Here is a 144,179-nt window from a genome sequence, read left to right as displayed (position 1 = left end):
TATTCTCATAACAGAGTAAAACATAAATGCCCAAGGAAATTGAGTTTTTTTAAAAGATTTTATTTGTTTATTCACGAGAGACACACAGAGAGAGGCAGAGACACAAGCAGAGGGAGAAGCAGGGTCCCTGTGGGGAGCCCGGTGTGGGACTCGACCCCAGGACCCCCGGATTATGACCTGAGCCAAAGGCAGACGCCCAGCCTGAGCCACTCAGGTGTCCCTGAATTTATTTTAAAAAGGAAGACTATTTGTTAAAACAAAGTGGACTGTCTTTACCATTGTCAATTGTCTAAAGTCTATAAGGCAGGGGAAGTTATATAGATAGGTCAATAGAAGATGGAATATCTGAAGACTGGCTGCTATTATGTGGCTCACGGGAAATAATGAAACATGATAAAAATAATTAAAATTAAAAGAAAAATTACAGTTATTAGAGTTAGGTGGCTTTGCCACGCATGAGGGAAATAGCCACTTTAATATAAATACAATGTTTACAATATTAACTGCCATTTATTGAGAATCAAATATATGATAGGCACTTTTCTGTCTTCCATATATTTTATCAGTTAATCCTTGCAATCTCATATAGCAGAGACTTACAATTTTTATACATATGGAAACTTAGGTATGGAGATATTAAGTGACTTGCCCAAGTTCATAGAGGAAAAATTAATCAGGACATGAATTCAGACTCTCTTCTCTAGGACTCCTCTACCATTGCAGCAAAGCTCAAAGGTACATGTGAGTGATCCATCCATTCTTCACATGAGCTCAGGTTTAATATTACTTTAAAATCTCTGACCCAAAATTCCTGACTCTATATCCCCGGGTAAGAAAAAGCAGTATTTAATACAAGTTAAAAGGTAATAAGAGTGAACTTATAGAATACAGAAAAATCCCAGTGCTTTATTTATTTATTTATTTTTTACTTTTTACGCTTTACTGGGATATTGAATATTAAAGGTACAAATAAAGTAGTATGCAAAAAGGCCTATACCTAGATCTGCCCAAGTTCTGAGCCTGTGCTTTTGTTGACTCTACTACATGCATACAATTTAATAGGAAAGATACAGTCTGGAAGTTCATAGAGTTGGCTTTTAATTCCAGTATAGCTATCAATACGTGAAACAAATCACTGAGACTTCTGTGCTTTAGTTTTGTCCGGTTGTCATATGGTTACTTGCTCTCCATTTAGCCAGTGTTCTTATAAAGTTAAAAAGAAATATGGTTTGAGGAAGCTGAAAGTCTTATTTAAGTGTTTAACACTATCAATCATTACTTTCCATCATTTTATTATGCATCTGCTATATTACCCCACACTGATCACTGTATAAGATCATTTTTCCTATAGTCAAATTAGTCTTTGAACCAAAAAATGTTACTATGATCCTTGGGGTTCACATGCAAGTTTTTCAGAGATGACACAGGGAAAAAATGCTTAAATTTATGAGAATGCATAACTGTTTTCTTTTCCTCTCTTTAATATTAAAGAAGCCATTTAGTATTCCAGATGAATGCTCCTTTTGGGTGAGTTTCATAGCCTCATTGGTTCGGTTTCTCTTCTCTTGGAAACTGTGATGGTCTGTGTAACTAGAATCCTTAGAACACTTATACATGATGTAGGAACAACATCAAGTGTAGCTGCTGGTCAAATTTTTAATTTGTCTTCCAACCCAATTTATCTGCCACAAGAATGGTCAGGCTTCTCTCAAATGGAAACATAGAAAATTTCCATACACATGCAATGGAAGGACACTGTGCCTCTATGTTCTGTCCACACCAGGGAAGAATGGGGAAAGGAAGAAATCACCCCAGTGGGGAGAGAAACAGAGGCTTATTAGAAATCAAATTAAAGCTAAAACATAAAAGGACTGTAAACTCTGAAGGGCAGAGATTGGATCTTCTTTATTTCTTTATTCCCAGGATATATAGAAAAGCATATTGTAAGCATTTTAACAAATGTCTTTAAAGGAAAGAATAAACAGACATTTAAGACATTTAACCCGAGAAACTCTATTCCTTTCACTTATTAAAGGGAGTAATTGTGAGGTTGAAGCTAGAATATTGGAATTCAAGTCTGGCTTCTTCCCCTTGTAATCTGCATATTTATTGAACTCTTTAAGCAAAAAACTTTGAATTTAACTAGCTTCCATATGAATGACAAAGAAATCTATCTAAAATGCAAATATAACCAAGTTACTCTCATTTTAACCTGATAGTCTCCAGGATCAAGTCCAGGTTCTTTAGTGAATCACAAAACCTCTCCATGACCTGGCCTTTCCTTTCTCTTGGACAAACAAATTCTTAGAGCTGCAAAATGAGGTGGCTGCAGAATCTATAAGCCCTAAGAGCCAGTAGAAAGAACAGTCATGACTATGTAAGAAACTTACATAGTAAGTTTATTACAGTAAGAAACTATAATAGTTCTTATAGTATCAGGTTAGTGATGGGGCTCCAGGCATCCAGATATTATTTGCAACATTACAAATCATAGAAAACCCTACTGAAATTGATGGGAAGGGATATCAGGTATAAAAGCCCCACGCAGGGATGCAGGTTGACATGTTCCAGGAAGGAAAAGCAACCAGTGAGGGATAGAAAACAATGCTAGAAAAAAAGACAAAGGTCAGACTAAATCACATACAGCTCTGAATGCTCATGTTAATCAGTTTGAATTTTGTGATATATGGCATAAGATTGAAAGGTTTTTAAGCAGGTCAGAATAAATATGAGGTGAGAGAAGGAAGGAATCAAAGTTTTTGGCTTCACAACCATTTGAAAAGTGGGGATATTTACAACGTGGAGAAGGTGGAGCAATGAGCACTGGATGTTACACTATACATTGGCAAATTAAATTTAAATAAAATATTTACATAATAATTAATAATAATAATAATAATAATAATAATAAAGAAAGTAGAGAGAAATGGATTTTGCCGGTTGTGGGGGCAAAGGGGAGGAAATCAGGAGTTTAATTCAGATCTGTTAGAGATGGCTATTAGGCACCACTGTTGATAACATTAGTTAATACTAAATCTTGGAGTCTCAATTTCAAGAGTGACTTGTAGGCTGGAGAAAGCTTTCCTTTCCCTGTGAGTTAGGGTGTCTTTCCAATGCTTACCATGGAAGATTTCAAACCTTTCTGCTGGAGTCCTAGGACTCCCAGGAAACACCACAGGGACAACTCAATAAAGTGACAGAAAATGCAAGGGGGTGGAACTCCTTTAACAGAGCAGCTTTTGTTTTTTTCTTATTCTTTAAATTTATTCTTTACATGTGGATTCCATGTAAGATTTCATTTTAAAAAATGTCTGAAAGTTACATCATAATTATAGCTAGCAGGTACACAGTGCTTACTATGTGTCAGGTACTGTTCTAGTATATATATATATATATATACACACACACACATACACACACAAATTATGTATATATGCACATATTAGATATATGCACTATTTAAATATCATAGCAACCTTGTACATTAGACACTATCATTAACCCTATTTTATGATGAAGAACCTGAGGCAGAGAGCTTAAGTGAATTACCTAAAGTCTCAAAGCCAGGAAGTGGTGAAGTTGGGTTTTGGTCAAACTCCTCACCACTATCACCACAAAATAATATGGGAACTTTCTAACAGGCAGGGAGCATAAAACTTTAACCTACTTTGCTGCCCCATGGCTTATAGAAATATCCCAAGCAACCCATGCTCCAGCTAGCCTGTATTGTGACCATTTCTCCAAGTCATTCATACTCTTGTGTCTAAGCCTTTGTTTATCCATCCTTCAAAACCCAGCCAAATAGCCATGTTTTCATAAAGGCTTGCTTGGCTCTTTATCTCCTAAGGGCTGAGAGAATCACCAGCTCCTTTGAACTTTTAGAATGCTCTGTTCCAATTACATCAATTGAGATTTTTTTGTGTGCCAGTCTGCCCTCTACCTTTCCCACACAGCGAATTTCTCACCCACACAGAGATTGTGAAAGCCCTAAGGACAACTTCTCTTGTTTAACTGAGCTTTGTAAGGTTTCCTCATTTCTGAAACTAATGGTCTAGAAAGAAATATAGACACGGAAGCAACTCTAACCCAATAAGAAACTGGAATTTCACAGATTCATAAATCAGGCTACTCAGGTTCAAATCCTGGCACTGCCACTTGTTTCCCAAATGTAGAGAAATTATTTAGCCTCCATTTGTCTCAGTTCGTGTATTGGCAATATGCAGGTAGTATTACCTATTTCATAATGCTGTTTTAAGGATTAAACAAGACATATTACTCACTTGGAACAATAATTGGCACATATTATATATTTGATAAAGGTTTGTTATTATTACCTTTATTATAAAAATATGTTCCAATGTGTCCCAAATGATTTTGTTTTGTATTTCTAGCACTTGTAACTATGAATGGCACTTACATATTTTTTGAATGAATGACTCCATTAATGGTTAGACCATATCTATTGAATTAGTTATTAATGTAACAAATAGTAATTGTATATCTACAATTTTCTATTGCTATGCTAGTTTCTGAGGTTGGACCTATCTAAGGTTTCTGTGCTCTCAGGGATTCTAGTCTCACTAGATGGGGCATGGGTGGCACAAACAAATAAAGATATAATTATATGATAATGATAAAGAGAATGATAAGGGAAGTAAAGAGTGCTATAGGAAGAGAGGAAACATCCCTTCTCATATTTGGGAGGTCTAAATGTTACCTAAGTTAATATTGGCAGCTAGCCCAGTCAGTGAATGGGGGAAAAGATACTATACTGCTGGATGTTTAAGTAGAGAACATACAAAAATCTTGGAAGCTAGAGAGAACAAGGACTATAGGAGGATCTTCAGAGAAATTAGATACAGAGCAGCAGAAGGAGACAGGCTGAGATGTTGAAAGGCCTTGTGGCCATTTTAGTTAGTTTGGACTTTATTCTTGGAGCAATGGTTAGTTACTGAAGGTCATAATTAGAATAGTAATTTGATCAGAATTGTATTTTAACAATATCATTTTGGTTTCAGTGTACAGAATAAGTTGGACAAGGCCACGACTGAATGCAGGGAGACCATTTGGAGGCTGATGTCAAAGTCGAGGAAACTATTGAGGGAATAGACTAAGTGAGTGGAAGTAAGAATGAAGAAATAAGAACTGGAGCACAATCACTAAGGCCTGCTGAGAGAGTGGAAATTGGGTTGGTTAAGAGATGGATAAATTTAGTGTGATGTCTTCCTTCCTGAGAGATAACTCAACAGGTGGTGGTCCTGGGCATGAGGGTACCATGATGGTACCACATGGCAACTAGAGCTGGTGAGAGGATGATGAGCTCGATGTGGATATATTCAGCCTCAGTGGCTTAGAACATTGAAAAGAAAGTAGCTAGCTGTATTAACCCAGGGTTTGGCTTTTTCCAGGCAGTGATTCAATGAATAAGCAGCAAGACGACTGAGGATGTTGCCAAGATTTAATAGAAGTAACAGAATCTAACTAGATACAGAAAAAAAAAGAAAAGAGAAAATCTGGACAGACAGAAATAAAGTAGATGAAAAACAGAGGTACTGTCAAAGTGTAGGCACAATGATAATAAGTAGGTAGGAAAAATGGAAGAACAGAAGTCATGGTTAAATTTTTTGAATTGATGACTTCAAGGGTGATTCCTCCAAAGTGATGACATCATTCAAGATGACGGCAAAGCTTAAGATGGAGAGAAAGATTTTAAAATGGGAACAAAAGTCTTTGGTCAACCTGATAATGCACATGGAATGTTAGCAGATGACACCAAGGAAGGAGTATTGAAAGCAGGTATAATAGACAACTCTGGGTTTTAGACTTTCAGAGAGTCTATGCAGGATCCCAGACACATCTGAAATTTTAAATATCCTTTTGGAAGGAAAATGAGCAGGCTAGATAATGAAGTTGCACAATTCAGTTCACCAGTGGGCTATATTCTCAGAAATGGAGTCAAAGTAGACTCTTTATTATCAGCACCAGCATGTTGGGTCCACCAGGGAGCCTCAGACATCTCATGCAGTTCATTTCTTCCCTGGCTTTGAAAAATTGTCACCTAAGGTAGAGAACATTGAATGTAAGAAAACAAGAAACTCCTCATAAGAATTTATTCTTTCTGAAAAGCATTTATAGATGAGGGTTTTTTGTTTTTTTAGGTAAAAAAAAAATGGCTCAAACTAACTTGCCTGCTCCCTTACCCCTTGTCAGAATCCAGGTGGAAGGAAATGCAAAACAATCAGCAAAAGATCTAGCAGTCTTCCACTCTCTTGATGTGTTCCAGCACAAACATCATGGAAGATGTGGAAAACTCCACAAGGAAACATTTCATAGGACCATAGCATTTTTTTTAAAGATTTTATCCATTTATTCATGGGAGAGACACAGAGAGAGGCAGAGGGAGAAGCAGGCTCCACGCAGGGAGCCCGATGGGGGACTCAATCCCGGGACTCCAGGACCACACCCTGGGCCGAAGGCAGATGCTAAACCGCTGAGCCACCCAGGGATCCCCCAGGACCATAGCATTTTTGAGCTGGAAAAGATCCAGATCAAATGGACCAGTTCTTCATTTTAAATAAGGATGCTCTGAAGCAGCCAACAGAATGGAAGGTAGTCAGGTTGGAATGTTGCAGATTAGGAAAGTAAATGCATATTTCTCACCAAATGATTTTTTCCAATTTAATTTTTAAAAAGTGATAATTCTAATAATTTTAAAAAGAAAAACATGGTTAAATTTCATTATGGATATGTAACCCTAATCAGAATTTTAACAAAATTTAACAGAATTTAACAAAAATTCTATTGCTAATAAGGTCTTGTTCACCTAGTTCCTAGACATTTGTTACATAATCTTGACTCTGAAACTTTGAAATAGCATTATAACTTTATGGGAAGATGGAAACTCTTTGTTTGTTTTTTAAAGATTTTGTTTATTTATTCATGAGACACACAGAGAAAGAGAGGCAAAGACATAGGCAGGGGGAGAAGCAGGCTCCCTCTGGAGAGCTCAATGTGGGCCTTTATCCCAGGACCCGGGGATCACGTCCTGAGCTAAAGGCAGATGCTCAACCACTGAGCCACCCAGGGGCCCCGGAAGATGGATACTCTTAAATGCAAAGCCATTTCCCTGTTAATACAACTGGCAAATCAGAAAAAAGGCTAATTGGGAAGTACAAAATGATTTATTCTATTCATGTTATAACTTAACTATTTTTCTCACAATAATTACACAGTAGCCCAGATGTTCCTTCTTTCACTTAAATACTTCATCCATATGCACCTAAAGTGTATCTAATACTAGAACTTAGAAAAAAGAGGACACTCCCTTGTCAGTGACACAGAAGTCAGGGAAGTTTAATATCCTCTTTTCCTCACCATCTGATACAAGAACATAATTTGGTTAATTATGTCTCCAATCATATCTCACTTTGGCTTTGTTCCGGTATCCTAAGACATTTTCACTTTTTTTTAAATTAGCAGGACTGTTCATTCAAATGAAATCTTACTAACTATGTAAATAGATAAGAGCTGAAGTTCCAGTTGAAACCGTGGTGGCACATAGCCCACATCTCTGTCCACACATGTTTTCACTCCCTACATCCTTCTCCATATAGCTCTAAAGGAATTTGTGGAGCTGAGGTTGAAAACCAGTGCAAATCTATAAAAAGCCTAGGCAAATAAATATTCATAGACTAACTGGATTATTTATTCACACACACACGCACATGCACACAAACACATCCCACATGTATTCACACACATACGCATATACGCTATATATATGTATGTAAAACTTTATGCATAAAGTGAGACCTGACTATTTAGAAAAAGTTAGCAACTTAGAAACCAAACAGAAAATATTATCCTAATACATTTGGAAACATCAATGGAGAACGGATTTCAATAGTTTACAAGGGTTTATGGTACATCGTATGGTCTGGTTACACCAATTGACACTGGCTTCTTTTGACCAAAGGCTGGATTTTATTTATATTCTGGTTGGAACCTTTGACTCATATGATCAGACACCCACACAACCCACTTAGCTTAAAAAAAAAAAAAAAAAAACCACCAGAGTGAAGAAGGTAGCTTGTTGCAGTCCCCTTTGTGGATTGTGGTTAATGTAACAGGATCATGAACAAAAGGGTCACAAAACCACATGGTTTGGACAGAGAACTCTTCAAAGCAGCAGCTGCCTTCAAACCAAAAGGGTTTATAAAGGCAAATTGAGCATATGGTTAGTTAGTGTCCTAAGATGACTTGAGTGAAGACTGGACCCATGGAGAAGAGCATTAAAAGAAAGGCATCATCTCTGGCCAAACATGTATGGTGTGTCAGAGGCTTTATATGGATAGTCACCTTTATCTGTAGGGCAAAGTAGGGTATATCCTGTTTACAAAAGAGGACAGTAAGATCAGGAGAGGTTGATTAATCTGTCCAAGAGTATACAAGCTGTGTTTATCATATCATGCTATCTCCTTCCTCTTCCACAAACTAGCTGAGCATGCCTCCACTTCAGGCCTTAGTTATTTCCTGCTCTTTCTACCCACAGTTCCCTTGTCATATCTCATATCTCATATGAGATATCCTCATATCTCACTCTCTTATTTCATACAGGTTGCAGCTCAACTACACCTTCGTGGTGGGGACTTCTCTGACCACCTTTCATAAGATATCATTCCTTGTCATTCTCTATCCACTTCCTCTTCCTTATTTTTTTCACAGCATTTATTGCTACCTGACATTATATTAGATATGCACGTACTCATTGGTTTGTCATTTGTCTTTCACAGTAGAGTATAAATTCCCTTAGGATAAGGGCTTTGTTTGTATAGTTTACTACCCTAGTCTTCAATATCTCAAATAGCATGTGTTTGTTGGGTATATAGTGAATGATCAAAACATATTTCTGGTGAATGAATGAATGGTGTACCAAGAAATTAAATTAAATAATTAAATTAAATAATAATTAATAGGGAGAAGTATTAGGGATTTTGTTCCAATTTTAGCCCTTTGGGAATTCAATGTTAATTCTTTCCTATGTTAAATCTTTGCTAATATTCCTTGAGTCACTTGACCTTCCTGGACTACAACTATCATGTGTAAGATCCTTTCTTACAGATTGACGGGAAAGTTGTTGGAGATACTAATGTGTATCTTTTTTTTTTTTTCCATGGTAATTCCATTAGAATATTCTTCAAGGAACTGCCTCTTTCACATTCTTAGTAAATTGATTTGAGTGGATTCTTTCTGCCCTCAGCAATGTGGATGGCTCTTGGTTGGTTTAAGTTAATCAGTGAAGACCATGATTCTGGCTGATGTAATCAGTTCAGAGATGATCACACATTCTGATACAGGCCAGTGAGATCAAGGAGACATTTTAAAAATGATTTCTCGGAAGAGAGCAACCTTATACTTCTGAGAGAATTATTAACAGAGATGATCTTTTCTTCTTTTGGAGCCTGAACAAGTGAATGGGAAAAGGGTAAACAGGAAAATCCTGAACTGTGGCTAGGGTTTATTCAACTGAGTCTCCAACATGTTCATATACCATTGCAAATGCTGAGAATATAGTGGTTAACGAGAAAGACAAGGTCTTTGTTCCATTGAGATTAATTTTATGGAGGAGATGAAATAAGTAATCAAATAAACATAACTTGAGTTAGTGATACATTGTATTAAGAAAATTAAAAAAGTATTATATAATGGAGAATATATTTTATCTTGAGACTACAGGTAAATCCACTTGGGAGAGGGTTTTCAGTTGTCTACATAAATGCCCCATTTGTCTAAAGTAAGTAAATATGACATTTTTTATAATAAATTAATTACATTACTTTGAGTGAGTTTTAGACATAAGCAAGAAAAATTTAACGTAAAATCATAAAATAAAAACTGTAATATATATTGTAGTCAATAACATGGTCATACTACTATCTTATATCTTTCAAAATTTGGCAACTTTTATCAAGTATGTCAGAAAATGTCTTCTTGCATCTCATTGGCTCTACTGAGTGAATGTTACCAACTCTAAACCAATCACCTTGTTCAGGGTTATGGGCTTCATTAATTGCTTTAAGCCTACCCATGAACTTGAGGGTAGAGTAAATCCTACCAAAGTGTCTATCCAATTGACTACAGTCAGGGAGGTTAAATGGTGTTACAGAGAAGTATCATGAGAACAGTCAGGAAAATGGAGGATTGAAATAAAATAGACCATGGAAGCTGCATTCTCTTCTCCCCATCCCATGCTATTAATACATCAATAAGCATAGCTCTCAGAAAAAATGAGATATTCTCAGGTGTTGGAACTCAGAGGCAATTCTAGGCAGAGGCACAATTAGAAGCTGATAATACAGCATTATAAAAGAATACAAGTCCCAGACGTGAGATATGGAAGAGAAGATATGGTCTTCAGTCCATGCAAGAAGGAATCTGAAGCTAAGCTTCTGCATAGGCTGGAAGCTTTTTGGTCTCACATATTTATGGGAAAAAGGACTGGAACAACTCCATCTACAGACCCAGGAAAAGGAAACAACAAAATGCTTGTTATCCACTTGGAAATGTGCATAGGAAAAAAAGTTGCCTCTAGTCATCAGCACTCCAGCTTGGAAAATTATTCAGAAGAAGTTAGAATATTGAGGGTCTTTTGAATAATAAAACTCAAAACCACACTGAAGGGAATATTTTCACAACCTAAAGCATATAGGACCTTCATAGGAGAAAAAACAGTGATGATGAGTTAACAATCAAGTTTAAATAATACACAAGGAAATATATCACTTTGAAGGAGCATCACTAAAATCAGTCATCATTAAAAAAAAAAAATAACAACCCAGTAACAAAAACAAACCTGAATTTTCTAGGAAGCAGGGGCTGGATATTCATGGGCAGGAGCTGAGGTGGGAATGCTTGGAAGCCGGACCAGCATGGAATAAAGTCAAAGTTCCAGAGACGGAGCAATGGCTGGAGCGACTGAATGAAAGCTACCAAAGTAGAGTGGCAGAGACTATCCGGGCCAGCACGCAGTAAGAATTTCCCTAAAGCTGGCCAGAGTCTTACAGCATCAGAATAAAGAGGTTATCAATTTTCTTTATTTTTACTTTTTTAAAAAAGATTTTATTTGTTCATTCATTAGAGACCCACAGAGAGAGGCAGAGACAGCCAGAGGGAGCATCAGGATTCAGGATTCTAGGACCCTGGATCACAATCTGAGCCAAAGGCAGACACTCAACCACTGAGCCACCAAGGTGTCTTGAGAGGTTATCAATTCTCAGAAAAGCAAAGAGAGGGGAGGGAAGTTGAGTCTGGGACACCTACTGTTAGCCAAAATAATTGAAAAGTGTGAGATTGTCCCTGTACAGGGGATCATATGGCTGACAATAATTTGGAGAGTTTTCAGAATTGGCTCAGAATAGAACTTTCACAGATGGAAATAAGTGTAGCTCGGAAACAAGATTGCCAAAAAAAAGAGAAGTCCAGGAATCATAACGAATGCTTGTCAACAAAAACAGGATACAAAATACGTAAATACTAAAAGATTGACATGTTAGAGTTGGCAGATACAGGATGCACTAAAACAATGTAAGAAAATATTTTACATACTAAATAAAGTATGTACTTACAATGATAAGTATACCAAAAACCAAGCATGAACAGAGAGGCTTTTCAAAACCAACTAAGAACTCTAGGAGTAAAATCTATTGTATATATGTTTCAAGTGATAGTATAAGAAGTTAAGACAACAAACAAACACACACACACACACACACACACACACCCACACCCAATATACAGAATATACTTTGTAGGTTAAACCCAGTTTTCTCAGGGGAGGAGAAGGCAAGGAGAGATCTTGCGGAAAGACTAGGTTCTCTATCTAGTAAAGCACTTCAGAAAAGAGTTAGGATGCATATTTTTGTCCCTTACTCTTCATGTTCTCTAATCCATTTTTACCAGTAATAAGGCTGATACTTTTAATCTGACTCTTGGACCTGTTTCTTAGATTTACTTTTTTGATATATTTTGAATAGATTTTTTAGGGTTTTATTTTGAAAATTTTTGACCTACAAAAAGTGGCAAGAGTAAGGCAATAAATACTCACAATACTTTTCATCTAGATTCAGCAATCGTTAATGTTTTTTTCAGGTATACTTTATCTCTTTGAATAAAAATGTCAATATTAATATAATTACTACTTCTCAGAACCATTTGAGTATTGATGATATCACGAATCATCATTCTTAAATACTTCAGCATATATATTCAGAAAATGAAGACACTGTCCTTCATAATTGCAATACTATTATTGAATTCAATTATTAACACAATACTGTTACCTAATAAATACACAGTCCATATTTAAATTTTACCAATTGCTCCAGAAATGTCTTTTACAACAATTGTTTTTTCCTGATCTGTGTTCCAATCCAGGATTGACATTGCATTTGTGTCTTTACTATACTTTAATCTGGAAGAGTTCCTCAGCCTTTATTTGGCTTTCATGATGATGGTATTGTTGAAGAATACAATTCAATTTTTTAATGAATGCCCTTTTAATATGTTCTCTGACTGTGTTCTCATGATTAGATTTAGATTTTTTTTTTTTCAAAAATACTATAAAGGTGATCAGTCTTTCTCAGTTGACCAGATTTGTCTCATTCAACATGCTGACTTTGATCATTTGGTTAAGAGATTTTGCCACAATAAAGGAACAATTTTTCTTTTGTAATTAATATGCAATCTTTATCTTGCTAGTTTGATCCCATTCAACAACAAACTGTGACGTATTGGAGTAGCTTCTATTGATGATTCCTGACTAAATCAATTATTGCCATATTGGTGGCTAAATGTTTTGTGTCCTTTCATCTTAACTGGATCAGAATCTGGAAGCACAGACATCTAATTTTCTGAAACCAGGTACATGGTACATTAGTCTGGAAACCTTGAGAAATCAACATAACGTGTGAAAGAGCAAGAAAATGAGTCTTGGGGTGGCTTGGGAGGATGGTTTTAAACATAGGCCTTGGCAGTCTTTGAATTTGTGGGCTGTAGCAGTTTATGGCTGGTGTTTGTAGGCCTGTGATTGGTTTTTAAAAGCACTGCCAGATTTGGAGGATTAAGCCAATTTTTTTGTCTGGTATCTTCAAGGGTGGATCCCTGTCTGGTTTTAGCAAATAAAAGGGATTCAGTTTAGGGATTAAGGTAATTAGGACCTTCAACTGAGAGAGTAGATTCTGCGCTCAGGAACAGATGGCAATTTCTTTTCATGGGTCAAAAAAGATTCTTTGATTCTAGAGAACAACCTTATTTTTTAATGATTTCAAAATCTTTTGGGGAGCTAGAACCTGCTCACCTCAAAAGAAGTAGTGGTTTCTTTACAGCATCTCTTCCAGGACTATAAGGGCACAGAGTTACAGCAGGCACTCTCTGACTTCCACTCTTCAGTACTTTTGGAGTACTGAGCCTGAAGAGGTGAAAATGGAATTGATTTTTTTCTTTTAATTTCCCACTCTATCTTGTTTCTCAACTTGTGCTAAAAAACAGATCATAAATTTGGTTCTGCTGCAAAGGGTCATAGGTGGTAGAAGAGGAGTTTCAGACAGCCACAGGGAAGGTTTATTCAATGTCTAAGGATTAAATGCTGAAAAAGCAAGATTTGGGATAAGTCTATGGCCTGGGTTTCTGCTTCTCCCTGGAATTCTTAGGGAGACTCCAGGAGCAGCACTCGGTGGGGAGTATACATGAGCTCTACAGAACTGGTCCAGGTTGACTGCCATGGCTGAAAACAATGATGTTATTTCCACTGTCCTATTGTTTGTCTACCTTTCTTCTCCAATGTTTTATAAAATTATGAATTACTTCTCACAATTCTCCTGTTCTTCTAGAGTTACTGACAGTGGTTATCACAGTGAAAATAGTCCAAAGCGGAATTCTAGAAGAATCAACATAGCAAGCTCTGTTCCCTTTAGTTTACACACACACACTGCTGGAGACAATGGAGGTGATATCACCTTCTTAAGAAGAGCTGAGTTCAGGAAATAATTACTATCCTATGGAGTAGAGTGCCAGAGAGCCCCCAAGAACTTTCCTTGTGAAGTTTGCAGGTGTCTGTAGGAAACAAAGACTGTCCTTACTTTTCCTAGCAGGATGACTGCTGAACAGAAGGACGTGGGGACCCATGCAAGTGCCACAGCAAAAGAGAGAGGTTGGAAGCCCTCTTTATCTTTACCAAACCTCCACAGTAAGGTATCCATAAACCCAATTTAGGAATACAGAGGATGGGGATTAACACTCTGTAGGCTTGCCAGGAATTGCCACAGTGTAGGGGAAAAGTACACAAAACAGAGGAATATAAACATGATGCTTCCATCTGGTGGCCAGATAGAACTTCTAACTACATCTTTCAAAAGGAATATTCATGACAAGAAACCTTTGAGGGACAAGATCCCTGAACCACCTGTACCTATAGAATCCACAGGCTGAACTAGATGAGCAGGGATCCACTCACTCAACAAAATATTTACTGAGTGCCCACTATTTGTCAAGAACTATAATTGCTAAGGGGATAGAGTAGCAAACCAGACAAAGACTGCTTTTCACTCATTGAGAGAAATGGATAATAGATAAATCTACAAATAAGTGTGTAACATGAGACAAAAAGTAATGTTTAAAAAATCAGAGGAGAGTAAACTTAACTCAACGGGCAATTATACACAAAAATGGCTATCCCTAGATGACAAGAGTAAGAAAAGAGGAGAAGAAAGACAAAGATGATGGAAGAGAAAATTATACTCCAAAAGTTCTGTGCCTCAAGATAGCCTGGAATGAAAGGGGAGGGAAAGCTTTATAGGCATAGAAGAAGGAGATTTTGAACCAAAAGAGACTAAAATCTTCATAATGAGATTTTTCAAAAAGTCATCAGATTACAATTTTATTTGCCAATTGTATCTCCATAAAGCTGGGAAAAAAAAGGTTATTAGAGTGGATTGATGTGAAACATAAGAAATGATTGTAAAGTTTAAGCAGCCTCATTACCCATTGGGGTAAGATCTGGACAAAGAAAAGATGGTAATGATTATTGAAAATATGCAGAACCACTCCATGCTGATAGACTGATGAATTGAGATGGGTTGAGATGGCCTATACCCTCAAGAGTCCAACAAGTGTCTGCTCCAGTGTCTGACTGGCATCCCTCATGTGGTTAAAGGCTGTACTCTGTGTGGTATGGAAAATGCTGTTTTGCTATAATAAGCATGTATTAAGATTTTCAGATTTTCTTAGCATGGGACTGGTCCTCTGATACTCTCATCTCTCTGATTTATTCTTTTGAATTCTTAAAAAGGATTGAGGATTTGATTACCTTAATTTTAAGATTTTTATTTATCTATTTATTTGGGAGAGAGAATGTGCACAAGAAAGGGAAGGGGCAGAGGGAGAGGGAGAAGCAGGCTCCTTGCGAAGTAGGGAACCCTGGCACAATCCCAGGACCCCGGGTTCATGTCCTGAGCCAGAGGCAGGCACTTAACTGACTGAGCCACCCAGGGCCCCGAGGTTAATTCAACTTTCAAAATGCTGAACAAATCACCCCCTCTGATGAAATGCCCCAGTTGGCAGCTATGTGAAGAAGCCCAATTCTACCCAGATGTTTAAATGAAATCATTCTGGCTGGAATTGAATAGAGTAAGAAATGGGGAAATGAAGAAACAAAGTGTTTTTTTTTTTTTTTTTTAAGTTTTTGTGCTTTAACATAAAGGAGGAGGAAGGAGATTTAATGTTTGGTTTTCATTTCTTTTGATGAATTTATTATGAGAAGGATGCTTATATTCAAATTTGAGAACATTGTGATTTATAATAGTAAATAGAGCAATTTATGTAGTCATTTGGGCTCATGACATAACTTCTACTGAGGTACAATGGAGTATGTCTCTGGGTATTATTTGCAACAGGAGAAAGATCAGGGATTTTTGACCTCTGGTGCCGAGTGGCTTTGTGAATACCCTAGTGTATGCCCCGGTCTGACTCTTTTCGGGGCAAAGTCGATACTTGGTATGTCTCAGGTCTTGGGACAGTCCACAGAGGGGCAGTCTTTGGAACTGGAGGAAAGCCACATTAGAAGAATGGAAGCAGTCCTGCCCCACAGACTGTAGGACTTCTCTCCTAGAGGACCAGCCATGAATAGCAGACTTGAATGCTTCAGCGTATTAGCTTACAGAACAAAAATGATAGGAGCTCTGGGAGAAACAGAGGAATTATAATAAGAATTTCTGCCCTCATGGAAACTGTGGGAGGGAAGCTATCATGTTCTCTGTCACATTCTGCCCAGTGACTCTTCCCAAGGGTTTCCCTAGCTGCCTCTTTAGACCCACAGGCAGGCTGCATCCTGCTTTCTTCCACATGGGAAGCCCTCTGGGGCAAGCTTGGTGAGCAGACACTGATATTGGCATTGGCTCTGGATGGGAAGGGGTAAGTCAATCCAATTCAGGCCAGAGGAGTGAGAATCCCATTGCAATCTTGGGTGCAAGCTTTGGCCTGCAATTCATCTGACACCATACTTTGATTTCTCTTGGATTCAGAATCCAGAGGGGAGAGGGACTAAGGATCCTTTGCAAACTGCATCAATGGCCTCTCAGAGAGAGAGTGAGAGAACACACAGGATGGAGGCACAGGGCGCAGGGGCTGGAGCACTGAGCGGGCATTCCAAGAATACCCAGATTACAGATATCAGGCACTGTGTTGTGGTTTGACACGTACTGTCATATTTAACCCTCTCAGAAATTCAGTACTATGGGTATTACTATCCCCACATAGAGTAGGGTGCAAGGGTGAGTTGTGTGGAAGAAACCCTTCGAAGCTAGTGGCTTCAAAATGTTTAGCTCTCACCCAGAGTAAGAAATATATTGGAAACAAAAATGTCCAAAAAACAGTAGTTACCATTACTATCTGCAGTGAAATCTAATCTTTTCATTTTTTGTTTTATTTTAAAACATCAGGTTGAAACAATTAAAATATTTTTAAATGCCACTAATTATTCACGACACATAATTTGAAAACAAACAAAAAACTGTTCTAAGTAAAGGCATGGCACATAGATCTGGGCTCAAATCCTGATTTGATCACTATTAGCTGAAGGATCTTGAGCAAGTCACCCATCAGAGCCTCCAATTCTCATCTGTAAAATGGGATCCATCTCTCTGAGTTTGGCCAGTTAAAAAGTAATGTGCCAGGAGGTCAGCTGAGCTGTTGGAAGCTGAGGGAGCCACCAGCTGTCAGAGTAGCTGAATAAAAACAAACCAAAAAGAAAGTCATGCTCAAGCCTTTAATCACTTAGTGCAATGGTGTAAGCAAGGGTCTAAAACTGGAAAAAGGGTCTACTGCTCCCTATTGCATTTTCCTCCATGGAACGGTGCCCCAGTCCAAGCACAGCGTGGGGGGTGCAGAGGTGTGTGTCATTGAGGAGGGACCCTGAACAAGAAAGTTCCTGGAGTTTTGTGGACTCAAGGCCTAGGGTTGGGGAGGATGATAAGGGGGAAGGCAGAGAGAGGAAAAGTTATCTTTGTGGTGACAGCCATTTTCCCAGGTATGAGGTAATATTTTATTGTGATTTTGACTTACATTTCCCTGATGATTAGTGATGCTGGATCCTTTTTTAACATCAGATTTTCTTTTTTTTTTAATTGAATTGTATGAATTCTTTATGTATTTTGGATATTAACCCCTTATTGGATATTTGCTTGGCAAATCTTTTCTCCCATTCCCCAAATTACCTTTTCATTTTTTTCGCTATGTAGTAGCTTTTTGGTTCGATGGAGATGCATTTGTTGATTTTTGTTCCTTGTGTTTTTGATGTCTAACATAAAAAATGATTGCCAGGACAAGTGTCAAGCAATTCCTTTCCTATGTTTTCTTTTAGGGGTTTTATGGTATCAGGTCTTATGTTTAAGGCTTCAACCTGTTTTCAGTTAACTTTTATGAGTGGTGTAAGATAAGGATTCAATTTCATTTTTCTGCATGTGGTTATCTAGTTTTCCCGACACCATTGGTGAAGAGATTATCCTTTCCCCATTGAGTATTCTTGGCTCCTTTATCAAATACTAATTGACCATAAATGCAGGGGTCTCCTTTTAGGCTCTCTATTCTGTTGCATTGGTCTATTTTTATGACAATAACATACTGCTTTGATTACTATACTTCATAGGATAGTTTGAGATCAGGAAGTCTGTTTGTGGCTTTGCTCTTTCTCACAAATGCTTTGGCTATTTGAAGTCTTCTGTGGTTCTATACAAATTTGAAGATTTAAAAAAAATTTCTGTGATAAATGTCATTAAAATTTTAATAGCAATTGCATTAAATCTGTAGATGATTTTGGTAGTACGGACATTTTAACAGTATTAATTCTTTCAATCCATGAACATGAGATATATCTCCATTTGCTTATGTCTTCTTCATATCTTTCATCAAGGTTTAATTTTTTTTCTTTTTTTTTTCATCAAGGTTTTATAGTTTTTAGTATACAGATATTTCATTTCTTTGGTTAAATTTATTCTAATTTAATTAGTTATTTAAAATTTATTCTAATTTAATTCTAAATTTTATTGCCTTTGACACCATTGTGAATTAGATAATTCTCTTTATTTTTTCAAATGTTTCATTGTTAGTATACAGAAATGGAAATGATTTCTGTATGTTGATTATATTTTCTCCAACTTTTCTGATTTTTTTACAGTTCCAACAATTTATTGGTTGAGTCTTCAGGATTTTTATATATAAGATCATGTCATTTGCAAATAATGACAATGTTACTTCTTTTTCCAGTTTGGATGATTTTTATTTCTTTGTCTTATCTAATTACTATAGCTAGGACTTCCAATTGTTAGAAGCTGGAATGTTGAATGAAAGTGGTGGGAGTAAAGAAGACATACAAATGGCCAACAGACACATGAAAAATTGCTCAACATCACTCCACATCAGTGAAATACAAATCAAAACCACAATGAAGATCACCTCACACCAGTCAGAATGGCTAAAATTAACAAGTCAGGAAACAACAGATGTTGGTGAGGATGCAGAGAAAGGGGAACCCCTCTTACACCATTGGTGGGAATGCAAGCTGGTGCAGCCACTCTGGAAAACAGTCCAGAGGTTCCTCAAAAAATTGAAAAGAGGGGATCCCTGGGCGGCGCAGCGGTTTGGCGCCTGCCTTTGGCCCAGGGCGCGATCCTGGAGACCCGGGATTGAGTCCCACGTCGGGCTCCCGGTGCATGGAACCTGCTTCTCCCTCTGCCTGTGTCTCTGCCTCTCTCTCTCTCTCTCTGTGTGACTATCATAAATAAATAAAAATGTTTAAAAAAAAAATTGAAAAGAGAGCTACCCTATGATCCAGCAATTGTACTACTAGGGATTTAACCCAAAGATACAAAGGTAGCTATCCGAAGGGACACTTGCACCCCAGTGTTTGTTTGTTTGTTTATTTATTTATTTATTTATTTAAATTTTTATTTATTTATGATAGTCACACACACAAAGACATATATAATATATATATATTTATATTGGAATACTATATATATAATATATATATATATATATATATATAATGGAATACTATTCAACCATCAAAAGAAAAGAAATCTTGCTGTTTGCAATGATGTGGATGGAACTTGAGGGTATTATGCTAAGTGAAATAAGTCAATCAGAGAAAGACAATTACCATATGCTCTCACTCATATGTGGAATTTAAGAAACAAAACAGAGGATCATAGGGGAATAGAAGAAAAAATAAAACAACATGAAATCAGAGAGGGGGACAAATCATAAGACCTTTTTAATCATGGGAAACAAATTGGATCGCTGGATGGGAGGAGGGTAACTGGGTGATGAACATTAAGGAGGGCATTGATGTAATGAGCACTAAGTGTTATGTAAGATCTCTGACCTCTACCTCTGAAACTAATAATACATTATAAGTTAGTTAATTGAATTTAAATAAAAATTTTAAAAAGTGGGAGTAGGCACTCTTGTCTTGTTCCTGATCTTAGAGGAAAAGCTTTCAATTTTTCACCATTGAGTATATGGTTAGCTATAGGTTTATTGCATATGGTCTTTATTAGGTTGAGGTATGCTCTTTCTGTACCAAATTTGTTGAGGGTTTTTGTAATGAAAGGATGTTGTATTTTGTTAAATGCTTTCTCTGCATCTATCAAGATGATCATATAACCTTTATCTTTTATTCTATTAATGTGATACCTCACATTGATTGATTTTCATGTGTTGAACCATTCTTGCAAAGCAGGGATAAATCCCACTTGACTATAGTGAATAATCCTTTTAGTGTGTTAATTGAATTTGGTTTGCTAACATTTTGTTGAGAATTTTTGCATCAGAAGTGATTAGAAATAGTATTCTACACTTTTCTTTTCCTGCAATGTCTTTATCTGGCTTTTGTATCAAGGTGAAAAAGGCCTGATAAAGTGAATTTGAAAGTATTCCCCGTGCCTCAGTTTTTTGGAGTTTGGGAAGGATTGGCTTTTGTTCTTCCTTAAATGTTTGGTAGAATTTGCTAGTGGAGATATCTGGTCTTAGACTTTTGTTCATTGGGAAGTGTTTCTTTTTTCTTTTTTTTTTTTTTTAAGATTTTACTTATTTATTCATGAGAGACACAGAGAGAGAGAGAGAGAAAGGCAGAGACACAGGCAGAGGGGGAGGCAGGCTCCATGGAGGGAGCCCGATGTGGGACTCGATCCCGGAACCCCAGGATCATGCCCTGGGCAGAAGGCAGGCGCTCAACTGCTGAGCCACCCAGGGATCCATTGGGAAGTTTTTGAAGTTGATTGGATGTCCTTCTTTGTATTTGATATGTTTAGATTTTCTATTTCTTCCTCATTCAGTCTTAGGTATAAAGTTAGGTTGTTTATTTGAGATCTTTTTACATCCTTAAGGTATGCATTTATCACTATAAACTTCCCTCTCAGAACTGCTTTTGCAGCATCCCATAGGTATTGTATGTTGTGTTTCCATTTTCATTTGTTTCAAGATATTTTTTAAAAGATTTATTTAATTGTTTTAGAGAGAGAGAAAGAGTATGAGAGTGGGGAAGGACAGAGGGAGAGGGAGAGAGAATCTTAAGCTGATTCTGCACTGAGTGCCGAGCCCAATGAGGGGCTCTATCTCATGACCCTGGGATCATGACCTGAGCTGAAAACAAGAATCACACCCTTAAGCAACTGCACCACCCAGGTGCCTCATTGTTTTGAGATATTTTTTGAACACCCTTTTGCTTTCTTCTATAACCCCATTGGTTGTTCAGAAGTGTGTTGTTTAATTTCCACATATGTATAGATTTTTCTAGATTTTTTAAAATTGATTTTTAGTTTCAAACCTCTGTGAAAAGATACTTGGTATGATTTCAGTCTTCTTACATTTGCTAGGACTTGTTTTGTGTCCCATCACATGGTCTATGCTGAAGAATATTTTGTGTGCACTTGCAAAGAATGTGTGTATTCCTGTTGGATGGAATGTTCCATATATGTCTGTTAGGTCCATCTGGTCTAATGCATGGTTCAAGTCCAAAATTTCCTTATTGATTTTCTGTCTAGATGATCAATTCATTGCTGAAAGTGGGGTACTGATATCTCTTACTATTATTGTATATTGTCTGTTTCTCCCATTAGATCTGTATTTGTTTAATATATTTAGAAGCTCCAATATTGAGTGCCTTATATATTTATGACTCATATATTCTTGATGAAATGAACACCTTTATCATCATATAATGGTTTTCTTTGTCCCTTGTTATCATTTTTGGCTTATAGTCTATTTTACCTGGTATATAAATATAGCTACCCCTGCTTTTGTTGATTTCCACTTGCATGAATATCTTTTTCCATCCCTTCATTTTGAGTCTATATATGTCCTTAAAGCTGTAGTGAGTCTCTTGTAGGCAATATATACCTGAGCTTATTTTTTTTATCCATCCAATCACTCTATGCCTTTTTTTTTTTTAAATAGGCTTCATGCCCAGCATGAAGCTCAATGTGGGGCCTGAACTCATGACTCTGAGATCAAGACCTGAGCTGAGATCAAGAAGCAGATACTTAACTGACTGAGCCATGCAGGTACCTCCACTCTATGCCTTTTGATTGGTGAACTCAACCTATTTAAATTTAGAATTATTATTATTATTAAAGATTCTATTTATTTATTCATGAGAGACACAGAGAAAGAGGCAGAGAAATAGGCAGAGGGAGAAGCAGACTCCATGCAAGGAGCCTGATGTGGGACTCGATCCCAGGACTCCGGGATCATGCCCTGAGCCAGAGGCAGATGCTCAACCACTGAGTCACCCAGGCATCCCTTAATAATTATTTTTTAGCACTCCTTTCCTATGACCTTTGAACTATAGGTAAGTGCTTAATATACCATCTTACTACAAATCAGAACTTTGTAAGTCTAACCATATATCTCCTTTTACCAATGTGTTGTATACTTTCATATATTTTCATGGCATTGACTAGTATCTTTTTATTTCAGCCTAAAAAAGCCCTTTCAGTATTTTTTGAAAGGTGTAGGGGTGAAACTCTAAGTTTCTGTTTGTCTGGGAAATTCTTTATTTCTCCTCAACATCTGAAGGATAACTTTCCTGAGTTAAGTATTCTTGGTTGACATTTTTTTTCTTTCAAAACTTTGACTACATAATTCCACTCCCTCTTGGCCCAGAGTTTCTGCTAAGAAATCTGCTATTAGCCTAATGGGGGTTCTTTTCTAAGTTATAACCTTTTTACACCTGGCTTCTTTTAGAATTCTCTCATTATCTTTGATCACTGACATTTTAATTATAATATATCTTTGAGAAGGTCCTTTTGCATTGAGAGGATAGGCTTATCTATTAAGTCATAAAATGGGGGTATTTAATTCTCTCCCCAGGTTGGGGATGTTCTCAGGTATTCTTTCTTAGAATAAACTTTTTGTCCCTTCTTCCTCTCTTCTGGAATCCTCTTTATTCTAACATTTATACTTTGATGGTATCTAATGATCATGTAGGCTCTTTCTTCTCTTTTTCTTTCTTTTTTTCTTTTTTTTTTCTTTTTCTTTTTCTTTTCTCCTCCTCCTCCTCCTCCTCCTCCTCCTCCTTCTTCTTCTTCTTCTTCTTCCTCCTCCTCCTCCTCCTCCTCCTCCTCCTCCTCCTCCAATTCATTATTTTAAAATATCTATCTTCTAGGGATCCCTGGGTGGCGCAGCGGTTTAGCACCTGCCTTTGGCCCAGGGCGCCTTCCTGCAGACCCGGGATCGAGTCCCACGTCGGGCTCCCGGTGCATGGAGCCTGCTTCTCCCTCTGCCTGTGTCTCTGCCTTTCTCTCTCTCACTGTGTGCCTATCATAAATTAAAAAAAAAAAAAAAAAAAGACCGAGATTATCCATCTGGATTAAAAAAAAGAGAAGATATGAATATTTAAAAAAAATAAATTAAATAAAATATCTATCTTCTAACTCTCTTATCCTAGCTTCCATTTGTTCTGCTTTACTGAAAATGCTCTCTATTGTATATTTCGTTTCACCCACTGATTTCTTCAGTTCCAGAGTTTCTGCTTGGTTGCTGTTGTTGTTGTTGTTGTTCTTCTTCTTCTTCTTTTTCTGCTTCTTTCTTTTTAATGATTTTTATCTCTTCGCTAAATATCTCATTTTGAACCATTTTTGGGGCTTTTTTTAATTGAATTGTCTTTCTGAGTTTTCTTCCAGCTTAAGTTTCTTCATGTAGTAGGAAATTTATAGTATTAATGGTTTATATTAGAAAATAGGAAAAACTTTAACTCAGTAATAGTACCCCTACATTTAGAACCTTGAGGATGCTGGCTAGTACTTAGTTAAAGAAAAGAGGTGGAGCCTCTTCTGGTTTCCAGAGAGTCTTATCAGTCAGCCTTCTCGTCTCTGGCATCTACCTTACAAACTTTAGCCCCTATAGCCTTCCTGGACTCCCAGCTCTAATTCTTCTACTTGGGAAGACTACTAGGTTCTTCTTACCTTCTCTTTTCCTTGTGCAGTAGCCTGGAAACTCTTGCTAGGCAATCTTAGAGATCACCTAATTTGTTTCCCCTCTCTCAGTGATCACTGACCTGCTGGATATCCAGTATCTGAAAATTCCTCTTTGTTATAGTTATCTGTTTTTCAAAAGGAATTTTAAGTTAGAGGGTTGATATGGCCCTGTTTTTTCCATCTTTGCACAAGTGAAAATCCTGTTAAGATTTAATAAGAAAATGTTCTTCAACTTTGTTAAAGATTATTTGGGGGGGCTTTAAAAATGCTGATTTCTGGTCTCTACCCTATAGAGATCTCCTTAACCTGACTCTGGCAAAATTTGAGTATTTGCATTTTTATATACTTTCTTGAAGATTCTTCTGAAGATTGTCAGAGGATTAAAATTTAAGAAGCACCTGGATAAGAAATTTGAAAGGATATTGGACAGAAAAGTCAGAATCCTTTTGAAAAAAAGGATTTTTGAAAAGTGGAAGATTTTATATAAATAATGAAGAGTGATTCTAAACTCTTGTAATATCCAAGAGAAGTTTCATAAGGCTATTCTGATAGCTTTCCAAATTAAGGCCAATATTACCCAAATGCATAATCTTTAACAATGGATGACAAGAAATCCATACACAAATAAAGTTCAGATGACCCACTTATTAAATTAAGAAGTGACTTTTTAAAATTACATGTGTTATTCAATTAAGATAGGATACCATTTTTCTGAGGCTTCATTTTTAAAAATGCCAGGACAACATAGATGCCTTTAAGTAAACTCTACTTTTGATGCATTTTTATGTATTTAATTTTACTTCTCTATCACCGGTACTTAAAGAAGAAGAAAAAAACTTTCTTTATGATAAATACATCAAAGACCAAATATTTCCAGGATGAATTTGTAGTTATTTATAAGAATTTTTAACATGAGCCTAAATAGTTATAAACTAATTAGAATGCAAGATTGCACTTTTTTTTTTTCTTCTATGGTTCATGCCATTGAATGGAACTCACTCCAGGTAAATACACTGCACAGACAGGAATATTAAGAAACTCTGACAGAGGCTTTCATGATACTCATTAGACAAATGGAAAGTCTCTGCTTCAATTTGACTGCTTAACATTTTCCTCTCCTCTGTCAGTATGTTTGCTTCAAAATAATTTTTAAAAGGTTTCATAGATTCTGACAAAGCTTGGAACATTCCAAAATTTACACATAGTTTTAAGTTTGATTTCTGGTTCTATCTGCCACCTTGAAAGAGAAATGGTTTTGGATTTCGTTTTTTTCAAATGGAGATAACCATTACTATTTTGAAAGAGATTCTTCCTTTTTTTGTTGTTTTTAAAGATTTTATATATTGATTGATGAGACACACAGAGAGAGAGAGAGAGGGGCAGACACACAGACAGAGAGAGAAGCAGGCTCCATGCAGGGAGCCCGACGTGGGACTCGATCCTAGGCCTCCAGGATCACACCCTGAGCTGAAGGCAGCGCTAAACCCCTGAGCCACCCAGGCTGCCCTGAAAGAGATTTCAGTAAAGTTCAGTAGTTATGTAGAAGACAGAGAGGTAGGCATACTATGCAATATCAGTTCAATAATTTGTGACATCGTCAGCATTTTAGGTAACACTGCAATGATTCTTCTGCCCAAATTGGACATGGTCTTTCATCTTGCTTACCAATTTTTATCTACCATTAGCTAATCACTTTGTTAATCACTTGACAACTTTAACAAAATTGACCAAATGTGGTAAACTTCCCAGAATTATCCAAGTTTTATGTGAGTTGAATCATTTTCTTGATTTAAAATCACAATCAATATTTGTTAAATTCTTATCATTTGTATTTTTGAAGATATTCTTATTGAATTTGATATATAAAACAGTGAGTAGGTTATAAAATTGAATGTCATCAATAAAATAGCTCATTCTACAAATATTACTTATTATATACATTAGCCCTAGGCAAAAACCATTAGGAATAACATCATTATCATAGGAAACAACTGAGGGTGGCTAGAGAAGAGGGAAGTGGGAGGTGGGGTAACTGGGTGATGAACATCAATGAGGGTGCATGATATAATGAGCACTGGGTATTATATAAGATTGATGAATCACTGACCTTGGAAACCAATAATACATTATATGTTAATTAATTGTATTCAAATAAAGTTTTTTACAAAAGGAATGAACATCATAAAACAACTTGTTATTATTCAAAAGGCTTCTGTGATGCAGATTAGTCTTGGCATTACAGAAGTTCAGAATTCAAGAAGATCCCAAAGAAGACCTTATAAAATCACACATGTGATCTTTGGATTCCTTGCACTACATCCCTTGACAAACCCGGCTTGACTTTGAATGTCATCAGTGACTTTTAACTCAATTCTTTTAAAGCAGTCTATTTTATCTTTAGCTAGTTTTGAACTAACATTGATTCCAAATCAATTTCTTTGTAGCTTTCTGACACTGATGTCACTTCTCCATTGGGATTACAAAGAACTAGTCTCAAGCCTTTTCCATGTGAAAGTCCTCATTTTTTATTTATTTATTTATTTATTTATTTATTTATTTATTATTTATTTACTTATTATTTTTTTAATAAATTTATTTTTTATTGGTGTTCAATTTACCAACATACAGAGTAACACCCAGTACTCATCCCGTTTTAAGCAAGCAGTATGCCCTTTGAGAATTGTCTTCACAAGAGAAAACATTCCTAGTTCTTTCAACTGTTCCCACTTACCATGGTTTCCCCATTCTGGTTACTGTCTTTTGACTAAGCTGAAATCTTTTGAGAAAAGAAAATTTATTCTATAAGTTTTATAGATAATGGTCAAACATTTGTTGATGAATAAATTTGTAAAGGAATAAATGAAATGTATTGCTGAGGAAAGCTGAAATATAAAATAAAGCATATAACTTGATTTATATATTGAATGTTATTGTTAATTTCAGCAAAAAACAATGACACTCTTTCAATTTTTTTACTTGATGTTTGGGGCCGATTTATGGAAAGCTGAACAAATATTCATCTTACTTATCATATATGTTATAAAGTTATCGTTTCTAAATGCCCTTGAAATTCAAAGTGGCTTCTTGACTTAGCACCTATTGGATATTTACAAGCCAAAATTGATGAAAATTTCTTGAATGAATGAATGTTTATAGCTGTATTTCAAAATTATCAACCCCTCTTCAAAAGTTAATATACAAGTAAGGCTTTTTGTTATGGCATTAAGGTGTCCCTCCAACAGAAGCGTAATGCTTTGCATTTCAAGAATTATTAGATCCTTTCCATTTCAAGTAATTTCCACACTGCTGACTGAATATTGATGAAAGGACCAGCTAGCTAGCTCTCTAGAGCAGTGCTGTTTAATAGAACTTTCCACGATGATGAAATGTTTGGTATCTGCCCATTTTCACACAGTTGCCCCTAGGCGCATGTGACTATTGACCACTTGAAGTCAGGCTAGTGTAACAGAGGAATTGAATTTAATCTTTCATTAATTGAAATTTAAGTAACTATATGTGGCTGGTGGCTATCACACTGGAACAGCTCTAGTTGATACCTCTTAGGTAACGTGCTCTGAAACATATTAACTGTGTTTAGATTTTTTTCCTTCCCAGTTAAATGTGTTTTTTTCCAAATTGCTGTCATTGTGTAAAAGAACAATTTTAGTTACAATATAGGTATTAAAAGACATGGTATTTAAAGTCCTCTTTTAAACTAATGGCCTTTGATTATTTCTCATGCATTGTCCAATTTTATTTTATAATGTTTCTTTCCATACTTTAAAAATAAAACCCTTGTTAAGTATCTTAGATCCAGAATATGACTATAAGTTCATACGTAGTAAAATGGGTATTTTCAAGGGGGAGGAGAAAAAAGGAGAGATAAGAAATCACTTATTTTTCAAAGTTAAAAGGTCACATAAGTGATAAAGATTGCCTTGAATTTTAAAACCATTGTCTTAAAACAACAACAAACAGTTGGAATAGATCAAATATCAAGTCTTGGGAGGTAAGGAATGTTTGCCATTGATTGACTTCTGCCACTTTGTAAATAAATGTTTAGCATATAAAATACTGAGCAGAATAGAAGATCCCGGAACTCTTTTGCTCCCTTTTGAGTGTTCCAAGGACTCCTGCAAAGACTTTTTCAAAGATTTCACATTACACATTTTTTAAAAAAAGCCTCTGAAATATCAGCCTTAAAGATGTTGTAAAGAGTGTCTCTTGGTAGTTCTGGGCATTTTCAAAGGCTTGTTGCTTTTCTTGGTGGAATTGGTCAGATGGTTTCCTGTTAGGTAGCTTAACTTAGATGCCAAGAAGCCATAATCAGAAATGGAGTGGGAAGGCAAAGGGCTAATAATGTTCAGTTCCTTGAGACCTCACTATTACAAAACATTTCCCACTCCTGTCTCTGGATCTTTATTTCTGCTTCAAAAAAGATCTATCTCTATTGTTCAAAGTCAAGCTCAAATGTCACCATCTTTAAGAAGCTTTCTCTGATCATGTGAATTAAAGGCATCTCATTCCCCTCATTTCTATAGTGCTTTGATGATATTATTCATGACTCTTATCTACATATCATCTTCATCACAAGTCATCTTCTTTAGTAGTGTGAGAGGTCATTTAGACAAAGCTTACATCTTAAGTACTAATTCCCACACTTAGGACATGTTAATGATCTGAAACCATCTTTATCTTTAAAATGGGAATAAGTCACCAACTTTACATATTGTTCTCAATACAGTTGCTGCATAACAAATTACCTTGATTAGCAGTTTAAAACAATGATTTTATTGTACTCATGACTTCTGGGTTAGGACCTTCTTTCTTTCAAGATTTTATTTATTTATTCATGAGAGATACACAGAGAGTGGCAGAGACACAAGCAGAGGGAGAAGCAGGATTCCCACAGGGAGCCTGATGAGGGACTTGAACCTGGGATCCCAGGATCATGACCTGCACCAAAGGCAGACACAACCTGTGCCACTCAGGTGCCCTCTTTATTTTTAAAATATTTATTTAATTTTTTGAAGGGGAGGTGGGGGAGGAGAAGAGGGACAAGGAGAGAGGGTCTCAAGCAGATTCCATGCTGAGTGCAGAGCTTCCTGTCACGACCCTGAGATCATGACCTGAGCTGAAACCAAGAGCCAGAAGCTAAACTGACTGAGCTACCCAGGTGCCCCTTGGGTTAGGAATTTAGACAGGGTTCATCTGGGTAGTTCTTACTTAGAATCACTCATGTGCATATACTCAGATGTTGGTTGGGGCTGCTTTCATCCTAAAAGCTCAACTGGGGTGGATGTCCAAGTTGGCTCACTCATAGGAGAGGCAGTTGACCAGAGCACCAATATGTGGCCTCTTCAGAGTGGTAATGGAAGGGTAATCAGCTTTCTTACATGGAAGTTTAGGGTTCCAAGTGAAAGATTTAAGCAAACAAAATGGAAGCTGCATTGTCTTGTGTGACCTGACTTTGACAGCTCGTTGTATTACTTCTAATACAGTCTATTACTGTAAGTGTTCACAAGTCACCCAGATTCAAGAGAAGAGGAATTAGACTCTATCTCTTGATGGGAATGGCAAAATCACATTGTAAAAGAACAAATGAGATGGGAGATATTATTGTGACAATCTTTAGAAAATACAATCTGTCACATACAAATAATATATATGAAAGTACTTTGGACCCTAAAGAATGATTTTACCTTCTTTTAAATTTTTTTACTATATCATCTTTTGAACTTTGACCTATTGAGTTGTACGCCAGGTTCGATACTTACCTAATGATCCACACTCAAGGTCTGTGGCATAAAATGCTAATATGCAGAGATTGGGCAATAGTGTTCCAAGCTTTGAGCTTGTCTGCTCTGATGCTCTACTCTTCTTTCTTCTGGTATGTTTTTACTACTCTTATTTGTTTTGTCAACATTTCATATGGATGGTTCTATATGTTGTATTTTTCTTCTCTGGTGTTCTTGAAGTATCTTCATCCTCTCCTCTCTGAAGCAAGAGACTTTTGATGAATAGAAACATTTCATTTTTCATAGCATAAGGTTAATCTTAATCTATCATTGTCCACAGTTGGAAAGAATCATTATTTTAGCCCAAACCTCCTTAGGTGAAATTGTTTTTGTTTTTAGGTAAATGAAAAAGAGAGCAAGAAAAAAGAGAGTGCCTCTTTTGCTGAAATTGCCAGGCAATCCTAATAAAAGTACTCAGGAGAGTAGTCAATATAGTAGACTCTGAGGAAACATTTGTTATACAGTTAAATCAACATTTACCTGGTACCACATACCAGATAGACACTAGTTAGTGAATGCAAAGCAGTGTGAAGAACCGGATATCAAGCTAGTTGGGAAGACAACTCTTAACCAAAGAAGTAGGTAACTAACAAAATAATTCAATTCTGTAAGGTCCAAAGCTAGCATTATAATCATAAATAATCTTGGGAAAAGTGGACAGAACTAGCACTCTTAGGACACCTTGTGTGTGCTAGCTGATTGGCTCTCTTATTTCATTGAATCCTCACAACAGGGCTACAGGAGAGAAACAGAGAGGGGAATTGATGGAGCAGAGAGGGGCATAAAGAACCCAAAGTCATGTACTTTGCAAGGGAAATAACCAGAACAAACTTCAGCAGCCAACATCAATGTCAACTACTTTCCCTGTCTGTGACCCATATCTTCAGGATAGCAAGACTCCCTTTCCTCCTCTGAGATCTTTTTCAGCTTAATCTTAGATGCTGTTACATGACTGGGGCTAATTAATAAGCAATTCTGTGATGTTGACATATCTCTCTAAGAGACTGATGCCCAAACTGATCAGGGTTCAATTTTTCCAATGGCCACTGGAGGGCTCCCCACTGTAAGCTTTATAGACAATCACCAGGTATTTCTTTCTTTCTTTCTTTTTTTTTTTTTTTTTTTTTTACTTATTTCTTTTTTAAAATTTTATTTTATTTTATTTAAATTCAATTTGCCAACATAAAACACCCAGTGCTCATCATATCACATGCCCTCCCTTAATGCCCATCACCCTGTTACTCTATCCCCCCACCCACCTCTCCTCCTTCTATAACACTTTGTTTCCCAGAGTTAGGAATCTCTCATGGTTTGTCTTCCTCTCTAATTTTTTCCCACTAGGTACCCCTCCTTCCCTTATGGTCCCTTTCACTATTTCTTATATTCCATATATGAGTGAAACTATATGATAATTGTCTTTCTCTGATTGACTTATTTCATTCAGCATAATACCCTCTAGTTCTATCCACATCAATGTAAATAGCACATATTCATTTTTTCTGATGGCTGAGTAATGATCCAATCTTTTAAAGAAGAAATAGCACCTATTCTACTGAAGCTATTTCAAAAGATAGAAATGGAAAGAAAACTTCCAACTCATTCTATGAGGCTAGCATTACCTTGATCCCAAAACCAAAGACCCCATCAAAAAGGAGGATTATAGGCCAATATCCCTGATGAACATGGATGCCAAAATACTCACCAAGATACTAGCCAATAGGATCCAACAGTACATTAAAAGGATTATTCACCATGACCAAGTGGGATTTATCCTTGGGATGCAAGGGTGATTCAACGTTCATAAGTCAATTTACATGACAGATCATATTAATAGAAGAAAAGACAAAAACCATATGATCCTCTCAATTGATGCAGAGAAAGCATTTGACAAAATACAGCAAATTTTCCTGATGAAAACTCTTCAGAGTGCAGAAGAAATATACCTTAATATCATAAAAAGTCATCTAAGTAAAGTCCATAGCAAATATCATTCTCAATGGGGGAAACCTGAGAACTTTTCCAGCTAAAGTCAGGAATATGACAGGGATGCCTGCTCACACCACTGTTGTTCAACATAGTACTAGAAGTCCTAGCCTCAGCAATCAGACAACAAAAAGAAATAAAAGGCATTCAAATTGGCAAAGAAGTCAAACTCTCCTCTTTGCAGATGACATGATACTGTAACATGGAGAATCCAAAAGACTCCACCCCAAAATTGCTAAAACTCATACAGTAATTCAGTAAAGAGGCAGGATACAAAATCAATGTACAGAAATCAGTTGCATTTCTATACACTAATTATGAGACCGAAGAAAGACAAATTAAGGAATCAATCCCTTTTCCAATCGTGCCCCAAACCATAAGATACCTAGGAATAAACCTAACCAAAGAGGTGAAGGATCTGTACTCTAAAAACTGCAGAACACTTATGAAAGAAATTGAGGAAGACACAAAGAGATGAGAAAACATTCCATACTTATGGATTGGAAGAATAAACATTGTGAAAATGTCTATGCTGCCCAGAGAAATCTATATTCAATGCAATCTCTATCAAAACACCATGGACTTTCTTCACAGAGTTAGAACATATAATCCTAAGATTTGTATGGAACCAGAAAAGACTCTGAATAGCCAGAGGGGTGTTGAAAAAGAAAACCAAAGCTGGGGGCATCACAATGCCGGACTTCAAGCTGTATTACAAAGCTGTGATCGTAGATACAGTATGGTACTGGCACAAAAACAGACACATAGATCAATGGAACAGAATGGAGAACCCAGGTATTACTTAAACACACTTTGTTGTTGTTGTTCTCTCTGAAGTTTGATTAATTCCAGGCCTTTGGGAGTTGGTGAGTGACTATGTCACTCTTAAAAATGAGGGATGAATTTGGCTGGAACCAGATTGAGTCAATTTTGGGCAGAGGTCATATAAGGATCTTTCCACAATTGTACACATCTTGTACCATTCTTTATGTACCCCTGAGGCCAGGCTGCCCACAGTTGTTTCTCAAGTCCCAAGCCCACACATAATTCAATCAAAACATTTGCACTCCTGACCTACAGCACTGCATCTATATTATGCCTTCTTTGCTGACCACCAGCTTTCACAGCCTTCCATGTTGGACTCTGCCCTAGGGGCTAAGGTGTCTGCCAGGGCAAGGATGTAATTTGTTCACTCCTGGAATCTTGGGATATTTTTTAAATTGGGCCTCCAGGCTCTTTGCCACTGTGTTGTCTTAAAGCAAGGGAAAACCTATGACAGAGGATCAAGGAGGTTCCGGTTTGCTGTCAAACAAAACGCATTCTCTACTCTCTACAACTTTTCCTTGCTGGTTAATATATCACCTTGCCTGGTGAATTTATAGTTTAAAATAGAGAGAGAGAAGGAAATGTTGAACTCAGTGAAATATGTTGTGATGGCGGAATTTCATATCACAACAAGATGACATTTTTCAGCAAAGACTCAAAGCCCTCAAAATACACCAGAAAGAATGACAGGTTGTGGTGTTTGGCTGTTCATGGATACTTGAACTTTTGAATAGTGATTTCAGAGGCCCTATCCTGCTAGAAAGTAGTTTGGAAACTAAGTGGAACTTTAAATAGGGTCTTCTCAATGAAAAACACTGACAAGGTTTAAACAAAAATTATTTCATTCGAAAGCAAATCAATCCAACTCTGGAATAATTTTCAACAGAAAAGATCAGGAGAGGGCAATGTGCTTCATGACAGACGTAGGTAGACACAAGAACCAGTTATGTGCTTCTCTATTGTGTCAAATCAGCCACCATACTAAAAAATTGAGAATGCTGGAATGCGAATATCATGTCCATTATTGTGTTTCAAGACCAAAACTCCAATGAATAGCATATCTCCATTGACCAAACAAATGCAAACTGTCTACTCATTTGGAGGTAATTGGTATCCTTAACTATTTGGTACCCCTATGAGTTGAAATCATTGTTTCTGTTTTAGAGATGGAAGGGCACAACATTCGGCAGGCAAGCAATGGACTCTGGTCTGCCAGGTTGTGGTTATGGTGATGAAAGTGGCTCAGTTCATGTCTTGGCTCATGTGTACTAATGTTGAGTAACTAGGTCCCACCTGACACTGTAGTTTCCATCTTTACCTCCTCCAGCAATGGCATTGGATGTGTGAAGTCTTTTGGCAAGAGATCTTTACAGGCAAGAATAGATAGTAGGCTTTCCATAGAAGCCTCCCCACCCAAGCTGTTTAATGTTCTGAATCACAGAAGTCAGAGACAAGACCACTAATCAAAACCCGAGAGTAGACATTCCCATTGGCTCAGGTTTGACTAGTCCAGTCAGAAGTCAAGTGAATACCTACTGACCCATAAGCCTGACATCGATTTTCCACCCCAGTGGGAGTAAGCAGCAGCGTTTATTTGGTTTGTTTCTAATGACATTAAATCACCAACACCAAGTTCTGCGGCTTTTATCTCAGAAAACTCCACCCTCAGACGTCCATGGTCAGCAGTTCCACCCATGGTCTGGAGTCTAAGCTTCTGCTTGGATGGTAAGTAGAGTAAGTCCAACCCTGGCTAGATCCCATCTATTGCCTGAGCCATTAACATGGCTAAACAAAGGCAAGTGAGAAGTCCTTTAAGATGTGGGCTGCTAAGTGGGAGGCAACTGACTGCCTCTGTACCACTTAGTATTAATTATTTAATTGACTAACAAAGGAAGTAGCTATGTAGTACTCAGAGAGCTTTAGCCTTATCCTAGGTTCAATTTAAGCTAATCATCAGTCCTTCTGGAAAATGCCTATGTGGGTTTTTCTCAGTAACTGCAGTCAGCAAGTCTGAACAAAACCCTCCTATGCTGTCTGACACAGCTATGTTTGGGCTCATATCCTGTAACACTGTGTGACCAAGAGGGCTTTGGAGGTGCTCTGGGCCAAGTGAAATTGTCTCAATGGCAAACATATGCCTTTATGAAAGAAAATGGAAATTTCTCAGATGGAAAGGAGTCTGAGAGAATTGGGTATTCCATCTTGAACTTGAAAGAAACAAAGCATGGAAAACATACACGTTTTCTCAACCATCAGGGATGCGGAATAGGGAAACATTTTTAAATGGAGATATTAGTGATATTGATAAGAGGAACTATCTCTATACAAAATCTATACACGCTTAAACAAATCAGAGAATAATTTTTGTTGGTTTGTGACACTGGTTTATCATAGCATGGGTGGACAGTTTGTTGGGTACAGAGACTGGAATGGCACAGAAGGCCAGGATCACATCAAAGAGCCTCTCAAAATGGTTTATAAATGGAAGTCATGGTCATTTGAAGTATTCATTCTTTTAGAATCATGTGCAAATTAATGTGAACTCAGAGCCCAAGATCTAAAACCTGGAACAGCGCCATGGCCAGTTTGGTTAAAACAAGGCACAAGGTAGGGTAAGTTAAGTTTGTGAATTACATGATGTCCTTTGCATTTCCATTAGGGGGCATTCTTGCTTCACAAATTCCTGGGTTTTCCTGTCATCAGAGAGCCTTTTCTTCCAAGGCAGGTCTGCATGATAGGTGGTCTAAACTGGCAAATGGCATGCCAAGCAAGGTAAGAGAAGTTGAGAGGAAACAATATGGCATTTCTTTTTTCCTGCTTTCAAATCAAAAGTGCATACCCAAGGTTAACAGAAAGTGGCTTGGGCCAAAACTGTTTTCCTGGGAATTTTTTCATCTCACAGACCTTGTACACAGTACTTCCATGGACTGCCAGAGCCTTTCCCGGGGGAGGCTGAAAGGGGAGACAGTTGATTTTTTAGAGAGATTGTGCAAATGCAGCCAAGCAAACAGGAAGGTGCCTGGAGTCCTAGACGGGGCCTTTCCTCTCGATGTGCAGTCACTGGGGCCCTGTGTGTGGGGATGAAGCCAAGGCTGAAGCAAACTGAGTACCTTCCCCAGCACCTCCAGCATCTCCAACCAGCCAGCTGCTTCCCCAGTGCTGATCTGGTCTTCGTATGTACATTGTTTGTGTGTAAGTAGACTGGCAGGTGTGTATGTGTGTAGTTTAGTGCATGCACACATCCCTAAGTGAGAATTCAGTGCATGAACACTGTGCTGCAGTCATTGTTAGGGTGGTCAAGTTTTGGAGAAGGAGTCACGGGGAATGGTGTTGACAAAGTGGTTGATATCCCCCCTGGCCTTGCTCTGAGTGAGGGAGACACATGTGAAAAGTTATGGGTTTTGATGGATGGCAAAGCACCTGTGGACAAAGCAGATATTTCTGAGTGCACACGTGGGGTGGGGAGGAGACACAACAAGGATGTTGCTTCCTTCCAGAAGGGGCTGGCAGTTGTATCCTAAAGATAGCACATTCTGCTGCCTGGGGAAGATATGCCACTTGAGCCATGTGTCTCGGTTCGGGCTGCTGTAACAAAGTACTGTGACTTATAAACAGAAGGAATTTATTTCTCCCGGTTCGGGGGGCTGGAAGTCTGAGATCAGAGTGCCAGCATGGTCAGGTACTGGTGGGAGCCCCCCTTCTGGGTGCAGACTGCTGACTTCTCAGTACATCCTCATGAAGCTGATAGAGTGAGGGATCTCTCGGGGTCCCTTTTATAAGGGCACTAATCCCATTTGTGAAGCCTCCACCCTCACAACCTAATTACTTCCCAAAGGTCGCACTTCCAAACACCATCACATTGGGATTAGAGGATGAACCTACAGATTTTTCGGATTTTCAGGAGACACAAGCATTCAGTCTATTCAATTAGGGGACAGTTCAGTGGGGGTGAGCTCAGAGGAACACTTGAACTCTTCTTGGTCACCCTCAGGTGGCTCAGGATTAAGACAGATGAGCGAATGAGTATTCTTTCTCAAGGCATTGGGTTGGGAAGCCAGTCTGCAAGACGAGGGGTGCAAACATGGAATAAAAGGTCTCCTTTCCATTGGGCCTTAGAGGACAATAGCTAGAGTTGCCCCAGAGTTGAGCCAAAAAAAAAAAAAATGTAGTTGTGTTTTACCCTGATGAAAAGTGTTTCATTTGGAGTGGTTGTAGAGAATCATGTCTGGACAATAACAGATAGCTTTTATGAGATTCTTAAAGTATGAAGCTGGCAGAGGCCTGATGAATGTTGGGAGAAACCAGATGACGAAACTTGTCTCTAATGGGCTCAAGTTCGAGACCCTGGGCAGGAAAATGAAACCTGTAGCAGGAGGGCAAGAGGGAAGGGGCTGCGAACTGTCCCCTTGGCAAGACCTTGATGCAAAGTCATAGTAATTACAGCCAAGGAGGGGAAAGCCTTGTTCTGTCCTGCCACTATCAGCTCCTGCTCCTGGCCCTGGTTTTCATCTGGGCTCTGCAGCAACAAAGCACCCTTGGCCCAAATCTCTTACTTTCTATTTTTAAAAAGTGAGGATTTGGGCATATAGGGGAACCTATAATTTACCAGCACTTGCAATAGTCAAACGTATCCCATGGCACGAACGAAGCTCAGGTCCTCCTGCACAGGTTTGGATGGTCCTCCCCAAACACCAAAGGTTGTCTTTGCTACGAGGTGCAGTCACCACAGTTCCCTTGCGAAGTGAGTTTTCTCTCTCACTTTATGGAGCGGAGACGTGGGTCTGCTCCTGGGTAGAATGTGGAACCTAAGGCTGGGTTCTGTTTATAGGTTTCTGGCTTCCAAAACAGGAGATGCTTTGCCAAGTTTAGAACCCCCTGGAAACCTGTGGATTTGGAACTCCAGATAGAATTCCATTTTTTTTTTTTTTTTTTTTTTGAGGTTCGAGCTCTTTCAACTTTTGGCACAAATGTGACTTCCTGTTTCTAAGAAAAAAAAGCTTTCAAAAGTTCCATTGAAAGAACTTCTAAAGTGCCCTGGACATCCAGTGGTTTTCACGAAACAATATTTTGATGAGTTAAGTGTAAATGTATCAGAAACATATGGATTAAATTTCCCTTGAAACACGCAGGGGCTTGAAAAAAGGAGGGGAACAAGCAGGCCAAACACACTTGAGGGTTTTACCGAACCCAAAACATCTGAGAAGTACTTGGAGGTGTTTGAGTGAGTCCAAGCCTACAGCGCCCAGCCCACCCGGGAGGGTAACAGCCAACTCGCAGCCAGGGGGACACCCGTTTCCCAAACTGTGCTGGTGTTTGTATAGGCAGGGAAACGTGAAGCTCATGGTGCGGGGCTGCAATCTGGAACCAGAGCAGGTTTGTCCCCACTCCAACCAGGGCACATGTCTTACCTCCCGGCCCAAGTATTCCAGCTCTGAGCAACGCGTGCACAGTTGGCTGTGCCTTTTTTGGGGCCCGATTACAAAGTATAATAGCTTGTGCTCGATATTGCAATAAATGGGTTTAGATTAAATGAGAACCAACTGAAGCCTCTACTCCAGACTTTATGGGACCAGTTGCTAGGAATGGTGATGTCTCCTCGGCTCTATGTTCCTCTCTTTGCCTCTCCAATCCAACTCTGGCTTTGTCTCTCTGGTCTGGGCTGACACGAGAAGCAAGAAAGTCTCAAAATCACCCTCCAGGAAACATGTCCTCACAAGATTTCCAGCTCCATTCACTGAAGGCAGAAGTGTGAAGGCAGTTTGGAGAAGCACCACAATCTGGGGGGGGGGTTATGATGGGGGGGCAAAATTTTCCTGGGAACCACCTACTTGTTAAGGTTGGCTCTGGGGCCTGTGGCTCATGCTGCACACAACAACTACCTTGGAAAGGGAACAAGGGACCCAAAGCAGCGTGGCAGCGGAGCAATTCAGTTTTTCCAGTAAACCAAGAATTCACAGAGAGGGAAGACATTTCTTCCTTTTGTTCTCATCCTGTTTGTTTTTTCAAAGGTGACGTAGGTCTTTTCCTTCTGTTTCTCAAAGATTCCTGTTTTCGACCATATCCTAGGCACCCGGTAACCTAAGACCTGGCCCCCGCTTTTGTGGATTAGTATAGGGAAACGACAGACTGAGGATGTTCCCCATTTGTGTCGTGCAGGATCGTCTCAGGCTCAGGCCCTCTGAGTCACATGAAGTCCTCCATCATCTCTTTTTTAGCCTTTGAGGGGATTTCCAGCAGTGGGACTATTTATCGGTGGGCAAGTACAATTATTATTTTTTGAAAGATTTTATTTATTTATTCATGAGAGACGCAGAGAGAGAGGCAGAGACATAGGCAGAGGGAGAAGCAGGCCCCCCCGGGGGGAAACTGATGCAGGACTCAGTCCCAGGATCCTGGGATCATGATCTGAGCCAAAGGCAGACGCTCAACTGCTGAGCCACCCAGATGCCTGGTGGGCAAGTTCAATTAATAGAAAAGCTGGAAACCAGAAGTTCTCGGCCCCTCCAAGGTCAAAACAGATTTAAACTAGCTTTAAAGAAGTGTCTTTTAATTGAAAGAATATTTGGCTGGGCATCAAAAGCGATGGCAAAGGCCAGCCTCTGTTTTTCTTCTATAATTAAGTCAGCTCTACTATTAGTTCCTCAGTCCCCCCATATTCCAGGAAGGATGCATGTGTATATTACCTTGGTAATTGGTGGGAGGATAATATGAAACGCTTAAGACTTCTTGAGGGCAAGGCTGTCAGATGAAAAAAAAAAAAAACTACATTGTGCAAAACCTAGAATTATGGTGAATTCAACTATAGCACGGAACACATTAGGAAAATTGCTTCATCCCCCCCGCCCCCATAGCCTACAACTAATAATAGTAATTATTTATGTGGTGCTTGCTATATGCTAGATATTTTAGGTGTTCTCTGCATATTAACTCATTCAGTCTTCTCAATGACACTAATAAGTAGGTTCTTTTATTATTCTGATGGGGAAACCAAGATACAGATAAGTAATTTGTCCAATTTGCCAATACAGTTTTGGCCAAGTCAGGCTTGGCCCATGGCTGTGAACTCTGGGGTACATTTTTTTTTTAAGATTTTATTTATTTATTCATGACAGACTGAGAGAAGCAGAGACATAGGCAGAGGGAGAAGCAGACTCCTCGCGGGGAGCCCAATGCAGTACTCCATCCCAGGACCCTGGGATCATGACCTGAGCCAAAGGCAGATGCTCAACCACTGAGCCACCCAGGTGCCAGGTGCCTCGGGGCACATATTCTTAACCTCGGTAGGGGTAAGAAATTTTGTCTTCAGGCCAGATGATCCCACTCCTATTGCTGAGTTCTCTGATCTTGAAAAGTCCCTCATGAAACTTCTCTCCCTCTCAAGTATTTTATGAGCAGATAATTATGTTGGAATAAAGCAGCACACACACACACACACACACACACACACGTTTCCCTATAATTTGCCATCCTCATACATGGTGCCAATGAAGACTCCTTCAAACAAACATGCTTTGTAACATCATGGAAGAAACTACCCTGTAGGTTGATAAAAAGATCTATCAAAAACTCTTTGTGAGGGGAGAATGATCTATCTCCTTTAATTAAAAGCAAATTCCTGAAGTCTCTGAAAAAGCAAGGAAAGGGTATAGACACCTATTGAAGTTAGTGTAGAAATCTATACTGAGGAAAGTCTCAAAGGTGAGCTTGGGGTCTTGGAGGGAAAAAAAAAGAAAGCTTAGGGTCTTGGAGGAAAAAAAAAAAAGAAAGTCTGGTGTCATCAGAGAAACGTGTTCCCTGCTGCACAGGAGACTGTGGGGAGGGAGCTTTGTTTCATGATTGGGGCTGGTGTCCGAAACCTTGTTCTCCAACCAGCAAAGCTCCAACAGTGCTACTGGAGCAGGGTGTAAACGGAATGGTTTGCAGGCAGGTATCACTAAGCAAAAAGAAGAAAGGCTCAGCCAAACAGTGCTTAAGCTTCAAAGTGTGGCTGAAGCCATGGAGCCCTGGAAGGCTATTTTGACTTTAAGGAAAGGCTTGTGGTAAGTTTTGTTTCTATGGAAATAAAGCAATTAGCTTAAACAGCAATTGAAAACTATTTGGTGAAAAAGATACCAAATGACATTTCTTTTTCATTTTATACGAAATAGTGTGTTATTGTTTCAGTTAGCAACTAGAGAGCAACACGGGTGCCTGCTTGGGCTTATTTTTAATTAAAAGTTTATTTTATCCTTAGAAAAACAACTCTGATTGGACTGGGTACCGGAATGTGAGACCCAGTTACATTGCCCGGGGAAAGCCTTCCTGGGTGATTTTTGCAGTTGTGTGTGAAACACCATTGTTCTGCTGGAGGCACCTATTGGAATTTCAGATTGAGCTTTTAGGGTGAGAGTGACAGATTCAGACTTGCCTTAGAAACAACAAAGTGCAACGTGTTGATTACTGTCCTACTTTATTCCTGACATAGGCTGAAAGTAAGGTTAAGGAAATGTTCTCCAATTTATCACAGTCTTCACAATTACATGCCTCCCTTCCGTGTTGTCAGACTGTGCCCCTCTTTCTGCCTTTTAGGATGGCTGTAGGATCATGCTGCCCAAACAATTTACCTAGGCTTCCTATAAAAACGCAGCCGGCTGCTGAGCCCATAGGCCTAGGGAGGAGCTCCAGATTCTGCATTTCTAACAATTGCCCAGTGAGACTCATGCTTCTGGTCCAGGAATCACGCTTTGAGTATCAAATAGATGGTGGACCAAGGTGTGTGTGTGTGTGTGTGTGTGTGTGTGTGTGTGTGTGTGTGTGTATGAATGGTTAGTGATCGTAATACTTGACTGATTTTTCCTCCTTTTTTCAAATATTCAAATCTAAAAGTTGAAATTTAAAACAAATCTTATTTCCCCCATTCCAATGCCCCAAAACACACTGGATTAAAAGTAGTCAAACCAAGCAGCAAGTGAGGAAGAGGATCCTAAGAGAATCAAGCTTAATTCTCCCTACTGAGCCATGTGTAATTGGGCTCTCATGCTTGTTTAAGACATGGTGCCGAGAGGGTTAACAAACCCATCAAAGGTACTGAGGGCATTTGCAGCACAGATCCCAGAGTCTTTTATAATGTTTTTCCTCCTACTGCATCATTGAGATGTTAGCTCCTACCTCTGCATCAGTAGATGCTTGGGGTAGGTGACACTCACATATACCCAGAGCTGTCATTCCCCAACTCAGGCCTCCCATACAGAACTTTATTACCTTATTTTTGCCTGCTTTGAGCATTTACCAGTTCACTCTGATACAATTATGTCAGTCCTTTTTATCCCTGAGAAAATTCAGAGGTTCAAGTAAGGGGCAAGTTATACTTTGATTCAGCTTTTCTTAATTTGCTCGAAGATGAACTGAGAAAACATTTGCTCAGTTTTTCCATTCTTGTCTTCTTTCTCTCATTCTCAATACTCTATCCTCTTTTTCCTATTAACAAAAACAAGTGAGAGCATAAAAAATAATCTGTGCAAGTGGAATATATTATGTTATCAGCTGTTGGCCAGTGAAGAGACAGGCAGACCGTATTTTGCACCTGATGATTCAGAAATAGAGCACTTGGGGCCTGAAGGGGGTGAGGTGAATCTTTTCTGAAATTCTTAAGCCCTGAGGTATATTGGTGGCTTATTTCACATTTCACCTGCTGACAGATGGTGAAGGGACAGTAAGGCCATAGGAGCAGGGCAGGGAGAAAGGAAAGAGACAGATGGAGTGGGGTGGAGGCTGGTCCTCAGGGAGGACTGAGCAATTCAGAGAGGGAAACAGAGAGGGTTTGTATCATGAACACAATGACCCAAAAGTGACAAGAGAAGGGAAGAGGGACAAGTAAGAAGGAACTTTTTTTTTTGTTAAAGAACTTATTAATTAATTTATTTATTTGAGAGGGAGAGAGAGAGAGAGAGAGAGAGAGAAAGAAAGAAAGAGCACACAAGGAGGGGGCAGGGACAGAGGGAGAAGCAGACTTCCCCACTGAGCTGGGAGCCCAATGCGAGGCTCCATCCCAGGACCCTGAGATCATGACCTGAGCTGAAGGCAGATACTTAACTGATTGAGCCACCCAGGCACCCCACAAAGCTGAGTTTGAACACACAATGTTGGCTAAAGATGGGTTATTGAAAGAGCTAAGTCTTTATTGCTACTGAGGCCACAAGTGAATAACTTTCTAATGAGCCAGGAACTCAGACTAGGAGTTCTTTAGGAACGCCTGGGGCATAAAAGAGAGAAGTGTTTCCCAAAGGTGGCACGAACAGACCTGCTGGACCTGGGAAGGGATGATGGAGAGGAAGAGGGATGGAGAGAGGGTGCTGCTTTGGAGCTCCTTCCTGCCCAAAGCTTCTGGAGGAATTTGAACTCATACAGGGTGCCATGTTTTTCTGAACTTACTGATTGTTTTCTTAGAATCTCTCATCATAGAAGGCACTAATATGATTGAGCTCTGAAAACCAAAGCATGAAAAGGAGGTCCATCTCTTGCCATTCCAAGCTCTCTTCCTAGGTCAGGTGGAGGGCATCTTGACAAATCAGAGAAAAAGGGGAGTCATTTTTCCACAGGCTTTGTGGAAAATCAATAGTTATTTGGGGCTCTTTTGGAGGGTTGAGATGTAGAATGCATCTTAGAAGCAAAGAGATTTGACACTCTTATTTTCTAAGGGAAAGAGGGAAGTACCTTACTACCTTACTGCTGGTCACATGGCTGATCTGAACTCGGTTATTATTCCTTTTTTGTTTTTGTTTTTATTATATTATCGATTTTTGTAAAGCTCTCAGCACAGTAGTCTCCCTATGCCTTCAGAACATGGATCTGCTTTCTTCCAAGAATATTTAACGAAGTCTTCTTTCAAATAAGAAGGGTTAAAGTAAGAAGGTCCACATAAAGGATGCTTCTCTATGTTAATGTCGCTCTACAAACAGTGATGTTTTTAGGGGATCCTGAGGGGTTTCTCGCAATGTTCAGCACTCCACCTCCCTGACCGATCTGCCTCAGTGATAAATTAGGAAATGATAGAGAAAAATAAACCCAAGGTGCAGGTTTTGGCAGGTTTCTCATGATTCAAACCGTCTGCGTGCAGTAGGACATTCCCATTGGCCAATTCTGACCAGAAAGGATTTGAGCTTGTGGCCTTTTATGAGGTCAGATTTTCATTCTCAACCACTCACCTGTGAAAGCCTCTGCAGGAATCACTGCTGATTAGGACCACATCCATTAGGGGAGGATTGATAGATTCCAAGTTCACTGTCCTTTGCACAGAGCAGTGAGGCCCTGGGGACCCCAGTTATGCTCCAACTTAGAGATCACTTTGCTGTTTCCCCTCCAGCAGATTCCAGCAGCAGATACAATCTAGAGCCTCAAAGGCAGGGCTGGAAACAAAATGACATCTTGGCTGTTAGTATTCTGGGCTTGAACCTGCTTTGTCCTGGGGGTGGATAAGATGACCTCATAGGTCTTTTCCATCTCCAATTTCTATGAACCATTGTTCTGGGGAATAGATGATTTAATAGGCCAATACATATTTGTGTTTGCCCACTCTGCTGTTCCTTGTATTTGTTATATTTTACTTGGTTACCCTGGGAAGAACAAATCCATTATGTAAGTCCAGAGACACTCAGAGGTCAAAATCTGCAAAGGGCAGAGTTTGAAGGGATGTGGTCAAGAGAGAGATGGCGGTGAATAGGAAACCTGAGCTCACAAGTGCTTTCTAGATGTTCCCAGAGCAAAGTTGGAGGGAAAGTACCAGGATGTGATGTCTTCTAGTGCAGTGGAAAGAATATAAATATGGAGACAGAAGACCTAGTTTGAACTCTGACTTACTGGCTTCTAATGATTTCAGCTTCCACATAGATAATGGATTCAATCATAGTTACCCTGTTTATTTAAAGAGGGTTGGTTTGAGAGTCATATGAGAGAATGTGTGTCTGTGTATCACAAGTGTAAAGTGATATATAAATTAGGGATATTATTATTATTATTTAATGAAGTGATTCTTATGCTCGGAGTTGAATAGAAAAGTTCCGTGTGCAAAGAGCTATGCCAAAAACAGCTATGTTTTCTGAAAGCAATTTTGGAAGAAAGGACGAGAAACTGACAATAGGAAATTAGGTTTAATCAGTGCACAGGAAGAAAGAGAAGTAAAACCTCAAATGTTCTCATCTTCTGGTTTGTTCAGCATGTAAGCCAAGGCACATTTCAAAGTCTGACAAATACTGAAAATCACCATTGATCTTTTTCTTATGATGAATGACTCCTAGAAATTCTTGAAGTAATAATCTAACTGGTCTAATATTCAAAAAAGCTGATTGAAATAATGTAACTCAATATAGATTTTTCTGAGCAGCTTCTATGTGCAAGACCACAACCCAGACTTAGAAAGAAGAAAACATTCCCTGCCTCCAAGAATTGCAATTTGAAAGGGAAAAATGAGTTCATAAATACATCTAGTGTTTTCCAGGGGTTAAAACAGGATCAAAATGATTCTCCCCAAAGAGTTTTTTTGTTGGCTCTATTTCCTTTCAGATTACTCAGCGGTATCCAGGCGTGACCCACTCACTAAAGCATTGGTCCCCATTGTTGCAAACACCGTTTTGGTTCTCTCCCAGACCAGTTCACTGTGGTAATGCCTCCTGGTCTTGTCAAAATCCCCTGAGATCCCTGCTACTGCTGGCCCTTGTAGATGCCTTGTCTGCTGGTCCCTGCTCGAGCTGCTGTTGCTGCCCTTAAATGCCCCTACTGGGATTAGTACTTCACAAGTCACATTAAATAAACAAGTCAGATAGATGCATGAACAAAGTGTAGTAGGCAAAATGGGTGAATGAGAGTGGGAGGTACAGGCTTCCAGTTATGGAATGAGTGAGTCATGGAAGTGGAAGGTAAGCATAGGGAATATGGTCAATGGTACTGTAATAGCAATACCTGTAATGGATGGATGGCAGCTACACTTGTGGTGAGCACTGCATAGTGTACAGAGATGCTGAATCACTATGTTGTACACCTGAGACTAATGGAACTAGTATGCCAACTAGACGTCCATTAAAAAACATGCCGTAGAAATCTACAGTAGGACTCTATTGATTCTGCTCAGCTAGGGTAATTTGAAGGGATCATGGAATGCTCTCTCTGAAAGAATATATTTAATTTAAATTGTAGATATATTTATTTGAAAGAAAGAGAGGGAGAGAGCAGGGGGAGGAGCATAAGGGGAGAGAGAGAGGGAAGGGGAAAGAACCTCCAGCAGACTCCATGCTGAGTGCAGGGTCTGACATGGGGCTCAATTTCAACTCCTTGAGATCATGACCTGAGCCAAAACAGAAAATTGGTTGCTTAACGACCAAGTGACCCAGGTGCCCCTGGAATGCACTTATTTTTTTTTTTTAATATGAAGCATGAATAGATGTCAAAAGACAGGGGAGAAGGGCATCCTGGGATTATGGACTGTAGAGACAAAAGCGTAGAGATGTAACAGTTCATAACGTCTAGTCTAAGAAAATAAAATAGGACTTTCTCTCAAAAGCAGCATAATAGGGTATTAGGAGTAACAAAAAGAAGTTAAAACAAAGGCCAATCATATATAAAACATGTCTATAAAACATGGGATGCACATTTATTCTTCTTCCTATACTAGAATAAGAGATAGGGTCGATACTATTTCCCTTCTCATTAAACAATAAAACAGAGTTCCAATTAAAATCCCTGTGAGTGAAGTCCTGAGGTGGAGAAGGCCATGTAGTGAGTTCCAAGAATAATGGAGCACATTATCAAAATGCTTGGGCACCTAATCACTAAGGGCTCAGAAACTATAACTATATAACCAGCAAGTCGCCTGGTAATAGTGAGTATAAACTGACTGCAATGTCTGAGACTTTTAGATTGAAGTCTCTTTACCAAGACTCATGAATGTTTAACACAGTAATTAGTAAATTTGTTAAATAGAATTCTAAATACCACTATGTTTCTCCAAAAGTTGAGTAGTTTCAAATGGATGTTCTGGTTAAATATGTAGAAAACAGTCAGATTTTATTCCAAGGCGAAACAACTTGTGTTGGTATCCACGGTTCTGTATACACATAGTCTTTATGCAATGTAAAGCGATGTGATTTCCTGGCACCATCAACCATCACCCAAAGAAAACTTGAAGGCAGTCTTTTCATACAAAGAAGACTGTTTCTTCTTTTGAACTATAGGTGCCTATGGATTTCTTTGCTTATACTATACTCTTCTCCTACTTCCCAAAATACTTGATAGAACATATGTATTGATTTATATTCTCCTATGGCTATTCCAGCAATGCTGCTCTGGTTGTTTTTTTTCATTTGCTTGTCAATTTGTATGACATCAGTTGTGCTCTGAGAGGTCAGGCTGTAGCATGGCATTTTTTTTTTTTTAATGACTGGATTGATGTCTTTCAATGATGGCAAGGATAATGATGCTGTCTTATGCTCTACATCATCCACTTTGCTAAGTCAGTGTCAACAAATGAATCTCTTAGAGAAGCAGAGGATTTGAAAATCTCCCAGAAATTTCAAAGATAGACTTCTCTGCTCATATGCTCCCCAATTTCTCATTGTCCTCTCCATCAGACATATATTCTCATAACACTGATTGTCACAGCGCAAAAAGAAAATGACAGTAAAAATAATGAAAATGGTGTTGAGGATATACTAGGTATTAACAGTTTCCATAGGGATGACATTTATGTCATTTATTCATCCTAGTAATTCAGTGATCACCTCAAAGAGGCAGCAATAGAGGCTTTAGACAGGTTAAGTCAATATCCCAAGGTCACATGGTGACAATGTAGCACGGCTGTGACTCAAAGTCAGGTCTGTTTGTTCCAAAATCCATGCTCTTCATCAGGGACACTCTTAGTCTCTTCCATTCAAACAAGGCTTTTCTGTGCCTGGGGTGGATGAGTCGGGGTGTTATCGCTATAGATCTCAGACTGCTGTTATTCCATATTCTTTCTAATGACATGAAGGATATATGTAGAAATTAGCTCAAAAGACTTCTAGGTGATGGGATGCCTGGGTGGCTCAGTAGTTGAGCATCTGCCTTTGGCTCAGATCGTGATCCTGGGATCCTGGGATCGAGTCTCGCCTTGGGTTCCCTGTGGGGAGCCTGCTTCTCCCTCTACCTATGTCTCTATCTCTCTCTCCATGTTTCATGAATAAGTAAATAAAATCTTAAAAAAGTCTTCTGGATGATGCTATTGTTTTTTTTTTAAGAGAAATACAGAATATTAATAATAGAATGAGGTTAATGGAAAGAAGTGCAAGGATTTAATCTAAACAATGAAATACAAAATAGAGAATGACTACTTGACACAAGCTAATCTGACAATGATCTAGAAATAAAACATATATGTGACTTGTCTTTAAAAACAGAGGAAAATAAAAGAGTTAAGATAATATATGGGATAGAATTGAACAGAGAGAGACTGACAAAATGAGCATTTTTCATATGCTCAGAAATGGTCAAGACTTTACTAGCATATTACCTGCAAATTTGGTTTACACTTACAGAAAAGATAGAGAGGTAAAGATGATTTAGAGAAAAAAATACTGGAAGATGGAAAAAATTGAAGACAGGAATTATGGGTAAATGTTAATGACATTTGAGTTGTTCAGTTTAGAGGAAAAGCTTGAGTAACACTTACAGATACCTAATATCATTATAAAAATTGCAGCTTTTTGTTGGTTTCTTCTTTTATAGAGGGTAGAAATATTAGTTTGTGTTTCAGATTTACTTCATTTTAGGCAAAGAAGTTTTCTTTTCTGAAAAGTTATATATATGTAAATTAAGAGTGTTTACTAAAATCAAACTATGAGCTAAAGAGAAAGAGGAATTCCATTAATAGACTCAAGTCTGAAAGAAATTAAAACTCTAAATTATTCTTCTTTATGGCATTGTGAACAAACCACAGGTCCCCCCAATCTCAACTTTACTCCCTCCAAAAAGCCTCTGTGAGTCAGTTTGAGCTATGACTGACATTATAAATTTTTCTAAAGCAATTGAAATGGAACAAAACCAGAACATCGAAATATTCTCCAAACCCAACTTGACCGACCTGATATTTCACTTGGTTTGAGTCCCTGGTGTAAAAAAAAAAAAAAAAAAAAAAAGGAGTTTTTTAGAATCATAATTTAAATACACCAGACAGCTCTTCTATTTAAAAAAAAAAGAAATCCTATGGTGGATGCTTTAAAAAAACAAACTTCTGTGAAATGAATAATCACCTACTGATCTATTTGTTTTGAAAATGTTGGGGGGGGGTTCTGATTTAACTTAAACTACCTGATTATCTACAGGTTTTGACTATAATGATGTGGCCAAACTGGTTATAGAGAAAAGGAATTCAGTTACTATGCTTGACAACTGTATCCACAAAACATCCTTACACTGGAACTAATCTAACACTGTATCAATGATACTTGGATAAAAATAAATAAACAAACCAAAAAACAGTACAACTTTAATGATTATTTTGCATTAAAGATTGATTATATAATTTAGGTGATCAGTGGCATGACTTAATCTCTTTTACAGAGAGAAAAGGCTAGAAAATTGACATCTAAGACTCTCCGTGCTTAGAAATTGTAGGAACTTCAAGAAGTCAGAATTAGCCCATTCATTTTTTTTTAGAGCTCTGCGTCAGTGTCCATTATGGTTATGCTCGTAAGATATGTGTGCTAGCTCCTTCCCCTTTTACCGCAGGAAAACTGGGCAGCCCTTCTGGAGAGCAGCCTCAGCCAAGGTAGTGGATGCCATGATTGGTTTTCCTTTACCTCACCACTGGGACGTTCCTTAATACTTTATAGAATTCCTTCCCTCAAGCCCGTGTCCCTTACTTCTCATGGAAGTAAAATATTGCATTTATTTTTAAGAGACATGGAAATGACCCTCTTTTTTCTTGTTCTTGGTTTTTGTGTCTTTGAATTTCACTCCCTCATGGGGGCCTGGGGATATTAGAACCTCATTATTTAAGCTTTGAGTTACTTAGAGGCTAATTTAAATCAATCTGCAAACAACAGCAAAGCGTGTATGTTAGGAGGGGGTGATGATGGTGGTGGTGATAAATCAGGGATGGGTAAGTGTAACTTCTCTTCCTAAGGTGTGAATCCATTTACCTTTATTCCCTATAGGGGCACATGCTAAAAAGCCGCTAATAGAATGTCTCCTTCTATCTATTTCATCCCTCTACCTATTAGCCTAATTGTAGGTCTGGATCCACAAGGAAATGATTAGGGTTTAGGGAGGGATCGGCTGCTCAGATAGACAGTAGACAAGAAATATGAAACCAAGAGAAAAAAAATGGGGTCTGAGAGTTTTCCTGACCCTGAAAAACAGGAAGGCTACTTTATAAAACAGAAGGGCAGGTACACATGGGGACGGTGTCAAATGTACTGCCAGACAAATGACATTCAAGATATTTATGAAAAGGAGGCCTTTATTCCAAAACAAGCTGTCTGGACCTGGACAAGTTATTTAAGCTCTCCTATGAGGTTTCCCTAATATGATCAATAAGGAATTATCTTTACCCAGTAACATTATTTTGTGGATTGACTAAAATATAAAAATAAGCTGATGCCATACCTGAAGCATAATAGATTCAGGGAATATTAGTTCTTTTCCTTTTCATGAACTTAATGGTTAAAACACCAGAGTGCATAATAACAATTTTATCACCCACTTAATGAGTGTCATTAAGTGACTGTTAAATGCTAGGAGCTTTACATATTTTGCCTGTGTTGTATAATTTAACTCTTTAACCAACAATCCTGTCAGGTAAATGTTATCAGCTGTTTGTTGTTGTTGTTTACAGATTAATTAATTGAGACACAGAGAAGGTAAGTAACTTGACTAAAATCTCACAGCTGGTAAATAGTAGAATCAAGATTTGGACCCACATACTATGACATAATAATATTATTACAAAAAAATATATTATTATACTTTTTCCCCCAAAATCTGCTAACCAAGCATGCATAATTCCCTCTAGGGAAAGGATCAATACTCTAGATTTATCAAACAGAAACAGTATTTTTCACACAAAGATCAAGAAGACTGATTTTTCCCCCCAAGTTACTTTAAGAAACCTTGAGCTATCTGGGTAATCTAGAAAAGATCTGGTCATTTATTCTGTGAGTATCCTGACCTTTAATGCTACACTGCAGTAATATAGTGTATATTCTTTGGTATCTGATTTTTTTTATCACTCAACAATATATTAGTGAAGTTCATTTAAGTTGTGCAAGTAACTGTAGCTTGTTTTCAATTATGAATAGATTTCCCGGGGAAGAATATATCCTAACTGGATATGTGGAAAGTTTTCAGGTACAGCTATGATGAATAATGATGTTATGAATATTCTCGTTCCAATCTTTTGGTGCATATGTGCTTGCATTTCTGTGGAGTAGAATTGTTGGATTATAAGATATGTGTATGTTCAGCTCTAATAGATGCTACCAGTTTTCCAAAGTGATACTTTGACCAGCCCTGAGCTCCAGTTGTCTACATTCCCATCAATTGTTATTTTAAGTCTTTTTCATTTTAGCCATCCTGGCAAGCATGTAGTGGTATTGCACCATGGTTTTAATATGCGCTTCCCTGATGATGACAATGAAGTTGAGTGTTTTTTAATATATTTATTGGCTGCTAATGAAGTATTATTTCGATCATTTTTTCTATTCAGTGGGTCATCTTTTTATTGATTTGTAGCACTTCTCTATATATCCTGTATATGAACACTTTGTTAACTTAAAGATGGTAAATGTCATCTTTCTGTGGCTTGCCTTTGTCACTCTCTTGATGTCTTTTGAAAAATTAAAGTTTTTACTTTGAATACAGTCCAATTTACTATTTTCTTTTTCCTTCAAGGATAATGTCTTTTATACTCTGGTTAAGAAAACTTTCTCTCCCTTCGGTTATGCATACACTCTCATATTTTACATTAGAACATTATTGTTTGCCTTTCATGTTTGGATCTACAACCTATCAAAAATGGATATTTGCATATAATTGAGGTAGAGGATATTTCAGTTTGTCCGTATTTAAGTCCAATTGTCCCAGCAATATTTATCAAAAAGATTATTATTTTTCCGTGGTTGTATAGTAACACCGCCATCTTCAATATAGTATCTACATATGGGTGGGTCTGTATAGACTCTTTTTACTTTTTTCCAGAGACCTATTTGTTAATCCTTGAGCCTATATCACATTGTCTTAATTATTGTCACTTTAAAATATGTCTTGGTATCTAGTGTCTAGGAGAACAAATCCTTTTACTGGTTTTCCCTCAAATGGCTCCTAGATAGCCTTGACTTTGGTAGCCTTTTAATAGAAGTTTTAGAGTCAACCCTTCAAAATCTGCTGAAGTTATTAAAGAAATGCTTTAGGATTTTTTTTTTTTTTTTTTGCAGGGGTTGTGGGAATTGCATTAAACCATTGGGTAGAACCATTGGGTATGGTCCATTTGGGTAGAACTGACATCTTAACAAAATTAATTTTTACATTTCATAAGCATGTATATCCAATAGTTTATTTATTTAGGTTTTCTTTGATTTCTGTGCTGTATACTTTATAAATTTCCATGTAAGCATCTTACAGGGCTTTCTATAGATTTATTCCTAGAAACTTGGTTATTTGGTAAGACTGAAATGATATTTTTTAAAACTTCAACTTCCCATTTTGTTAGCAAGTCACCACAATGCAATTGATTTTTTGCATATGGATCTTTCCCCAGCAATTTTGAAAAGCTGCTTATTGAATTCTCTTTTTTTAAAAAAATATTTTATTTATTCATGAGAGACACAGAGAGAGAGAGAGGCAGAGACATAGGCAGAGGGAAAAGCAGGCTCACCGCAGGGAGCCAGATGCAGGATTGATCCTAAGACCCCGGGATCCTGACCTGAGCCAAAAGCAGACGCTCAACCACTGAGTCACCCAGATGCCCCTATTTGAACTTTCTATATAATCTTATTTTCAGTGAAAATAATAATTTATTTTTTTCTCTTTCAATCCTTACACCTCTTATTTTTCTTATAGCACTTCCATGATGATTTTGAGAAGTTGTGATATTAAGCTTCTTATTCTTATTCTTGAAATTTCAGAATTTATTACCATAAAATAAAGTGTCTGCTGAAGGTTTTTTGAAGATATTGTTATCAGATTAAGAAAGTTTATTTATATTTACAAGGAATTTTTAAAAATCACAAATGTATATTGAATATTTGCAAATGGTTTTTACGAATATTGAGATAACCATATTTTTTTCTTTCATGATTCCTTCATGTGCTGAAGTATACTGATTTATTTTTTAATATTAAACCAACTTTGCCTCTTTGGTCTAAACCCAAATTAATCATGATGTATTTACCTTGGCATGGCTTGCTAATACAATGTTTAAGAATTTTGCTTTTGCTTCTATGTTCATGAGTTAGATTTGTCTGTAATTGCCCCCTTTCCCCCTGCCAATGTCTTTGTCAAGTTTTGTTACAAAGGTAAAAGTATTTATTTACCAAGTTTATTTATTTAATGGTCACTATAGTGTTATTAATGTTTTTGATTTCTTCTTTCATCTTTGGTAATTCTATGTATATGCATTTTTATTTATTTATTTGAGACAGGCAGAGAGAGAGCATTATGGGGGTTGGGAGAGCATGAGAGGGAGAGGGAGAAGCAGACCTCCCCACTGAGCAGGGAGCCCTATGCAGGACTTCCATCCCAGGACCCTGGAATCACGACCTGAGCTGGAGGCAGATGCTTAACTGACTGAGCCACCCAGGTACCCCAGTAATCATATATTTTTAAGTAAATTGAAATTTTTTGATGTTTGTAATCTAAGTTCATTTTCTTTAAGTTGCTTATGATTATAGTGATCATATAATTTATAATCCTACTGGAACACTTTTGAGATTGAGAAGGGAAGTGCAAATAATTAAAATTGGGTAATTTTTTAGATATTTATTTCTTTACCTAAAACAGTTTGCTGTACTTATAAAATGGTTTTACTGACAATCTATTTTCAAAGATAAAAGCCATTCTATAAAATATAAAGAGCATATCTATTTTTATTAAAACAAGTCTTCATACTGAGTATCGAAACATTATAAAATGACATACAAATATTTGTTTTCAGTAAATATTCATGTTACCTAGTTGGTTTCTTGGCTGTGCTTATCACTGATATTACTTTGTCACTGATATTTTTCTGAAGAATATATTTTTTTACAATACTGCCTTACTATTTTTAATTTTTTCATAGCATTTCCTGTGGTGTTTTCAAAATTGAGTCTCATCCTTCTAAATTTGAAGTTGTTGACAATTTCAACTGATGTTTTTCTATAGATGGAGATATTTTCAATTGAGAGCATACTTTTGCTACAGGTGTTGAGGTACTTCAAAGATCATAGTTTTCAAGAATAAATTTTTTTCATAAAGAAATGTGTAAATATATCAGTCCACATATTTTCACAGATTATGTCTCTTCAATTTAAAATACATCTCTCTAAAAATGTTTTTGCTTAGCAAGATTCATCAAACAAGTTGTCTATGATTACGATTCTTTGAGCATTTGCTAAATTTATATGCTGTAAAATTGTAGGCCTTTTCAATTTCATTCCACTCTAGTTCAGAATGTAAATTTATCCAATTTAAAATAGAAGGTCCATCAAAACATTCTTATGACAAGTGGACATATCACAAATCTCAATCATAATGTTTTAATGTTAAATCTCACACACCATTTGAGTTCTCATATTTAATTTCTTCCGTTCCTCCTTCCATTATTAATGAAGGGATACATTCGTATTTCTCTCTAAAAAATTTGTTACCTAATTGCAATTAGTAATTCTAAGAACTAAAGCTTTCTGTTGTTCCACTTAATGAATATTTTCATTAAAGATTTACAATTGATTTTGGAAAAATAAAGACAAATTTCAGAAGTCTTATTTTTTAAGAACTTCAAAAGCATTGTAGGTCATTGAGGTTGAATTACTAAATAGTTTTTCTTCAAAGGCTTGAACATTTCTAAAATCTGATAGTGAGTGGCAAAGGCAGCACGTGTGTTTGGCTATGGTGTATGTATATTTAAATTTAATAAGTTTATCACAAAATGTTGGTAGTTCCTTGTCAAAATTTATATATATCTGTAAGTATTGACAACTGGAGCTTTGATTTCAAGTAGTAGTTTCTTGAGTGTAATTTTAAATTATGTATATAGCACAACTAATGACTAAGACACAAATTTGAAATTAAGAATTTTACCTTGTATTGGTGTCATGTTTCACCAAAATTTGTATTTTTATCACAGAAATGAATAATCTTGTCTTTATTGTTGAACTTTTAAAGAAAATTTATAATAGCATTCACAAAAATGTCCCATTCTGACTTTCAACAGAATAAACTTCCAAGCATTTCACTCTGTGTAAACAACAGAAGAGTTGTTGAATTAACTGATTTTCTATTTGAAGTGTCTGATGACACTAGAATAAAGCCAGTGCTTACATGTTTAGGAAGTTAGAGAACTAATGGAGCCAATATATTCATAGCTGTCACTTTACTTTTCATATGAGTGCAAGGAATCTTATGTTAACAAAATGAGTGGAATTAATTTAGACCAGTCATTTGATCTAAATGGAAAGTCATGATATATAAATATACCTTTTGCAGCTGCTTTTGCTTGTTTTGGTTTTCAGAAATAATCTCAAATATTAATTTTGTAGTAAGATAGTGATACGCTAGTAAATTTGTATCTTCTGTCTTTTTTTGTGTGTGTAGCAGGAATAACATTGACTCCCATGATGACTGGGTAAATGTAAACTCCTATTTGTGTAGTCCAGATGTTTATCAGCAACATTCTTGAGAAACTGAAATCCAGAATTTATTTTTACCAAATATGCTTTTTGAAATTCAAAAATATTTTTTAGAAAGTAAAAAAGCATCACCAAACAGTAAAAGAAACATATAGATAGTTCTACATGTTACTCCAGTCAGTGAATGACAAAACCATTATAGCAAGAGAGTTAAGATTTTTCTAGCCCATACCCTTTCTGGCAGGGCTGCACAGCTGTTTTCCCACATAAATTCCTCATGTAACCTGTAATTTTTCACTTTTCTCATAGACTCCACCTCTGGCAGCCTGGTGGTTTCATGCATCTCATAGTCTCAGCATGAATCATGGCATAACTCACTAGAATGCCAAGTAGCCAACAGGGGCTGTCAGATGACTAGTCTCCTATCTTCCCCGGAGCCCAGCGTCAGCTGGTGCTGTCCTGCAAAATGAACTAATTTAATCAGTGAGTGCCTTCCTTGCTGCCTGTGAAGGGAGGTGTTTGCTGCACTGAGTCTGGTTAGGGTTAGTTTATGATTATAAACATCTTCAGTTTTATAGTGAGAACCTTGTTCACTAAACGTACATTTCTTTCTTTCTTTCTTTCTTTTTTTTTTTTTTTTTTTTTTAAGATTTTATTTATTTGAGAGAGAGAGAAAGCACAAGTGGGCCATGCGGGGAGACACAGAGGGAGAGGGAGAAGCGACTCCCCACTGTGCAGAGAGCCTGATGTGGGGCTGGGTTCCAGGACCCCTGAGATCATAACCTGAGCCCAAGGCAGACGTCTGCTTAACCAACTGAGCCACCCAGGTGCCCTGAGCGTACATTTCATACACCACTAGATAAAGCCACAGTAGACGGTGACAGTACAAAGAAGAGGTCTACACAATCCATCCAGATGATTTTATTATAAGTACTAAAAGTAATGTTTTGTCACAAAAGGCAACTCAAGTGAAAATAGGAAGCAGTTGGGATATCAGGTCAAAAAGTATAAACTAGACATGTAGTCACTTTACAAATAATACTCTGCTGAGTTCTTTCTTTGCTTTCCTCCTCCTTCCCTCTCATTCCTCCTTTCCTTTCCTTTCCCACCCTGGAAAATGTTAAGCATATGCTAAATTAGAGAGCTGGTACTCATCTCACAGCTTTGACAATTTTTAACACATGCCAATTTATCTCATCCATATTCTTCCCACTACCCCCTTCCCCTGAATTATTTTAAAGCAAATCTCAACATCATTTTATTGCCTCTGATGATTTTTTCAGAGGTTCGCAGGCTCTTCAGCACTGCTGCTCCCTTCTCCTTTTTTGGCATTGCTTATTTGTACCTTCTTTCTTCTTTTCTTGGTAGTCTTGTCCAGCATTGATTAATTTCGCTATATTTTTTTAATGAAACTTCCTTCTTTATTAGTCTATTTGTTTACTATTTCATTAATTTCTTTTATCTTTATTAGTTTCTTCTGTTTACGTTCTTTTGTTCAATTGGATATTCTTTTCCTAATTTCTTAAGATGTATGATAGCTCATTTATTTTCAGACTTGCTTCTTTTCTAATAAATGTATCCACCATTGTAAACTTCTAAATATGGCATTAGTGGCATTTCACAAGTTTTGATATGTAGTTTTATTTTCAGCCAGATCAAAATCTTTCCCAATTTTCATTGTAATTTTTTAAAAGATTTTATTTCTTTATTAATGAGAGACAGAGAGAGAGGCAGAGACATAGGCAGAGGGAGAAGCAGGCTCCCTGTGGGGAACCCGATGTGGGACTCGATCCCAGGACCACAGGATCACAACCTGAGCCAAAGGCAGATGCTCAATCAATGAGCTACCCAGGTGCCCCTATAGTCAACTAAGAAATTGGTTAATCATGTTATTAAAATCTTCTACCTCCTTACTGATGTATTTTCTTGTCTACTTGTTATATTTATTATCTTGCTGTGTTAAAATCTCCCTCTTTAATTATAAACTCATTTATTTCTTTTTATTTCTGTCAGCCTTTCTTTATATATTTTGAGGTTATGTTCTTAAGGTACATGACACTTATAATTGATATCTCTTTCTGGTGAATTAAGCTTTTTACCTTAAAGAAAACAGCCTTTTAGAAATCTTTTATATTTTTTTCTTAAAGTTTACTTTGACATTAAATAAATTTGCCTAATATACCTTCGTTCTTCTGGTTAGTATTTATACAATATAATATCCTCATCATTGAAATTTCAAATATTCTGTGCCACGATATTCAAATTTGTCTCCGATAAACAGAAGAGTAGTTTTTTTCTTTAAATCTAGCCTGGAATTTTCAAGTAATTAGAGCATTAGACCATTTAAATTCAAGATAATTGCTTTTATATTCAGTTTTATTTATTTTATTTTATTTTATTTTTAGGTTTTAATTTTAACTCCAGTTAGTTAACATATAGTGTAATATTAGTTTCAGGTGTACAACACAGTGATTCAATATCTCCATACAACCCTCCGTGCTCATCAGGACAAGTACACTCCTTAATCCCCATCACCTATTTCACCCATCCCCCCACCCGCCTCCACTCTAAGACATGAATAGACATTTTCTACTACTATTCTTCACCTTCATGAAGGCATTGACATCCAGTAAAGATTAGTTGTACTCAGCACCTGTGATTTTGTGAATTGTGTAGATTTCAAAACTATAAACCCAGGAAGGTTCTGCAACTGATGAGAAAAGTGACGGATGTTGGGGGGCCTGGGAGGCTCAGTAGGTTGGTTGAGTTTCTAGCTCTTGATTTCAGCTCAGGTCATGGTCTCAAGGTCATGAGATTGAGCCCCATATCCTGCTCTGTGCTCAGTGAGGAGTCTGCTTCTCTCCTTCTCCCATTGCTGCTCCCTCCCTGCCCCTGCCATTGCATGCATGCTCTAGCTCACTCCCTCTAGAATAAATAAATAAATCTTAAAAAAAAAAATAGAAAAGTGATGGATGTCACATATAGCTTTCATTACGATTCTTAAATGTATTCATGGCCCCTAGAAAACCAGGAGAAATACAAATTTCTGGGCTCTGTTTATGACATTCTGGATTTATACTAGACCTGGTTTGTAAATGAGCTCAGGTAATTTGTCCTGGGGAATTATAGAAATAATGGAATAGGGCCCCTTGGTAATCACTTTGCAGTGACAATGTGCTTAGTATATTATGGTGACTAATGTTGCCTTGCCACCAACCAGCTAGGGACCATTGTAGGGAGAAAACTTTATTCAGAAGACAGCTTAACATCCAGAGTAATGTACCAGATGTCCCAAAGCCAGAGTCTATAATAAAGTTAATTTAGTTAAGACTCAAATCAAGACACTATCTCTATGAAAAATAATTAGTTGTATTTAACTTAAACTGTAGAAATTGTGCTTTTTTCTTACGCTATTTAAGTTAATAATGTGAGTTACATAAGGTGGCAGTTTTGATACTGCTTTCCCATCAATGAAAAATATTTGCCCATCACATTAAAGCTCCATTGAACGTATACTATGTAACATACAGTAATATTAATACTATGCATGATATTTCTCATTGATCTTCACCATAATATTACAGAGTAGGCATTATAAGGAAAATGAGGCAGAGAGAGATGAACTTAGTCATGATTACAGAACTAGTGAGTAGCAGAGCCAATATCTGAAGTCAGGTTTATCTATTCCAAAGGCTATGATTATACTAACCTACAACCCCGCCTCCCCAAATTATGAGACTTTATGGACGTGTTGGAAAGAAAATGTGGTGTGGGATTTATTTAAAGGCTGAATTTGGTATATTCATCTTTATTTTTTTCATTACCAGTATTATCATTCAGGGCTGGACAATGGCTGCTACAAAAGATATCTAGCTTTGGGATGGATAATGTTTCACCATAAAAGCACTGGAAAGATTTGAGAGGGCTTCTAACAAAGTTTCTGAATGCTATGCACATTTCTTCAGAACTGTAGAATACATAAATAAAACATAGATCTGGTCTGTAACAATGAATTTACTTTAAAATGACAAAGAAAGCTGTGAGTCTCAAGAATATAATATTACAAGAAGACAAGAGAAGCACTGTCATTTAGGGCAGAAGAAATTACAAGCAAACAAAAAAGATATCCTAGAGCCAAGAGGTGTGAAATTATGGATAGAGGAAGAGAAAAAGGGATGAAGGAGAAGAAAAGGTGGAGAAAGTCAGAGAGAGAGAAAAAAAAGAAAAAGTAAGAAGAGTAAGGGAACTTAATCCAGCATACATCTATGGAAGAAGTCCAGGGATTTATTTTTTATTTTATTTTATTTTATTTTATTTTATTTTTATTTATTTATTTTTTAAAGGTTTTATTTATTCATTCATGACAGACACACAGAAGGGGAGGGAGAGAGGCAGAGACACAGGCAGAGGGAGAAGCAGGCTCCATGCAGGGAGCCTGATGTGGGACTTGATCCCGGGTCTCCAGGATCACGCCCTGGGATGAAGGCGGCGTTAAACCGCTGAGTCACCCGGGCTGCCCAAGTCCAGGGATTTAAATATTGACTGTCTTTGTGGGAAGTTAGTAACATTTAAATATTAGGTTCCCCCACTTACAAGAAGAAGGGAAAAGCTTGATTTTTTTTCTTTTTGTTTTGAGGACATGGCCCTATGTAATTACTGCTATATAAGTATTAACCTGTATTTTGTGTATTCCTTTAAACATAATCATACTTTTCAGTTCTTAGCAGACTTACCATGTTTGAAGATATAACTGAGCTTGATTTCACACATTGCAGAGTAACTGGAATCTTCTTCCTTATGTCAAAAATTAAGTTAAAAACAAAAAAGAAACAAAAGAAGATTAAAAATGTGGAAGCCCAGGGGTACCTGGGTGGCTCAATTGGTTAAGCACCTGACTCTTGATTTCAGCTCAGCATCACGATTTCAGGGTCATGGCATCGAGCCCAGTGTCAAGCTCCCTTCTCAGCAAGGAGTCTACTTGAGACCCTCTCTCTCCCTCTCCCATTGCCCCCCCCCACCTGTCATGCTCTCTCTCCCTCTCTCTCTTAAATAAACAAATAAATCTTAAAAAAAAATGTGAGAAGCCCAGAGTTAGACATTAACTTGGGTCACCAGCTAACGAGCCTGTTTGAGAAATGAGCTATTTCTTCACTTTGTCTAAACTTATTGTGCATTCATTAAAATGACAGAAATCTCCATGTTCCATGAACATTCCTTTCATGGCGAGGTGTGTCTCAATGATGCCATAGCAATACAATAAATCAGTGAAAACAGATTGGCGTTAAATCTGCCGAAAACAGATTGCTGAAAACCACAGTGGTAGGGAGGTCAAGCTAGGTAGGTGGCCTGCTTCCAGACGTTATTCAATAAAGTAAATAAAGGAGCTGGGCAAAACCGGGGGAAGCCGTAATTCTCAGGCTGATAAGAGGTACAGGTCAAGCTGACACTGACATGACCTAGCCTTGTTTCACCTTCGCTCAAGTGTTCGAGAAGCGCCACTTGCTATTTATTTCATTTACTCTAAGCTACTCGCCCCACTGGAACTGGATTAAGTTACAACTGTTGCGTTTCTCTTGGAGACCTTGGAAAACTGTGCCCCACAGCTTTTCATCGGTGTCTCAAATGGGACTGCCAATAGTGAAGATCTCTCGGGGAGAAACATGTCATCAAAAATTGCAAGTTCTCAGTCACACCTTTTAATGGAAAAAAAAAGTTTCTCCTCCCACTGCACCCCAGCTTCTGCTCTTAGCAGGGAACTCTTTAAACCAAACAAACAACTTCGAAAACCTCTCCAGGGTCCCTCTTACCCTTGTCAGAACTGTATTGCCCACTTTTGGCTATAAGATCTGGTTTTCTTCCCAGTCCCTGGTGGTCTTGGCAAAACCTCATGCAGGTTCCCATGCCACACACCCATGGAGGAGATTGTAGGGCTTGGTGGTTACAGGGAATGAGCCAGGGAGTCTTACATTTTAGTCTCTGCTGAGCAACTCAACTCTCTGACCCTGCAGATGAGTCACTTGGATAGCATTGACTGAAAGGGAGAATTTGGGGGCAAATATAGGAACCTTCTCTGAAATCCAGATGCTGTTTGTGAGCTGTGTTTTCCCAGATCAAATAAACAAGCACCAAAAGCAGTCATCCAGGCCCCATGGAAAAAATATTATGTGCCCCAGATGCTTTCATGGCTAGTGGGTGGCTAAATTAGGCTCTTGTTTTGTCTAAAGGCATTTGAGTATATAAAAAAAATTACATAGCAAATATCTGGTGTCCTGACTCTCTCAAATTATGAAAACTACTGGTTTTATAATATGTCAGTGGCAAAGAATAAACATAAATTAAAATCCACTTTACCAATAAAACATGTTGCTTGCATATTATAGAAAAGAAAAAAAGCATCAAGTCAAAACATTGTGATGTCCTAGACCGTTACTCACAGTCATGCTATTCTGGGGTCACACTGCAATCATCATCAGCTGTTACAATGGAAATTTGAAGACCTTCAGGTTTCTCAGAAGAAAAGTTGCACAGGGTTTGAGATTTCTTGTAAAACCTTCAATCTTGCTGAAAAAAAATCCCATCAAATACCAATTTCTGTTAAGTGGGTAGGAGACATTTAAACTCTTCAAAAATTAAAAAAAAAACTCTTCATCAAGGATTGTTTTCTTTTGTTTATTTCTTTTAAGATTTATTTCTTTATTTATTTGAGAGGGAGAGAAAGTGGGGGAGGGGAGAGGGACAGAAAGAGAAGGGGGGAGAATCTCCAGCAGACTCCTGGCTGAGCAAGAAGTCCTGAAGCAGGGCTGGATCTCATGACACTGATGTTATGACTTGAGCAGAAACTAAGAGTCGGTCACTTAGCCTACTGAGCCATCCAGGCACCCCTTGAGGGTTGCTTTCTTTTAGAACATTTATTGGGTTTGGATGTTTACTTCCCTCCAACTGTGAAGCTCCAGGATAGATGCTCTGGAAATCTCCAAAGAAAGTCAGACTCAGTCATCCCAGACTTTCTTAGTTCCCATTTCTTCTTTTTCATCCTCTCAGCCAGACACCTGGGAAATGCAGGGATTACCTCCATCTAGCACCTCTTTCTTACCTTTTCACATCATGGAAGAAACCTTCTGTGTTAAGTAAATGTTTTCCTCCTCATCATCAATGCTTCCTCTCTTCTTCTTTATTATCTAGGGGATGCTTCTTGGTTGATAATCTTTGGGTTGTCCCTTGCCTATAAGGCAGGGTGTTCCCTACTTTCCCTTCGGTTTTCAAGGTCTTCTCTGAAGGCCATCAAACATCAGCCCGCATTCTATCATCTTGGCAATTATATTAATGGAAGAAGATTTGATGTAGATGTGAAATAAAAAGGGGATTAAGAGGTAGATACATGGAATGATAATCTTGGGTACATCAATAAGTTTTGAGAGGTAACTTTTCCCTTTTGAGGATCTATTTTTCTTATTGGCAGAATTATATTTATATAATATATTATATAGTATATACATAAATATATAAATATATGAAGTATATTTATATAATGCAAATATATCATATAATATAAATAGATTATATACATAGAGAGAGACAGAGACAGAGATAGAGAGAGGGAGAAGGAGGGCGGGAGAGAAAGATATTTATTATGAGGAATTGGCTTACATGATTATGGAGGCTGAGAAGTCCCACAGAAAGCATGTGGTGTAATTCATTCCAAGTACAGAGGCCTGAAAACCAGGAAAATAAATATTATATATATCTTAGTCTCAGGGTCAGAAAAGATGAGATGAGCTATCCCAGCTCAAACAGTGAAGCAGGGTTTAAAAAGATGCTAATTGCTAATTCCTCCTTCCTCCACCTTTTGTTCCATTCAAACCCTCAGTGGACTAGATAATACCAACACACATTGGGGAGGGCAATGTACCTGAGTCCACCAATTCAAATATTAATCCCGTCCAGAAACATCCTCCAAGATACCCAGAAATAATTTTTAACCAGGGTACCCACTGACGAGTCAAACTGACACATAAAACTAACCATCACACCCACCACATAATGATGTTATGATTTTTTTCTCTTTTTGAAGTAATTTATGCACACTTAAAAAATGGCTGTCTGGAAACCTTTCTTTTTCTCTACACTTAAATTCTCCATGGTGAGAATTTTAAGCCAGGGAGGAGCTAAGAGTAAACCATGCCAGAGATTTCTGGGCTGGTAGGACCACCTGATCCTCTGTAACCCATGCAATAGAGTAGTAAATAAACATTTATTATGCACTTCATATGTGCAAAAATCATCCTTTGGTTTTGAAGTATGTTAACTCACTTTACCTTTACAATAGCACTGCAAGGTAAATGTGATTATCCTCATTGAAGATCAGAAGTCTGAGGAATAGCGGTTGAGTAAGTTACCCCAAGGTATACAGCTGGCAAATGGCAGAGCGGAGATGTGAACCCAGGGAGTCTGACCAGGAAGCCACACTCTTTAAAAACACTATGCTCAGGAGATCCTCACACAGAGTTCATACATTTCGCTGGCTTCTCCTACATAATATAACAAATTTTATTGTAAAACCGGTTCTTCAGCTATAGATTCCACAGCATTATCATTTGTCTTAAAAATTCTACTACACGCTACAGCATCCTTGATCACTTTAATGTAAGCAAACAAATCGCCATCCAAATTTCACCTACCCTCTGTGTATGACTGACAGCTTAGTCATGAAAATGTACTCATGGGCCAAGGTCAAAGCCCCAGGTCCTACATTTAGTCTTTCCCTTCATTGTTTTCCCTGCTTGTAACAACTGCCAGGCTGAAACCCCTCCTTTGTGCAGTCTTTTCTGATTAAAGCAGGGAGCTCTCATATTCACTCACCTAACAAATAGTTGTCAAGGACTTACGTTAAACCACACCATGCTAGAACATAGGAAAACCAAGTTAATAGGATATACTGTCTTGGACTTATTGAGTTTAAAGTCAAGATAGGGAAACTATTAACAGCACTCGGTAGCCAATTCTCCATGTCAGAGACATAATAAAATTAACCTGCATAAGCTCTTCAGATTAAAATGTTTTTCAAAAAAAAATAAATAAAAAAACAAAATGTTTTTCAAAAAACACAAATCAAATGTAAAAATTGTATTTCTCATTCCAATATTTTCTATTTCTACCACCGTGTGTTCTTTTTTTTACAGTAATTCTAAAGATAGAGACATAGACTACAAACCCATATGTGCACTTTTGTGTACACATGGACCATTATATAAGGAAACAATTGTCCTGATCATGTCCTGATCAATAGAAAAATGGCACTTCTATCCTTCCCTGTCTTGAATGTTCTTCTGCACCTCTTCTGCACTAAAATCTCGGGCATATTTGCATTGCACTACAGGCTTGGGATACATTGACTAATTTATTCTATGACTTCTGTAAACTTAGTTCAGGAATATTTTATGTGGTAAATGATATCAAAGTGCTTTATAAATTTTCCTATTATTATAAGATATTAGGAGTGAAAGAGAAATACTAGATGAACTCTAGAAAAATCCTTTTATTTTTCTGAAATTGGCCTTTAATTTCAATGGATTCAGAGAGCAATGGATGCAAAACCTATTTTTACTTTTTATATATTTATTTATTCATTCTAATTATTGATTTGAAATTTACAGAACATAAAATTAACTGTTTTAGAGTGTGCATTTGAGCGGTATTTAGTACATTCTCAGTGTTTTACAACCACCACCTCTAAATTCCAAAACATTTTCATCATATTGAAAGGAAAACCTGTACCCATTACTCATTCTCTCCTCCTCCCCTCACCTGTCTCTTCCCCACCCTCCAGCCCCTGGCAACCAGTCATCCATTTTCTGTCTCTATGAATTTGCCTATTCTAGACGTTTCATATAAATGGAATCACATCATATGTGACCTTTCATGATTGGTTTCTTTCACTTAGCATGATGTTTCAAGGTTCATCCACCTAGTAGCATCACCTCATTCCTCTTTATTGCTGAGTAATACTCCATTGTATGGATGTGCCACATTTTGTTTATCCCTTCATCCATTGGTGGACATTTGGGTAATGTTCATTCTTTGACTATTGTGAATAAGGCTGCTGTGAACATTTGTATTCTTGTGTTTTTTGTTTCAATATATGTTTCCTTTTTTCCAAGCATATGGTACATTACTACTAGCTATAATCACCATGCTGTACCTTAGATTTCTCTTAAAACTGAAAGTTTGTGCTTTTTGATCAATACCTTCCCTCTTCCTCTGTTAACCATCATTCTACTGTGTTACTATAAGTGCAGTATATTTTTTCTTTTTGATTCCATGTCTAAATGAGGTAATGCAATATTTGTCTTTCTGTATGTGAAAGCGTGTTTTCAGATTCTGTAAGCATGTGTCATAACTGAAGGCTATTCCTACTGCTGGTACTTTCTTTCATCATCTTACCATCAAGCTAATTCAAATTCCTTTTTCGAGTCTTGGCTTAGATGAAGTTTCCTCCTGATGCCTTTTCTAATGCTTACACTGCCTGAGGTGCTTCTCCTCTGTGCCTCCAAAGCACTCCACAATAACACCCTACTATTCACTAGTCCCTCCCAATGGACTGTGAGTCCCTCTGACTGTCAGTGCCACCAGGGATGAATATGATCACAATCCTTAACACAGTGTTCCTCAGAGCAAGTGCCCAGATTTAAGTATAAATAAATGAATAAAGTACATGTCCCTTTTGAGTTTTTGAGGAAAAGGAGAGAAGATTCTTAGAAAGGATCTAAATGGAGGCAGCGTGTTCCAAACCATACTACTTCTTAAAGGTAGAGTATATTCATTTAGCTAAATGATTCAGGGAAACCAAACATAAAACTTTAGCAAACTCCTTGCTTTTTTTGTAAGTGGCATCCATGTCTGTATGCCCATTATCGAGTACAAAATCCTGCTAATGGTAGGTTCTCAGATATCAAGGCCATCATGCAAGCATCTACCATAGAGAAAAGAAGGGTCGACTGCAACAATGACTGGGAAAATAGACCCCAAGGGAGAATAGAGAGGGCTATTTGTCCAGCAAAAATACGCTTTGGGTAGGAGGAAGGAAACTGAGACATCTGAAGAAGAGCATTGACATGATGTCATCAAGGGCAGAACCATAACAATGGGATACCTTGAGTTGGGGTAATAGTTTGAAAAACATCTTGTGGTTACCCAAAGGATAACCAAACTTATTTGTGCCTTTCCAATTTCAAGCATCCAAGTTATTTTCTTTCCCTAAGATTAAAGTAGTTCTGGGGCCTGGGAACTGGGTTAGATGTTTCTCTTTTCTACTTTCTCATTGGACTTGTCCACCTTTACTGATCTGCCTCCTTTCATCAGATGTGAGCTGCTAAGAGCTCCCCAGCCCAGTGCCTGGGACATGGCAGGGGGAGTGGATGTACACCTGAACAAGTATATGAAATAATTAAGTGGTGAAAGGATTAATGGATGAATGGCTTCTTCACATTTAAAACAAGGAATCTGGTTTTTCCTTCCCTACCAGTTTTTCAATTAAAGATCATGACTCCCTGGAAAAGGGGAATAGATAATTTGCGTATCAGCCAGCCTTATTCATTTATCTTTCATCCTCAAACATTTGTCAATCAATTACTCTCTGCATAGCTCTCAAATAGGCACTGAGATATACAGATTAATAAGAAAAAAAAAATCCTGCCTGTAAGGAGTTTCTGATACAGCAGACAGATGATGTACACGGAGATCAAGTATCATTTAATATCAGCAAATACTGATGGATCATTTTACTTTCTAAACGCTGGAAAATGGCTTTGTTTACTAAGCTGAGAATGATTTGAACATGAGAGTTTTGGCACAAGACCACCTACTGAAGGAAAAATCTGAGTTTATATGCTTATTTAGCTGTGATGAAGTTTAATTAAAAAGCAAGTATAGAAGATTGCTCTTTGTGTGATTATTTAGATGTCATGAAATTTAATAAAAAAGCAAGTATAGAACGGTTTCTTTCTGTTTGAAGTTTTAGCAAAGATAATTTTCATCCCTCTAAATCATCATCTAAATCATCTTCCACTCTTGGTAGCTCTTATTATCTATCTTGGGGCAAAATGGAAAATTCATAAACAGAAGTAAAAATACTAAAAAAAAAAAAAAAAAAAAAAAAAAAAGAAGTAAAAATACTAGTCATGTCCCAGGACGGAAAACAGTTCAGTTCACCTGGCAGCATTAGGCTGTCTCTATTTCACAGTGAAAGGGAGGAATTGCTTTTATTCCTTTCCTACTGATTTTATTTCACTATCAAATGACTGTAGGAGAAGACAAAATAAAAATCTTTTATTTGAATGTTGGCTCCACAGGTCACTATGTGTCCTCAGGCACATCACTTCTGTGGGACCTGAGGTTCTTTCTCTGTTATAGAAGGCAAAAAGAGTAGCTGTCCTTTTGAGCAGGGAGATCTCAAAAGTTTTGCTTAAGCATTATCATGTTCTGATTCTGAGGGAGACACTTGCGGAGTGGCCAGGTTAAGAACTCATTTTCTGGGACACAGAATTTCAGGGCGTTATTAAACAGGTGGCCCAGCATCGTTAACCTGGGCTCTGATGTCACACAGACCTGGGTTTGAGGTCAAGCTAGAACTTACTAGAACTTCTTAAGCTAGATATCCTCAGGGAAGTTATGTATTTAGAATCTGTAACTGTATCTATAAAACGAAAATGTACCTCATGAAGTTGTCATGAGAATTAAAAGAAAAAGAAAACATCAAATGCCCCAGTTCTCACTAAATGGTCGTACACCGTGCCTCCTGTCTGTGAGCACACCCCTCAGCTAGTACACAGGCAATGGAGATGGGTGTTTGGTAGGGCCAGAGAGTCTCACGGGAAGCTTATAGTTCTCTTGTGCCCTAGATCACCAGAAGGCACCTGCAGTCAGGAAAACTTATTTTCATCGACTCCAGCAAATCAAAGGTAGGCTCCCCCAAAGTAGGACTAAATGAAAAAAAAAATCTCAGACAAAGGGACCATGGTTGGCTATGCTAATACCCATTTCTAGGCATTTGTGAGGCCAGCCATAGCTGGCAAGACTTCCTTTTCCAAGAGGGGAACTCCCTCTACCATGGCTTAGGGCAAAAGTCCAGACTTCACCCTGTCTCTTTCCAGAACACAAGAAATCTCTCAGTTTGTGTTTATGAGAAGATCGTCAGATTAGCTCCAGCTGAAAGTAAAAAGAATGTCATCCTCTTCTCAGCTGCGCAGAGCCCACAGAATTTGCTGAAGGCATGGAAGGGTTGTTTCTCCTCCATGTGCCTGTACATTTGTTGTTGGCCGGGTGGGGGTGGGGGGCACAGACAGGAGTCATATTGGAATAATGCCCTCAGAGCTGGGATGCGCCTTGTGCTCTTGTACACTGTGTGTGTTGTGCATCAGGGGTTGGAAGTGGAGCCAGAAATAATTCCCTCTTGAGACAGAGCAGGGCAGTTCCTTACAGGCTTGGTCAGGAAGGGTGGTTCCCCTTCATCTGTCCTGGAGGAACCACTATTGACAAATCACTGGGGTCCTTTTGGTTTAGACCTCCTTGTGGAGAATGTGTTGGGAACCCTGAGGAAGGGAAAGAAGACCTGTTGGAATGTGAGGAGGGGCACACTTCCTCTGTGGGTAGCATACCTGCTACTACTTGGGACCTTTGCCAGAAGTGCAGGATGATCATGGGGGGTTGGAGGGTGTCCACAAGTGTACATTAGATTCTGACTGGATCTGGCCACAATGGAAGATGTGTGACCTCAATGTATTAATTCTGACCAATTCCTTGTACTTTTATCCCAGTAGGAATATTGCTGAATAAGTCTACTATCTGGAGTGGAGCTGAGGAGACATAATCAGGCCTGTCCTGATAAAACTGTTGACAGCTTCCACTCCTAACTCTAGGGAAAGTGGCTCCAGGAAGACATCATGGAAAGAATAAGCCAAAGCAAAGCCTTGTGGAGTCTCTGGACAAAAGTTATGACCCTCTGGATCTGACTCTCACATGGGATTATGGGAGTAAATAATGTAGGCTCCGTGTTCTACATTTAGGTCTCCCTACTGCCTTCCAGCCATTATGGGGCTGGAGGGCCATCCGTGTCCTTCCTCTTCCACTTCCCAACCTGCTGGATCTCTTTGCTAGGTCGAACTTAACCTAAAAAGCAAATGAACTTCCCTGTTGTCATCTTTAGTAATCGTATATTCTTATTAAACTTGAATGTAAGGAGAATATTATTTGGGGGAAAGAGGGGATGAAATTCTATTTCATAAACAACAACAGCAATACTAATAATGATAACACCCCTCAGATGAGCCAGACTCTCACTTCTCATTTCTATGCTACTGTAGCTCTGGTTTGGCTGGCCTCCTTGGCTTGGCGAGCTTGATCCACTTCATCTCCTGCTTCTCCTGTTGGCTAAGCTCCCACCCTCCACTTGGCTCCTGTAGCTCAATTCCTGGCTGGCTACGCTAATCCCACATAATATTTTACGCAAATTTATATGAACCCCGTTACAAAGCTTAGCAAAGAGGCACTGTTTCTTTTCCTTGATAAAATTAATCATTTATAACTTGGCTCTAAGCAACCCGTCCAACTGGTGGGTGCTTAGATTTTGCTTGAAAGAAATATTCCCAGCCCCAGTCCAAAAGAAAAAGATTTTCTGTCTTGCCCCGGCCCCCCAAAGTGCAGTCTATGTTGGAAATTCCCACCAGTCTCATTTAGAACCACACTCACAGTTGCCTGGGAATTTCTCCCAGAAAGCTTCTATCTACCCCGCCCCCTGGGGTTTGATTTCCCACAGACCCCCGGGGTGGTTTAGACTGTTGTCTGTATCAACAACATGATAAACTTATTGTGGCTGCCCAAGCTTCTCCAAAGAGTTGTGGGAATCATTTGTGAATTACTTCTTTGATTTTTCTTAAATGAAATTCTGTTTTTACTCATGTTAAATGACTGTTCCCAGAGTGCTGTCTCTTTAGTGGCACAGTTACTTTGACGAGGAGATATGCTCCCTGGCTCTAGCAGGAATCAATGGAGGCATCAGATGCTGGATTTGCAATTAAGACAATGAAAGTTCAACCAAAAAATCACCTCTGTCATCCCCTGATGCCTCATTAATAAAGAAGGGAACTAATTTTTCAGCACTAAAGAGAAAATCTAAGGACTAGGCACATACATACAGCCTCCACACCTATTTAAGGAACACAGAATAGAATTACTCTGCTCTTGTTTTTTTTAAGCCAAGATAAATAGTAGATTGTAGCATCTAGCACCTCAAACTTTTCAACAAGTATGGAGGAATGGAAAGAGCCTCTGTGGATCCAGTCACTTTTCTTAAGCAGTGTGGGTGGTGGTGGGTGGGTGTGTGTGCACACACGCGCCTGTGTGTGTTTTTTCCTGTCCAGTACTAGTGACTGTGCTTATAGCTCCAGCTTTGGGAATATAATTTCTGCCTTGCAGCCAAACAACCAGTTCCTCTTTTTGTAACAAGGAGTCATAAAAAACATATATTCAGGGAACTTTCTCAAGTGGCATTAAATTGGGGTGAGCACCAATGAACACTACTTTCCAGGTGAATGACCAGAACCCCAATATATCTCTTTAAAATAAAACATCTGCTCAGACATATGATCAGATTTATCTAAGTCACCCAACGATTTGGTAACAGAGATAGGACCAAGGGTCTAATTCTTTAAATTCCTACCTAGTGTTTTGTTTTTAACTTCACTTACTATCATTCTTTGTCTAAAATGTTTCAGGCAGCATTCTGGATGCTTGAGCTATATATAATAATGCTTCCCAGAAGAGCCGTATACTATATTAGTCACAACATAGTCATATTATTTACTAAATAAGAAGGGAGTAAATATGTCTAAATTGGCATCTACAAAATAGTCTTGTTTTAATTAATGTACATGAAACAGAAACTACTTGATATGAGATAAGGTAAACACATACATACACATGGATCCCAATCAGAACTCAGGAGTCAGGGACACTTGGGTGGCTCAGTGGTTGAGCGTCTGCCTTCGGCTCCGGGCGTGATCCTGTGGTCCTGGGATCGAGTCCCTCATTGGGCTCCCTGCATGGAGCCTGCTTCTCCCTCTGCCTGTGTCTCTGCCTGTCTCTGTGTGTCTCTCATGAATAAATAAATAAATTCTAAAAAAATAAAGAACTCAGGAGTCAGTATTTCAAAAAAGGACAGGGCCGCTGTGCCCAGGTTTTATACCAAGTAGGCAGAGCAAACGTGGACCCCCTTGGAGTTAACTTGAGAGATCAAGGCTTTGATCTTTTTAAATAAGCTTTTATTGTAAAAATCTTATATTTACAGAAAGGTGGCAAAGAGAGTAGAGTCTCCATACACCTGGCATCCAGGATGCTCTGCTGTTAATATCTCACACTAATGTGATGTGTTTATCACAACTAATGAACCAATATTGATACATTATGAAGCTAAATTATTTTTTTTAATTTTTTTTAAATTTTTTTTTTGCTAAATTATTTTTTAATGTAAGTCCATACGTTATTCACATTTCTTTTGTTTATTGTTGTTGTTGTTGTTTTTAATGTATGGTTCTTTTTTTCTACTCAAGATTCCCCCTCTTGATAGCAATTACATTTACTGGTTATATTTTCTTAAGATCCCCTGCACTGTGACAGCTGCTCAGACTTTCCTTATTTTTGATGACCTGGGTAATTTTTTTTTTAAGATTTTATTTATTTATTTATGAAAGACCCAGAGAGAGAGAGGCAGAGACACAGGCAGAGAAAGATCCCTTGAGGGGATCCCAATGTGGGACTAGATCTGGGGAGTCCAGGATCACGCCCTGAGACAAAGGCAGATGCTCAACTGCTGAGCCACCCAGGTGTCCCAATGACCTGGACAATTTTGAGGTGGACTGGTAAGATGTTTGGTAGAATTTCCTTCAGTTTGGGGTGTCTGATGTTTATCTCATTATTCGAATGGTGGTGTAAGTTTTGGGGGAGGAAGGTGACAGAGTATAAGCACCACTATCAAGGGTACATATTAACAGCACGACTTAGTCCTGTTGATGTCAACCATGACCCTTTGGCTGAAGTAGTGTGTAACTACTGTAAAATTACTCTTTTCCCCCCTTTTTATGATATACTCTTGGAAAAGACGTCACTGAGTAGGCCATACTTAAGAGATGGGGTGTGATCTCTTCCTTCTACTTCTTTGAAGTGGTAGTAATTATACAGATTATTTTAAATTTCCCTTTCCTTTTAAAAATTATGCTATAGATGTAATCACAGGAAATAATAACAGCAACATTAGAACATGAAAAAAAGGTGAAATGTGAAAAGGTCTCAGAAAATACCTGGTTCTGTTTTCCTGATTTAACGAGGATAGTATCGAATAATTTGCATGATGCACAGTCACATGTGGTCAAGTTAAATTGTCATCCTTCTTATTCACTCAACAAATGCTTTTTGGGTGCCTCTTCTTTGTTAAACTCTGGGTTCCATCATTTGAATTTAAAACCACACTGTGTGGCAGGTAAGAAAGGTGCTACCCCGCTCACTCAGTTTTCAGATGAGAAATCCAGGGGAGAATGTTTTCCCTAGGTGTGACTGATTGAGCTGTAAAGAATACACAGATTTCTGAACAACAAGCGCAATGCTTGACTATACCCAACAGTGTGGTCTACCTCCTAACACCACTGAGCAGAACAGAACAGGGTGTTTTTATTAAATATTTCCAAGGGTAATCCTTATTTGCTGAGCCATACCTGCCACTGAGAAATCAAGGATTCAGCTTAAAGTTTTATTTGGCTCATCCTAGGATTCCATCTCCTCCAGCCACAACCTCCTCCCCATCCTTGCCCCCACCTCTGCAAATTCTACGCTGGCTATGTCTAGGTTCCTGCTACTGAAAATAAGTAGTGTGTGGATATTTGAGTGCCTGTCGTTTAAATATGTTATCAATGTGTTTGCCCGGAATCTGTTGTTGTAGGACTTTGGTGTTCTTATAAAAGTTCAATTTATCCTGGCACTTTACAAAGCGGTCCAGTGGTCTCTTAGGAATGAATGAATATCTGCTAGGCACATAGATAGCATTGTATTAGACATCACAGAAAATACCTTCAAACCCAAAAAGAAGAGATTACAACAAGATAGTTGGTACCCGAAGGTTTATAAGCTAAAAATTGCCAGAGAATGGAAAAATTCCATGGGCTGGAAATGTGGTTCTCATAATAAAGGGAAAGAGCTGGTCAAAAGGGATGAGGATTGAAAGGAACAGTGAAGTGAACTGAAGAGGTTAGGCTAGAACGAATTGGAAAGATAGGGTTAAACCGGGAAAGAATGAATCCTTGAAGATTAGATCTAACTTTTTTATAGATAGGCATGATATTCATTGTCACCCTAGATTTTTGACCCCTTTTCTTCCCTGAAGCTTCTCTGGAATGTTCCTTTATAGGAAACTACTATAAAGCATTTGATACCAGGAATAAGTAGCGGTCCCATGCTCCCCTTTGGAGTGGATTAAAGCAAACTGGAAATCAATATTCTCTCTTCAGAGATTTAGGAGCAGAAGCTATTACAATCCGCATCAGATTTAGCATACATTTACTTCTGATAGAGCATATGTTCAGATTTAAGAGAGCGGATTTAAAGCACCATATTCTTTTCTTTAGCTCTCCCATTTTTTTTTTTTTTTTGTTATTTTGGCAGCCTTTCGCACAAAGGATCCCCTAAGCCAGTTCACTGAGTATGCAATTATCCACTGTGAAAACATTTCAATTATTCTGTAATCATTCTTTTTTTTTTCCTCCCTCTGGGTATTATACTCATTGATATCAAAGGTGACTAGTTTCGGACTGAGAAATAAAAATTTCTATCAAGTTTTTGGGATTTTGTCCCATGTGGTATATAACAGGAGTGGGGGAGCAACATAAGCAAACTTCAGAGTAGGAAGCTGTGCTGAGCCTGCCCACCACAGCATGGTATTAGCATGGCATGAATGGGGTCATTTATAGGATTTGGCACTGAAACTGGGAGTCCTAATGTCACTATGACTCAGGTCTAGGGAGAGAGAAAAGAAGTTGCAGCAAAGGAAAAAGACAATGAAACCAAACAGTATCTGTCATCTCTCTTTTCATCCACAAATCAGTTTTCCTTATTGTTACTATGTTGTCTATTGTTCAGCCAATGTATGTTAACATCAGACTCACATTTTGGCAAAGTAACTGAGGGGATTTTTCCTTTGTTTTCAGAGTAAGAATATATTAGAAAAGCCAAGAAGTTTTAAAAGAAACACTGGTCTCTCTCCTTATGACTGCTGACAGAGAGAAGAGTAAGTCACAGCTTAAGGCTTTCTGATCTACCAGCCAATTTTAGAGAGATGGAATATGATTTTCAGGGACATTCAAACCTCAATCTTTCTATCAATATTGTGAGGAATTCTATCAAAATCAACTCTTTATCATCTGGCCTCCATGGTTATTCTAAAAAATTGTCTTTGGGCACCTGGTTAACTCAGTTGGTTAAGTGTGTGCCTTTGGCTCATGTTGTGATCACGGAGTCCTGGGATTGAGCCCCACCTTGGGCTTCCTGCTCAGCAGAGAGTCTGCTTCTCCCTCTTCCTCTGCTCCTCCTCCCTGCTTGTGCTCTCTCTTTCTATCTCAAATAAATAAAGCTTTAAAAAAAATTGTCTTTAAGAGAACTTTACAAATTAAAAGGATAAAAATCTACATTTCAAACATAGATTAATATACACATAATGAACTTGTAAATATGGTTTGCCCAATTGACAAAGATCATCATGATATAAAGGGTTTCAAATTACTAAGTATTATAGTTTTTTATCATGAGATACATTTATAGAATTTCCTTCATCCTTCCTGCTTTTCTCTAGAGGGGATTTATATGGGATATATAGGGAATGAGGAAAAGAATTAGTACCAATATACTATAAATACTAAAAGATTGTGTTTATTTTTTAAAAAGATTTTATTTATTTATTTGAGAGAGAGAGCATGAGCAGGGGTAGGGGCAGGGTAGAAGCAGCGGGGGGGTGGGGGGGAAGAGAAACAGATTCCCCAATGAATACAGAGCCTCCTGTGGACCTGGATCCCAGGACCCTGAGATCATGACCTGAGCTGAAGGCAGACACTTAACCAACTGAGTCACCCAGGCACTCCAAGACTGTGATTTTTAAAAATTATTTCAAAAGATATCAGGGGAAAAAAAAAGATATCAGGGACACTTGGGTGGCTCAGCAGTTGAGCATCTGCCTTTGGCAGGGAGTGATCCCAGGGGTGCAGGATCCAGTCCCACGTTGGGCTCCTTGTGGGCAGCCTGCTTCTCCCTCTGCCTATGTCTCTTCCTCTCTCTCTGTGTCTTTCATGAACAAATAAAAAAAATCTTAAAAAAGATATCATTATTTACTATAATTCTTAGAAAGGTTGATTAAAAAGGTTTTTACCTCTGCTAGGTCTACACTTGAGGGAAATACATTTCTGGCTCTAAGAGGGAGAAAAAAAAAGTAGAAGTGCTAACAAATGCAGCATACTTTTGTATAATTATCAAGAGCTGAGAGAATAATAAACTATATTTATTATCTGTCTATCCTTTAGATCATTGTTCTTTCCAAGAACACATAATAGTTTACTCTTAGCAGCAACATAAAGTCCCAGTTGTTGTTGCTGAAATAACCAGAACTGTTGTTCCTGGTTTTTCTTAATCTGGCCCCATTATATTAAAAAAATCTCATTTTGTTTTCTGGTTGGTACATAAAGCCATTCCTCTAGATTGATATTTCTACTGTCTTTGCATAAACTGTCCCATTCCTTTACCACTGGGCTTCATTGATGTTATTCACACCCTACCTGGAACACCTTTCTTTCAGCCTTCTGCCTACCCTGATATTACAGATATAATATTCAGCCCAAGTGCTTTCTTAAAAACTTTTTCACTTCTTAGACTACTTGGATTACTTATTTTTATTGAACTTTAAAAAATATATGGGGCGCCTAGGTGGCTCAGTCAGTTAAGCATCTTCCTTTGGCTCGGGTTACAACTTGGGGTCCTAGGATGGAGCTCTAAGACATGCCCCCTCCCCAATGGAGAGCTAGTATCTCTTCTTTCTCTGCTCCTCCTCCCAAGTAAATGTGCTCTTTCTCTTGAGTAAATAGATAAAATCTTTAAAAAAAAATCCAGACCATATAATTTATGTTTTAATTGTTTTCTAATAATTTTAAAGTGGGCTTGTTAGTTTGTCTTCTAGGTTAGACCGCAAAGAAGGAAATATATATTAACTTTCTACTATAGTTAACATGAATCTTAGCACTTCTGGGCTTAAATTTGATGTCACATAAAATACTAGAAAAGTGATTGATTTGTTTTTTTCTATTTGATAAAAATTCATGGAAAATCTATTTCAATCATCTGTGTGAAAGGATTTTTTTTTTCTTCACAACAGAAGTAATAAAACAAAGTGATTGGAATGGGGTGGACATTAGTGAATGTAAGTGAGGAAGGGGTGTAGAGCATGGAGTTACTTCATCTTATTTATGCTTTCCTCTAAATCTGATATTATAGCCACCATTTTGAAGGTGATGAGACTGATGCTCAGAGAGATTGTGTAACTTGCTCAAGTTTCTAATCAGAAGCAAGATTTGACCCTTGCCTTTTGACTCAATGCCAAAGTATTTTCTACTATATTGATAATCTACTTTCTCAACAAGGTGTCATGAAATAGAATGGTAGGTGAAGATGAGTCAATCGTTTTATTTAGAAATGAAATAAATCAGAATAAAAAGGTATTGATTTCAGTCCATATTAAACTTGAGGACACGTTTACAAATTGTAGAGGGAAATTTAGAGAAAATCTCACATGTGAAGGGGAGCTTGACCTGGGATTTACAAATGTAGAGGAGGGAAAGGGCACAAGGATCATAATTGAGGCAGAGAGAAGTCTGGTATATTTGGAGACCAGAAAGCTAAGTTAGAGCAAGAGACATATCTCAAGATGAAGAGTATAGTTTGAGGTTAGTGTATCAGTCAGTTTTGCTGCAATGTTGCTGTGTATCAAACAAGCCCCAAATCTTAATAGACTGCACCAACAACAATTTATTTCTTGCTCATGAGTCCACAGATTAGGTATGCCTCTGCTGAGTTTGGCTAAGATTTCCTGGGTTCATCTGGATTTAACTCTAGGCTACAAGCCATATTTACTCATCCTAGGACTCAAGCTGCAGGATCTCTGACAACTTGGCACATGCTCTGTAATAGAAGATGCCAGAAGCTCAAAAGGGCCCAAAGAATCTTGCCATGCCTTTTAAATCTTTGGCTCAGAACTAACAACTTGTCACTTCCATTCACTCCATTTGGCAAAACTGACATATCCAAGCCCAGTATCAGTAGGGTGGGGAAGTGCATTCTGCTTGGAGGGAAGTCATGGCAAGGTTGGAGAGGGGAGGAGGAACTGTAAACAAATCAAACTGTCAAAGTCAGACTGGATAAGCCATGAGCAGGGGAATAGGCAGGGGATGGAAGGCCATAAAAATTAGAAAGGGAATCACAGGTAAAGAGCCATGCATTCTCTTTTGTTAGGAAATGGCAGAAGGAAATCAGTGTTTCAGGAAGTTCAGAATTACAGTAGACTGTAAGGTAGAACAGAGATGTAAAAATATTACTTACCATAGAGGATAGTACCTGCTATGGTAATAGAGGTGAAAGCTTTCAAACCATGAGAATTGTATGAGTAATACATTTTCTGCATTTCCATCTGCGTTTGTGATGAAAAAGTAGGGAGGCCTGCTAATGCCTTCAAAGTTTGCCATTTTTCTGTACTCCCAAATACATCAGGCAAATAGGATATTTTCTTTGAGCCTTAAGAAGATTCCAGTGTGGAAATTCTGACATATGCTATGGCATGGATGAAACTTGAGGACATTACACTAAGTGAAATAAACCAGTCACAAAAAGACAAATACTGTATGATTCTAATTATCTTTCCTTAGGCACTTAAAGTAGTCAAGATCATAGAAGCAGAAAGTGGAAGGGTGATTGCCAAGTGCTTGGTGGATTATTTTTTTTTAATGGTTATAGAGTTTCAGCTTTACAAGATTAAAAGTGTTGATGAAGATGGATGGTGGTGATAGTTGCATAACATTATAGACATATTTACTGTCCTGAAGTGTATACTTAAAATGGTGAAAGGGTAGGGGTACCTGGGTGCTCAGTCTTTTGAGCATCTGACTTTTTTTTTTTTTTTTTTGTTTAGCATCTGACTCTTGATTTTGGCTCAGGTCATGATCTCAGGGTTGTGAGATCAATCCCTACTTAAGATTCTCCTTCTCCCTCTGCCCCTTCCCCCCACCCTCAGAAAACAAAACAAAAAATTAAATGTGAAGAGATAAATTGTATGTTACATGCATTTTCCTGCAATGAAATCTTTTTAAAATAAATCCAGTGTGATTGGATGCAAAGCATCCAGAACCATGGTCTTTCTGGGACCCATAGGGAACATGGTAATTTCTATGTCCCCTGGATCAGATCAGGCTGAAGAAAGCCCTTCAGGAAGAGTTTGCCAGAACACCAGACTGTGTGTCGAAGTCCTGATAGTCACCAACTCCAAGACCCAGTATCATGGGATAAGAGTTCCCCTGAACTAGGGTCAGGAGGTTTTTCTGACTTTATTAGCCATGAAAGCTTGAAGAATTGTTCAGGACCTTACCCAAATCAGGAGTCATTTTAAACAATGAGACAGAACATTCAAGGTCCCAAGAGACCAGGGAAAGGTTTTTCTTTGATCTTTATTTTCTACTCTAACCATTATTAAATTCCATTCAAATATTATCCATACAGGTTTCATCCCTCTGCCGAAAGATTTGTCTCATCTCAAGTCTGAGTGGTCTTAGACTTTCCACTATGCCTTTATTCTTATGGATGAAGAATAGAGACAACCAATGGCTTCTTCAAAGCAGTAGTAGGAGATTGAGTATATTCTGAGTTCCTAATTATATCTCATTTGAAGGTAGATAGATCTTTTGGAGGGTCATGAAATGTTTACTCAGGATTCTATTATTTATTTGACACAGATTGCATGGGACCTATACTCTTTCTTCTCAGCAGAAGACGAGAAGAAGTATTACAGCTTTTATTTGTTACAGTATCTGGAATTTGCTTTCTGGAAAACCAGCACACAGATGCTACTGTGCCTTGCTTGCTGAGAGACAGTGGGTAGATTTCAGAGACACACAAGAGAATTTGTTCAAGGATCCCCTAGTTCAGTAAACCAAATCAATAATGCCAATGTTCTCCATAGGCCAGTACCACCCACAGCCAAGTTTTTGTTATTACATAATAAAAACTTTAAAAGAGATACGATTTAGTGTATATAAACATATATATGTATGCATATATATTAAGGAAATAAAAATATAAATGTGAATATATACCTTTGTATAATCTCTAATTGTCTTTCCTTAGGAAAGGTGTCCTTTATCATAATGCCATATCCTATTTAATTTTAGGGGTAAAAAGTCCCCTTTTTATAGAAAATTGAAAGGCTAATGCTCCGTGTGGCATAGCCCTTAAGTTTGTGGCTTCTAGGCTTACATTTTCTGGGTGAGAGCATTGCTTTGCCATCTGTTATCTGTATGGCCTTCAGTAATTTGGTTAACCTTGCTGTTCATCTCTTTGGCCTGTTGTGGGGACTAAATGAGACTATTTATTTGACAAATAGCAGCAGTGCTTACTTAAGCTAGACATTGCCCTGCACACTTGACAAATATTAACTTAGTACTCACAACAAATTTATAAAATAGGTGCTATTACTTTGATCTTGAAGGTGAGGAAGAGGATGCACCAAGATGTCAACTGATTTGCCCAGGTCTCATGGCTGCTAAGTGATGAAACTGGGATTCTCATCAAGGAAATCCAATGTCATAGCCCACGGTAAGTGCGTGCTACAGTGTGTGGGGTTGACCATTATCATAATTATTGATGAGCATTTATGAGCATTTTCTTTAATATCCTCATTTGGAAAAATACTACTTTCTACTCTAAGTGGCCTCCTTAGTTTTTTAAAAATTATAATCATCCTTGAAATTGAACATTCAGGGATTACTCAATTTTCTATCTTTTCTGAGTTTTTGGGTTCCCTCATCTCTGAAGTGAAAATAGTAGTTTCTGGCTTCTGTACTGCATTGGATTTCTGTGAAGATTAAATGAGATAATTAAGAGAACATACCTGGAAAAGTGGTGACTGTGTTGTTGGATATGGAGAAAGACTTTCATTATTGTATGATGTAGGGAGCTACTGTAAAGGGCAGTGTGGTGAGGAGAGGAAAGTTCTCCTGCCCCCCCACCCCATGTACACTTACACACCTCTATACTCACAGAATGATCAAAACCCCTTCAGTGTGTTGGTTTAGTGACACAGCCAGGTTTCATGCTATTTTATAAAATACAGCACAGGTTTGAAAGTCTTTGGACATCACAAGGTACATGACTGCCACCTTTTTAATTGGGGGTTAAAAAGTGGCATGAGAACTAAGGAATCTCAAGTCACCGTGTGCGGGACAGTCAAGCTGTGGTGAGCAGAGCATCCAGGCTGCAGATATTTGCACAATTTTACTAGTACAAACACCCAAGGTACCAATGCTTTCATGGAAATTCTGGCTGTGTAACTGTATTAACATTGGCTCAGACTTGAAGCTATTTTCAGAATCCTTCACAAACTTACAGGAAGTACCTTCCCTTTTTATTTACATTTGGCATTGTTATTTTTAAATATTGCACATGCAGGAAAACTCATTTCCTTTGCTTCTAGTAATACTCATGTTTTAAAAAATTACACATGGTTGAACAATCATGAAAACATATAACATTTTAGTTGGGCTAATCTTAAGAACCAAAACCAAAACAAAACCACCTGAGCACCCAACTCTCACCTGATTGAGATGCTAGAACTGAGGGCTCTTTCTAGCAAAGCTTCCATGCTCGCCTTCTTGGTTGAGTGGACAGACCCTCCCTGGGCTCCAGTGTGAGCTGCGGCAAAATCAATAAACAAATAAATAAAGTAAAGTAAAGGCCAGAGGCTCCGTGGAGAGTTGGGACTCCCTGTGTCTTTTATGAGTAATGAATGTGGCAACCACAGAAACCGGGGAAGGACTGGGATTCTCAGATCTGCAGCCAACTTCCAAGTAGGTCAGTGCGCTGTTACAGGGACTTGGTGGCAGTGGGGGTGGGGGCACCAAGGAATAAATAAGAAGAGGGGATTCAAGTAGAACAGCAAGGAGTTTGGAAAGGAGGACGTGATAGGGATTGCCCTAAGTCCGCCTTCCCTCCTCCTGAAATCTGTGTGTGTTAAAATTTGAAGCCCCAGGATCTGTTATGCAACATGACTGGATTTCTCAGCCAATCTCTTGAGAAGTAAGACAACTTGTGCCCAAGGAGACCCACCTGACGAGGCTGCCTGTCTCAAGACTGCTTCACTGTCCTGGGTGGTCCCAGGCTCTGGAAAGGGAACATCTTTCTCTTGAGAAATACACATGAAGTAAATAGAACAGAAGCTGGCTCTTCTGCACTGGCCTCCTCATTCCATCCCAAATCCTTCATGTTTTCTTAAATTTGGGGGGGGGGCTCTCATGTGTCAGTCCCTTATGTGCTTGTTCTTGAATGCCAGCAAAGAATGATGGCAAGAGGGAAGTAAGAGAGACTGGAGGGGCCCAGAGAGTATTTGCAGATCCAGACACGAGCAAAACAACTGAGATCATCTTAGCAACTGTGACCTGTCGCCTCACAACCCAATAGTCAGTCTTTAAGGTCATGGGATTCAGGAAGGTAGAAATGTGGCCCCTTGTGCCATGCAATATATTGCTATTCCACAGTACCATTTTTTTTTTCTGTGTATACAGTGAAAACTATCTTTGGAACACTAACGTGGATTTTAATTTTTATGGGAATGACCATTTCACTAATGTATTCATAGGAGTCAAGAAGAGCAGAAAAAGAGGATTTATTCTCGCTCACATTTGTTAGAAGAGGCTTTTGTTCATTTCTCTACAGAATGCGTGATTGCCTACTCAGCGGATCACTCAACCCACTCTCTATATATGCAAAGCATTTTACGACTCAAAGAAGCTGCCAGCAATTCTCCAAAGAAAAGAACAATCAATTTAAGCTATAATGTAGTTCCCTTTACCTCTTTGGGAGTAACCAGGACTGACCAGGCCTTTGCTCTGCTCTGGAGGCATGTGTGGGAGCCTGGAGAGAGAAAGACCTTTGCTTTGCTGCACAAGTCATGAACAGATTTATCACTTATTCATCTAATTAGAGAAGCCTTGGAAGCTTAAGGCATGAGGAAAAGAGATGGAAAAGAAAAAGGACTTTTAACAACTTCCAAGTTATGAGATTAGACTGGACAGATGAATATTGGAAACTGAAGAGGAAGAAATGAAATGAAAACCAATCACAATACAGTGAATCATCTGGCTTTGATTTTTTTTTCTATTTAAAAATATCAAGGATACAAGTGAATTTCAACCCTTGTCCCATTAAAAAACACAACTCTGTTTTGGCAACTGGTCCCATTTTTCTGAGATACTGATATTTTTCTCACTATAGGAAAAATGAAATCTACATTTTAAAAAGTGAAGATATTATCGTGCTATATTAAGGACAGTGTTTTCCACTCTTTAGAGGGTGGCTGAAAAGAGATCCTATACTTGTTTATAAGAAGAAACCTAAAGTTTACACCCTCCACCAAAGGGCTTCCCAACTTTAGGGCTAACAGTAAAGATCTTTTACAGAGGAGAGGAGTAGGTATCTGCCCCAGTCGTAAGGAAGAAATGCTCTTGAAGGAAGTCCAGCGGGCTGTGTTGGGAAGGATAGTCAGACTCTATTCTGTGAAAGATTAGCGATGTCTGCTTAGTGCCTGAGGGTAATAGGGGAGCACAAACTGTTTCTTTACTTTCTCTGCACTAAATAGGTACTTGCAGAAGTTGTTACTCACATAAATATTTCATTTGCTGATCTCTGAGAATGGAAAATCACTTTAGGAAGTAGAAAGGGACCGAACCGGGGTGCCTGGGTGGTTCTGTCAACTGAGCACTCTACTCTTGATTTTGGCTCTGGTCATGATCTCAGAGTTGTGAGATCGAACCCTGAGTTGGGCTCCCCACCCTGTCTAAAATAAATAGATAAAATCTTAAAAGAAAAAAAAGGGACTGAATGGATCTCTTTAGCCCACAAACATAGAAGTTGCAATGCAGATACCATAGGATAAGGAAACAATATGACTTGGGTGATGGATAGGGGATCCTCTTTCTCTGTTGGTGGAAGTGTGTCTGTGGAGGGGACATGGGGAATGGAGGAGGGTAAAGGCAATAAATGCCCAATTACGTGGAAAACAATGCAAAAATACCACGTCTTAAGATTCACCCCTGGGTCCTCATCAGCTCTCAGATCTGAAATGACCCAGAAACATGTTTCTCGGAATCCCACAGCAGAGGAACAAGTTACTTTCTTTCTAAAGAAGTGGTTTATAGAGAAATCCATTGTGGGTGCAGAAAATTAAAATATTGGGATGTGTCTTGGTTTGGAAGCCCTGTTCTTCATAAGGAGGGCTTTCTTAGGGACTTCTGGGTAGCTCAGTGGTTGAGTGTCTGACTTCAGCTCAAGGCGTGATCCTGAGCTCCCGGGATCCAGTCCCACATCGGGCTCCCTGGGTGGGGCCTGCTTCTCCCTCTGCCTGTGTCTCTGCCTCTCTTTCTCTCTGTGTCTCTCATGAATAAATGAATAAACTCCTTTTTTTTTTTTTTTAAAGGAGAGCTTTCTTAACTTAGGCCAAGTTTAGGAGACAAGTGGAATAAAGTAAAATACTCTGAATATTACTTAGTGAAAGAAGTATATCATAATGATTAGGATTACATGTTCTGCTTTCTTAACATGGTAATATATATCTAAAAAAATCCTGTAGCAAACATTTTACTTAAAGGAAAAATACAGAACAGTTATTCACAATATTGGAAATAAGACAAGGTACTACTTCTTTTCAATATTGTACTAAAAGTTTCAGCTTGCACAATGAGACAGTTAGGCTAGAAGTGTATAAACAAATAATAAGAAAATTCCTTATTGGGAGCACCTGGGTAGCTCAGTGGTTGAGCATCTGCTCCTGGCTCAGGTTGTGATCCCAGGGTCTAGGGATTGTGTCACTCATTAGGCTTCCAGCAGGGAGCCTGCTTCTCTCTCTACTTATGTCTCTGCCTTTCTCTCTGTGTCTCTCATGAATAAATAAATAAAATATTTTTTTTAAAAAGGAAAATTCTGCCTTTAAAAAATAAGGAATATGTGCTTATAAATGACCCATGGTCAAAGAAAAATTTACAACAGAAATTTGAAAATATTTTATGCCAAATCATAATAAACATATATTAAATCTAGTGGACTAGACAGTGATCACAAGGGAATTTATAGCCATAAAGTAGATACAAAAGGAAGGAAGATTAAAAAGCAATGCATCCACCTCAAAAAGAAGGAACTAAATATAATGAAAGGCAAAAGGAAGAAAATCATAAAGACATAGCAAAAAATAATGAAGAAATAAAATGATAAATAAATGTAAAATGTAAAAATGTAAATATAAAAAATGTAAAAAAAACCCCAAAGGTTGATTCTTTAAAAGAAAAACAATATAATTAACAAATGTGCATCAAGGCTAAGAGGGTAAAGAGTAAGGAGAGACAGAAAGAGAGATATAGAGAAAGAGAAATAAAATTACTAACATCAGGAATGAAAGAAGAGTCACTAAAGCAGATTCTGGAGACATTACAAAGACAGTAATAAGATTTTACTATGAACTTTATGCCAATGAATTTTGAAAAGGTAGATAAAATGGACAGATTCTTAGCAAAATTCAATTTTAAAAAATAAAAGGAAAAAAATGAAAAACTGGAATAGCCATATAACTATTAAATTGAGTGCATAATTAAAAACCTTTCCAAAAAAGAGTATCAGGATCACTCAGATAGACTCACTAGTGGATTTTACTAAATATTTAAGGAGGAACAAATACTAACCTTACATTAGTGCTCCCAGATAATTAAAAAAGTGGAAACACTTTCCATTTTGTTTTATTAGATCAACATAGCTTGATCCCAAAACATGACAAGGACATCATAAGAAAGAAAAATTATAGTTCAATTTCTCAAGAACATATATGCAAAAATTCCAAAAAAAATTGTGAGTAGTAAAATATGGAAAGGATAATACATCATAACCTGCTTTGGTTTATTCAGGAATGTAAGACTATTTACCATTGATAATCAGCGAATATATTTTAACTCAATAAGAGAATGAAAGAGAGAAACCATGCAATCTCCTCACAAGTAGAGAAAGTACACTTAACATAGTTTAACAAGAGCTCAAAATTTTCTCAGGAAACTAGAAAAATAGTGGAGAACTTTTTAATCTGATAAAGGGGACCTATAAAAATGATATAGCTAAGCTGCACATAGTAAAAATGAAACATTAAAAGCTTGGACTCAGGATTGGGAATGAAACATGGATGCCCATTAGCATCCTTCTATTCAGCATTATACTGAATGTGCTACCAGACAGTTCAGTAGGCAAGTGCAGAATATTTAGATGTATAGAAATAGGAAAATAAGAGATAGAATTACTCAGAAGTGACATAATTGTGTAGACAGAAAATCCATCATCATCCATAGAGAAACCATATAAGAGTCAATTTGGCAAATTTGCTGGATACAAGTCAATTTGGCAAATTTGCTGGAGTCAATTTACAAAAATCAGTGGGGCTTCAACTTACCAGCACAAGTAGAAAACAAATGTGGAAACTTTGTACTGAAACTAGAAACATTACGGAAAGAAATTAGAGAAAAGCAAGATAAATAGGGGGGTTAGGTGATGTTAATGATTCAAGATTCAATGTGTTAGAGATGTTAATGTTTTCTGTATTAAACCATAGATTTAACACAATTTGAAATAGCATATTTTGCTATGGAAATTGATAAAAATCATTTTAAGGATTGATTTATTTATTTTAGAGGTGAGGGATGGGCAGAGGGAGAGAAACTTCAAGGAGACTCCCCACTGAGTGCTGAGCCCAACTTGGGGCTGGATCTCAAGGCTCATGAAATCATGACCTGAGCTGTAACCAAGAGTAGGATATTTAACCAACTGAACCATTCAGGCACCCTGATAAAAGTTATTTTAAAATGAGTATAGAAATGCATAGAACCAAGAATAGTTACTGTAATCCTGAAGGAGGAAAATAACAAATGTGAAAGAATTATACTACTAGATAGCTAGACCTTTATAGAGCTATAGTAAATAATATAGCATAGTATTAAAGATAAATATACCAATGAATGGAATAGATTTGAGACCGGGAAAACAGATCCAAACATAAGATCAATGGATCTTATATTGGGATGGATCTTATATTGGGAAGATGACAATGCAGGATGATTGGGAAAGGGATTTTTAAAAATAAATGCTACCAAGCAAAACAGACACACATATGCATCTGTATCTTAATCCCTACCTAATATCAAGACATAAGTCGGTTCCATATGGATTCCAGATCTAAATATAAAAAAAAGCAAAAAAGCTTTTAGTAGAAAAATATTAAAAGGACTCCAAAAAGTAACCATCAAGAAAAAAAAATGATAATGTATATTATTATATTTTTTATTTTTTTAAATTATTTTTTGAATATTTATTTATTTATATAATAAATTTATTTTTTGTTGGTGTTCAATTTGCCAACATGCAGAATAACACCCAGTACTCGTCCCGTCAAGTGCCCCCCTCAGTGCCCGTCACCCATTCACCCCCACCTCCCGCCCTCCTCCCCTTCCACCACCCCTAGTTCGTTTCCCAGAGTTAGGAATCTTTATGTTTTGTCTCCCTTTCTGATATTTCCTACCCATTTCTTCTCCCTTCCCTTCTATTCCCTTTCACTATTATTTATATTCCCCAAATGAATGAGACCATATAATGTTTGTCCTTCTCCGATTGATTTATTTCACTCAGCATAATGCCCTCCAGTTCCATCCACGTTGAAGCAAATGGTGGGTATTTAAAGAATTTTATTCATGGGACACCTGGGTGGCTCAGTGGTTGAGCATCTATCTGCCTTTGGCTCAGGTCGTGATCCCAGGGTCCTGGGATTGAGTCCTGCATCAGGCTCCCTGCAAGGAGCCTGTTTCTAACCTCTGCCTGTGCCTCTGCCTCTCTCTCTCTCTCTGTCCTTTATGAATAAATACATAAAATCTTAAAAAAAAAACCTTTTATTCACCAAAAGGCATCAAGAGAGTAAAACGGCAACCTAAAGAATGGGAAAAGATAATTGTAAAACTTCTACCTGACAGAGAACTCATACACCCACACAGATATTTTCTGAATATATGCCAATGTATAAAAATCGTTACAAATCAATAAGACAGACAGACCAATAAAAAAATGGGTAGAAGCTTGAAAGGGTACTTTGCAAAAGAGGATATCCAACAGGCTAAATTTATTAGTTATAATAGAAACATAAATTAGCACCAGCATGGCTAAAATGGAAAAGATGGAAAATATCAAGTGTTGACAAGAATGTGGAGCAATTGAAACTTTTGTACACTGCAGATGAAATTGTAATTGGCACACCATTTGGAAACTTTTTTTTTTTTGAAAACTTTTTGTAGTATCTGCTAAAGCTGAACATGTGCATCATCTATGACCAGCAGTTCTGCCCTTAGGCATGTACCCAACTGAAATGTATACATACCCAAACCTGGAATGTACTAGGATACTTATAGCTGCTCTATTAGTAATAGTCCTTTCCTGGAAACTATGCAAATGTCCATCAATAAAAGAATCAACATGAAATTGTGGTATATCTACACAATGGAACACTATATAGAAAGAAAAATCTAGACATTTACACATTATGGATTTATCTCACAAAAATAATGGTGAGCAAAAGAAGCCAGACACAAAAGAGTACTATATAATTCAATCTATATTCTTTCTACTTATGTAAAGTTCAGAAACAGGCAAAATTAATCAATGTGTCAGAAAAAGTGGTTATCTTTGGGGATGGGGCAGAGAGTAATGGGGGGTAACAAGTCAGAGCCTTCTAGAGTGCTAATAACGTTCACTTTCTGGATTTGGACAGCAGTTACATGGATATGTTCACTTGTAAATACTCACTAAACTGTGTACCGATAGTTTCTGCACTTTTCTGTATGTGTATTATTATTATAAAATTAGTGAGTGATTTATTTTTTATTTATTTATTTTTAAAGATTTTATTTATTTATTCATGAGAGACACAGAGAGAGAGAGAGAGGCTGAGACACAGGCAGAGGGAGAAGCAGGCTCCATGATGGGAGCCTGACATGGGACTCGATCCCAGGACTCCAGGACCATGCCCTGGGCCGAAGGCAGGGGCCAAACCACTGAGCCATCCAGGGATCCCCCTTAGTGAGTGATTTATACTTCATTCTAAACTCAGACAATTTTTTTGTCCCTAGCGTTTTTGGCTAAGTTAATTAAAATACAGGTTGACTGATTTATGCATTAATTTACAAAATCTTTTTACCACACCTTTAATGATAAAACCTGTTTCTTTTTTTCTGCCAAAGTAGGATTTTCCATTACTGCCTGCTGCTGTTGCATTAGAGAGTTGCCATTTCAAACACTCCTGGAAGGTTCCATTTCTTCTCGGAGCCTATTTAAATTACACATTTAGAACCTTTTAATTACCAAAAGTCTCCTGTGCCCTTTATAGGCCTTTGTCAGTTCTCACTTCCCGTCTTTAAATGGAGGAAAAGTTGTATTCTAAGATTTATCTTGGTGAAGAGTGGGCATAGGGTATTAGGGCAAGGAGCGTTTGCACTCACTCATATGTGTGGTATTTCCTGGAAGAATTGTTTGAATACAATCATGCATTCCTTTTTTTTTTTTTTTAGTGCATTACATTTCTTTTTTTTTTAAATTTTTTTAAATTTATTTTTTATTGGTGTTAAATTTGCCAACATATAGAATAATACCGAGTGCTCATCCCATCAAGTGCCCCTCTCAGTGCCCATCACCCAGTCATGCATTCTAAGTGAAATCAGGAGAGCTGAGAGGATAGGCAAGGGAAGATAGAGATCAGTTCTCTGAACCACTCTGCATGTGTAACTAAAGCTGCATAATGAAAAATTGATACTCTCTAGAGGTTCAACTTTATGAACCAAGCAGAGTTTACTGAACACACTGGGAAACTTCTCCTCCTGATTTTCCAAGGCCACGATGCCAAGGTCATTCCCATCCAGGAGGCAGTCTTGGCTGAGAAAGGTCAAGTGTAGCTGAAAGCCACCATCTTGCGAAGCATTTCCTGATTTCCCTACTTATAATTAATGTCTTCCTCTACTTTAATTCAATATACTTTGGTCATATTCAATTTCATCTTTATATTCAACCAAATGATATTGGCCCCCCTGTAAACAAAATGGCCTCATTTTCCCTTTTCATAAAAACTGGGGTGTTTCAAGGATTGTAATAGCATCATACTATTACGCTTTGTCTAATGTTGGCCAAATTTTCCTTCAGCAGCATGTTGCTTCAATTTTCTCCTTACATTGCTAATAAAAAATTCCCTGGCTCAGATATCTATACCCTTCTACTCACAGAGGCATTATTCACAATATCTGCAAGATAGAAGCAACTCAAGTGTCAATTGTAAGATGAATAGATGAACAGAATGTGGTATACACATCTGATGGACTCTCATTCAGCCTTAAAAAGAAGGAAATTCTGACAAATGCTCCAAAGCAGCTGAACCTTGAAGACGTCACACTAAGTGAAATAAGCCAGTCACAAAAGAACAAATATGGTATGACTCCATTTATATGAGATTTCTAGAGTAATCAAATTCAGAGAAACAGAAGAAAGGATGATAGTTGCCAGGGGCAAGGAAGGAGAGGAAGCAATGGAGAGTTATTGTTTACTGGGCACAGGGTTTGGGCTAGAGAAGATGCAAAAGTTTTGAAGACAGGTAGTGGTATTGGGTACACAACAAGGTGAGTCTACTTTATGCCGTGGAGTTGTGTCCGTAAAAATAGTTAAAAGGGTGAATTGTACACAATAAAAATATGTCAAATTAAAAAAAGAATCCTTAGTCTTTTTCCCTCAGCAACTTCTCATTTGATGATTGGTCTCGTCTTCTTGTTTTTGTGTCTCATTTCCCATTCTGGCTGTCCCCAGTCTTTCTGTCCCATATACTATCACATGCCCTATATTTGACTTTAGACACCATTTAGGTATATTCCCAAACACAAACTGAGAAATGCATTACCTTAGGAATCTAGAAAGGCATTTCCTTTTTTTTTTTTTTTTTAGCGGCAATACCTCAGAACAGAGAAGTTTAATTTTGTTTTAGCCCCATAAAGAAGCTGTTTTGTCCCAATCAGTCTTTTGGACAGTTGAACAGAATATATTGAAACAAAGAAATGGTGACACCAGTATTATATAGTTGGGGGTCCTGGGAGGCTACCCAGCTCCCTACTTTGAAGTCCAGAGCAAATACGCCCTTAGAAACTAAAAGATGCCTCATTTTCTAAATATATATGAACATGTAAAGATAAGGTTGCCTCATGGAAAAGCTCCTTAGTTAAAAAAAAAAAATCCAGTTGAAAGGAAAAAAAGTAATTGGTACTATATTTTGTAATTTGTGCTCCATTTCCTATTAAAGAGTAAGCACCATCCTGCTGCTTATTCTGTTTCTCTCATCCTCTCTCTGCTTTTCACACACATAGCTCTTTAGAACTTACAGAATAAAGTACAAACTCTTTGTCACAAAATACAGGGTTCATTCCAATCCAGCCTCAGACTGTTCCTCTCTCTTGATGCTGGCGCTTAGCACCCTAGATTTTGCTCCCATCATACCACACCACTCATCTCTCAGAATGGGCCATGGCACATACATCATGTTGTCCTTTCTTTTTCTTTCTTTCTTTCTTTTTTTTTTTTTTTTAAAGATTTTATTTACTTATTCATGAGAGACAGAGAGAGAGGCAGAGACACAGGCAGAGGGAGAAGCAGACTCCATGCAGGGAGCCTGATGTGGGATTCGATCCTGGAACTCCAGGATCATGCCCCGGGCCAAAGGCGGGCGCTAAACTGCTGAGCCACCCAGGGATCCCCATGTAGTCCTTTCTTTACACATGCTGTATCCTCTGCGCAGCATACCTTCCCACCCTCCTCCATGTGACAACTTCCTATTCATCTTTGAAACAATTCCATCACCACCTTCTCTGTGAAGCCTTCTCTGCTTCCTTCCCTCCTCCTCCCAGCCAGCTACCTTTTCCTCTTCAGCGATCCCCCATGATTCAGGGCCCTTCTGCATAGTTCAGGCAGGGTACTTGCAGCACATAGTGACATCGTCTACATGTATGTTTCAGCTTTTAGACTAGAAGTATCCTCCAGTGTAGGGTCATAATTGTATCACAGCACCTGACGCAGTCCTTTGGAGTCAACTCTCAGATACTTGTTTGCATAAGTGAATGAATAATGAGTAGAGGAATGAGTGAAAATCAAGACATAATCCATTCATTATTATGGCTTTCACAGAGAGAACACAGAGGCTTGTATGTCCAGGGGCAGGCATGAAGGTAAAGTTTATTTCTAACAGAGAGGACAGAATCTTAGTTACTGGTTGAATGTCAACTCCACTCACAACTCAAAACCACTTGCTCTGCTTTGTATCTGCAGAGCAGGGCATACTAACATGACACTCAGGAGTGCTGTGAAAATCGATTTACTTCAGGTAGCTGCTTCAAAGTTGAAAGGTAATAAATTGTCTTTATGACATAAATTTGAAATACTGTTATCCTCTAGCGATTTTTTTTTTTTAAATAGAAAAGAATCCCTTTCTACATTGAAAACCTGTGGTAGAAAAGTAGAATTGTTTCCACTTACAATGCTTTCAAGTTATACCCCTGGAGCCATTTGGCCTGAGCTATAAAGGTGGAAAGAAACTTAGTTTTATGCACATGCATGCTCACACACAGTACACTCTCTTATGTAAACCAGGCAGTGACAAGTTACTTGGATGGCTAAATCGAAACTGGTCCACCAAACAAAATTGTGCACTGTGTTGGAGAGCATTAGTGCTGCCGGGTTTTAAGGTTTGCCTTGGCTGGGATTCATTGTAACACCACCCACCTCTCTCCAGTTGCAATATTCTAACCAGGTCACTTAGATGCTGCGAAACAGATGTTCATTGAAGGGAAAAGGAAGTAGGTGGTGTCCATTGAAAAGTGATAGCCATGGCAGAGGGGAAAATATAGTTTTACCTACAACACAGGCTGAATATTATGGAAAATTATTGGTAGGGTAGACATTCCTAGCTCTCCAGGAATCTGCAGCGTTTAGTAAGCACTTTAGGATACCGAGAGGCAGGAAAGCAGAGTAGGGAGGTCCTCAGGCTCTGGGTTCAGGCTGGCTCTGACTCCCAGCTCTGCACCTCCTAGCCTTGTGCTCTTGGGCAAATTACTTAATCTTTATGTTCAGCTTCTCATCTATAAAACTGGGATAATAATACCTACTTCTTATGGTTCTTGCGATGATTACGTGTGTTGATCATGGAAAGCACTTCAAATACTGCACAGCACTGTTGACTATTATCACAAAGATTGTCTTTATGAAGAGGAACACCACCATTGCTTTGAGTTGGCAACTCACTCAACCAAAAGTTCTAAAAAAGGGAGGAACGGTGATCAGGGTTTCACTGATGGGCTAGAAAATGATCTGTTCTCAGTGCTAAGAAGACCTCACTTAGAAAAGTCAGGAAGAAAAATGGCAAAGCCTACCAAATACGGAACCTCAAACCTTCCTTTGACATTCCAGCAGCAGCACTTTGCAAAAGTGCGTGGCAATCTGCGGATGGTTGCAGCCCTTTGCCTCAGCACTTACTGGGCTTCTTAGCAATTTGGTAGACCTATTACATGGTAACACTTTGCCTCAGGCCTGGGCCCCCTGAGTCCTTTGTCAAATCTTCTTCCTCTGCACCTTCATGACCTTTCCAAGCTTCCACTCATCTCTTTCCTTCTGAAGGAATTTCTATCAGTGAAGGTCTCCTTACCTGATCAAGTCGTCCACCCGTTTTGTGATTCAAGTTTTCTGTATATCAGACATGTACCTTCTGATGTCATGCTGCAATATTTAGTAAATTAAGGCACTGATTGGTAGAAGTAGGAATTAGAAATTTAGAAGCTTCTGTATTTACAAACTTATTTTTTATGAATTTTCATTAATATGTGCAAATCTATATGAGAGAACGTAGCTTGGGCATTGTCTGTCACTAGCAGGTAGCAGTAGAAGCTGTGAGTTATTTCAGCCTTCATCTCTGACATGTTGTTTTGCATTTGTGCATGCTCTTGCTTATTTTATGCACAATATAACTCGCTATAACCCCAAATACAAAAGCATTGAGAGTTTCAAAGTGCTAGTTAGAAGAGGAATTTGAGTTTGATAGAAAAAGAAGTGGTCTCTCTGCTTCTGGCTATGATGGAGTAACTGGTACCCAACTACTTCCCTTCCTTAAACAGCCTTAGAAAAGGCACCCCCTCAAAATGAGGCAACTGTGTCCAGGTCTTGGACAACAGGCAGTGCTAGAAAGCAATCCTTAAGAGAAAGGAAATCCATGGGATGAGAGCCCTGAATCATCCCAGTCCTGTGCATGTGTACAATTTCCAGAGTGCAATGTAGGGATCTGGAATCCAAATAGATATAGTTGTTTTTCTGAGCTGAGGAGGCAGAGATCAGCATCTGGAGGATGTCCAGGAATCTGAAGGGTAAGGCACCAAAAAGGGAGACTTCAGAAGTCATGTAGGATTCCCTGGGTGTCTTTGGCTGAGGGGAAGCCTGAACAAACTACAGAGTAAGAATCTTGGTATCTTGTGTCCTTTCCAACTCATTGTCTTACTAATTTCTTCACAAATCTAGGAAATGGTTTGCCTGGAATATTCTCATATTCCACGTAATTCTTCTAAAGTGCGTTTCACAGATTATCTGATTATCGTGCTTATAACAGCATGCCATGTTCCCATTTTGTTGAATATGTACCTGGGTCTCATGTAGAATCCTTTCTGTTCACTGTTTTTTTTTTAATATCTAATATTCTATCTAAATCTGCTCTTTGCTCAAGAATAACATGGGAAGGGGCAAGGAGGGTGATTAGAATTGGCAATGGAGTGTCATCTCAGAACACTTTCTCAGCATATTTGTTGTTTTTCTCTGTAGAACAACTGCGTTCATCTTCCAGGAATTCCTTCCATATCTCCCTTCACACGCTGAAGTAGGCCGATTGCTCAGCAGGAGGCCTGCAAGCTTAGTTCTATCCAGTCCGTCTGTTTCTGTTCGGTGACTTAGTGTTTATTTTCACTATGGTATCAGATGTAACTCTAGCTGATTATAGCTTTCCTTCTCTCTACCTGGTTTGGGGTGAGGATTCTAATAAAGAAAAATCAAAGATGGCACAACTCCGATATACCTTGTCCAGACCTTTCTTCTTTACCAGTCTGTGCTTGGGAGTCAAACCTCCATAGACTGGTTTCAAACCTTTTCTCTGGCCCACTCCAAATCCTGGTTTCTGTCACAAGAGACAAAGAACTGTTTCTTGAATTCAACCAAAGTAACATGTAGGATTACATATAGGCTCTCACTTGTCCTGCCTCCATTTGGTCCTAATTTTCACAGATTTTACAAATTTCTGAAAATCCATGGTTTGTGGTTGTAGTCATATTCTGCTTGCACTGAAGGAGTAATCCTTTATTTTTTAAATTTTTTTCATTGTTTTATGTGAGCTGGTATGTACTGTTTAAAATTGAGAAATTGGAAGAGTTTGAAGTTTGCTATTTAAAATTCTAAAGTCAAGTGGTAATAGAACTGCTTATCAGGAGAATAAAAGAAATACAAATATAAGCAGAAACTGTTAAGTGTCTAAAATTTAAACAGGGAGAAGGAGAAGAGGTAAAAGGGAAACTCTAACATAAAATAATATGATAGAATATAAAATAAAATCATGTATAGTAAAATTGCCAAATATATTTACCATAGTAAATACAAACTGATATCAACTTTTTTTTCAAACTGATATAAACTTTAAAAAAAGATTCTTGATTAAAATTCGATTTGATTAAAAGCAAAAGCCCAAATAAAGATTATTGAAGTAGTAAAAAATATTTAGACAGCGTAATTTACAACAAATAAATAATATCATGTCCTCACTATGGAATATAGATGATCATAAGAATTCTTTATATATGCATGCACACACATGACTTAGATTCTACAAACAAGTTGCACAACAGTGTGAAATGAACTTCCTTTAAGTAAAAAACTTGAATGTATGTGTTCTAAATGCACAGAGAACATCCAAGAAGATTTATAACATCTTTTGAGGAGTAAGATTTGTTAGACTGTGGAAGGGAGCAGGGATTTTATTTCTCACTTTTTATGATTTTCAGTTGTTTGTGACATACATCTATTGCTTTTATAATAACAGTGTTTTAAATAACTATCACATATATTCAAATAATGAATTATCAAATAATTTGCATACAAAACTGCATCTTCAGTCTATGCTTCGTTTACTTTCTTTTGGATTATTCAAAAGGGCGTTTTCAAAGTTTTTGATGGCTCAGGAGTAATAACCTGCCACAACTGTGTCAAGGCGGAGAATTAGAAAGAAATTAGTTTCTGTTAGAACATTTATGACTGAGGAATACAGTATAACTAGAAAAGTGAAAAATTAGGCTACTGAGGACAGCAGGTGTTGAATATTGGTGAATTAAGGCATGAGGCATTACAAATAATAAAGCAACTGAAATGCCTCCCCCCCCCCTTTTTTTTGAGAGAGAGCACACACAGGGGCAAGGTGAGAAGGAGCAGAGGGAGAGGGAGAGAACCTCTTTTCCTGAGCAGGCGCTCAGTGCAGACCCCATCTCACAACCCTGAGATCATGACCTGAAATCAAGAGTCAGATGCTTAACTGGCAATGCCACCCAGGCAGCATGAAACCCAAATGCTTTAAGCAAGTAGAGTAATACCATCAAAGTTGCATTTTCAAGAAGTTTCTGGTTAAAGATTGGAGAAAGGAGTTAGAGGAGGGCAAGGATTTGTGATTTAAGGCTGATAATCTTACATTTTCTGCCTATCCCGAACACTACTCTGTTGTGAAATATGATTTATGAGACACACAACTGGAGTATAAAATACCAGCTTCGTTTTTTAACTGATATTTGTGGCCGTGGCTGGACTACCTCATTTCTTCATCCTCCAACTGGTAGTTAAGACCTTGGATTCATCCACCCATGTGACAGTTTTAGTCGGCAGAGCTCTATCTGTGGCTTGTAATTCTTGGTGACTAAAAGGAAGAGAGAAAGGCACAGGTCTTCACACATACCTTTTAAAAGCAGCCTGGATCCAGATCGAGAACAGTTACCTTGGTCTGAAGAGCAGAACAGAATGTCCTTACAATGGGCAGACAGGTACTAAGGGAAAGAATCTCATTCATTCTCATGAATGCTTACTCCTTTTCTCTAGGGACGGGACCATAAGTGAAAGGTCAGAGAGGACAGCCTTATTCCTTGCATACTTTCCTTTCTTCCCTAAGAATGTGATGAGTAGGGAACAAGTGTGACCCTGGAATGGAGGGGCCAGGCACGGTGAGCTTCCATCACAACTGAGGCTGCAATGTCCTCTGCTGAGCAACAGACTCCTGGGAGTGGAATGGAGCATCTCAGTGTCAGCTGAGTACAGAGGGCTGTTCCTTCAGCATGGAGCAAGGGTTCCCATGCAGCAGTGAGAGGATGGTTTACCAGAATGGGAACACATATCTATGAAGCCAAGACTTGATTTTTTGAAAAGAAGTTAAAAATGTTTAGCATGTCACTCTTAGAGGAATAAGCTAATGACTTAAGGAATGCATTTACAAGGTTTCCTGTTTAGAGTTTGAGGTTTCCATGTAGAAAAGCCATTCAACCATATTCTGTGATTTTCTTTTTTCCTTTCCTTTCCCTTTCCCTTTCCCTTTCCCTTTCCTTCCCTTCCCTTCCCTTCCCTTCCCTTCCCTTCCCTTCCCTTTCCTTCTTCCTTCCCTTTCCTTTCCTTCCCTTCCCTTCCCTTCCCTTCCCTTCCCTTCCCTTCCCTTCCCTTCCCTTCCCTTCCTTTCCTTTCCTTTCCTTTCCTTTCCTTTCCTTTCCTTTCCTTTCCTTTCCTTTCCCTTCCTTCTTTCCTTTCCTTCTTTCCTTCCTTCCTTCCTTCCTTCCTTCCTTCCTTCCTTCCTTCCTTCCTTCCTTCCTTCCTTTCTTCCTTCCTTCCTTCCTTTACTGTTCACATGTCTATGAAGAATCCTTCCCTTCAAATTTGGGCTACATTATCATAATTCCACAAATAGGTTCAAAGGAAGTACACACAGCAACTATGGAAAATGCTGTGTCAGAGACACTATTCAACAACATCATATAGACATTAATAGGCATTTTATGAAGGAAGACTAGATCATTAGTAGTTTTCATCTTATAAACTACTTGATAGCATTTCTTCCAATTTCTAAGTCTATCCCTTCTCTTTCTTTTCTTCTAGCACTCTGAACTATGATGATGAAACTGGAGAATTTCTGATTCTGCCAATATTGTGGATTGGATAGTTGGAATATTAACTTGCTACAAACACCCTAAAATACTGGGAGAGGATACAATACTCATTATTTTAAACACATAGTTACATTAGTAAGAAAGAAAAGAAAACCCATATGTAAAAAAAAAAAAAAGCAATCTGAAAATCAGAATAGTGAGCTCATTATCTAACAGAGTTCGCTAATTAATGAGAAGAGTGGAGTATGTGTGTGAGTTTCACTCCCTGTACGAGGACAGAGGATGATGGTCTTGAGGTTGCATAAGGCAGAGAAATGGAACTGGAAAGTAACATAAGGGGAAGGGGAAATTAGATAAAACATTATTCCACTGGCAGAAGTTGTTGACAGCGAAATTTTAGATCTCTTCAGGATTCTTGGGTACAAATAAATGCCTCATAAAAGAAACCTGAGAAACTAGGAATAAAGGGATCATCCCTAACCTGGGAAAAGGAATCATCAAAACAAAATACCTAGAACAAACACCAACTTAATGGTCAAAAATTTTTAAAGATTTTATTTATTTATTTATTTATTTATTTATTTATTTATTTATTTATTATTTATGTATTTAGTTTAGAGAAAGAGAGAGCGAGTGAGAGAGCATGCTTGAGAAGTGGGAAGGGGGAGAGAACGAATCTCGGCAGCTTCCATGGTGAGTGCAGAGCCTGAAGCAGGACTGACTTCATAACCCTGAGATCATGACTTGAGCAGAAATCAGGAGTCAGATGCTAAACCGACTGAGCCACCCAGACACCCACATGGTGAAAATGTTTAAAACCACTTTAGGGCAGCCTGGGTGGCTCAGCGGTTTAGCACCGCCTTCAGCCCAGGGCCTGATCCTGGAGACCCAGGATCGAGTCCCACGTCGGCCTCCTTGCATGGAGCCTGCTTCTCCTTTTGCCTGTGTCTCTGCCTCTCCCTCTCTGTGTCTCTCATGAATAAATAAATAAAAATCTTAAAAAAAAAATAAAAATAAAACCACTTTAGGAGAAGAATATTGGCTCTCACCACTTATTGTCATTATGAGTCACCACAGTGAGGGATAAAAGGTATGAGAATTGATAATGAGAGGGCAACGTATTATTTTCACATTTTGTGATTTCCTTCATAGAAAACATCAAAGAGGGATCCCTGGGTGGCACAGCGGTTTGGCGCCTGCCTTTGGCCCAGGGCGTGATCCTGGAGACCCGGGATCGAATCCCACGTCGGGCTCCCGGTGCATGGAGCCTGCTTCTCCCTCTGCCTGTGTCTCTGCCTCTCTCTCTCTCTCTCTCTCTGTGACTATCATAAATAAATAAAAATTTAAAAAAAGAGGAAAAAAAAAAAAGAAAACATCAAAGAGCCTACAGACAAATCACTAGATAAAATAGGGGAATTTAGCAAGGTAGAAGAAACAGTAAATAAGAAAAAACTCAAAAGAAAAATGGGCAAAGGATTTGACCAGACACCTTACTAGAAGAGGAAGAACAAGTGGCCAATAAATATATTGAAAGTTGCTCAACTTTATTAGTAATCAGAAGAATTCAAATTAAGACCATGCTGAATTATGATTCCATACCCACTTGGCCGGCAAAAAGCAAAAAGTCTGATGAACTAAAGGAATCTCCCAAGTAGATTTCTGAAGTTCGCTCTTTTCTCGAAGTTCTTTCCTCCCTGTAACTCTGTCCCAGAACTTCCAACCAACTCACTTTCTCTGAGCCCCAACCTGTGCTTCCTTAGTTCAGTGAGATAACCAAACAATGCTTTTGATGATTCTCCCCCTGGGGCAGTAGGGAACTAGTGAGAGAGTTAGTTCACCTTGGTCTTTTTTTTTTTTTTTTCCTCTCTCTCAAGCATTACAGTCTGATGCTGCCCGTCTTCCAATGCCTGAAAACAGTTGTTTCATTTATCTTGTTCCGTTTTTCATTTGCTTGCAGTGGGAGGGTAAATCTAGTCCTTTATACTCTGTCATGGCTGGAAACAGAATTTCCCTGTATTATGCATGGCACAGTTCAGAAAGAAGGGAGCAATGAGGAGGAAGGACTCTAGCAATCTTCACAGAGGTATCCATGAGTCTTTCCTGACACAAAGATATGCATGCACAGGGTAAAACTACATGCAATTGGGGGGAAAATGACCAGGGATCTGTAAACTTCAGGGTTCCAAGAACTCACACAGGGCATGAAGTGCCAGGCAGTCAAAGTTGCAAGCCTACACTGATTGCTTAGGGCATTTATTAGAGATCCTGTATGGGTCAGACCTTATGAATAGACTAACTCATCCCTTGAGATAGTGCCATTTGAGATAACATGGGTGACCTAGAGGTTATTATGCTAAGTAAAGTAAGTCAGACTAAGGAGGACAAATATCATATGATTTCACTTATAAGTGGAATGTAAAAATAACAACAACAACAGCAACAACAAATGAATAAACAAAAAGCAGAATTAGACCGTTAAATAGAGAACAAACTGATGGTTGCTGGGGGCAGGGGGTTAAAAAAATGGGTGAAGGCTAGTGGGATGAGTTATGGAATGAATAAGTCACAGGAATAAGAGGCTCAGCATAAGAAATATAGTCAATAATATTTGTAACAGTGGTGTATCAGGACAAATGGTAGCTATACTTGTGATGAGCATAGGATCATGCATAAACTGGTCAAATCACTATGTACACCTGAAACTAATATAACATTTTGTGTGAACTGTACTAAAGAGAAGGAAAGAGAAAGAAGAAAGAAAGAAAGAAAGAAAAAAGAAAGAAAGAAGAAAGAAAGAAAGAAAGAAAGAAAGAAAGAAAGAAAGAAAGAAAAGAAAGAAGAAAGAAAGAAAGAAAGAAAGAAAGAAAGAAAGAAAGAAAGAAAGAAAGAAAGAAAGAAAGAAAGAAAGAAAGAAAGAAAATCATACCTCCTGGACCTTCCCGGACAAAGCTTAAATAAAACTCAAAAAGATCAACTTAACTTGCAATTAATTTTACTACCTTTAAAAACAAAGCCCGACAGTCTGTACAGGAAGTCAACAAAATCCAGACTTAAAAAATGTATCATTTACAATGTCCAGAACCCAGAGAAAAATTATTAGACCTTTAAAGCAGGAAAATGTGCCCCATAATTAGGAGAAACATCACTCACTAGAGAAAGACCAAAATGATTGAAACAGATGGAAATGATGGGATTAGCAGACAAGGATGTTAAAACTATCTTACAGTATATAAAGGAAAATGTGAACTCAATGAGAGAAATGGAGATATAAAAAAAGAACCGAATGAAACCACAGACGAAAAATAAAATATCTAAAATGAGTAGCTCACTGGATTAGACTAATGGCAGATTACATTGTGCAGGAGACATAATAATAGAAATCAACCTCAGTGAAGTGTAGAGCAAATAATTTTACTATATCTCATCTATGTGTATATGCGTGTATTAATAATATATTGTTATGGTAATAATTTTATGATATCAAATTCAGCAATATAAGTATATACATATATACACATATACATGTACAATATGGTGGTGGTGGTGTTTGTCTTGAGACTGCAAGGTTGATTTAACATTTGATGGCTAACCAATGAACTTTACCGAATTAATAAAAAACATAATAAGAGTTATAATACCGTTTAAATAGATGCAAAAAAGTAATTAAAAAATTAATCCTCAATCATGATAAAGCCTTCAGCAAAATAAAAATAGATCACTTTCTCAACCTGATAAGTAGAATCCATGAAGATCATAAACTAATTTCATACTTAATGATAAGTAACTGAAATATTTCCCCCTAAGTTCAGAAACAAGGCAAGCATATTAATTCTCAACACTGCCATTCAGTGTTGTGTTGGAGGTTCTAGCTAATGCAAAAAGGGGGGAAAGGAAAGAATTAAAAAGACATACAGATTAGAAAGAAAGTAAAGAGATAAACCTGCTTTTATTTGCAGTTGGTATAATTTTTTGTGAAAAAAATGTAAGGGTCAAAAAAAATCCTATTCAAACTAAAAATGACTTTAGTCAAGTTAAAAGAAACAAGGTCAAAATACAAAGTTTAATTGCATTTTGTTGTATTAAGAATAAACAACTGGAACTTAAAATGAGAAAACCAATATAATATATATCAGTAAAATATGAAATAAGAAAGCTAACAAAATATATGCAAGAAAATTAACAAAATATATGCAATTCTAAAGGAAGACAGGAGAAAAATCTTGGCAAATTGGGGCAGGCAAATTTTTAAAGTAGAACGCAAAAAGCATGAAGCGTAGAGAAAAAAAAATTGTAACATGGACTTCATCAAAATTCCACATTTTTGTGCTTTGAAAATGCATTTAAAAATAAAAATGCAAGTTAAAGAACAAAACATTTGCTTTTTTCCACTATAGATTAAAGAGATTGTATCTAGAATTTACAAAGAACTCACAATTCCTTAATAAGAAGACAAGCAACATAACTTTTAAAAAGAATTTAAAGAGACACATGAGAAACTAACTACATGAAGACCCAATAAGCTCATGAAACAATACTCAGTGTCAATATTCACCAGGAAAATGTAAATTAAATCCACAATGTGATACCACCACACGTCTATGAGAATGGTAAGATTAAAAAGATAGATCATACCAAATTTTGGCAAGACTATGCAAAAACTGGACTTCTTATTAATTTCTGGTGGAAATGTCAAATGGTACAACCACTGTGGAAACAGTTTGACAGTGTCTTATAAAGTTAAACAACATTTTCCATATGATCTTGTCATTTTAATCTATAATCACTCAAGAAAAATGAAAACATGTCCACAGAAATTGTTTGCAAATATTCACAGTGGCTTTATTCATAATGACCCAAGCTCAAAATAATTTAAATATCCCTCAACAGGTAAATGGCTAAACAAATTGTGCTATAATCATGCAGCAGAATACTACACAGCTATATGACGGAATAAAATATTTGTACACACAACATGATGAACCATAAAAACATTACACTCAGGGCAGGCCGAGTGGCTCAATGGTTTAGCACCATCTTCAGCCCAGGGTGTGATCCTGGAGACCCAGGATCGAGTCCCATGTTGGGCTCCCGACATAGAGCCTGCTTCTCCCTCTGCCTGTGTCTCTGCCTTTCTCTCTCTGTGTCGCATGAATAAATAAACAAAATCTTTAAAAAGAAAAAAACATTACACTCAGTAAAAGAAGACAGGAGAGAAATCCTGTAGGTTTCTACTTATAGGAAACTCTTGAAAGGCTAAACCTAATATATTGTGATAGAAAGATCAATGGTTGTCTGGAGCCACGTTTGGGCTTGCACTTTATGGTGAAGGGGCCATGGGAATTTTTTGAAGGTGATAATAATATTTTATAAATAGTTTTGCTGGTGGTTACAAGTATGTATGCTTTTGTCAGAACTCACTGGACTGTACTTTTAATAGGAGTGCATCTTATTGTTTATAAACTATGCTTCAACAAAACTTGATTTTAAAAGTCCTGATAAAACCAAGTACAGGAGATAACTTAGTTTTGATTTGCATTTCCCTGATGATTAGTGATGTTGAGCACATTTTATATAAGTGGTGGCCATTTGTATGCCTCCTTTGGAGAAATGTCTAATCCAGTCCTGGGCTCATTTTAAAAATCAGGTTATGAGATAACATCTCCTAACTGTTAGGATGGCTATTATCAAACAAGAAAGAAAAGATAACAAGTATTGGCAAGACTGTGGAGAAACTGGAGCCCTTGCATACTGTTGGTGGGAATGTAAAATGGTTCCCCCATGGAGAACAGTATACAGGTTCCTCAGAAAAATTAAAATGGAACTATGTATAATCCAGCAATTCCACTTCGGCGTATGCATCCAAAAAAAACCTGGAATCTCAAAGAGAAATCTGCACTCTCATGCCCATTGCAGCATTGTTTACAACAGCCAAGATATGGAAACAACAATAATGTCTATCAACAGATGAATGGATAAAAAAAAAATGGTCTGTACATACAATAGAACATTGGCCTTAAAAAAAGAAGAAACTCTACCATTTGTGGCAACACGGATGAAACTGGAAGACTTCCTGCTAAGTGAAATAAGCCAGTCTCAGAAGGACAACTATTGTATGATTCTACTTATATGAGGTATCTAAAATAGTCAAACTCAGAAGTGGAGAACAGAATGGTGGTTGCCAGGGGTTGCCGGAGGGAGAAGGAAATGGAGAGTCGTGAAAGTTAAAGAATCTATTTTAAGCAATTATAACAGTGCCTGGCACGGAACAAACACTCCACAGGTGTTAGTTTTTATCATTACTATTGTCTTGGCTCTCCAACAAAGAGTAGCCGATAAGGGATTACTTTAAGTTGTGAATATCATCTATTCACAATTCAGGTGAAGCACAACTTTAATGCTCACGTACACACACACACACACACACACACACACACACATGCAAGCCAGGATGAGGTGACAATCCTAAGAGTACATTTGTGAGATCCTAGTAAAAGTCTTGCTTATAGATATGAAGTGATGGGCACCAGTTTGGGAGGTATCGTTAGCCAAGGAAAGTGTTGGGACTTGTTGATGAACCAGAATTACTTTAAGTGATAAGCATTTGGAAGAGAATGTTATGAGTATTGTTTAAATGTGTAACAATTCCTGAATTACAATTCCAGTGAGTCACGCTGCACTTACTGAGCCTGGGAGTGTGGGGTGTGCCGTCCGTTCACATTCTTGTACATACCGGCCTATTCACTCGCAGGATGGAGTATTTATGGACATAATTTCACTCAAGCTGTGTTCCTTCTTGCAGAATTGCAAACATGACACAAATGGCCTTCATTTTGCCTCAAACTTGCCTCTAACCTATGTGTGGCTTCAAACTCTTCATCCTCTTCATCATAATCTCATATCTCTCTTGCACCCAAATAAAGATCCTGAGTATTTCTTCTACACAGTCACATCTTCTTTACCCCATACTTATGAGTTGGGGGCTTGAGGAAGGGACTCTAAGTTTCGCTGATTATATTTCACTTTGTGGGATTTGGTCCATCACCAGGCCAACAAATTGGTCTGTTTGTTGACAGCATACTCCATCATCTAACAAATTTGTCATCCATTTCAGTTTTGGTTCCTCGGGATATCTGGTAAGCACGCATTCTATGACTTCATCCAAGCTACTGATAAATATACTGAAGAGAATAAGATCAAGGACAGAACCTTAACGCAAGTCATCCTAGAGATCCCTGCAAGTTAACATTAGCAGCATGACACTAGTACATACTCTTATCTGCTACAGCAATAGGGGCTTCATAGTCAAACGTATTCTGGAGACGCTACCTATTGGGGAACTCTTAGAGTTTTGCATTACATGACAGCATCATACAGACTTAGGAAATCCCTCAGTGAAATGGGAATTTACCTGACTGTGATGTACTTGTTCATGAGACACACTTCTCATTCCAGGGATTACAGTTATAGATATTTAGGATCCTGTGAAACAAGGTCTAACACCCAAAGGAGAGGCCCTCAACACCATGTGAGTGGAATGTCATTGCATGGAGGAGACTAAATCATGCGGGAGGAAAAAGAGAGGTCAGGGTTCTGAGGGTTCCGTTGGTTTTAATCCACCATAATCAGAGTCTCTGGCAGTTCAGTGCTCTTCCTCACTGGCTCTGCTCATCTCTGCAGAAGAAAGTGGAAGATAAGGGATGGTGGCTATGATTCCAGAGAGAGTGTAGAATAGTTATCATCAGTCCTGCCTGAACTGGAATGTTCCTGAGTGGAGACATCCAGGTGGTTCTCTGCAGAGAACACTTAGCTGTGAAATATAATGTCTCCAAAAGCTGTGATGTGTTTAACATGCTTCTCATTTCTGTGACTAAGTATTGATCATTCTGTAAGGCGTAGCCAAGGTGGCACAATCTATTCTCTGGAGCGAAAGGGAAGAAAGATAGCATTCTCACTTTGTGCATGTATCCCTCCTCTCTGAAAGTCCTTTTTTTCTATCAACATCAGGGATAAGAAGAGAAGACTAGGCTGAATTTTGTTTATTCTCTTGGTGGGAGGAGAAACCATTGGGGAGAAGCCCGGTGCGTACAGACAAGCAAAGAAGGCCTCTGCTTTACGTAAGCGCGGACCGATGACCACATCTCCATTCCCCTCTCCCTGTGTGTGCTGGGGCTGTGGAATGATGAAAACACCAAGACATGATTTCAGTTTTCTAATTATCCGGGGATTGCATCAGTCAGCCAAACAACATGCTTCTCCTCCTGACTTCTTGCCCGATAGCTGACCCTGCCTTAGCAGGACCACCCTCCTTCCAGCATAAAATCAAATCCTCTGATTTGTTCATCCGTGACTTCTCCCACACATTGAAGAGGTCAAATGTGTTTAATTACAGAGATTATTTTGTAATCCAGTGGACTACCACCCTACAGAGACTCCCGCTGAGATCACAATGTTCATTTCCCTGTCAGAAGTCTGCTGTGATTTTAATTCATGTTGTCTCGGAAGTTTAGAGCTCAAGGTCTGCCTCTCAGCTAAGATGTTAGACCATGTGTCCCTGATGGGATGCTTTTGGTAACAGCAAGAATCATATTCCCAGACCCCTAAACAATAACTTTTGAAAGGTTCTTCCAATCTCTAAACACAGGCGTACTCCTACCCGTTCCACCTTCTTTGCCTCCTGTTTTTCTTTCTGTTTTCCTTGGCAGGTGTTGGTGTTGGGTAAATAGTCCTTCCACGGAGGTGCCTGTCTGGCAGGTCCCACGGAGAGCAAAGAAAATGGCAAGTTCATGAATTCAGGCTTGCTTCTGGCAGAAGGTGGGTTCCAGTCCCACGTGGCACCTCTGGCAGCAGGTTAAAGCAAAACAAAACATAACAATGGAGTAACAGTACAACACTCAGAAACCCGAGGTTAAAACAGAATTAAATAAGTGTCCTAAATGTAAATGTCCCTAAAACCAAGCGCAGATGATGAAAGCAGAGGAAGGAGGACCAGAAAGGCATGACTTCAAAGCAGGCACAATTGGGCACTTAAAAAAAATACTTAAAAGGCAGCAATATGAGCTTTTCAAAAATGAAATTGTTCCAGAAACATACAGTGTTTTAGGATCTTGCCCTCCGAGTGTCGCCTGATGTAGGCAGCAGTAATGAACTGTTCCTCCCCACGCAGCCGGAGCCGCTCCAGGCAAGGCCCGCCTCGGCCCACTGTCTCCTTCTCTGCCACCACACAGCCTGAGCTTTCGAGAAAATGCAGGACTGTTGGTCGTTACCGTTTCAAGTGGGTTTGCGGAATTAAAATTTTCTAAGGACTCCATGTGTTTTAAAATGATCCCTGTATCCTTGGCCGCAATATCCAGTTAGGGAGGGGGGTGGGGGACAGGCATCTTGCTGCTGCAAAAGCAGAGCTTAATATGGTAGGGGACAGCCTCATGCAGAAGCAAATGGAGACTTCTTTGGATACGATTTTTTAGATTTATTTATTTATTTATTTATTTATGATTTTATTTATTTATTCATGAGGCACATACAGAGAGAGGCAGAGACACAGGCAGAAGGAGAAGGAGGCCTCCTGTGGGGAACTCGATGTGGGGCTCAATCCCAGGAGCCCAGGACCCGAGCCAAAGGCAGATGCTCAACCCAAGCGTCCCAAGTTTTTAGATTTTAAAGAAAAGTAAAAGAGTGAAATGTTGAGATGATATAAAAATTGATGAAGCCCTGGGACTCCTGGGTGGCTCAGCAATTTAGCGCCTGTCTTCGACCCAGGCGTGATCCTGGAGTCCTGGGATCGAGTCCTGCATCAGGCTCCCTGCATGGAGCCTACTTCTCCCTCTGCCTGAGTCTCTGCCTCTCTCTCTCTCTGTATCTCTCATGAATAAATAAACAAAATCTTAAAAAAAAATGGACGAAGCCCTTCTTAAGCAAAGGGCTGTTGATAGTGGGACAGACACATCAAAGATTTGTGTAAAACGATAAATGCGGCAAAGTGGTCTCAGCAGAAGATTATAGCATTTAAAACTCTGGTAAGGTACTCAGTCAGGGTCCAGTTAGCAGAGAAGCTTTCCACGGAATAAAAAAAAACATTCTTTCTGGGCACTTGAGGGCCTTATGAGTACAGCACCATGAGCTCCTCAATAGAAGTGAAAGCATCCCTTTCTTGGGAACTCTTCAGGCCAATTGCTCAGACAATCAGGTCTAAAGCTGTTGCTGGTTGAAAAAGAGAACCATTTCATTCTCAGTACCTCTACAAAGTGGTAGAAAGTTTTGTTTGCCTTGGCACTAACAAGCCTTTCCTCGCCAAAAGCAAAATAACAATAACAAAAACTGCAGATGAATAAACAGATCCTCAGTGGTGCAATTAAACTCGAGAAATCTGTGTTCTTTGGGCATCTCATCATCTCTGACTTTTCAGTTTGAGCTTATACCTCCTTCCTCACCCGATGTCAAATACAGAGCCACTTTAATAAAGAAGTATTTGCTTAGTGAGCAAACAATAATGGGGGAGAAAACCACATTAAATAAAAGGAGTCACCTTCCTTGAAGACTTGACGGTAAGAAAACTAGCTGAAGGCAAAAATTTTCAGGAGAAGAAAAATTGACATTATGGTCTTGACAGTTAATTATTCAAGAGGCCTTATAACATCACCTGTTGGAAAGTTAAAGGGAGTCCCTCGGTAGAGAATACAGAAAACTCCCTTTGAGCTGTAATGGACTGATGTTATGAGTTACTGATCCAGGGGCCAAGACTCCTCTGAAGCACTGTGGTGTTCCTGCTAGGCATGCATTATGAAGGGATGCCAGAGGGTGAGCATAAGTTCCTGTTTCTGGAGCACAAGAGAGAAGGACCTGTCACAGGTCTGTTGGCAAGGACACCAGGGAGCTGCGTAGGAGAAACCTGACCCCATGAGCAGAAGAGGACTCGCTGGAAACATTATTCTAGAGACAATAAACTACTGGTAAGACTAAAAGGAGAATTCTGAGAATAGCAGAATATTTGTTACTCTATTTTTCCAAAACTATGTGGAGTCTGACGCAGGAACTTGGACCAGATATTTGGGGAGAGGGGCTTGTAACAGGTAAGACTGTATGAATAAAACTGCTACAAAACATTTGAGTCCAAGATGCTTGTCTTTATGTACTATCCCAGTTGCATATATATACACACATATATACTACTACATATGTATGATGCTAGTTACTTAGAAAGGATTTTCCCCCTCACTTTGCCTATGGGGTTATAGGAGACATGGAAAACCTAATGGAAGAAGGTCGCCACACAAAATAACAGAGGACTTAAAGCCAACATTGCCTGCATCACGGTCACATTATTCTGTTCTTCAAAACCCTCTAATGGATTTCTACTATATACTCCAAATAAAGCTGAAGCTCCTTGCCAAAGTGAACAAAATTCTATGCGTTGATCCCTCCCTGCCTTGCTCAGTCTATCCCCTCACAATCTCTCCCTCTGTGCTTTAGCCACTATGACTCTCCTGTTCTTTCTCAAGCAAACAAAATCTACCCCTTGCCTTCTCTGCTCTCTCCCTAGATCTTCACCTTACTTCCTCTCTCATTTCATGCAGGTTTCTGCTTAGAGGTCAACCTCTTAGAGAGGCTTTCCCTGAATTCTAGAACCTGCAAAGATGAATTAGAGTTTGATCCGGCCTCCCTTGTCCTGAGGTTGAGGCTGCATGGAATCATGGTTACTGGTATCCCCATCATGTGCCACGACCAGTATTCCTGGGAAACATGGTTACCACAGATCCATCTCAAGGTCAAACTGTGATACCTTTTTTTTTTTTTTTTTTTTAACAACACTGTTCAACAACATGTTTTGAAGTTTCTTTGAACTATTGAGATTCTATGTAAGCTGAATGCTAGGAGGTACTGTACCCAAACTGTACCCAGTCAGCATTCAGAAGTAATACATCAAAACATGGTCATCAGATCATTCTGAAAATTAAGTTTCTAAGAAATGAGGACCTCTGTCGAGCCCTAGAAGAATATCTATTAGTCTTGTGAAGTCACCTTTGCAGACAGAGATGGACTTCTCCATGTTGTCTATGAAAATGTCCTTAACACTGAAGACTGCTCAGAGCAAAGCAAAATGAATCTGCTCTAAGAATAAGTCATTTGACATAAGCAGCCTTTAAATCCCTTGTTTAAATCCCTTTTCTCTATGATACAAGGTAATAATAAAAGAAACCGAAAAGAGAAAAAATGGAGAATGAGTATTTTTAACTCCTTTATTCTCAAATAGAATGAGTGAATATTTACTGCGAAAAGATTGAAAATAAATGAGAGTGTCTTATTACCAAATTTTAGTTTAAAAAACATGCTTTTAACTTTGGAATGTTTATAGGTAAGTGTGTTTATCTAAAATAAATCACATGCCAGTGAAGTTCCTAAAGTTACTACAATGCTAACTCATTTAGTACCAGGCATGACTAACTCGTATCAGCTTAATAAGTCTTGGCAGCACCCAAGTGGAAGAGATGGAAAGAGATACTATCACAGTTTATAAACAAAAAAGGGGAACAACTAATGTTACATGAATCTGTTCACACTTGAGAATGCCAAGATTTTTTTTAAGTTACAATGCAGATCTTTGTGATAATTAAAAAATAGACACAAGCTGCCTTGGTTTTCATTCATCAGTACAAATGAGGTGCGGTTTCTGCAAGTACAGGTGTGCATGGCAGGAATATACACATGCCCCACATGTCCGATGCTTGCTCTGCTCATGCAGGTGAGGTGTGTAAGAGGGAAAATATTCTGGATGCTCTCTTCAAAATTTATGGAACACAGACTCCAGGAAAGGCCTCCATCACCATGAAGTCAGCAGTCCAAATACAGGTCATGTGATAGGGTGGACCCCAGAATTAGATTCAAAGTGAATGTTAGTGGTTCACCCAGCACCATAGTTTATCATTTAGGAGGAACTAGAGTGTTTTGGATTATCTCAGATCTTTCTTCTGGAACCTCTACCAAAGCAGTGCTGATTCATTGTAATGGTATTGGTCCTGAAATATTTTCCTTTAAAATATACATGACTTGGACAAATGGATGAGTCTAAAAATTAGGACAGGGAAAGTCCACGTGAGCCAAGTGCATCTTGTAAATGCAAATAAGAAAGGAAAGGAAAGCAAAACAAAACGAAACAAACAAACAAAAAAAAAACAGAAGGAAAGTCTGGTATTGAGTAACCTATATTCTTAATAAATAACCCAGGCAAGGCTAAGGTCTTTCTGAGCCATATTTTGAAAGCAACAATCACCCCCACTATTTTGCCTTTTTGTAAATAAATGAAGGTTATGAAATGGTGGTTTTTTTCTAAGTTAAAGTCAGATTGGGTGCACTACTAACAGCTTCTAATGCAAGTATTCCCTACATTGAGCTGAATTGCATTATTTCTAGACTATTTATACATGAGTGATGCTCCCTGCACCTTTTCAGGCTACTGGAGTCTTCCTTTAGGTAAAGAACATGCTATAAGATAAACAATGGAGACTCATGTTTGGCAATGTTTGTGTTCCAGGATATATGGCTATGATTATGTTCCAGGGACTTTACAGGAACATGGCCCTGTCACCCTGGGAGCTATAAAGCGAAAGGAGAGAGTGAGCTTCCCTAGGCTTTTTATTCCATTGTTGAATTTCTCCTTTTGCTGGTTCTGGAATTTTTATATTTCATGATTTATTCCCTCATTCTAGTGAGATATGTCCCCTTGAAGTCTCTTGAGAAAGGAGGGATGGGAGGTAAGTAATTTTTACACGACTGTCTGAAAATAATTTTCTTATATCCACATATTTGACTGATAGTTGAAAACTCAATTATTTTAACTTATAATTACTTAATGATAAGGTTAAAACACACCCTAGAATTTTAAATGCATCACCTTGCTATCGTTCATTTATTGGTTTTACTAGACTGCAAGCTATGCTTATTCCCTCTTTTCTCCACGACATAATGATTTCTCTGGAAGTCTTTTTTTTTTTTTTTTAATTTTATTTATTTATGGTAGTCACAGAGAGAGAGAGGCAGAGACACAGGCAGAGGGAGAAGCAGGCTCCATGCACCAGGAGCCCGACGTGGGATTCGACCCCGGGTCTCCAGGATCGCGCCCTGGGCCAAAAGCAGGCGCTAAACCGCTGCGCCACCCAGGGATCCCTCTCTGGAAGTCTTGAGGCTCTTCTCTTAATTCCAAGAATTACATAATTCATGTTGTTGGTGTGCCTGAGTGTCAGTCTTTTTCACTCATTTAGCTGGAATCTCATGTATTCTTATTCTGGTAAGTTTTCTTCTATTCTTTCTTTTTTTAAAAAAATTTTACTTATTTATTCATGAGAGATACAGAGAGAGAGAGAGAGAGGCAAGAGACATAGGCAGAGGGAGAAGCAGCCTCCCTGGAGGGAGCCTGATGCAGGACTCTATCCCAGGACCCCGGGATCACGACCCAAGCCAAAGGCAGACACCCAACTGCTGTCTTCTATTATTTATTTAATAATGTACTCTATTTTCTCTGCTCTTTTTCAGAATACCTAGTCGTTAACTGTTGGGTCTCTAGAAGTGATCTTCTAATTTTCTTATGTTTTATCTCCAATTTTCCATTTTTCTCTTTTTGCCCTACTTTCTTAATGATTTCCTTAGCTTTATTTTTCCAGATCTTCTAGTGTTTATTTTTGTTAATTTTCGAAAGCCTTTTCTTTTCCTCTGTTTGTTTCATTCTTCTAATGCCCTATTCTTTTTTATAGATGAAATACCATTTTTTATCTGTCCAAATATATGGAGCAAAGTTGCAATTTTAAAGTTATCTTATGTTTCCTGGTTTGTCATGTTTCTTTCAAGTTTATAATATTCTTTCATTTGTTTTGATCTCTATTTTTCATTTTTACTTTTCATAATTAGCCCAAATGGCAAGCTAATCAATTAGGGTACCTCCAAATATCAATATCTGTAAGTCTTTTCTTAGAGCTATTCCTTTTCTCCAAAGAAAAAAAATCACCAATCTTCTGCAGAGGGTGAGGTTGGGAATGATGTATCACTGGCTGCCAGCATCTGCAAAGATCAAAGATGGACATCTTTCACTATAGAACCTTCCACCTTGTCCTGTTTTTGTTTGCAGGTGATCCTTTTTCTACTGTTCTCTCTTGTCTCTTTGTCTTTGTGTTCTCTGCTTTATATCTTCTTAAATATTTCTTTACTTTCATGATTTGAGCTGGTGGTCATCTACCATATTTAAGCAGTCTTAGCTTCCCTTTGTCCAACAGTGCCTAGATTACAAGAGATTTTCAGTAAACATCAGCTGAGTGAATGCCTTAGAATCACAGACATTTAAATGTGAAACAAGAGGGAATATTCTATTCTTTAAAACTTTTGTTTGCTGAGACACATCAATTTTTCCTCAAAGACAGTAGCACTGTTCTATTAAAGGAGAGTAGTTGTATTCTTGTCACTTTCTGCACAACAGCTCAAATTTAGAATTTCAGTCATGTCCCCTGATCCCAACCATGGTTAGACTGAGAGCTCCTCAAAGATAGGCTCACACCTGGTTCCTCTTTTTGCTTGGCACATAGTCAGGTCCTAAAAATATATAATTGAAATTTTCCTTTAGATACAAATTAACCTGGTCTAAATTGCTCTTACTCAACATCTAGTTCCATAGCTTGGAACAAGATAGAAGAATCAGCAACAGAATCAGACCGACCAATGGCCTGGGCAGACCAATGGCTGGTTGCACTGGGCAGGCATTTTCCAATGGGAATTTCACTTCACTTTTATTTGGAAGAGAGATGAGATTGTATGTCAGAGGATGGGATAAGAGGACCAGGTGGCAGTGTCTCTTTGGCCCTAAACTTACAAAAAGAGAAGTTGGTAAAAGAGAGAAGCTTCACCAAGCTCCCACATTGTAAAAAGAGAAGCTCCACATAAAGAAAGCTTTGCAGTTAACTTGAACCCTTTGCAAATTATTTCAGAAACTCTTTATTGCATAAACATGCTCTTATAAGTGGAGTAGTGCAGCTGGTGGTAGTGGTGGGAGTTCTTATGGCTTATCTGTGTGACTCATATGGTTCTCTGCCTAAAAAGAGTTCGCATATGTTCAATTTTCTCCATCTCATTATGTTTCTAGTCTCTTTTAGATACTCATATTCTGAGTAATTGCTCAACAAGGATTACCCTTAATTCAACTTTTGTCAATGCATATCTGCATTGAATTTTTTTTCCCTTTAAGTTGGGAAACTGTCGTTGGAGAGAAAGAAAGAAAAAGATGTTTGCCCTCATAATCTTGGTAGGGTCATTTTAATAGCAATTCTATTATGATAGCCTGTCTGGGTATAGTCTTAGTCTTAAGTCAGCTTTGTGGTAACTGGGCAAATACTAATTCAGTATTGTGGTCCTGACTAGAATGATCCTAGTGGTGTTCTTGCAAACATTCAAATCTTAGACTTGGTAACCCTTAGCATAGGCAGCTATTGGCTTATCAAATGAGGTTTCTTTGGACTAGAATGGTGGTCAAAAATGAGACCACACTGAAGTTAATTAAGCAGCAGCTATAAAACTGTTGCATCTAAAGCAAATTTCAGATTTGCTCTTTGAATATTGGTCAACTTTGGAAGCAGGAATTTGAAATTTAGAGTTTGAAATACATGTGAGTGGTGATGTTTTTCTTCCCAACATAATGTTAAACATGGTTTCATTTCACTTTCTTGATATTTTCCCTTTCTCTATAGACTTCACATTCCTCATACATAGTGCTTAACCTAGGCTACAGTATGTCTTAAGCACTCATTATCTCAATGTCTATTTGAGCAACTTGTGGTGTTTAACAAGCTTAGATGAATGTGGTTATATTTGCTTGCAGTATATACTTATTGTACTTATTATCTATATAATAAACTCATTACCTATAATTCTTTTTTTAGAGAGAGAGCACACGCAAGTGGGAGTGGGTGGAGAGAGGCAGAGGGACAGGGAGAGAGAGAACCCCAAGCAGGCTTCACACTCAGCACAGAGCCCAATGAGAGGCTTGATGTTGTGACCATGAGATCAGGACCTGAGCCAAAATCAAGAGTTGGACACCAACTGGCTGAACCACCCAGGCATCGCCTTTTTTTTTTTTTTTTTTAACCTATCAATCTTGATTACTACTATGCCTAAAACCATCTTCTTTGGATGTCTTATTTGTTCCTTTCTTCCTAGAAAATGGATCAGTTTGGGTCTTTCAGGGCCTAAATTGCAATAAAACACTCTAGAAAGCAGAGAAAGTTTACCAGTACCACAAAGAGTGATATTTACTTTTCACTTATTTTTAAATTAATTTAATTAGTTTCATTATTTTACTGCATTTTTTTCCCTTGTGACATAGCTTAGTGGAACTGCTACAGACTTGAAAGTCAGACAGAATTGGATTCAATATATGAATTTTGTCCTGCTTTGTGATCTTTCTAAGCTTAAATCTAAGGTACCACCAAATATACAGATTTCACAGAATTGTGGTAAGGATTATATGATAAAATGAAAGTCTTCTTACTAATCTGTAATTAGATTTTGAATATGTTCTATTAATTAGGGTAAGTATTTCTTAAATCTCATTGTACACTAAAATCACTTGGGGCACTTTAAAAAATATGAATGCTTGAGCCTCAGAGATTCAGGTACAACCACTCTAGGAACTGGACAGCTCCCTAGAAGACCCAAATGTGCAGCCAGTATCAAAAACTATTGGATGAGAGTTCAGTGAATGCTAACCATCATCATTCTAGAGTGAAGATGATGAACTTCTTGGGAAACTTAAAATGGCAACAATGCTTCACCCACCATGAAGAAGATGAGAGTCTCTGAACTACAAAATAATCAGTTCAGGTGGCCCAGTTGGTTAAGTGTCTGCCTTTGGTTCAGGTCATAATCTTAGGGTCCTAGGATGGACTCCCGCTTCTGTCTCCTTGCTCAGTGGGGAATCTGCTTCTTCCTCTCCCTCTGCCCATCCTTCTGCTCATTCTCTCCCTCTCTCTCTCAAATAAATAAATAAAATCTTTTTTAAAAAATAAGCAGCTCAGTCTTACTTATCCTCATGATTAGCAGTGCTGACGAGAAGAGAGTCACATATGGCATTCCTTCTTTTATGTGTGGTGTGGTTTTATAGGTTCTGTGGAGAGAATAGAGATTGGTGTTCTTAATATCAGCAAGAGTTTTTTAAAACACTTTTTAGTAGTTATTAGAAATATTCTACTATAGTGGTTTAAAAAATCTGATGTAATATTAAAGGGAAAATCCATTTTAAATGAGTCAAAATAATTATTACATATAAATTTATAGATACATCATACAGACATTTTTAAACACCTGATTTTTAAAAAAAATAAAACTTCAGAGGAGACCGAGTTGCTCAGTGGTTTAGCACCGCCTTCAGCCCAGGGTGTGACCCTGGAGACTCGGGATCGAGTCCCACATAGGGCTCCTCCCTGCATGGAGCCTGCTTCTCCCTCTACCTGTATCTCTGCCTCTCTCTCTCTCTCTTTCTCTGTGTCTCTCATGAATAAATAAATAAAATCTTTAAAAAATAAAACTTCAAATGAGAAATAAGTCAGAAAATCTTTGGCAAAAGATTTTTAAGAAGTTTTAAGTTATCTTGAGATAAGTGGAAGTCAAAAGTTCTCTATTATCTTTTTTTGGAAGAATCTGCACAATGATGGTTTTTGCTTTTAGTTTTTAAAAAAAGAAAACCTGTAAATCTCATAGCACTTTGTTACCAGTATTGGGAGATCCATAATTAAGTTATTCTGTACTTAAAATGTAACTCTAGACAGTCATTCAGAACAAACATTTTCACATGCTGACAGAACCAGAATAGAGATAAGGCCACCAGGGATGAATATGGGTCTGATTTCTTTCATAGCTTGTCCAAAGGTTTGATCACAAGAACCACCATGTAGACGATAAATACATTATTATTTTCATTATCACCAATAATAATACATTTATTCATTGCACTGAAGATACTATATAAACAACCAAAATGAACAATTTAAAGGAATTTCTGTAATGTCTGGAAATGTAAAACAAAATTTGCAATGAAATATTTGTCCTAGAACACACAAATTCACATCAAAGACATATGGTATATTTTTGTGGGTTTTCCATAAAGTGAAACTAACATATAGTCCTAAAATATTTGATCCTATTATCAAGCACCCAACAGTTGCCAGACACTGTGCAAAGTGTACCATCTTATTCAATCCTCACAGCAACCTAACCATCCTTATCCTCATTTTACAGATGAGAAAACCAAGGATCAAAGAGTTAAAGTCCCCACTACTCCAAATGTGGTTTAGGAACAGCAGCAGCATTACCTGGCCACCTGTAAGGCATGCTTCCTCGCAAACACTGGATCAGCATCAGTATTTTATCAGGCTCTCCAGGTGATTCTTCTGTAACAGTAGCACTGGCTTAAGTAGGTTGTCATGAATATGCATTTAGATACTAGCCATGCCAGGACTCAGTTTAGTCAGTGTTTGTATAAAATGTGTATCCTAGGAAGTAAAGATTAATACTATTTTATACATGAGAAAAGATCCAACTGGACACACACATTGTGCAGGGCACCCTGGGTCAACCAAGGTCAAGGAGGGTAACTAGGGCTGTGAGCCTTGCAGGTGTGCGCAGGAGTGGACTCTGTCCACGTTCACAGCAATGTGGCCCCCACCCTGACCGAGCAAGCTGCATTAGTTTTCCAAAGACCCGCAAGTGCACGCATGTGGCTCAGTGTCTACACCCTCTCTACTCCACACAGGTAGGGAGGCGCTCTCTTTGATGAGCTCAAAGGGAAGATTGTCCACTCCTCTTTCTGTGGCTGCCATTGCTACTGCCGAGACTGGGCTATGAACCCGGTGTCAGCTCATGCTCCATGGTGGAAGAGCAACCCTTGTGGCTTTCCCTGCCTCTTGAATGCACCTCTTGCTGACGTTATCCAAACATTCTCGGGGCCAAAGCCAAAGCCCCGATATATGTCTGGGAATCCCCACAGGTATCTCCTGTGTTCAGAGGTAAGTCCTGTTAGCTGTCACTTGGTGCCCTGTTTGCTTTTTCTCCCCCAACTATCCCCATTCCCCAACCCTTCACAATGTCCACAAATACTGTTCTTCATTCAGTCACAACTGTGCCTTCCCCTGAAAACTTCTCTGTCCACCTGGTGGCCACCAACACAATGCTCCCAGAAGTCCTTGGGAGCTGAAGGCAGGCTATAAATTGTTCACTGTCCCTCAGGGTCCTCCTCTCCACATGCCCCTGGAGCTGAGAAGAAAGTCCAAGCCACATGACCACGTGCCAGCCTTAGCTGAGTTACCCCTCAGCTAAGACTGCACCCCTGGGCATCCTCCTCTGCCTGCTGCTCTCTTCTCATATGTCATAATGTATTGACATCACTGTGTATGGGGGCTTTGTACAGCATCTAGAATGGAATTAATGCTTAATAAATACTGATAGTTTTTAAAAAAAATTTAAAAAGATTTTATTTATGTATTCATGAGACAGAGACAGAGAGAGAGAGGCAGAGACACAGGCAGAGGGAGAAGCAGGTTCCATGCAGGGAGCCCGATGTGGGACTTGATCCTGGGTCTCAAGGATCAAGCCCTGGACTAAAGGCGGCGCTAAACCACTGAACCACCAGGCTGCCCAATACTGATAGTTTTAAACGATGATTAATTCTCTCTCTGTAGTTCCTCATGCAGATTCCGGCAGGTCTGGTCAACAAGTCACCAGACATCTCAGCCATGCTGGAGCCACCTCAGTGAAGACAGCTGAAGCTCTCAATGGGACACCCTTCGGTTAGCAAGGAGGGTGGATTCCACAAAGGCTACTGTTACTACAAATAACAGAGGAGGCTGCTGTGCTTGTGCTGCCCCCTCTCTCACATCCCTGTGTGGGGTATGGGCATTGCCTGTCTGTCTCCCCTGCAGGCCTGCAACCTGTAGCTCCCGGGAGGCTGCCTCCTTTCCTGAGATACTTCCCTTACTCATCCTAAAGCTCCGTGAAATTCAGGCTCAGGCCTGAGTCCCTGGCTCCCAGGTGATGTGATCCAGTGGAGCTCATCAGGGCTGCCCTTGCTACCTCCTTTCTGCAGATGTCCCTGACCTGGCGTCAAGGAGGTGGGACTTCTCCCAGAAATCTCTAATTTCAGGGGGATAGTGAGTCAAGACACGGGGCAGAGGAGATTACACCAAGTACTGTAAAACTAACCATTGCTTTTGATTTCATCATAACCGCTTTGTGAAGTGAAACATTTGCTGATGAGGAAACCGAGGCAGATCTAAGCGAGTGAGTCAGTTAGGCAGCTAAGTAACACAGTTAATACGTGGTACAGACTGGGTTAAAATCCATATCTGGCTGCCTCCACACCTAACCAGAGTGATTCACCCAGTGTAGACACTTGCCGGAGAGAGTGATGGGCTGTATCTCCTGAGAGGAAACTTCTGTGAGTTACAAGGGCCCTCAGCCTGAGCCAGAAACTGGCTGAACTCCGGGAAATGAGGTGTGCGCTGTGATTGAGGGTTGCACCCCATTCCACCTCTGGAGGCCATGAAACAGGTGCATTTAGGGATTGGTGTAGGGTGACTGCCACCCAAACGCTCGGCGTGCCCTGTCTCTTCCTCACCCCAGTGTGGGCCCTGCGAGGGGTGCTGATGGAGAAGGTGCTGCCCCTGCTGGGGGAGCCACCGGCAGCTGCCCATGCGGGGAGCCCCTTCCTCTCCCAGGCCCTGGGGTCCTGGGGAGACCTGGCTCCCTCCACCGCTCCCAGTGTGGGTCACATTGGTGAGGATAGAGTCTGCTGATCTTTCAGGAAACCCCTCACCGAGAATGGGAAAGAAAATCTCCAAATGAAAAGCTGGCAGGATTAGCAGCCCTGACACTGAGGTCCACAGAGCCCTCAGTGGAGAATTCAGTTCCAACTGGGGTCCTTGGCTGGGGAGCGCCTGGAAAGGGGGGAGGGTTACATACGTGTTATCATTTTCCATTCGCTTTGGGACATCTGGCCAGCAGCTGTTTACAGAAAGTCCTCCTTTAAACTCTGGGGCTCAGCAGCAGCAGGGTGCAATGATTTTTTTTTACCCCCTGGAGCTGCTCCCACTCTTCTGGCACCACCATCTTTCTGATATCTATTTTTTTTCAAAAGATTTTATTTATTCATTCATAGAAAGAGACATAGACACACAGAGAGAGAGAGGGGCAGAGACACAGGCAGAAGGACAAGCAGGCTCCATGCAGGGAGCCCAATGTGGGACTCGATCCCAGGACCCCGGGATCAGGACCTGAGCCAAAGGCAGACACTCCACCACTGAGCCCCTGATATCTATTTTTGCAACGTAACCTAATTCCCTCCTGAAATTTCTGCATGTTTCTCTGAGGCTCTTACCTTCCCTTTTATTTTCAAAGACTTTTCTTGGAGTTCTGTTTATGTGACTTTGCTTCAGGGTTCCCCAGGTTCCTCTCAATCAACTGCGACGGTGGGTCCATCCTCCTGCCAGCCTGTGTCATCCTTTCATCTCTGTTGGGTCTTGTCTTGTTGCTCCTTCAATGTTCCCTTCACGTCCCTGCCACCCAAACACTTCACTCTTCACTCTCACACACAAACACCCTCAGCAATGTTTACATATAATAAGCTACCTTTTTTCCAGGGCTTGAGAAATTCTCTAGGAAAAACTTACTCATTTGTGGAGGCTTCTTAAACTCTATCGTTCTGCAGAGTTTCCAGGTAATTACTGCTAAACTGCACTGCTTGTGGCCCAAGAGCAGCCTCGGATTACCTTCTCCAAGCAGGCCAAGAACATTCCCATGGTGCGAGGCAGAGTTTCCGAGGGTGGGAGGTCACTGCCAATCCTGTCCTCCATGAAATGTGCCACAAAGTGCTGGTTGTCCCAAGGCCTTGGTGTGGAGACGGAATGACATAAGGTACTGAGGCTTTAATGCATATTAACAAATACAGCACAATACCGGGCCTCCCTTCCATCTGCATTATATGCCTTTGATGCTAAACATGTTTGAATTCCTCTCAAGTCGTCATTTACATTCTCACATGCTTCAACTCCCTTGTGGTTAGGTGGACCTACAGAAATAATTCTTATGAACTGGATAAATCTTTGCCAAGACTTTGCCTTATGTAGAGAGACTGTTTTTCCTAACAAATTGCATTTTTTAAATTTACTAGTACCAGAGTAGTCAAGCTTCTGAAGTTTTCTTTTTCCTAATTTGTTTTTCTTTTTCTTACACAAAAAGATTGCTGGAAATATGTACTGAATTCTCATCAAAGGCAACCTTCTCCCATATTGTCAGATGAATATGCTATAAGAAATCTAATTACATTTTTTCCAGTAAATTTATTTCAGTGATTTTTTTAAACTAAAAATCATTTCTCGTTATCCTCATGAAATGTTATAAATGCCATTTCTTTCTTTTTTTTTTTTTTATAAAAGCCATTTCTTGTTCAGATTCACCATTTCGGTTGAGAGTAAAAGACTATATTATTCATGCTTAATGCTGAAATATTCTATTGCAGATATTCCCAAACCCAGCAGTTTTAATTATTCTTTTTTAAAAATTCACTTTAAAGTTGAAAATTGAAACTATGTTCTAAACTGAAACAGCAACTGAATATATGTCATAAAAGGGCATCTGAGAATGCCAAAAATAGCAGAAGAGCCAAGAAGAAGTCTTTATTACTTATTTTAGTCATTTCATCATTTAGTATAACAGATACATATTAAACAATAGGTTATTAGGCTTATAAATTAATTTTTCCCCTAAATTGGGACTATGAATTTTTGTCCAGCTTTACGGAGATATAATTGACATATAGAAATTGAATATACTTAAGGTGTGCAACATGATGATTTAGTATGCATATACATTGTGAAATGATTACCACAATTAAGTTAATTAGCACACTCATAAGGTCATATAGTTAATATTTTTGTGTGTGTGGTGAGAACACTTAAGATTTACTCTCAGGTGGGGGGCACTTGATGGGATGAGCACTGCGTGTTATTCTATATGTTGGCAAATTGAACACCAATAAAAAATAAATTTATATATATAAAAAAGATTTACTCTCAGGAAATTTCAAATATACAATACCGTATTTTTCATCACAGCCATCCTACTGTACTTGAGATCTCCAGAACTTATTTATCTTATAACTGGAAGTTTGTACCCTTTGGCCAACATTTCACTTAGCATAATATCCTACAGTTTCATCCATGTTGTTGCCCATGGCAGGATTTTCTTATCTTTATAGTTAAATAATATTCTGTGTGTGTGTGTGTGTGTGTGTATAATCACATCTTTATCCATTTGTCCATCAATAGACACTGAGGTTGTTTCTAAAATCTTGGCTATTGTGATAATGTTATAATGAACATGGGATTGCAGGTTTCTCTTCGAGAGTCTGATAGTATTATTTCCTTTGGTGATAAGCCTAGAATGGGGTTGCTAGATCATATGATCATTTTATTTTTATAAAGGAACTTCCATGTTGCCGTATTTCCAGACCTCATAATAAGATATACCAATTTACATCCTCACCAACAGTCTATGAGGGTTCTCCACACGATTGTCAACTTTTATTATCTCTTGTCTTTTTGATAAATGCTATCTTAACTGGTGTGAGATAATATTTCATTGTGGTTTTGATTTGCATTTCCTGATGATTAGTGATGGTGAGCATCTTTTTCATGTACCTGTTGGCCCTTTTGTTGGCCAGGTACCTGTGTGTCTTCTTTGGAAAATGTCTATTTGGTTCCTTTGTCCATTTTAATATTGAATTATATGGATAATTTATAATAGATATAAAAATTATAAATCTAAATAAATCATATAAATGTAAATTTAATCAAATATAATTACATATATATTTGCTATTGAATTGTGCATGTTCCTTATGTTGTCAAGATTTGAAAATATTTTCTCTCATTCTGTAGGTGAAAACATTTTGTTCATGGTTTTTGCTGTGCAGAAGCTTTTTAGTTTGATGCGGTTCTACTTGCTTCTCATTGTTTTTGTTGCTTGTGCTTTTGGTGTCATATCCAAAAACATCATTGCTAAAACCAATGTTGAAATTCTTCCCTATGTTTTCTTCTAAGAGTATTATGGTTTCATGTCTCATATGTAAGTCTGAGATTTAATCCATTCCAAATTAAATTTTGTGTATAGTGTAAGATAAGAATCTAATTTCATCCTTTTGCATGCGGATATCCATTTTTTCCAATATTATTTGTTGAAGAGACTGTTCTTTCCCTATTTTGTGTTCTTGGTGTCCTTGTCAAAGACTGGTTGACTGTAAATGTGTAGGTCTTTTTCTGGGCTCCTTATTTTGTTCCAGTTTATGTATCTGTTTTTCTGCCAGTATTTTATCATTTGATTACTATAACATTATAATATAGTTTGAAATCAGGAAGTGTGATCCTCCATCTGTTCTTCTCAAGTTTGCTTTGACTATTCAGAGTCTTTTGTGGTTCCATACGATTTTTTAGGATTAGTTTTTATATTTCTGTTAAAAATGTCATTGGAATTTTAATAGAGATTACATTGAATATGTAGAATGCTTGGGTAGTGTTCTAAAAGTATTAATTATTCTAGTCCATAAACATGGGATATCTTTTCATTTATTTGTGTTTTCTTCAGTTTCTCTCACCAATGTATGTATTATAGTTTTCAGTATACAGATATTTCTCCTTCTTTGTTAAGTTTATTCCTGAGTGCTTTAATCTTTTTGGTGCTATCATAAACTGAATGTTTTCTTAATTTTTTCCAAATAGTTTATTGTTAGTGTATAGAAATGCAACTGATTTTAGTATGTTGATTTTATATCCTAAAACTATAATGAATTTGTTTATTAGTTCTAATAGTTTTTGGATGGGGTCTTTAAAATTTTCTATATAGAATGTTATGTCATCTAGAGACACAAGTTAATTTTTTTTATTTTTAAGATTTTATTTATTTACTTATTAGAGACAGAGAGAGAGAGAGAGAGAGAGGCAGAGACACAGGCAGAGGGAGAAGCAGGCTCCATGCAGGGAACCTGACATGGGACTCAATCCCGGGACTCCAGGATCACACCCTAGACTGAAGGCGGCGCTAAACCACTGAGCCACCCAGGCTGCACTTAATTTCTTTTTTAATTTGTGTGCTTTTTATTTCTTATTCTTGTCTAATTACTCTGGCTAGGATTTCCAGTACTATATTGAATAGATGAGAGTGGGCATTCTTGTCTTGTTCATGATCTTTGAGGAAAAACTTCTAGCTCTTCACCATTGAGTGTGGTGTTAACTGTCATATATAGCCTTTGTTATTTTGAGGTACATTTCTTCTATACCTAATTTATCAATATTTTTAATCATAAAAAAATTATTGAGTTTGTCAAATGTTTTTTCGGTACCTATTGAGATGGTCATATGATTTGTATCCTTCACTCTGTCATATGGTGTTTATCTTTCATTCCGATGTATCATGCTTATTGATCTGCATATGTTGAATGATTCTTGCATCCCAGGAACAAATCTCATTTTATCATGGAGTATGATTCCTTTAATGTGCTGTTGAATTTGATTTGCTAGGATTTTGTTGAAGGTTTTTCACCTATGTTCATCAAGAATATTGAACTGTGGTTTCCTTTTCTTGTGTCATTCTTACCTGGCTTTGGTATTAAAGTAATGCTGGCCTCATAAAAATGAGTTTGAAAGTGTTCCTTCCTCTTCAATTTTTTGGAAGAATGTTTGTTAGAATTCACCTGTGATGCCTTTTGATCCTGACTTTTTCTTGTTGGGAGGTTTCTTATTACAACTTCAATCTCCATATTCATTAATTATCTGCTCTGGCTTTCTATTTCTTCATGATTCCATTTTGTTAGGTTGAATGTTTCTAGAAATTTATCCAATTTGGTTAACCAATTTGGTTATCCAAATTGGTTGTCTAATTTGTTGGCCTAGAGGTATTCTAGCAGCAGTCTCTTATAATCCTTTACATTGCTGTGGCATCTGTCATAATGTTTCCTCTTTCATTTATAATTTTACTTATTTTGGTTCTTTTTTTTCTCTTGGTTAGTCTGGCTAAAATATTGTCAACTTTGTTTATCTTTTAAAAAACCAACTCAGTTGCGTTGCTCTCTTTTATTGTCTTTCAAGTCTCTATTTCATTTATTTCTTCTCTAATCTTTGTTATTTCCTTCATGCTGCTAACTTAGGTCTTAGTTTCTTCTTTTTTCTAGTATATAGTTAGATTAAAATTGTATAAAGTTAAGTTGTTTATTTGAGACCTCTCTTCTCTTTAGTAGCATTTATCACTCTAAACTTCCCTCTAAGAATTACTTTGGCTACATCCCATCGATTTTGGTATGTTTGTTTCCATTTTCATTTGTCTCAAGATACTTTGTGACTTTCCTTTTGATTTATTTTTTGACCCATTGGTTGCTCAGGATTGTATTGTTTAATTTCCCAATATTGGTGAAATGTTCCCACTTTTCTCCTGTAGTTGATCTGTAGATTCATAGCACTGTGGCCTGAAAAGACGCTTCAAATCATCTGGGTTTTCAGATAGGATTGCAGATGATGGGAGTATTACCAGGTTCACAGATGGGTGTAGCTCTGACCAAGACCCTGGAAGAGCTCTTGTCATGTCACTAAATGAGGCCCCAGCTGGACAAAACTGACCTTGGACTGCATCTACTGGGGGCTGGGATGAAGTCACGGTATTGCTTCAGGATCCATAGCCAGGACTGAGTTCTACAGTCGGCTCCAGGGTACAGGTTCTTTCTGCTGTGTTCACTGGTGGGCAGGACTACTTTTGGACCATGGTTTAGTAGGGTTCAGGGCCACTTCAGAATCTGCAATCTGAGGAGGTCAGCAGGCCTGTCTTCAGGGTCACAGATGAGAGTGTCTCTCTTGCCCTGGATGGGCAGGACTATTCCTAAACCATGGAGAGAAGTTAGATCTAGGTCATGGACTTCCTCAGGGTACACAGCCAGGACCACGTCAGCATGTTGGCTACTCAAGGCATGGGTGAACATGTCTTCTCCCAGGTCACTTGGGGATGGTGCTGGTGGCAAGACCAAGTCTAAATAGGGCTATAGCTGAATCAACAGGGGTGCAGGGCTGTTTCTGTGTCTGTAGCCAGAACCAGGGTCAGCATGGCCCTTCTCAATCTTGGTTTCCACCAGGGTTTCCCAATCTTTTGCCTGAATCCTAACAATCCCATGAAGCTACTTTTGTTTATGGATTGCTGCCAAATTACTGTTTCTGTGAGAGAATACAGCAGGGTACTTCCTATTCTGATATCTTGCTGACATCATGTCCAGTCTTACTCATTTTTATGCTGGGAAATGGTCTAATTTAAATCACTAAATAACAGGCACAAACATCTGACAATCTTGGTCAAAGAAGAGTGGACATAAGTTTAAAAATAAAGAGGACTTCCATTTATGATACTGTGATGAGATTTGCTATCCTACCCTCCTCCCTCCCTCCAAAAAAACCCGAATGACGGAATTTTCGGAAAATACTTCTCTTGTTGGTTACAGATAGACAGTAAATTGAGAAACATTTATTGTTGAAAAATTCCTAGAGTGTCAGGTAAGAACATGAGAGTCAATGATTATTTACTAGGGGTTTCTCCCATCCCCCCCTCAACCTGATAATAACTATAGTTTTAGTAGCTTGGGATTAGCTTCAAAATTTGCAGCTTTGCTACCAAAGGAGGCAGGCTTAAATTGTAGCAGGGGACAGAAACTCACAGTTTGCAACATTGTTAAATTTACTAAAGTTAAATCAATAATAGCTTGAGGTGGATTGTGTTGAGATCATAATAAATTGAAGATTTTTTTTTTAAGATTTTGCTCTCCAGAGCAAAAAAAAAAAAGCCTCAGACATATCATTAATAAAATAAAATGAAATTTAAATTATATACTGAAAAATATCTGTTTAACTGAAATATAGCAGTAAAGGAGAGATGGAGGAACAAAAACAATGTGAGACATAAAGAATACAAACCCAAAATGTCAATGAACTAAATACTCCAGTTAAGAGACATAGAGTGTCTCTATGTACTACTGTTGTATACAATACTACTATTGTATCTTTCCTACAAGAGATACGCTTTAGAACTAAAGACACAAAGAAGTTCGGAGTGAAAAGATGGAAGATGTGCCATGCAAATAATAACACAAACAGTAGCTGTAAGAGAGCTATATCAGCTATATTAATGTCCTTCACATGATGATTTCAGTTTCTCTGGCTCAGGAATCTGGGCATGTTCTAACTGGATCCCTTGCTTAGGACCTCACAAGGGCAATCAAGTATTAGTCAGAGCTGCAATGTCATTTGAGGCTCAGTTGGAGAAGAACCTGTTTCCCAGCTCACTCAGGTTGTTAGCAGAATCAGTTCCTAGCAGTCGTTGGACTGAGAATTCAGTTTCTTGTGGGCCTTTGGCCAGAGGCTATCTTCAGCTCCCGGCCACATGGTGTGTTTTTCAATGTGCCCATTGGCTTCCTCAAAGCCAGTGGGGGTGAGAGAGTGAGAAACTTCAGTAAGATCATCAACCAATTTGACCTAAGTGACATGTATAGAAAATTCCACGCAACATAGCAGAACACACATTCTTTTCAAGAACTCATAAACACTGTCCAGATGATAAATACATAATGCTTTAAGATGCTAAGTTTGTACATATTTGTTATGAGGCTGTAGATAACTGATACAAAGGAGGAATTTCTTCAACTTGATAAAAGATGTCTATAAAAAAATACATAGCGAACATCACACAATGGCAAAAGTATTTTCCCTCCAAGATTTGGAATAAGGCAAAGGCGTGCATTTATCACTTTCATTCAGCGCTGTACTGGAGGTTCTGGCCAGGGAAATAAAGCAAGGCAAAGAAATTAAAAGTAAACAGATGGGAAAGAAAAAGGTTAAACTGTATTTGCAGATAGTATGATTATAGATAAAATCCTATGTAACCGATAAAAACTTTAATGTGTAAGTTTAGTGCAGTTGCAGGATATGAGATTAGCAATCAATATACAAAAATCAATTGTATTTTTATATGTTAGCAATGAGCTATCCAACAATGATATTAAGAAAACGATTCTATTTATGAAGAATATTTTGGTGAGTGGGAAGAAGGCGAGAAGGAGTTGGTGGAGAGAGAGAGAATGAGAATATTCCTCTAGGAACTGAAAGATGGGAGAGTAATTTGAAATAAAATTATATAGGGCACAGGAGAGTGGGTTGAAAATTCCTTGCAAACTATATTAACAAGGTAAGACCTTAGCTTAATGGTTAGTAGAACATATTAGAGGGTTTTATGTTTTTAAAGAAGGAAAACAACAGCATTTCAGTTTCAGAAAGATCATCCTGGCTGCCGTGTGGACTGGAAAAAGTCAGAGTTGGATTTAGGGAGATAGTTTGGATGCTACTGCAGTAATCCAGGCAGAGGTAGAGTTAGAAAAACTAGAATGAAGTGGTCAGATTTGGGGGCTATTTTGAAGGGTAAATAACCCGAAAATGATTATGTATAAAAAGCAAAAGTATGATTCGATAACAAATGTTCTCAGTTTTCTCATGAGTACAGGAGTTTCCTGAAGAAGCTGCCTAGATAGCTTATCAAAGTTCCAAGTAAAGTTTTATCATGGAAATGTCAATCTAATTTACCTGGTGGTTTGCTGAGTACAGTAGATAACTACTACTGTACAGACACTACAATGGGTATGAAACTCTTCTATCAAGGAACAAAAACTCCAACAGCAAGATGAAATTATGAAACCTCGCCATGTTTAAAAAAATATTTCTTATTTGCTTGTTTATTCATTCAATAAATACTTACCGTGCACTTACTATGTGTCGGGAATTATTTTAGGCATTTAGGACACGAGAATGAGCAAGACAATAAGATCTTCTCTTTTTTTTTAAAGATTATTTATTTATTTATTTATTTATTTATTTGAGAGAGAGGGTGAGTGCAGGATGGGACAGAGGGAGAGGGAGAAAAAGAATCTCAAGTAGACTCCTTACTGAGCATGGAGCCTGAGGATGGGCTCAATCCCAGGACCCTGAGATTATGACCTGGGCCAAAACCAAGAATCAGTTGCCTAACCTAATGAGACACCCAGGCATTCTGACAATAAGGTCTTCTTATTGTAATAAAGCATATTCTGGTAGGGAGAGAAGTACAATGAGCAGGTAAATAAATGAGTAAGGTCATCTCAAAGATTCTGAAGTTCCTCAAAGGACACAAAGCTGGAGATGTAGTTGAGACAGTGGCTAGGAGGGAGTTCCATGAAGAGACTGATCCACAGAGGCTTCTGTGAGAAAATGGCATCTGAATTGTGACAAAGGAGCTCACAAGCCATCATTATATATTCTAATTGTAACAACTAAAAGATTTTAAATAATAAAGATGGGTTCATTTTCTACTTAAGTCTAAAACAAAAGCATGGTGGGGCACCTGGGTGGCTCAGTTGGTGGGGTGTCTGACTTCTGATTTCAGCTCAGATCATGATCTCTGGATCCTGGGATTGAGCCCCTTGTCGAGCTCCACTCTCAGTGGGGAGTCTGCTTTAGATTCTCTCCCTCTCCCTCTGTCTCTTCTCCTACTCATATATTCTCTGTCTCTCAATTAGATACATAAATCTTTAAAAAAAAAACTAATAAAATAACAGCATGGATAGAACCAGTGAATTATTTGATAAGTTGAAGCAAGCTAGCTGGGATGTTTTTTCTTATTTTGAATGTTTTTCTATAATCCCCAAACTGAGAATAATAGGAAGTAAGTACAGCCGACCATATCCAACTTATGATCAATCTCTGTCACTCATTTCTAGCCTATAAAAGAGAAGATCAGATGTTTGAAGGGATGATTTGAGAGTACCATTAACATAATGAGTTGTAGGTCAAGAGGAGAGTACCCCTCCCCTTCTTGTGGAGCTCACAGCTTTTGTCAGCAAAAGGTAATTAGAGGTTCCTGCAGGTTATTTTTCAGAAGCAACTTTCCAGTCTTCTATGTCTTTATATTTTGGAATCAGTAACTGAGGAGTTCTGATTCTGATAAGTGGAAAAACTAAGCAGGAGACACAAAGCCTGTTTGTATCTCCATAGTCCTGGAATTCATCTGTGTACAGGAAATGCCCAGGCAGAAAGGGTCCTTTGGCTACAACTATCCCATCTCTCACCTTCTCAGTGTTCTTGTTATTTTCCTCAATTCTGTTGGCTCTTCCCAGGTCTGGAGTGATGCCCTATTTTCTATACCTCTGGTGACTTGTCTTTAGTACCTCTTTGATTCCCCTCATCTGCCCGAGGTCTAAGGTGACTGTTTTCCATAATGGCTCAACCATTTCAAATGTCTCTCAATAGTGTAGGATGGTCCTGATTTCTCTGCCTCCTTACCAACACTTGTTACTCTGTCTTTTTAAATATGGCAATGCTAATGGTTGTGCAGTATCTTTTTGTAGTTTTGATTTGTATTTCCTTAATGATTCATGATGTCACAGATCTTTTCATGTGCTTTTTGTCCATTTGTATTTTTTCTTTTGAGAAATAGCTATCTAGATCCTTCACCTATTTTTAAATTGGATTATCTGGGGTTTTGTTGTTGTTGTTGTTACTGAGTTATAAGTATTTCCTGTGCATTTGCAAGGAATATATGTTCTATTCTTGTTTGGTGGAGTATTATATTGATATCTGTTAGATCTAGTTCTTTCATTGTGTTGTTCAAGCCTTATTTCCTTGTTGATTAGTATCCCATTGTTCTACACATTATTGAAAGTGGGATATTGAAGTCTTCAACTATTATTACTGAATTGTCAGTTTCTCTCTTCAATTCCTTCAGTCTTTGATCCATGTATCTTAGAGGCTCTCTGATTAGGTATATATGTGTTTACAATTGTTGTATCTTCTTGATGTATTGACCCTTTATCATTATAAAATGTTCTTCTTCATCTCCTGTAACAATTTGTCTTAAAGTCTATTTTTTATAACATTAGCATAGCCACTCCAACTTCCTTTAGGTTACTGACTGCCTTTTTTACATCTTTTGCTTTCAACCTATTTTTGTCTTTATATATAAAATGTATTTCTTGAAGAGCATATGGTTGAAGCACAGGGTTGGGGAAGGGGAAATTGGAAAAGTTAAAATGGCACAAATACTGTTCTTAGTGAGATTCAGTCATTTTTCCTGCATAAATTCTCACTTAATTTCCATAAGCCTTTGGTTAATTTATAGAGTTCTGAAAATGTTGATCATGACTATTTTTACTAGTGTTTTCATTTTCTTTATGGCTGAAAAGTTGGGGAACTTTTTTCCATCATTTTCAGAGATGTAACTGTATCATCTGATATTTTTAAATGATATAGCAACAAAAGACACTGAAATATCATAAATGACTATAAACTATAAAAGAGAAACATCAGTATAATACTGGAAAGACAAAAATAGTAATCACAGGGATGCCTGGGTGGCTCAGTAGTTGAGTGTCTGCCTTCAGCTTGGGTTGTGATCCCTGGGTCCTGGGATTGAGTGCCACATTGGGCTCCCTACAGGGAGCCTGCTTCTCCATCTCCCTATGTCCTTGCCTCTCTCTCTGTCTCTCATGAATAAATAAATAAAATCTTTAAAAAATAATAATCACAAATCTTGCAGGCATACCTTTTGATGACTTCATTATAGAACAGTGTTGGTTAGTGGTTCAAAATGGAATTATATTTAGAACAAGGGAAAAAATATCTGCTTGATATATGAGAAGATGTGGAATTGTTTCTACACTTTTATTCTTCAGACAAACTTTACTTCCTCTAATGGGCAATTTTATTTCTTGTTTCTAACTGAATATGCATTTCCCTTTGCTTAGAATGGAATCACTCCTTAATATGTTTGGCTATCTCCTTCTTATTTCGAGAGAACCTTCTATACGCCTCTGTGGCATCCTGATTTTAGATAGTCACAACATCAATCACATTAAATTGCAATATGTCTTAAATGTCTATCTTTCCCAATAAAAGTTGAATTTTGGCAAGAGCAAGGTTCATGATATTTCTCACACTTAGAAGACAGCTCAATACATATTCTTAACTAAATTATAATGATATAAGTTGGATAATATTAGAGCAAAAAAATTTCAAACCCATTTCAAAATTCTGCTTCCCTATCATCTTTCACATCCCTTCTTCTTTCTTACTTATTAATAGTTATTGGTTAATTATTCCTGGAAAAGTCCTTAAATGTTGAAATTAGCTCATGACCCTTTGCTAGAAAACAATATGCATTGTTTTATTCTGATATAATTAATATAACTGGAAGAGCTTGAAAATGAAAAACTGTTATCTGTGTAGGATATTGCAGAACTACTATAGACAGGAAATTATTTGGAGAATTATTCCCAAAGAGATCTTTATTATGATATGCAATAACAGTGTATTACAGAGAAGGCCACATGCGCTCGTGCACTTGAGGCTGTTGAAAAGCATCTACACCAGAAAGTTTCATTTGCTGAGGATCACTGAAAAAATTACACACAAAAAGGAGCTATTTTTACCATTTAGAAAGTGAATTTCTAACATCATCTCTGTGAAGAATAAAAAAATTAAGATCTCCCCCAAACCTTCCTAGAGGCAAACTCTAACCATGGAGTTTAATGACTTCAATTACATTTTATTAATTCAGACAATGGTTTTATTCATTGATTTGTAGATTCATTTATTAAATAACCATCCAGGTACTGTCTTACATCCTTGGAATTATAAAGATGAATGAGACTGATTTCTTCCCCTGAAAAATTTACATTCTAGGGGAAAAGAAAGATATGGAAAAATACAATTACTGTATGACGTGATAATTGCTCTGGTGAATTTTTATACCAAAGTCTAAGGAATGAAGTGAGCATATTAGCTCTGGTTGGAACAAAGGGAGTAGATCTCTTAAGAAATGCAATTAAATCATCTTGAAATAAAAGTATAAGTTATTCGGTTGGATGAAGGAAGGAAATATACTGCAAGAGAAGGTGATAGAATGAAAGTTCGCAGGTTAATAAATGTTAACTAATGTTAATGTTAAAATGATATCTTTTCTAATCTGGAGTTTTGGATGATGCTTCCAAGCTGATGATAAGAGATGTCAAAACCCTCCACATTCTAAGATAGGCGTTATATCATCTATTAGTGCTCACAAAAATCCATTTATGTAGCCACTATATCAGTCTTTCTGGTTTAGGTTACTAGTGGTCTTCTCCTCCCTAGACAATGGAAAGATAAAATGTTCATACAGATTGGATGAAAAGATTTAATATCTGAAACTAGAGAATATTTGTTGATTTAAGAATGGCCTGAGTAAACTAAGGAGTCAGCTCAAGATTTTACCTAAGCACATTTAAGAACAATTTAATTTAATTTAATGGTTTTGAAAAGGAAATTGTGGCAAAGAATAATTGTATATTCTGCTGGTACCTTACTAATTTAATGCCTTTAATCAACTAGTTACAGCAATCTGAGCTTGGTGTGCACAGGGATTGCAAATAATTTGTCAGATTGAAAGCCATAGGACCAATCATAAAAGGCCTCACATATATCACTAAGATGTCTGTAGTTGGTGGTGAAGGATCTGATTAGATTTGCCTTTTAGGAATTCACTTCTCTAGCAATATAAAATTGTATTGGAATGAGTTAAATACTGAAGTGAGATGATCATTGAGAAGACCATAACAGTCTTCTAGGCAAGAGCTATAAGGACCAAAATTAAAGCAAAAAAAAAAATGGATCTCAAGAAATGTTTGGGAGACAGAATAGAAGACTTGGTTATCAATTAAATACAATATGTAGAGAAAGGATTTGAGCATTGCCAAGAATTCTGTCTTAGGATGTCTGCTAGAATGGAGAACATCTATGGGGGAGCAATGTAAGTAGAGGGGAATTTATTTTTGGATTGGATAATATGGTGTATAAGTTGCCTCTGGGATATCCAGGTAGAGCTAGATGTATAGATTTGGAGTGAAAGACAGAATTCAAGAGAGAGGCCAGAGCTGAAAATATAATTGCATCTGTTTTTATCTGTTATGAAGCCACAAAGGTCATATGACATAGTCTGAAAGAGATGCAATTAGAAATTTGCTAAGTGGGGAGTTTTTACTTCCAGGAAAGTTTTTATATCCTGGATTGCAAAAGGTGTTTTTGGCTGTTGTGTCCCTTGTCCTCTTTCCCTTTGTCATTCTCCCTTTCTTCTTCCTACCCACAATGAGATCCTGAGGCTTGAAAGTGCAAAAGCGATTTGAATCCACTAGCAATAGCATAAGGACAATACCTGCAAGCTAGGAATAAGAGCAGAAAGACAGAAAGAGTCAGAATCCCTCTTAGCATCACTAAAATACCCTAGACCTGTATTTCTTCTTACATGAGATACATAAACCCATAAATATTTAATCCATTATGAATGAGAGTGTATATTATTATGAGTTAAATACTGTCATAACTGACACAGGAGTCATTCACTCTTACAAGGTAGTTTAATAAGAGACTATAAATGCCCAAGGCACTCAGTTATTTGGGAGCTAATCTGTTTTCACCATGTGCACACATTGAGCTGCCATGCAAGCAAAAAAAAAAAAAAAGAAAGAAAGAAAGAAAGAAAAGAAGAAGAAGAAGAAGATTTGTGTTGAAAGGAGCAAGGGGGAACAATGGAAGTAAGCAAGCCTGAGAAGTCAAGTAAAACTGATCTAGTATTTAAATTGTTTACTAACTTAGTTCTATAGCTATGTGTCAGGCAGTCATATATCAGTGAGTAGCCTCCTCTGGGGCGGCTAAAAATGGTTGAGATTTTCCTACATGGTTCCTTAATGACTGCAGTTGCCCTCTTGAGGGTTTTGCTGAAATCTATTCTTAGTCTTCGTCTTTGTTTTTATTTCAGTCTTGGACTGAATCTCCATTGCCATGTGTGCTTCAGAATCATACAAACAACATGAACTCTCTGTATAATAAAAGGGGGCTGTTGTGGATTAAATTGTGTCCTCTCCTCACAAATTCATAGGGTCATTGTTGATGTAATTAGTTAAGATGAGATCATACTGGAGCACAAGGGACTTCCTAATCTAATGTGACTGATGTCCTTGTAAAAAGGGGAAATTTGGACATAGACACACAAACAAGGAGAACACCATGCAAAGGTAAAGGCAGAGATCAGGATGATGTTTTCCTGCACCAAGGAATGCCAAAGATTATCAGAAAAAAAACACCAGAAGCTGAGGGAGAGGCATGGAACTGATTCTTCCTCACAGCACTCAGAAGGAACAAATCTACTGGCACCTTGATCTCAGACTCTTAGCCTCTAGAACTATGAAACAATAAATTTCTGTTGTTAAAGACAGTCAGTTCATGGTCTTTGTTATGCAGCCCTAACAAAGTAATGCATAGGCTTCAGTTTGTTTCCCTTGGTATTCCAATAGAAAGAATTCTTGTTGTTGTTGTTATTATTATTATACTTTTCCTTGTCTCCTTAGACAGTCACTTCCAGGACCTCTTTGGACTTCTCTTTCAAATCAGTCCTCCAAGGGGTATTCTTTATGATACATTCTTGAGGAAGTGCTTGTGGTACTTATATTTCAAAACCAAATGGTTATTAATGGCCTTCCTCTTGATGATTGTGTTGGAAAGGTTGATTAATTCCATTCTTTAAAGTGTGATTTAACATTCATTTATCTCCTTATTTGTCCTACTGGATTGACAAAGAGATGTGGAAATGAACTGCTGTGGACATGTTATGGTTTTGATGAAATTAAAATAAAATTCAGAATTAAATTAAAATTTTTGTAATTCAGAATTAAAATAAAATGCTTAGTTTCAATGTCATCTCTTTCCTATTTAGAGCAAGTGACACAGTTTAGTCACCCTCAACTTAAACTGAACAGAGGGTATGTTTTCAAAGACGCCCAGTAGAAGGACATGGGAGAGGAAATTTGTGTCACATTTCAGAGTTTATGATGAATACAGTTTTAGATCATAGAGAGCTAGATAAAATTTGGAAGAGATGAGAAAAGCAAGTTAAAAGGTAGAATATTACTGTACTTTATTCTAAGAAAAGATATTCTGTTCCTTTTGGAGAGTAGCATGATACAAAGAGAGGTTCAGCCAATGGCCCTTGCATTAGACCTATACCCCCAGCACCCTGGACTTCCACACCCTGTGCAACACCCTGCCAAGCCACAGAGTCATTTTGGCCTATTTTCATATGGATGCTTCCGTCATGCACAGTGAGTTGCATTAGAGGAGAGTAAAGAACAAGCCCTTTTTGCTATAATTCAACTAATTCAAGCCACATTTATCAAACACTTTAGTGTGGCATATACCGTGCTAAGATGATTTGGGCTGTGCCTTTTTCCATTCTTAGTCTGGTAAGGGAGATCAAAAAGTCTTCATGCAATATGTCAAGCTTATAGTACATGAAGAACAGAGATCAAGTCACATTCTTCTTTATAACTCCGCAGTGCCTCACATATAATAGATCTTTGGTAGAAATGAAATAGTACAGATACTTATAAGGAAGCTACAAAGGCCCAGAAGAAAGAACAATTAATTTTACCAGGCGACATTAAAGAGAGGCTCATAAAGGAAGCTATAATTAGATTGGGACTTAAAAGATACTTAGAACTTTGCTTGGTTAGAAAAAAGTAGGAAAAACCCATTTCTGGCTAAGAGACTAAAATTAATAAAGGCAAGACGGCAAGCAAGCATGACTTGATGAAAACAAAAGTAATAATGTCAACTAAACATGTAATTCATTCTATTCTTCATTTTTTTTCAAGGACATAAAGCCTTTATTAAACTTGTCTACCCAACTGAGGTCTGAGGGGCTCAGTCACCTCTGGGTGACCAGCCAGGCCATTTGACTCCACAGGCTTCCTTCATGGAAGGGCAGTTTTGAAGAACAAGATAATGCACAAAAGAGGGAAAATATATCCAAGTGAAGAGCTAAGTTTCCACACTGATGATTACATGAAAGAGCCTTTGGGTCAGAGCTGAGCTCTGGGACAAGGGGGAAAGTTTGATGAGGGGAAGGGACCCATCCTCTTCATTGATATAGCCTATAGTGGGGTTCCTGCTCATACCCAGCCCTCTCTACTGAGGAATCATGTGAGGACTCCTTTTAAGGAGTCCTCATGAGGGCTATGTCTCCTCCAGGGCTTGAACAAAGCTCAAATCTCCTCCCTGAAGGAGAGTACTAGATATCTTGAGGCAGTAAGGCGTGGGGGTGGTGCAGGGAACAAAAGCACCAGGTCCTACTAGCAGACACTAAAGCTTCAGTAAAGTCTGGGAAAGGAGGAGCCAGGAAAGATCCTCCCAGGATGGACTCCTGAGGGTGGCTTCCTAGTTCCTAGAAGATGACCATGTGGTCAAATAGACTGCCTCCATGCTCTTGGTTATGATTTGACTGATGATCATAGGCAGTGACCAGTCCTGTTTTCAAAAGACATTCACTTTACTCCCATTCTCATGGAGATTCTGAATTAGACAATATTAATCCCAGTGGCCTCGGGCTGGGTTGGGCAGATCAGCTCCGCCAGGCTCATTCTCGTCCTCGGAGTCCTGGGCTCTTTCACAGTCCTGGGCTCTTTCACTGGTGACTCCTCCTTGGGAAGGGAGAATGTAATCCTGGGAGTAAGGGAGAGGGCATCCGGTTACCCACAACCTGGACTTCAAAGGTTTTCCTGCGTCCTTCAATCTGTTCTGATCTTCTTTAGAGACAGGGCATCCCCATAGGCCAGTTTGTCAGCTAAGAAGTCAACTCAGAGCTGCCTTGGAAAAAATGAGCCCATTCTATTCCTCATTTTATTCTTGCAACAATTCCATGGGAAGCTATTATTATACCTAATCCACAGATGAAAACATGCTGGTCACATAGACATAAGAATCAGAGCAAGGATTTGAAACCATTAAGCCTTCACTACACAATCTTCCTGGAAAAAAAAAAGGGGTAAGGGTATTCTGATGGTTTTTAATCAGGAAAATGGCATATTCTGGTTTGTTTTCAGCCAAGTAGAACAAAGATCAGAAGGTGGCAACTATCTGCCAAGATTACTGAAGCCAAATTCAACAATCGGCTTAGGAAACACACACCTCTAATGCTAAGTGCCGTTTTTAAAAAGTGGTGGGTCTAATAAGAGGTAGAATTTTCAAAGTGTGCAACCTCAAACATAGCATATTGATACATTGACTTGAATGCATTCAGTTTATAAATTCTAAACATATAAGCTATTAGTGTCATTGAAGATAAAAATTTCATAATAAATTTATATATATATTAAACATTTTAAATTAACATAGGTCCCATGGACATATATTTGGAAGTAGAAATTTTAATATACCTTCCTTGCTTTGTGCTTTTATCTTACAGAGCCTAATTTCAAAGTTAGGCAACCAAATTTATAAGGATTCAAGTGCCTTTTTTTTTTTTTTTTTTTTTAATGGCAGGTCTAGTAAGATGTAGAATTTTCAAAGTCCACATCCTCAAACAGTATTTTACCTTCCAAAGAAGCCTAAACATTAATGTACTAAATTTCATTTTGAAATAATTACTCTTCTTTACTTTTGTTCAAACATCCAATTGCTTGTATTTTTAAGAAGCAATTCCAGAGGACATTTGGCTCTTGGATGTCAAGAGCTTCAGAAAGACCAAATGGTGGCATGCTTTCAGAATTTTAGTAGTGGAATAACTATTATTATTTCCCTTTCAGTGTGCCACCTTCAGCTCACCATGAAGTCAATTTTATTATTTCTGCTGAGCAGCTTCCTACAAGTCATTATGGCCCACTCAGACCCTCAACAATCATAAGGACCCAAGAAAAATTAGAAATAATTAGAGGTGAAGAAAATGAGAAGTCTGTTCAAATACACCTGTAGTAACACAATAACCAGAGTGGTGACTAGAACTACCCAAGAGACAGATTTTATTATTCTAGTTACTTCTTAAACTATCTTCTTTCAGGTATTATTTTGATATTCTGCCTATATTCTTTCCAGGGAGAAGAAAATAATGCTATATGGAAACTTTTATCATATATCCTCCATTCACCACTAAGAGTTGATTCTAAAGCTGTATTATTACTTTTCATATTGTTGGTATTATTCTTGTTATTGATAATCTGATACTCTTTAAAATCACACCTGATAGGCAGACACATATCAGCAGAAAAAGTGGCTCAAAATTTGTAAGGCTGAGTGGTGAACACCAGGAATTCCAAGTCAGGAGATTGGTGGGTGAATGGAGGCGCTTAGAATGAACTCTGAGTTATCTGTTATTCTTTTCCTTAGGAGAAAGGAAATCATGGAAAGAATGGCAGCTGTATGTTATTATTTTGTGCCTGTTTAATAGTATTTTGGCTAAGCAAAGAAAATCATGGCCACTTATGCTTCATTCCACAAAAGGAAAGACAGCATTCTTCGGGGCATAGATTGCAGAAAAAAATAGTTCCTTGTAACAAAATAGGTGTTGTAAAAAAGAAAAAAGAAAAAGGTAAGATATGTTTTTATAAAGGTTTAAACAAAGGTAAATGCACCTCTTTGGAACAGGACTTCTTGGAATTTTTAACATGTTAACATGCCTTGTGATACTGAAAATTTTATCTTACTTTTTTGTGGAATAAGTTTCAGGACCCCAAAACACTTTAGAGTTTATAGCAAAAGATTACTTCACTTTCATATGAGAAATGGCTTCATTCTATCTCATGAAATAAAGGTGTTAATGCCTTTGGTATTTTTTAGAAAAATGACTTTGGCTGTTAGCTTGCAACTTTTTTTTTTTTTCATGTTCCCTTTAGAATCTTTAGGGACTACATCTCATTCAAATTCAGAGGACAGAAGATATGGCAGCCAATTGGTTCTTTCTTTAGATGATGGCACCAGAGTTTTATTGTATCTACAAACATAGCTTATAAATATCTAAAAGGTTGCTATGGTCTTTTGCTAGCAATGGCCCCTGAGGGAAGGACAAAAAATAATTAAAGTAGGAGGTTTAGGAAAAATCATTTTAAAAGGCAGATTGGTTTACTGAAGAACCATGTGTACTCTGCAAGTATGAGAGGTTTGTCATTCAATTTAACTCACTTTTATTGAGATCTCACAAGTGACCTTACACTATATTTTTAGATGTGAGTTTTACTTTGGATGGTGTGCTTAAACACAAAATATAGGACAAGTGGCAACGGCTGCAGATCTATGAGCAGGAAGGTGGACATTCTCATAGAAGTCCTACCAGCAAGTTGGAATCCCAGCCATGCCAAACATAGAAATCATTCTGGCAAAATAAATGGAAAGACTTGTTATTTGAAAACTATTTCTCTTAGAACTTCATTAAAAATATGTCTTATTTTTTCAGCTTTCAAGGAGATGATATGAATATTATCAAAATCATTATGATTTTGGAAGTTGATCCATTCCCAAGTAGTAACTGAATTTCCCAAAGAAATACTCCCAGAATAAACATCTCTTATTGCTCAATACATTTCACAAAGCATCTTCAGGGATCCCTGGGTGGCGCAGCGGTTTGGCGCCTGCCTTTGGCCCAGGGCGCGATCCTGGAGGCCCGGGATCGAATCCCACGTCGGGCTCCCGGTGCATGGAGCCTGCTTCTCTCTCTGCCTGTGTCTCTGCCCCTCTCTCTCTCTCTGTGACTATCATGAATAAATAAATAAAATCTTTAAAAAAAAAAAAAACAAAAAAAAAAAAACAAAGCATCTTCAGAGTCTTTTAAAATTTGATACTAAGGTCCTTGATGAAATAGCCAAATATAGTATTCAAATCAGTTTGGTAGTGTGAAAGCCTAAGGATAAATCATATTTTAGAATCCAGAACTCCTGGGCATGAGTGTTTGGATAATATAGTCTTTTTTATTCTTCCAGGGTAGTTCACTGCTTTTAATGTATTTTGGAAAGTAAATGAAGTATTTAAACCATTTCTAAAATTGACCAATCCTCTTTTTTCATACCACATGCATTTGAAAAGAAAGACATTCAACATTCTACTCTGCCTTTCTTGTGCTTTTCAGAGTCTTTACTATCAATGAATGGATCTGCTCAACATCTTATACTCATAAAATATATATATATATTATGCTCAATATCTACCTCACAACTTTATATGACCACTGGCTTCTAATTTGTCACTGGCTTTCTAATACTGGTCTTATTATTACTCCCTCTCAACCACTTACTAGACACTTGCTTTCGTGTCCACCTAGTCTTTGTTCATGTCTATTTTTCGATGGTCTAGATGAGCTGTATGATCATGAATACCAGTTTAGTGCAACAACTTATAGTCATCAAATGTGTAAGAAACAATCCAGGCCTTTGGATGATCCCGTAGTAAAGCATAAGTGCAGGAAAATTACAAAACTATATCATGGATTTCACAAATGAAATAGTGGTAAAACACAACAATGAAAAATCAGGCTCAGAGCTTTAGAATATTAGAGCTAGAAGGGAAGTTAGATCAACTATCATTTTGCAGTAAGAAAACTGAGTCTTCCTCAGATTAACTGACTAGCAAACATTATGCAGTTAGTTGCCAAGGTTTCCTGTTATTTCTCAATCTGGTGAATTTTCTGTATATCATTTGACTTGCTAGCATTTATTTGCTATAAACTACTCTACCAGGGTGTCTGGGTGGCTCAATTGATTAAGCTTCCGCCTCTTGATGTCAGCTTAGGTCATGATCTCAGGGTCATGGGACTGAGTCTATCATCAGGCTCTTGCTCAGTGGGAAGTCTGCTTGAGATTCTTTCCCTCTCATTATCCCTTTGACTCTCTCCCCACTTGCACGTGTGCTCTTTCTCAAATAAATAATCTATAAATAGATTAAAACAATAAAACTACTCTACTTATGATTCTCTACCCCACTCCCAAATTCCTAGAAATACTCAAAACCTCAAAATTATTCAGTTTTAAATTAATATTATACTGTAGGGCCTGTTAGCATAGATTGTGTTCTGTTTATATTATCCTGATTAAGCTTAAAGGGATCAGGCTGTACAAAATATGCTATACAAGAATAGACTCTTGTTATGAATCATTCTAAGAGTTCTTACTCTGCCTTTATATTCTGGCCAATAGAATCCTGAGAAAAGTGTTGTTTGAGTCACTTTAGTTCAGTTTGATTAGGTTTTCAAGACTTATGTGAATTGAAAAAGGACTACAGTAGGGGCTCCTGGGCGGCTCACTTGGTTAAGTGTCCAACTCTTGATTTCAACTCAGGTCATGATCTCAGGGTAGTAAACTGAACCCCTCATCACTGCTTAAGATTCTCTCTTCCCCTCACTCTCTGCTCCCTCTCTTTCTCTCTAAAAAAAAAATAATAATAAAGAAAAAGGACTAACATAATATTGTGGAATATTCTACTGTGAACCTAAACATATATATAATAGCTATAGATAATATATAGAAATATATATACATTTATAATATATGTATAGATAATATAACACTGGCACGTGAGTCTCTATATCACCATCAATCCTACCTCACTAGACAAGATGAAATACTGCATTAGGAATGAGAGAATTTATTTCCAAGTTTGAGTCAAAATCTTCTTCATCTCTCATGCTGATTCTTTATTATCCACTGGTTCTCTTCTAACACTACATATTTTGAGTCATCCTGAGTCACAGCATTAGATACCAGATCCACCATCATTCTCACACTCAATAAAGATTTAATGGAAGCCCATATGTGCTGAAATTGGACCAGGCAGAAGAGATAATATTAGACATCATCTTCACTCTCATAGCACACACATTCTAGTGACTATCCCTTTCTGACATACAGACTGTAGAAAAGTACTAAATTTACATCCGTAGTTGCTCAATGTTTGGTTATCATCAATTCTTTTTTTGTTGTTTCAACTATTTTTATTCTTATTTCACACTATACTGGCACATTTAATATTGAAATACTGGAGGTTTACTCTTTCCTTGAGAAGATGTGTTCACATAATTTTTATCACCAAATCTTCCATTTACAAGATTACTGAAATGAATAGGGCTTTTCAGATCTTCCTGACTTTCAGCAGGAAGAGAACAATCCAAGTTGGATGCACCTTGACCCCTATCCTTCCCTATGCCATGTAAGTCCTTTATATCATGGTTATCTTGTTTCCTAATATTATGTGCCCTCCTTATTGCAGAAGACTGTGAAAGTTGAGTACTTGCTTCTTATTAAATTTATTATTTAAAAATATTATTTTATGTGTCACTAGTAACTACACATAGTCTACACCCAGTCTAACCCAACACTCACCAAAAAAAAAAAAAAAAAAACCTCAAAGAATTCATCCAATAAAGATGTCTTTGAGAGTCTGTAGTTTGAGCATAATATTGAACCAAGCTGAAGTTTTGTCTCTGTGGAATGGAATCATAATTTTCCTTATTGAGACTGCTATGAATGTTTTATTTGGTTTCTCAGAGTGTCTCATTAATGTTATCTATTAAGCATGTTTTGTATTAAACATGGCAATAGGAACAGCAACAAGCAGGCCTTAAAATACCACCGTATGCTTATTTTAAAACAAAGACTATAAAGGCCCAGAGGAGCCATTTTTGCATAATAGTGGTCTGGGGACAAAGCTTATCCATCTTGGAGCTTTCATAACTAGTACAGGAAACAAGACATTTCCATTTATCATGCAAATGAGTGCTAAGCTTGTTCATGCATGTGCACAATTTAAAGTTTTTATATAAATTTATGTGCAAATTAAGTGTGACCCTCAGGCTTCTGGCAAGTTGCCATTGTAGCCATTGGAAGTATACAACCTGCACAGCTCAGAATTTATAGGTTTTTCCACCAGGTCTGCTTCATTGACTTTTGCTTTTTTGTGATCTGTTGGGGACTTGATGCCTGATTCTAAAGTGTATATTTGGAATCTTATCTCTCTCCACTTGGGACACTCCACTAGGGAATGAAATGACAAAAACAAGTGAATTAAATATTTAATTTGGAAGAAATATTGTTAGCTCATTTTTCCAGTTTTAAGACTTTCAGTGAAGTTTATTGAAGACCTTCATTTGTTAGTAATTATGTAAACTGAACAG

The 144,179-nt window shown here is 38.0% G+C and overlaps 1 long non-coding RNA gene across 9 annotated transcripts; it reads right to left on the bottom strand.

Moving 5' to 3' along the window:
* Positions 1-41,856: 41,856 nt before the first annotated feature.
* On the bottom strand, positions 41,857-118,540 carry LOC102156548. Of its 9 annotated transcripts, XR_005379995.1 has the most exons (14): positions 118,276-118,539; positions 117,440-117,619; positions 116,153-116,235; positions 113,028-113,362; positions 106,756-106,939; positions 93,587-93,657; positions 93,051-93,199; positions 81,393-81,489; positions 63,777-63,989; positions 63,109-63,173; positions 61,896-62,022; positions 60,195-60,255; positions 43,816-44,016; positions 41,857-42,088 (listed from the first exon to the last, which is right to left on the bottom strand). It is a non-coding gene; the product is annotated as an uncharacterized LOC102156548 (long non-coding RNA). The 9 variants fall into 9 exon arrangements; XR_005380003.1 differs by lacking the exon at positions 113,028-113,362 and having other exon boundaries at positions 118,276-118,540; XR_005379999.1 differs by lacking the exon at positions 61,896-62,022.
* Positions 118,541-144,179: the final 25,639 nt, after the last annotated feature.

The sequence above is a fragment of the Canis lupus genome, chromosome 27, assembly GCF_011100685.1.
Source record: "Canis lupus familiaris isolate Mischka breed German Shepherd chromosome 27, alternate assembly UU_Cfam_GSD_1.0, whole genome shotgun sequence".
Classification (NCBI taxonomy): domain Eukaryota; kingdom Metazoa; phylum Chordata; class Mammalia; order Carnivora; family Canidae; genus Canis; species Canis lupus.
This window is presented reverse-complemented; position numbering and strand designations above follow the sequence as displayed.